We start from the raw sequence: 137,176 nt of genomic DNA, 5'->3' as shown, positions 1-137,176 counted from the left end.
AACTCTCCACAGAGTCCCTCTCCTTCCACCTGAAATCCACTTCCCCACACACAGCCAGTCTTCATTCTCCCAGCACACTTAACCCCAGGGAGGAAGCAGATATTTAAAGACCTTGGCATCGAACTCCCCGAAGTTCTGAGCCCAGCCATCTGCATGCAATAGGTGTTCAAAGAATGCTTCTGAAATACTGCTGACAGCATGCAAACAGGGGCTGGCGAGTCTCAGGTGGCCTTGCTTGGGGAGGAGGTCCTGACCAGCTATTTCTCATGGGCCACCACTCAGGGAACATGAAAACTTCCTGAATGGCCATATTTTGATGAATAGAGCTCTGAGGAACATCTCTCTGACTTTGCAGAAACCTGAAGTCCATTGTGCTGACTAATTTTCTTTTTTTCTTTTTTTCCAAGAGGGCTTTTTTACTGGGAAAAGGTTGAACCCACACAAATAGTCAATATGCTTTGCATTTAGTTCTGTTTCTTATCATGGCCTGTTTACATTTGTCCTGCTCAGACAGCCTTATCTGACTTGGGACATTTGAATGGGCCAGGTGACCACAGGTGACACACAGATGGAGAACAGCAAAGTGGCTTAGGGGCATGGGTGTCAGAGTCAACTGACGGCAGCTTCTGGTCCCACTTCAATCGCCCACCAGCTATGGGATCTCGGGTAGGAGATGTCACCTCTCTGGGCCACTCCCTCATCTGAAACTGGGGATAATGCTGGTACCTCCCACAGGGCTATTGAGAGATAGAAGGAGATGATGTGTCAGGCCAAGTCCTTTAGACAGGGCAGCTGTTATTTTCATCCCTGCAAGCCAGATCCTCTCCCAGCATCCAGGCAACCTGGTGTTTGGCCCTTTTCCTCCAGAGTCTGGTGTTTTCTCCTTCCATCCACCAGTCCCACCCAGCCCAAGCACACCACCAGAACAAAACAGGAGAAGAGGGAAACACTGTTCTCTTTTGCTTGCTTCCACATTTATTTGGGTAATTTTTCTTCTGTCATTGTTCATAAATGTCTCTGATGATCCACATTTATTGAGCAATGGGAACTTTCTGGAAAAGGCACTGTGGGAGCAGAATGCGGCCTCATCCCTGGAGCCCTGTTTCCCCCACTCCTGACTCGCTGGCTGGGAGCAGCTCTGAGGATGGGGTTCTCCCCTCTCCTGCCCCTGCCACTCACTGGGCAGCCCCCTCAGACCCTGGGCACTGCTCTTAGCTCCTCTGCCTCCCTCAAGAAAACACAGGAGCTGCCTGATGCTGTGAGGACCTCATTGTTCTCCAGAGCAGCCTCTCACCCTGACCCCTTCCCAGAGCCCAATCCATAGTGTGTGGGTGGATGGGGATGGAGGTGAGATCGAGAGCTGGGCTTTAGCGTGCATACCCTTAGGGAGGCTAGATGTCTACTCTGCCCCCAAGCCCCATCGGGCCCCAGCTCGCCACTCCAAGTCCCTCCTGGCGTGAGCGAGGAAGCGCCCTGAGGATGACACGCCAGCTACACCCTCCTCCCCCGGAGGACCTAGCTTTCAGCACAGGCCACCTGGCCACCAGTTCCACAGCCCTGTGAGTGTTCACTGGTCTTTCTTTCAGCTGGTCGGTCCGCTCTCTGCTCCTCCCCTCCCTTCTGCTCCTTCAGCTCCACGCTGCCCTCCTGCTGCCACTGGCCCCAGAGCCCACACAGACTCCTCAGCAGCTCATGAAAGTCGGCTTGGAACCCGGAGGAGGAGAAGTAGTAGACAAAGGGGTCGACACAGGAGTTCAGGGTGCTGAGAAGCGTCACGTAGATCCTCCACGCCGGGCTTTCACCGCAGATATAGCCCACGACATGGGACACATTGTAGGGCCCAAAGCAGACAAGGAAGTTGAGCAGCGTGGCCGCCACCAGCCCCGCCACCCTCCTCTGCCGGCGGTGGCTGCCCCCTCTGCCGAGGATCCACACCAGGCGGCTGTAGCAGTAGCTGGTGATGATCAGCGGGACCACAAAGAGGACCACAGCCATCTCCAGCCGCACGGGCAGGAGGATGGCTAGCTGGTCCTTCCGGAACTCCAGGTAGCAGGTCCCATTGGTGCCCTGGCTGTGGGAGATGTCCCCTGAGAATTCTATGACGTAGACCACGCTGCAGTGAGCAGAGGCCAACAGCCAGCAGGCCACACTCACCAGACCTGCCTGCCCCAGCCTCGGCCGGGTCTTGTACCACAGTGGGTGGGCCACACTCAGGAAACGCTCAATGCTCACAGCTGCCAGGAAGAGGGCGGTGAGATAGATGGTGGTGAAGAAGATGAATCCGGAGAGTGGGCAGAGGATGAAGGGCAGGGGCCAGTGCAAGCCATTGGCTGCCTCCACCATGCGGAAAGGCAGGAACAGCAGCAGGAGCAGGTCCGAGGCGGTCAGGTTGAGCAGGAGCACGTCCACGGCCACCGGGCGGCGCCGCAGCTTGCCCACGAAGACCACCAGGGCCAGCAGGTTGAGGGGGAGCCCCACCAGGAAAGTGAGAAGGTACACCGAGAAGACGAACCAGTGATTGCCGGAGAAGTAGGACTGGTCGGGGCCTGTATCCATGGTGGTGGCCACTGGTGAGAGAGAGTAACATGGAGTTGGTAGTGGGGGCCCTAACGGCCTCTGGCCAGCAGCATCTCCCCTAAAAGGGCACGAGGTCACTACGCCCACCCCTCTTGTCTCTGGGTGCCTTCCAGGTGGAGTCAGCCTGCCTGTCTTCCTGAGCATGCCCTGTCCCCTCTCCCTTCCCCAGCAGAGAGGCACCAAGGTGCTCCTCCACCCAGCCCCTCGGGCCCAGGCTCACCTGCTTCTTTGAGACCCCAAATGCTCTGCTGCACAGCACCTTGCTGTCTCTCCAGACCTAGTGCGGTTGGCTATTTATCCGGCAGAACTGATAAAGACCTGGCCGTGCCCATGACGTCACTCACTGTTGAGCAGTGGCACATAGATGCCTTGAGCTCCGTTGCCAGGGCTGGTCAGCATGCTAAAAGGGGAACAAATTCCACAACTGCGTGCCTCCGTCCTCATGCATTCTCAGCTGGGATGCTCTAAACAGGCCCCAGCCGACGTATTCCTCTCCCCTTCTTCACTTGAATTTTGTCTGCTTCTCTAGAATGGCATTTATCCAATTTGCCTTGTAAGGGCAGGAAGTGTGATGCAATGACAGAGAGCGAGCTCTGTGAGGTCTGTTTCTTCCTGACTTTGTGATTTGGGGGGAAATGACTTAAATTCTCCATGTTTCTGCTTTCTCCCCTGCAGAACAGAGCTCGTCATAGTACCCATTCTCATAGATCAACGCATTAACACATGCAAATTAAAACAATATGTAGGTCGATTAAAAGATTACTAATACATGTTGAGTGGTTTGACGGAAGCCTGGCGTGTGGTCGTGAGCAGGCAGCGGATGCCAGCTGCTATTTTCCCTGTCACTGGTGCAGGATTATCTCTGGGGTGACAATATAATAATAATAACAATAATAATGGTGGTGGCGATGATGACCGCAGCTGCCTTTTCATAGGCACATAATCCATAGCAGACACTGCTTCTAGGGCAACGCTTTTATGTCATAAAATCCTTGTCCTTCACCGCAGGGAAGTGACTTGCTCCAGGTGATACAGCTTGTGAAATGTCACCACTAGGGTTCAAACCCAAGTGCTGTCCAGTTTCACGGGTGATCTATTAGTTCATTCAAACAATCACAGGGCACAATGAGATATGATTTCACATCCACTAGAATGGCCACAAGCAAAAAGTCAGACAATGCCTATGGTCGGCGAGAATGTAGAGAAATAGGGGCCTCATTAACTGCTGGTGAGAATAATGGGAGGTGGTGTCCCCGCTTTGGAAAGCAGGTGGCATTTGCTTAAAAAGTTAAACATAAATTCACCATGCGATCCAACAATTCCACCGTAGGTATTTACTTAAGAGAAGTGGAAACTCAGGTCTACTTAAAGACTCCGTCCTAAATGTTCACAGCAGCGTTGGTCATAGTCACCAACAGTGGAAATGTCACCTGGCAGCCCATCAGCTGGTGAGTGAATAAAAAAGTGGCACATCCATATACTGGAATTCTATTTGGCAAAGAAAAGGAATGAGCTACCCATACACACTACAGCCTTATGTTGAGTGAAACAAGCCAGACGTAAAAGACCATGTACATATATTGTCAGATTTCATTTATTTATATGATATGTCCAGAATAGGCAAAATTATAGAGTCAGAAAGTAGACTCGTGGTTGTCTGGGGGATGGAGGTAGAAATGAAGATTAAGTTGGTTTTTTTTTTTTTTTTTTTTTGAGACAGGGTCTTGTTGTCGCCCAGGCTGGAGTGCAATGGTGCAATCTTGGCTCACTGCAAACTCTGCCTCCCGGGTTCAGGAAATTCTCATGCCTCAGCTTCCTAAGTAGCTAGGATTACAGGTGCCCGCCACCACGCCTGGCTAATTTTTGTATGTTTAGTAGAGATGAGGTTTCGCCATGTTGGCCAGGCTCGTCTCGAACCACTGACCTCAGGTGATCCGTCCACCCCAGCCTCCCAAAGTGCTGAGATTATAGGCGTGAGCCACCCCGCCTGGCCCAAGATTAAGTTTAAATGAACAGGAAGGATTTTACTAGGGTCATGAAAATGTTCTAAAACTAGCTGATGGTAATGGACTCACACCTCAGCAAATTTACTAAAATTCATTGAATTGTACACTTAACATTGGTGAATTTGATTATATGTACATAATATCTCAATTAAGCTGTTCAAAGTGCAGCAGTAGGCTGGATACGGTGGCTCAGGTCCATAATTTTAGCACTTTGGCAGGCTGAGGTGGGAGGATTGCTTGAGCACAGGTTGTTTGAGACTAGCCTGGGCAACATGAGGAGACCCTATGTCCACAGGGAAAAAAAAAAAAACAACACAAGAGAGAAAGAAAAAAGAAATTAGCTGGGTTTAGTGGCATGTGCCTCTGGTCCCAGCTACTTGGGAAGCTGAAGTGGAAGAATCGCTTGAGCCCAGGAATTCAAGGCTGCAGTGAGCCATGACTGTGTCACTGCACTCCAGCCTGAGCAACAGAGTGAGACCGTGTCTAAAAAAAAAAAAAAAAAAAACGCAGTTGTGAACGAAAAGTTTTTGCTGTCATGCTGTTTACATTACATTTGGTGGTGAGGGCTTGGGGGATGGAGTAGGGGAAGGATCATGAAGACATGGATACTAAAGAGGCAAAGAGCCACTGGAGGGAACACTGGGGCAGAGGAGTCACGGGTGCACAGGCTTGGTCTGCTGGGGGAGCTGACAGGAGGTTTGGGTCTCACAGGAGTGAGAGGCGCCTGGGGTGGATCACACTGAGTCTCCTGGGCCCCAGGGAGGCACTGGATTTGCCCTAAGTGGGGGGAGGCAGGAGGAACTGGGAGAAGCAGCCCAGTACCCAGCAGGGGCTATGGAGCAGGAGCCAAAGAGAGTGGGCCCTGGCACCCTGTGGTGCGGGAGGAGGCACTGGGGCTCCCTGGGGTGGAGTTTGGGTTTTTACTGAAATTCCCTGGTGTTGTCACTGCACAAGGGCCGGGGTTGTTTCTGGCTTCCAAAAGAAGTTACTTAATTTCTCTGGCCTATTTCCATATTGATAAAACAGACATAGAACTTTCTTTGGAAGGCTAGTAGAGGCATTCATTCATTCACTGAGCGAACATTTACTGAGCACCTACTGCGTGCCACTCTCTCTTCTGGGCGCTGGGGATATATCATCAATTACAAGAAAAATCCTTGCATGCGTAGACATTTCAGCCTGAACAGAGCTCATTTGTAGAAATGGGTGCGTGCACCCCAGCTGGTGGCTGCCATTTGTTGTGCTCCAATACATCATCATGTGCATGGCATTGCTGTAATTTAGAGCAGGTGCCCAGGTGTCTGTCTCCTTCACAGCCACAGCCACTCCCCTCTGCCCTCCCTCTCATGGATGTGGGATGCTATCCTTTGCGAAATGGACCACAAATACAGGGTTAACCCCCACACCCCCAGGTTTCCCAAATGTCCCCTGGCTCTTGGGGGTTCTGCTTGGAAGGATCACATCCTGCTTTTACCCATTCCTTGCTGTAGGGCCTTAGGCAAGTTTCTTCATCCCATTCCAGGATCGTAGCTACCTGGTGCAGCACCTTTGTGCAAATTAGGTGCTCCCTTTCCAGAGGAGCCCATCCCGCACCAAGTGCTGCCTAAGGAGTGGCTGGTGTATTTCTTCAAATTAGAACACAATACTCCTTCCCTTGATGCAAGCAAGGCAGGCATGTGGCTTGCTGAGCAAAGCACAGGCTAGAATTTAGTCAGTGTTTGCTCCTCTGCCCAGTACCTTCGTGTAGTGAACACCCGCTCATCCGTACAGCAGTGGCAAGGCCAAACACAGCGTTGTGTGAAGCTGAAGTGAGACAACACTCACTGTAGACACTCAGCATGACACCCATCATGTATTACAGACTATATAGTTGACCTTTGAATAGCACAGGTTTGAACTGTGCAGGTCCACTTACTTGTGGATTTTTTTCAATAAATACATTGGAAACATTTTCAGAGATTTGCAACAATTTGAAAAAACTTACAGAGGAACTACAAGCCTAGAAATATATTTTAAAAATTAAGCAAAAGTTAAGTATGCCACGAATACAAAAAATATATGTAGGTACTAGTCTATTTACTGCCACTAGTCTATTTACTGCCATACATACTAGTCTATGTATGCCAAAATGGATACAAAGCTTTTTTTTTTTTTTTTGAGACAGGATCTGGCTCTATTGCCCAGGCTGGAGTGCAATGACATGATCTCGGCTCACTGCAACCTCTGCCTCCCAGGCTGAAACCATCCTTCCACCTCAGCCTCCCAAGTAGCTGGGACTACAGGCACACGCCACCACGCCCAGCTAAATTTTTTGTATTTTTGGTAAAGACAGGGTTTCTCCATGTTGCCCAGGCTGGGCAAATCTCTTACAGAAAGTTAAAATTGGCAGGGTACCGTGGTTCACACCTGTAATCCCAGCACTTTGGGAGGCCGAAGTGGGTGGGTCAACTGAGGTCAGGGGTTCGAGACAGGCCTGGCCAACATGGCGAAACCCCATCTCTACTTAAAATACAAAAAATTAGCCAGGTATGGTGGTAGGTGCCTGTGATCCCAGCTACTTGGGAGGCTGAGGCAGGAGAATTGCTTGAACCTGGGAGGCGGAGGTTGCAGTGAGCCAAGATCACACCATTGCACTCCAGCCTGGGAGACAAAGCAAGACTCTGTCTAAAAACAAAACAAAACAAAACAAAACAAAAAAGTTAAAATTTATCAAAAATATATGCACGCAAACACAAACTCTATTTGATGCCATTTGAAGTCAAGAGAAATGCAAGCAAACATAAAGATGTGCAGTATTAAAGACATAAGTGCATATTTACTGTAGATATACTGTACTCCTATAATAATTTCGTAGCCACCTCCTGTGCTTTCTCCGTGAGCTCAACTGTTGAGTATCTGCTTCAAACACCACGTGAAGCTAATCATCTCCTGGTGAGCAGTTCTCGCCAGTACACTGTGTACAGAAGTAAAAAGTGATCTTTCGTAGTCATTGCATATGTTTCACCATGTTTAATGCAATACCGTAAACTTTGAATAACCCCCTTGGCCCCATATGCGGGGCCACTAGTGATGCCAGAGCTGCTTCCAAGAAGCAAAGAAAAGTCATGACATTATAAAAAAGGGTTGAACTGCTTGATATCTACCACAGATTGAGATCTGCAGCCGCGGTTACTGCTGCTTGAGACAGACAACTTCTCTTATAAACAGACAACATAAACTTACGGTATTGATAAATACAGCACAGTGCTGTGAAGGTATTTTCTCTTTCTAATAATGTTTTCAGTAACATGTACTTTTCTCTAGCTTAACTTTATTGTAAGAATACAGCACATAATATATATAACATATAAAATATGTCTTTTTTCTTTTTTTTCCAGAGACAGGATCTTGCTCTGTCACCCAGGCTGGAGTGCAGTGGTGCGATCATGGCATTGCAGCCTCAATCCTGGTCTCAAGGGATCCTTCCACCTCAGACCCCTGAGTAGCTGGGACTACAGGCACTCACCACCACGCCCAGCTAATTATTTTTATTTTTATTATTTGTAGAGGTGGGGGGGTCTCACTATCTTGCCCAGGCTGGTCTTGAACTCCTGGCTTCGAGCAGTCTTCCGGCCTCGGCCTCCTAAAGTGCTGGGATTACAGGCATAAGCCACTGTGCCTGGCTTCAAATATGTCTTACTCAATTGTTTATATACTGGGTAAAGCTTTTGGTCAACAGTAGGCTATTAGTAGATGAACTTTGGGGGAGTCAAAGTCATGCACAGATTTTCCACTGCGTGGGGGTTCGGCACCCCATCCCCACGTTGTTCAAGAGTCAACTCCGTGGCCTTTGCCCATCACTGCGGGACCTTGCATTTTCCCTCCCCGGCTGAAGCAGCTTTTCCTGCCAGCCTCCGTTCCAAGCTCCAAGGCTGCCCCCTTGCGAGTTTCACATGGTATAACAGCGTCATTATCCGGCCTCCTGCCTCCTCTCCTACTCGGAAATCAAATGTTCTCTCCTGGGAACTGATTTCAGAGTAGCTGTCCTCAAGTGCATCACCGGAGTGGCAGTTCCTGTGGGTCAGAAACAGACTGCCTCCTCCTTCCCGTAAGTACAAGGCCTCTGCTCGCGGCCCACGGAAGACAGGCAGGTGAGGACGTGCAGAGGGGAGAGAAAGATAGGCGAGGAAGGGGCGAACTTCCTCGACACGTGCAGGGGCAAACTTACCTCCCCCACCACCTTGCTCTGGCTCCGCGCTCCTCTCTTGACTGGGGTGCTGCCCTCAGCAGGCGCCGCTCTCCACTTGAGTGGCTCCAGGGAGGCCTCCGGGCCAGGCTGCCCTGCAGTTCCTCCGAAGCAGCCCCCCGCAGGGGCCTGGAGAAGCAGCCGGGCCCTCCTGCCCCATGCTCCTTCCCCCGAGCAGTGGCGTTACTTCTGGGACTTGCCCCCTTGCGTTCTTGCCGCACACACTGTCTTCAGGCCAGGACCCCTTCCCAAGTAACCGGTCACCAGCGGATTAAGCACCACACTCCAGGCACCCGTGATGAGCCCCAGCTTCCGCCAGGAGCCTCCCAGATTGGGGTACAGGAAGCTGGCCACGTTGGAGGCGTTGTAGGGTCCTACGCAGAGCAGCAGCGTGAGGAGGGCCCCGCCGGCCACCCAGGCGGCCCTCAGCTTCCGCCTGTGCGTCAGGCCGGAGTGGGCCAGTGCCCGGAGGCAGCCCACGTAGCAGAAGGCTGTGATGGCCAAGGGCAGAAAAAAGAGCAGGAGAGAGAGGCTGAAGCGGGCCGGGCCGGCAGAGGCCGGGTCCCAGGCCTCCAGGCAGACCGGAGAGCCGTTGACCGGTGTGTTGATGCCCAGGGAGGTGTTGCTGTGGTCCAGCCAGCCTCCTGGAGCCTCCAACCCAAAGACCAGACCCAGGTGACACAGGACGAGGGCCCAGATGGCCGCGCACACCCCCCAGGAATAGCACGGCCTCCGGAAGGCTTGGTAGCCCAAGGGGAAGGCTGCTCCCAGGTAGCGGCCTGCACTCAGGGCGGCCAGGAAGCCCCCGCCGGCATAGAGTGGGAAGAAGTGGGCCACCGCGAAGACGGGGCACAGCGAGGCCGGCAGAGGCCAGGCCCCAGAGGCTAGCGCCTCCACCGCCTTCAGGGGCAGGGAGACTGTCAGCAGCAGGTCGGAGCAGCCCAGGTTCAGGGCGTAGACCAGGCTAGGGGTGAGACGGAGCCGGGCGTGGGCCGTCGCGCCTCGGATGGCCAGGACGTTGAGCGGGAAGCCCAGCGCAAAGGCGGCCACATAGAGGCCGAAGGAGAGCTGCGGGGGCAGGTCCATGGGGCCGCCGTCCTGGCCTGCAGGGCTCCTGTGTGCAACCTGGCTCCCTGTCCTCAGATCTTGGGGCCCCGGAGAGGAGGGGCTCCTGGGATCACTCGCGGGTTCCAGCCCTGTGTGGAGGATTACAGTTCGCCTGGTGGGATCACGGAGGAAACGGAAGCCCACAGAGAAAGGCAGCAGTCAGGGAGCAGCGGAGCCTGGATGAGAAGCCAGGAGCTGTGGCCCCCAGTCTTGTGCTTTCTCTCCACCATATCACCTCTTAAAACCAGGGAAGCTCCTGCAGCGTCACAGGAGATAGGATGTGGTGCCCAGGTCCCAGAGGAAGAAAGCTTCTCGATTTCTGAGACTCTGTGGGGAGGAGGGGTGGAGAGAATTCAGAACAGGGCTGGGCCCACAGCCTGAGCCTTCCCTGGGAATGGGAGTTTGACTCCTGAGCCCACTGCCCTCCCCGGTTCCCTGGCAAGGCAGGAGCAGCCCCCACCCCCCACCCACATTGGAAAGCCGGCGGGGCAGCAGGGAGGAGAAGGGTGTGGATAAGGTGAGGGTGTGGCCAGGGACAGGAAAAGGGGGTCCCCCAGGGAGAACCCAAGGGTCAGCTAGGCCCCATCCATGTCACAGTTGAGCTTACAGTTCTCAGGGGCCACCTGGGCAGGGGGTCTGGGGGTCTGGGGAACAGTCAGGTGAAGAGAGGAGCCACAGAGAGAGGGACCCACCTCCTGGTGCTGCCAGATGTCTCTGAGGCTCAGCAGTCCCCTCAGCGGGCTGATGGAGGATGCCCGGGATGGGCAGTGAGCCGGAAGGGGAGGAGGGCGGGTGACAGGGCCATTAGCCTGAGGTTCTAGCAGCTTGGGTGAGCAGCTAATGGGGCATCCCGGCTGGAGGTGAGGCCACGCCAGAGGAGGTGAGGGGCTGGGAAGATGCAGGAACACAGAGGGGCCAGGGAGGAATTGGGGTCCTGTCTGGGTAGGGGCCGGGTGTGTAGCCAGTGCCTCTCAAGAGCAGGGCTTGGGGGCTCGGCGACAACCCAGCGCTATTCCCTCCCCAGCCCTCCTGCCTGTTCACACCTGCGCTGGGGCCAGGTCTTCTCCACCCTTGATGCACCCCTGGGCAGGTCCTGGGCCTCACTGGCTCAGCCCTGACAACACAGGGTGCCCTGTGACTGCAGCCATGAAGCCATCTCCAAGTGGCAGTGGGTGTGTGGGGTAAGGAGTGATCACACCCGGGTGCGGTTCTGCACAGGCTGTGGGCTTGTTTTAGTTTTTGTGAGGAGGGCCCCTCTGTTCTCCCTCTGCTTCCCCACTAGCTCCATGGTGGTAGCTTCCGACCTTCCCAGGGCTGGAGGAAGGAGCGGGAGGAGGCAGGCGAGGGGCGGGGGCAGCCTCTGCTGACCAGCACTGGAGGGCCCAGGTTGTGGCCCCCACTCTGCCTGTCAAGGGGTGGCACAGATGTCCAAGCCGACTCCCCCCAGGGTGCATGGCTGGGGACACTGGGGGGCACTCCCCAAGGCACAGGGAATGTGGCACCGGCCAGCTGCGTAGCTTCCTTCTCTCAGCCCTGGGAGTCCTCCCAGCCTTTCATGTTTCCCACTGGGGTCACCTGAGCCTCCCAGGAGGACCTAAGGAAGATTTCTAACCTCTCTGGACGCTCTCTCAGGTGTGCCCACGCCTGCTGGTGAGAAGCCAGCTCTGCTCTGTGATTCTGTCTCTCACTGTGCCCGTGTCTTTCTGTCTGTCTGTCAGTCTGTCTCTATTTCCTGCCTCAGAATGACAACACAGCTCTCCACATCAGTTTTCTCAGGCGTGTGTCGGTCACCTGACCACTCTGCCCCTTCCGAATTCCAGGTCCCCCATCATAAACCTCTCTCTGTGTGGCCTCCTGGCAGCTCTGGTCACCAGGCTTCAGGGGGGACAGCAAGGGGGTCTCAGCCTATCACTAACTCCCTCAAAGACACCATCTCACTGCTTTTCATACCTCGGAGCCACTAAATTGGTCCATGCTCGCCTTTTTCTCAAGAGCTGCACCTGGGGTGCAGCGCCCGCTGTGAGCGGAGAACTGGCCTCCTACTGTTCAGTGTGTTGTTGGGAACTGAGAAATGGACAGAATGGAGGAAGAATCCACAGCAGTGTGGTTTCCCCTCCTGCAGCAAGAGCGAAGCCCCGGGGAGCCGTTGGGTTTTCCAGATCTTCTCTGCTTTGGCCCCACCCACCTGGCGTCTGGATCTTTGCCCAAGGTCACCTTCTCCGAGGGCCTTCCCGGGTGCCTCAGCCACACTGATCCCTCCTGTGAATCTCACTTTTGTTGTCTTTCTTCAGTGCTACATCGTCTTGGCTGGCTCCCGAGCTAGAATGCCGGCCTCCTGAGGGCAAAGGCTTTGGTCTACTTTGTCTACTACACGTTGCACAGCAGGTGTTTGGGAACCTAAATGCATGATCCATTGTCTGGACTCTGGGAGGACTGTGAGAGCTGGGGTTGTGGAGGGCGGCCTGCGTCTGGAGTCCTGGCCCCCCAGCTTCCTGGCCACCTGCTCTTCACCTGCTCTTCACGCCTCAGCAATGTCTATTGATGGCCATATCTCATGGTCAATCAGCCATGTAGTAGGTTTATGTCAGCAGCTGTGCTGAGGGACAGGGTGGGAAGGGGAAGATGCTCGATGGTTGCCAGGGAGCTTAAGCCAGGCCCTTCAGGCTTAGGACTGCCTCAGCTCCCTCCAGGGTATCTTGCCTTAAAAACCCTCGGCGGCTCTCGACTAGAGATCCCCAAGGTTGGTCCTACGCCTTATCTTTTTGGTGTCCTAACAACTGGCTCTGTACTGGGTGCATTTCCAGGTGCTCAGTATCTGTGTGCAGAATGAATGAAGAAAGAGTTGAATGACACCAGACCCCATTTTGGGCACAGACACCCCAACACCCTCCTGTCTCATTTAAACAGTTTTTGTTGTTGTTGTTTTGAGGCGGAGTCTCACTCTGTTGCATAGGCTGGAGTGCAGTGGCGTGATCTCGGCTCACCGCTACCTCCGCCTCCCAGGTTCAAGCGACTCTCCTGCCTCAGCCTCCCAAGTAGCTGAGATTACAGGTGTGAACCACTACGCCCAGCTAATTTTTGTATTTTTGGTAGAGACAGGATTTTACCATGTTGGCTAGCTGGTCTTGAACTCCTGACCTCAGGTGATCTGCCCACCTTGGCCTCCCAGAGTGCTGTGATTACAGGCGTGATCCACCACACCTGGGCTTTAAACAGTTCTTAAAGCCTCACCTTCCTCCAGAAAAGTTAATGGTGCTCACGAGAATCAAACCAGGGACAAAGTGGATTGATGGGGCGATCAAGGCCTCCCTGAACCATAATTCCTAGAGTTACCGTCCAGGTAACTGAGCAGAGATGGGAGGGAAAGGAAGGTGGGAGAGGAAGGTGGCAGTTTGGGGACACCTGCCACGTGCCAGGAGCCAATCTCCCTGATGATCAGATAATTACACCCCTGCCCTCTAAGGAGAATGGGCTTTAGCCCCTTTGCAGAAGCAGGTGAATGGGTGGAGAAAGATCAAACCCGAGAAGCGGAGAGGGGAGCTGGGGCACCTAACTGGAAAGTCTGAATCAGTGAACAGAATTAGAGAACGGGTGCAGAGGACCTCGAATGACAGAAAAGCTGTGAGGTTTCTCAGGGTGGCTGGTCTTCAAGACTTTCTCTGGCAGCTATGGGTTGTGCAAGAGCTGGGTAGCGTCACTTTTGGGAAGAGCTGTTTTGAATCGGCTTCCCCTTTTCACATTCTTCAAAAAATGCAAATGAAGGATGGAGGTTTGTTTTCTGGGGGACTTTTGACTTCTGTGCTGGGTCTCAATGTGGCTCCAGCATATAGAAGATGATGCCTCACTTCCTATCGTGGGCCACCTGCGTGGTAGGCAGTGGCCTTTCCCTCTCCACTTTACAGATGGAGAAGCCGAGACTCAGGCAAGCTGGCGAGCCCTGCCAAGATCACCGGGCTAGTTAAGCCGAAGAATCAAGATTCAAGCTCTCACGTTTGTCTGTCTGCAAAGCCAGTATGCTTTTCCTAACAAGACACCAGACTCTCTAATCTGCTGGTTTGATCAGTAAACCACTGTGACTCCATTTCCTTCCCCCCAGGCCCCATGAAGACTTTCCCCTCTCCTCATCCCCACTCTGACTCCACAGACTGAAAAGAGTTCACTGGTTCTTTGAAGTGGCATCTGAGCCATTTTTATTGTGAGCTCTGTCTCCCTGGCAGGTTAATCCACACCAGTGTGTCCATCTCAAACCCGGAGTCCCCGGAGTCAAGGGGCCGCTGATACGTACGCCTCCCCGTGCAATGCCTCACTTCCAGAGGAGAAGCCAGGCCAGGACTGGGCCCCTTCCTACTTCATTTCTGTCCTTTTCTGGGCTTTCCCTCAGAGGCAGAAACTGGGCATAATATTCGTGAGTGGGGATGTCAGATCAGGGGTAGGGGGCCAGAGAGATGGAGAAGGGAAGGAAAAATGATGACGAGCAGATCCCAGGAGGGACACAAGCAGCTGGGGGTGGAGATGGCCAGTGGCCGTGGTGGGGGCAGGCGGAGGTGTGCATGTCAGGGCAGGTATTTAGATGGATTTCTGGGTAGCAAGGAGAGTGGAAGAGAACAGGGGCAGGAGTTTTGGAGGTTTGGGGTTACCCTCACCGAAAAGACTGGCTCTGAGCCAGGCACAAGGTTCTCCACAGTGCGTGTGTATGTGTGTGTGTGTGCACATGCGCGCAGGAGGAAGCTGTGTGGCAGTGTCTGGGGAAACTCTGGGACTTCCCTGGCCCCCACTGCCCCCAGCGCCTCCGCTGCAGCCCGTCCGGTGTCAATGTTTGAGGATCACATAGTCCACATTTTCTTGTGCCTGAGGCCGCTCCCCGACCCCAAACTGAATCAGCTCTGAGTAATGAATCCCCTCATCTTCTGAAAAATCTGGAATGACGTTCTCATAGTCGCCCTGAGAAAACCGCATGGTGGTCAGCCTGGCCCCACTGTCGCCAGCCTCCACCGCCGCTTTTCTCCGCATTCTCTCCTTCATTCCACCCGGGGGTCCAAAAGCCCAGGCGGGTGTCCTCGTGTCAGGAAACTGGCTGTGGCCGGCATCCAGGACCCGGAGGTACCTGCCTGGCTCTGGCCAGCTCTGCCAGAGCAACCGTCTCCAACACCCAACCTCTGCCACCACGGATGCCTACCCAACTCCTTCCTATGTGGGACCCACCACTGAGGCCAGGCCCTGTCCCCAGCCTTCCACAGCCCCTCTGGGGAGACCTGGGGAGACCCTCCTTACCATTTGGCGCTTGTGCAACACTGAATAAGTGACCGTGTCATCGCAGTCTGGGGGAGGGCTCTGCATCTCTGAGGTCTCTGCATCTCTGAGAGACAGGGCAGATAGACGACCACTCATGAAGCATCTCCCATGAACTCTCCTCCCTCTCAACACCCAGAGCCCCCAACAGCACCCCAACCTCAGCCCCTTATGTAAAACCTGCGGCCACCCCAGTGCCCAAAGCTCACAGTAGGAGCTCGTGCAAATGTGCGTGGAGGGAGTAGGCGTGGGTGTGTATCACGAGGTCTTGATCTTTGTGATAAGAACGGACTGGGCATGTGTGCTGCTGACTCAAAGGAGCAGGTCCACTTCCGGAGACTGGCCCTTACCCAGAGGCTTGTTGCCGAGCGGGAATGAGGCAGTGCGTGTATCAGGGTGCCTGGCATGGGCCTGGCACAAAGAGGGCAGGCGGGACAGAGCTTTTCCTCCCGCCTCCCTCCCAGGGTGCAGGGTCACCCTCCTGGTACCCTCAGTACCCAGTTCGTGGTATGTTCGTCTCGGGAAAGCGCAGGGTGGTGTAGCTAATGCCATCTTCCATCATTGGATTGTAGCATCCCAGGGAGTGGGGGCCTTCAGAGAGGGGGGCCCTTCTAACCTGGGAGGGAGACGAGGATGAAGTGCTAACCACCTGTTCCCCAACCCTCGTCCCCTTCCCTGGCCTCTGACAGCCCAGGTCTCCTCAGAGGACATTTTATCCCCTTCCTTCACCTTGTTTCCCCACTCAGCTTCACAGTCTGCCTCATGCCTACTCTTTTTTTTTTTTTTTGAGGCAGAGTCTCAGTATGTCACCCAGGCTGGAGTGCAATGGCGCAATCTTGGCTCACTGCAACCTCTGCCTCCCAGGTTCAAGCGATTCTCCTGCCTCAGCCTCCCGAGTAGCTGGAATTACAGGCATGCACCATCACGCCCGGCTAATTTTTAAAATATTTTTTGTAGAGACAGGGTTTCACCATGTTGGCTATGCTGGTCTCGAACTCCTGACCTCAGGTGATCCACCTGCCTCAGCCTCCCAAAGTGCTGGGATTACAGGCATGAGCCATCGTGCCCAGCCCCATCCTACCTTTTTATTCCTCACAAAGAAGCTCTGGCCGCTGGAATTCTCCTGAAGCCCCTGCTGGCTCTGTGTCCTCTTCCAACTGAGAAATAAAGGCACATGTGTGAGGGTCAGGGACTCCACAGGCTGGAGGCTTCGAGACGGAGCAACTGGACACGGGCCTCTGCCAAGGGAGAGAGGAGGTGGTGGGGGATGGCAGGAGCTCACCGTCGCTGGAGCTTGAGCCCACAGATTGCCAGGATGAGGATGGCCAGGCAGGACCCGAATCCCACAGCCACTCGCCTGCCGATGGTCTCCGGGCTATCTGGGTGGAGAAAGGAGAGACCTTAATCAACTGAGGGGCCAGCTCTCCCTGGCAGCCTTTGCCTGGAAGGCATCCTGGACTTCTCTCTGCAGCCAGACTCGTCCTTCTACCCTGCATGCATGCAGGGGTGCAGAGGAAGAGGGTGACAACGGCCCCTGCTTGCTCTGGGCCTCCCTTTAGGAATAAGGCACTAATTCTCCTGAGGAGCTGCTTTTCCCACAGACGTGGCACACCCAGAGCCTGTGACCCGCACCCGCATAAATGGGTGCAGCTCTTCACGGCAGTATAGCTGTGTGATCAGCTCTGAAAGTGCACCTGTCTTCCACCCAGCAATTCCACATGGGAATGCATCTTGCAACCGTCCTTGCAGGCGTGCCCAAAACAAGAGGCTGCAGACCTAGGCCCTGAAGAGGGCACTGGGAGGAGGATGTATGCAACCTTCATACACGAGGACTCCATGGCCCCAGGAAAAAGAGGAGGCTCTCAGGCTGTCTGCAAAGGGGACACCCAGGGAACAGTGGTTTTATATGATGGGATGTGTCTGTTACATTTCCAGATAACATGTTTCAGATGTTTTCCTTTGGCCTTCGGCCGTGCTGGTGATGGTTCCCTAGACTGACTGATTGATTGATTGAGACAGAGTCTCGCTCTTTCACCCAGGCTGGAGTGCAGTGGTGAGATCTTGGCTCACTGCAACCTCTGCCTCCCGGGTTCAAGCGATTCTCCTGCCTCAGCCTCCCGAGTAGTTGGGACTACAGGTGCGCACCACCACACCCAGCTAATTTTTGTATTTTTAGTAGAGATGGGGTTTCACCACTGGCCAGGCTGGTCTGGAACTCCTGGCCTCAAGTGATCCACCCAACTTGTGGCCTCCCAAAGTGCTTGTGGCCACCCACTTTGGCCTCCCAAAGTGCTGGGATTACAGGCGTGAGCCACTGTGCCTGGTCAGGTTCCCTCAATTTAAGGCCATGTTTCCAATTATTAATCTGAAAAAGTACAATAAATTAATTAGGTATCTTCCGTATGCTTTCAGACTCTTTTTTGTTGTTGTTATTGTTTTGTTTGTTCGTTTTTAATTTTTTTTTTGGTATTTTTTGTAGAGATGAGATCTTGCTATGAGGTGTGGGCTATGTTGCCCAGGCTGGTCTCAAACTCCTGGGCTCAAGTGATCCTCCCACCATGGCCTCTCAAAGTGTTGGGATTACAGGCATGAACCACCATGCCCAGCCTCCAGACTTTAGACACTCTGTGTATGCATAGATACAGAACAATGTCCAAACAGTATTATTACATGGAAAAAAGCAAAGAAAATTCCCAGGCAAAGTGTGAGCTCTGCCTCGTCAGTGTCATGAGGAAGGGTATATAGGCACAGACCTCTGTGTGTGAACTGTGCGTGTGAAAAATACCCCTGGAGGAGATGGGAAGACTGTGTGCAGTGAGATGGGAAGACTGTGTGCAGTGAGGACCTTTGGTGGGGATGAGACTTCTCAGGGACCAAGAGTGAGCCGCGTCTGTCTTTCCACTATTTACCCTTTCATGCTTACATTTTATTTTTTTACCAGGTGCTTGTATGATCTGTTTAAAAACCACTCAAGTTTACTACTGTGGAGGCCGAGGCAGGAGTATCACTTGAGCCCAGGGGGTCGAGGCTGCAGGAGCTAGTTGAGGCTGCAGGAGCTGAGATTGTGCCACTGCACTCCAACCTGTGCAACAGGGTGAGACCCTGTCTCAAAAAAAAAAAAAAAAAAAAAAAAATCGGCCTGGTGCGGTGGCTCACGCCTGTAATCCCAGCACTTTGGGAGGCCGAGGCGAGTGGATCACGAGGTCAGGAGATTGAGACCACGGTGAAACCCCATCTCTACTAAAAATACAAAAAATTAGCCGGGCATGGTGGCAGGCGCCTGTAGTCCCAGCTACTCGGGGGGCTGAGGCAGGAGAATGGCGTGAACCCGGGAGGCAGAGCTTGCAGTGAGCCGAGATCACGCCGCTGCACTCCAGCCTGGGTGACAGATCGAGACTCCGTTTCAAAAAAAAAAAAAATCATTCACGTTTTAAAAGATAAAAACAAGGAGCCTGTCAGGGCTGAGAGAGACAGAGTAGTCAGAGAGAGAGAGACAGGGACCCAGTAGGAGCTCAGGACTTCTGGAAGGTGGAGCAGCCTGAGAGGGGACCCTAGAGGGAGGCAGGAGAGACTGCAGGGGAGGTAGAAAAAGAGAGACTGGTGACGCAGGACAAGAAGACTCCTCCAGCACAGCGGCAGATGGCCTGGAGCAAGGGGTGTGAATGGGAAAGGGGACAGTGAGGTGGGGAAGAAGGGGCCAGCTGGTCTGGAAGTCTTTTCGGGAAGTCACTGGAGCAGACAGGGCCAGAGAGGAGCCTGAGAGGAAACAGGGAGAGGCACAGTGGCTCATGGCTCTAATCCCAGGGCTTTGGGAAGCTGAGGCAGAAGGGTCACTTGAGGTCAGGAGTTTGAAACCAGCCTGGTCAACATAGTAAGACCCCATCTCTACAAAAATGTAAAAATTAGCCGGATGTGGTGGTGCATGTCTATAGTCCCAGCTACTCAGGAGGCTGAGGCGAAAGGATTGCTTGAGCCTAGGAATTGGAGGCTGCAGTGAGGTGTCATTATGCCACTGCACTCCAGCCTGGGTGACAGAGTAAGACCTTGTCTCTATAAGAAGAAGAAGAAGGAAGGAGAAGGAGAAGAAAGAGGAGGAGGAGAGGGAGAAAGCAGAAGAAGAGGAAGAAGAAGAAGAAGGAGGAAGAGGAGGAGGAGGGGAAGAAGAGGAGGAGGAAAAGAAAGAGAGAAGAAGGAAGGAAGGAAGGAAGGAAGAAGGACTGACCACCACCAAGAAGAACAAGAGCAGGAAGAGGCCTTACAGTAGACGGTGAGGGTGCTGAGAGGCGAATGGCCCTTGCCCACACTGTTGGTCCCCTGGCACCAGTAGGCACCCGAGTGCTGGACCTTCACCGGCTCCAATCTCAGCTTCTGGCTGTGGTAGGGGAGGCTTTGGTTATTCCAGTCAAACCAGGTGTAGTGGGAGACGGGAGGGTTGGCGTCGCTCTCACAGGTCAGGGTTGCACTCTTCCCCTCCATCACTTGGTCCCCCGGGCTCATGGACACACGCAGCCTCCTGGGTGCATCTGCATGGCGGGCAGGGGGAGGGGGTGCGAAGTCACTACCAGGCAGGCCACTGGTCCCTTCTCTGCTCCACTCCCAGCCTCCGGCCCTCACTCACACAGCACTTCGAGTGTCCAGGCCTTGGACGCTGTCTGTCCTATGGAGTTGTTCACCCAGCAGCTGTAACTCCCAGCATCTTCTGGGGAGATGGAGTCAAAATTCAGCCGGCTTTCTTTCCCCAGAAGCCTGCCATTTTTCTCCCAGAAGAACTGGACTTCTTTGGGGTGGCTGCTTGAGAAGTCACATTGGAGGCTGACCGAGTTTCCAGAGTGAATCTCGGAAAGGGGCTTGATTTTCCGGACCCTCACGTCTCGGGGGGCATCTGGAGGGCAAGGGTCCCAAGCTGACCTCTCTGCTCCCTGTCCCTTTTGCTGTCCCCAGGCCTCCCCTCCCCTTGGCCCTGACGCCGGGCTCCTGTCCCTCAATTCTGTTGAAGACACTGGCCCAGGCTCCGGCCTCATCGCCTTCATCCCTTCATCCCAGCCAGGCCACCTCCCAGATCCCCCTGCCTAGCCCGGGGACTCACACTGGACATTCAGGGCGACAGGGGAGGCCCACGAGCACCAACTGTTACAAGCTGCGCAGGCGATGGTTGTGTTGCCCCAGCCAACGTTTTGGATCTTCAGCACCCCAAGCGATGGCTCCTCCCAGGCGCCATGGGGTTTCCATTCATACCGGGTAACACTGGGGTTACTGGAATTGTAGTTGCAGGAAAGGGTCACTGTGTCTCCTTCTCGAATCGGCGTGGGGTTTTGAATCACTGTGGTCACCTTCTTGGGAGGATCTGGAAGAAAACCAGAGAGGTGAGTAAAGAAAAGCCAGCTGTCCACAGTACCCCTTCCCTCCTGCTTCCTCTTCTCCCGCTACCTGTCCCGGGCATCTGCACAGGTCCTAAATTAATCAAAGGGGGGCTTGTGCGTCCTTCCTGCATCTGTGTGAGAACAGAAACCCTGCCCTGGCTCTCTGGCCTGGCTGTGGTTTGGTGCAGGGGTTCAGGGCACAGCGCTGAAGCCAGACAGCTGCTGAGAGGTGCACGGGCATGGGCTGCAGGTCTCAGTTTACACGTCTGTCAAATGGGGTCCTGAGGCCGGGCATGGCGGCTCACGCTTGTAATTTCAGCACTTTGGGAGGCCGAGGCAGGCAGATCACCTGAGGTCAGGAGTTCGAGACCTGGCCAACACAGCAAAACCCTGTCTCTACTAAAAATTTTAAAAATTAGCTATGCATGCTGGTGCATGTCTGTAGTCCCAGCTACTCAGGAGGTCGAGGCAAGAGAATCGCTTGAACCCGGGAGGTGGAGGGTGCAGTGAGCCGAGATCAAGCCACTGCACTCCAGCCTGGGCAACAGAGGGAGACTCCATCTTAAAAACAAGAGGCAGTGCGGGGTGGGTGGGGGGTGAGTCCTGAGAGTTCCTAACCTCCTGGGAATTGTTTCAAGAAGGAAATGAGATGACTCCCTTAGAGCAGAGTGTGGCGTGTGGCAAACACTCCACAAACATCACTGTGGCTGCTGTGGTCGCGCATCCAGCTGTCTGAGATGCTCAGGATTTGGGCACCCCTGTCCTGTTAGCACATATGACATCTCAGGGTCCAAGGATCGAGCTTATGTGTTCTTTTTGTCCTGTGCTCTACATGGTAACAAGATTCACTGTGTTAAAACAGTCTTACAATGGAGAGGTAATGAGACAGTTTGCCCCAGTTCTCATTAAAAATTTCAAGATCTCTCAAGACTCAGCCACTGCCTAGGGATGCTAAGTCTCTGTGTCCCTCATGCAGTCCTGGTATCTTGCAGTTAATTATTCTTTTTTTTTGGAGACAGAATCTCACTCTACCCAGGCTAGAGTGCAGTGACATGATCTCAGCTCATTGCAACCTCTGCCTCCTGGGTTCAAGCGATTCTCCTGCCTCAGCCTCCCAGGTAGGTGGATTTCAGGTGCCTGCCACCATGCCCGGCTAATTTTTTGTATTTTTAGTAGAGACAGGGTTTCGCCATGTTGGCCAGGCTGGTCTCGAACTCCTGACCTCAGGTGATCTGCCCACCTTGGCCTCCCAAAGTGCTGGGATTACAGGCGTAAGCCACCATGCCTGGCCAATCCATTCTTTTTTTTGAGGCAAGGTCTCACTCAGTCACCCAGGCTGGAGTGCAGCGGCATGATCACAGGCTCACTGCAGCCTCAACTTCCAGGCTCAGGTGATCCTCCCACCTCAGCCTCCTGGGTAGCTGAGACTACAGGCATGCATGACCATGCCAGGCTAATTTTTTTTGTAGAGATGGGGTTTTACCATGTTGCCCAGGCTGGGCTTGAACTCGTGGCCTCAAGTGAGCTGCCTACCTTGGCCTCCCAAAGTGCTGGGATTACAAGTGTGAGCCACTGTGCCCAGCTCACACCTATAATCCCAGTCCCAGCATTTTCTTTTTCTCTTTGAGACCCAGGTCTTGCTCTGTCACCCAGGCTGGAGTGCAGTAGCAGGAACATAGTTCAGTCTGCAGCCTTCACTTCCTGGGCTCAAGTGATTCTCCCTCCTCAGCCTCCCCAGTAGCTGGGACCACAGGCACGCACCACCATGCTCAGCTAATTTTTGTATTTTTTTGTAGAGATGGTATCTCGCTGTGTGGCCCAGGCTGGTTTCAAACTCCTGGGTTCAAGAGACCCTCCTGCCTCAGCCTCCTAAAGAGCTGGGATTGCAGGCGGGAGCCACTGCACCTGGCCTCATTCATTCAACAAGCAACTACAGGCCGGGCGCGGTGGCTCACGCCTCTAATCCCAGCACTTTGGGAGGCCGAGGCGGGTGGATCACGAGGTCAGGAGATCGAGACCATCCTGGCTAACATGGTGAAACCCCGTCTCTACTAAAAGTACAAATAATTAGCCGGGCGTGGTGGCGGGCGCCTGTCATCCCAGCTACTCAGGAGGCTGAGACAGGAGAATGGCATGAACCTGGGAAGGCGGAGCTTGCAGTGAGCCGAGATTGTGCCACTGCACTCCAGCCTGGGAGACAGAGGGAGACTCCATCTCAAAAAAAACTAAAACACAAAAAAACAAGCATCTACCGAGCACCCTCCATGAGCCAGGCCCTATGCTAGGAGCTGAGACAGCAGTTGTGAACAGGAGACCCTGGCTGCTCCTTGCTCTTGACTCCAGGACCCCGGAATGCCCTGCACCCCATCTGCCTTCCCCGTTCCCCGTGTCCATCTTCTCTCCCTAGAACCAGGGGCTCCGTGGCTACTCACACTGGACATCCAGCTCAGCTCCCGGGCCCCTCTGTCCAGTACCAAGAATGTTTTCTGCCACACAGGAATAAGTCCCAGCGTGCCAGGGGAGGATCTTTGGGATGTGGACTTTCTCCTCTGTCCTTCCCTGCATTTCTTTCCCATTGTGGTACCACGTGTAATTTGTTGGAAGAGGATTGGCCAGTGACATGCAAAGAAACTCGACTTGACTTCCCTCCACAGCTGGTGAGTGGAGGATCTGAACCGTGGAAGGTTCCGGGGCATCTGGAAGAGGGGGCAGAGGCGAGTGGAGGGGTGAGGAGAGCACCCCCAACCTGTGCACACGGCCCCGAGAGCCCCCGTGGCTCCCCTCTCCGGGTCCCCCCCTGCTACCTCCCTGCCTGGCCTGTCCCCAGCTCCGAGGGGCTCACACTGCACTTGCAGGAACACTTCTGCCGACCTTCCCGGGCCCACGTCATTGGAGACCTGACAGCAGTACTTCCCACTCTGGTCCTTGGTCACTTCGTGCAGATTTAGCATGAGTGTATTCTGCTTCTTCAGCGAGGTCCCATCTTTGAGCCAGGATATCGTCGTGTACTCCGGGTTGCTGCTGCTGACCTCGCAGGTCATGGTCACAGACTCCCCCTCCCTCACTATGGCATCACTGGGAGTGACCTTGATCTCCAACTTCGGGGTGTCTGGAGGAGCAGAGGGGCAGTTGGGGAAGGGGCGGGGAATTCTCAGAGGGTGGAGGGTGTGGAAAGTGCTTTTATTCTGACAAAGCCATGGCCTGCCAGTCCCTTCACCCAGGTGATGGTCACAGCATCCTAACTCGGCTCTCAGCTTCCCCCTCCCACTTCCTCTACTTCTTGGTCTCCACCAGCAGCACGCAGGGTTCCTAACACCATCTACCAGACCTCGCCAATCCTGCTGGAAACCACGAGCGGGTTCCGTGCTTTGCATAGAATCCCAAACCCTCACCTCGGCCCTCGGGATCCAGAGTCCTGCTCCATCTCCTGCCTCCTGTCCTACCATGTGGCCCTCAGAGGCGGTGAACTTCAGCCTCTGAGGTCCTCCCACCCAGCTGCTGCCTCAAAGCTTTGAACCTGCTCTTCTCTTTCCCTGAAATCCTCCTCTCGCAAATATGTGCCGGCCTCAGCCACTCCCTCCGTTCCAGTCAGCTTAAGTGCTCACCTTCTTTTCTTTTTTTTTTTTTGAGATGGAGTCTCACTCGTCACCCAGGCTGGAGTGCAGTGGTGCGATCTCAGCTCACTGCAAGCTCCGCCTCCTGGGTTCATGTCATTCTCCTGCCTTGGCCTCCCAAGTAGCTGGGACTACAGGCGCCTGACACCACGCCTGGCTAATTTTTTGTATTTTTACTAGAGATGGGGTTTCACCATGTTAGCCAGGATGGTCTCGATCTCCTGACCTTGTGATCCCCCCGCCTCGGCCTTCCAAAGTGCTAGGATTACAGGCGTGAGCCACCGCGCCCGGCCTAAGTGCTCACCTTCTTAGAGAGGTCTCTCTCCATCACTCCCCTCTCTCGGCCTTATTTTTTTCCTAACACACATATCACTACCTACAATAGTGTTGTATATTTCTTTGTTAACATTGCTTTGTTCCAGATTCTAATGTCTTGGCTCATGCTCTGTATTTCTTTGGTAATCCATTTGTTGTCTGTCTCTTTCACTGCAGTGCTGGCTCCGTGTGGGGCAAGAGCTTTGCTCACTGCTGCACCCTGCCCACCGCCCCATGCCCCCCATTGGCAGCCATAATAAGGCCTGGTACCTAGTAGGTTCATGATACGTATTTATTGAATGAATGAGGCACAAGATAATGATGCGAAAAAAATCCCCACCAAGAGGGGAACAAAAAGACCTAACCAGATAATCCCCAATTCATGTCATGGCTTGAGGATGGACCATTTTATTCTGTTAGGCTAGAGCAAATCTTTTTCCCGAAACACCAGGGCTGACAAGGCGGCGTGACCAGGGCTGGAGGATGCCACCGTCTGTGCAGGCTTCCCCCTGCCCTGGGTGCATGCCCCCTGTGGGGCTGGGGAGAAGGTGACACAGACCTTGCCCTGGGGAGAAGGTGACACAGACCTTGCCCTTCCCACAGGCATGTCGGGGAGACTCACGCTTCACGTTCAGCTGCACCGTGTCATTGGAGAGGAACTTCCCATCTGCATCCTGAAGCTGGCAGGTCACAATCTTCCCATGGTGACTCCACTGTGGGGAGAACTTGAGCTCGCTCCGGGTGAAGACAGACTTGATGGTCAAGGAGGTCGAGGTGACAGCAGCCTGCCTCATTGGAACCCCCTCTAGGAGCCACTGCAATTGGATCGGATACCCATAGCAGGAGAAATTCAGCAAGCAGGTCAGAGTGACTTCCTGGGACTCTTGAATTTCTGGAGGGAGCTGGATATGAGGTGGAAAAGGCCTTTCTGCAAAAGAACAGAGCCCGTGCTGGAGCCTGGGGGACTGAGGACGTGAGCGTACACCTGGCTTTAGATGTCCTGTCCCAAATCACCCCTCAGGAACCCCTTGCCACTTCATTCCACCTCTCTCCAGTCCTGCTTTGTTTTTTTGTTGTTATTGTTGTTGTTGTTGTGTTGTTTTTTTTTTTTTGAGATGGAGTTTCCCTCTGTCACCCAGGCTGGAGTGCAGTGGCGCGATCTTGGCTCGCTGTAACCTCTACCTCCCCAGTTCAAGTGATCCTCCTGCCTCAGCCTCCTGAGTAGCTGGGATTACAGGTGCCCACCACCACACCCAGCTAATTTTTTTGTATTTCTAGTAGAGACAGGGTTTCGCCATGTTGGCCAGGCTGGTCTTGAACTCCTGACCTCAAGTGATCCTCCCGCCTTGGCCTCCCAAAGTGCTGGGATTACAGGTGTAAGCCACCACACCCGGCCTCTTTTTTTTCTTTAGAGACAGGGTCTTGCTTTGTCACCCAGGCTGGAGTGCAGTGGCGCAATCCTAGCTCACTGTAGCCTCAACCTCCTAGGCTCAAGCAATCCTCTCACCTCAGCCCCCTGAGTAACTGGGACTACAGGCATGTGCCACCACACCTAGCTAGTTTTTTAAACATTTTGTAGAGACAGGGTCTTGCCATGTTACCCAGGCTGGTCTCAAACTCCTGGGCTCAAACAATCCTCCGATCTCAGCCTCCCAAAGTGCTGGGGTTACAGGCGGGAACCACTGCACCCAACACAGTCCTGCTTTTCTCCACTTTGAATCACTTTTGCTCACCCGAAATCCCCTCTGAAAGGCCTTGACCACACTAAACCTCCTTGGGTACTGTAATCTACTTTTCTTTCATGCTCATTGCTGGATGTCTGCTTTCTGAATGATTGCAAAGTTCTATTCCCACCACCTCACCACCTCTTTTTTTTTTTTTTTTTTTTTTTTGAGACAGAGTCTCGCTCTGTTGCCCAGACTGGAGTGTAGTGGCGTGATCTCAGCTCACTGCAAGCTCCACCTTCCGGGTTCACGCCATTCTCCTGCCTCAGCCTCCTGAGTAGCTGGGACTACAGGCGCCTGCCACCATGCCTGGCTAACTTTTTGCATTTTTAGTAGAGACAGGGTTTCACTGTGTTAGTCAGGATGGTCTCGATCTCCTGACCTTGTGATCCGCCTGCCTCGGCCTCCCAAAGTTCTGGGATTACAGGCGTGAGCCACCGTGCCCGGCCTATTCCCACCACCTCTAAGTGAATTTTATCAGTTTAGTTCACGGACTTTTCAGCTTTGACAAACTTGTGTTACTTTCATGGCTTCCTTCAGTATTGCAGCCATCCACGCACCGCATTCCTTTAGTGGAGTGGGTCTGTGTGCACCCAGCCTCAGCTCTCCCCAAGGCTGGACCACCTCCTTCAGACAGCGGGGTCTGAAGTTGCATTGCTCACCCCAAATTTAAGGCTGCTCAGAACTGCCCATCCGGGAAACGGTGTGGAACGGAGTGACCACACTCCCTGTGGCAGGGGCCCCCCACACCTGTGTTTGATGGGTCAAAGCCACCCCTACATGTGCAGTGCTATAACTGAACCTATGTTATAAAAATTATAAGATGTTCGTTTTACTTCTTTTCTTTTCTCTTTGTCCTTTCCTTCCTCCATGCATGATTAGTTACATTTGGTCATTTCAGTAGCACCATTAATTCACTCATAATCGTTTAACTTACATCCTGACTCCCTGGCAGCTGCCTGCAAGATAAATGAACTTGTCTCTCTTTCAAAGAACAGTGATCCTTAGGTCACACAGACCTCCTTGATGACATCCAGAAATTTGATGAGCCGAGGGGCACAACAGCTTTGACAATCGGGAGGTCACCTCCTGCACACCTACTTTACTCATAAAAGCCCCCACTAACGCTCAAAGTCAGGTCAGATTTGAGAGTTTCTCTCTTCTGTCCCCTTGCTTTGGCTAAATTAAATAATCCTTTCTCAGCTTCTAAGCACTGAGGTGTCAGTGTTTGGCTGACTACGCATCGGGAGCTCAAACCTGGCCTTTGGGGTTCAACAACAGTGTCATCTGACCTTGAAGAGCTCATGAGAACTTGCCATGAACATTAACATGCTGGGAGATTTCACTGGAAAATCTAGATTTCCATCGTCTCTTGAAAAATCAGAAGATCAGGCCGGGTGCGGTGACTCATGCCTGTAATCCCAATGCTTTGAGAGGTTGAAGCAGGAGGATTGCTTGAGGCCAGGAGTTCAAGACCAGCCTGGCAACATAGCAAGACCCATTTCTACAACAAATTAAAAAGTTAGCTGGGCATGGTGGCATGCACCTGTGATCCTAGCTACTTTGGAGGTGGGAGGATTGCTTGAACCCGGGAGATCAAGGCTGCAGTGAGCTGAGATCGCGCCACTGCACTCCAGCCTGGGTGATGACAGTGAGAGACCCTGTCTCATAAAAAGGGAAAGGAAGGGGAAGGGGAAAAGAAGAGGAAAAAAAGTAAAACAAACATTTTATGATTTTTATAACACAGGCTCAGTTATGGCACTGCACATGTAGGGGTGGATTTGACCCATCAAACACAGGTCTGGGGCCTCTGCCCTAGGGAGTGTGGTTACTCCGTTCCACACCCAGTTTCCTCTATAGGGAGCTCTGAGCAGCCCTAAGTTTGGGGTGAGCGATGCAGCTTCAGACCCCAATGTCTGAAGGGGGCGGTCCAGCCTGGGGGAGAGCTGAGGCTGGTTACATGCAGACCCACCCCACTAAAGGAATGCGGTGCTTGGATGGTTCCAGTACTAAGGCCAAACACGAGTTTGTCACAAAAGCTGAAAAATACATGGTGAGAAAGAAAGAGGGAAAGATCAGGAGATCCGATAACTTTGGAATCCAGGTCCCAGAGGGGCAGGAACTGAGGGTCAGATGGGACATCCGAGGTCCCGCAGCTCTGTCTAGTGCTGCTGCATCGCCATCGTCATCCGCTGGCGTCCCCTGCCTGAGCTCTGCAGGAAGCTCGGTTTGTGAGCTCTGTGCCAGGAGTCAGGTATTTCCTGCCTGCCTCCCACTCACCCCTGCCCAGAGCAGAGGACCCGCTCCCTGAAGGCCTTACCAGAGACATTGAGGTGTATTCGTTCCATCCATTTCGCAGTCTTGGACTCCATCCTCAGCCCCAGCTGACCACTGTCATTGACGTGCACCGGGTGGATACTCAGTGTGCAGTTCTTATTCTTGTCTCCCAGGAATTGCACCCTTTTCTGCTCAGAAGGAACCTTCCCATCCTTTGTGCTTTCATAGAGTCTTGTCCCATCAAACTTCGAGGTGTTCTTGTTATACTCAGGATTGTGGAACAGGATGAAGCTTTCCAGGTCACGATCTAGGGCTCTGTAGGTGCAGGGGATCCAGACGCAGGCCCCCTCCCAGGCGTAGAGGGTTTCAGGGTGCTCAAAAGCCCATTTACTTGAGTCAGAGAAAGCCAAGTATTCTAGAACTCACCACAGTGATCAGAAAGCATTACTAAGGGGGCATGAGAGCCTTCTTTTAAAAATTATTCTTTATTTTAAAATTTGTTTAATTTTTTATTCTTTTTAGATATAGGGGTCTTGCTATGTTGTCCAAGCTGGCCTTGAACTCCTGACCTCAAGTGATCCTCCCACCTCAGCCTCACAAAGTGCTGAGATTTCAGGCATGAGCCACTGCACCCAGCAGAGAGCTTTCTAAAGACTAAAGAATTCCCTCTGAAGATAGTGGGAGAAATACAGAGATACACAAAGACAGCAGGATGCAATGAGAGAAGTGTATGTATATATGGGAAACATATATTTGTATGTACATTTATCTATACACACCGCTGCCCCCACCCTACCCTATGTTGACGCCTCTCTGCCTGGGTCTTTCCTCCTCCTCCAGTGCCCACTGACATCCCAGAACCCCAGTACTAGCCCAGGCCACAGTCCTTACCCAGGAGCAGGAGCCAGGGGCCGAGGAGATGCATGGTGTCGTGTCTGGGTGCAAGCCTGAGCAGGGGAGAGTTTGTCTTTGAGCCATCTGGCCGCTTACTTCTTCCATGTGGCTTTTCTTGCTCACCCACTGAGCTCCGACCCTTCCCCTGGATCCGGGAGGACCGGGTCTAGTTGCATTATGGGGATGTGGCATTTGGGATGCTCACGGAGTTCTTTCTTTTTTTTTGAGACAGAGTCTTGCTCTGTCTCCCAGGCTAGAGTGCAGTGGTGTGATCTCCGCTCACTGCAACCTCTGCTTCCCAGGCTCAAGCGTTTCTCTGGCCTCAGCCCCCCAAGTAGCTGGGTAAAGGCAGGTGCCACCACGCCTGGCTGATTTTTGTATTTTCAGTAGAGATGGGGTTTCACCATGTTGGCCAGGCTGGTCTTGAACTCCTGATCTCAGGTGATCTGCCAGCCTTGGCCTCCCAAAGTGCTGGCACTACAGGTGTGAGCCACCACTCCTGGCCGGGAGTTTTTTCTGAGTGTGCTGCGCCTCTCCTTCAAACTGAGAGCCCTGTGGGGGCAGCCTCTCTCTCTTCCCAGAACTCCTTCCTTTCTTCCTTCCTTCCTCCCTTGCTTCCTTTTTCCCACCCATCCATTCATCCATCTCTAATTTTATAAACTTCCTGCCTGGCTCACAGGCTTTGAGTGGCACCAGACCACTGAGTGCTTTGAATGCCAGGCCCCGGGTAACGTGGAGCTCTCTCTGGTGCTACTCATCAAGGATTATACTCAGGGACAGACATGGTCAAAACTTGGTTTGAAAGACCAGGTAAAAAGGAATTCTAAAACCAGTAACAAAGTATGGGTGAGCCAGGCGCAGTGGCTCACACCTGTAATCCCAATACTTTGGGATGCCAAGGCAGGCAGATCACTTGAGGTCAGGAGTTCAAGACCAGCCTGGCCAACATGGCAAAACCCCATCTTTACTAAAAATGCAAAAAATTAGCCAGGCGTGGTGGCGTACACCTGTAATCCCAGATACTCATGAGGCTGAGGCAGGAGAATTGCTTGAACCCGGGAAGTAGAAGTTGGAATGAGCCGAGATCATGCCACTGCACTCCAGCCTGGGCGACAGGGCAAGACCCTGTCTCAAAAAGATAAAAAATAAACTAAAAATGTACAGAGCTGGTCAAACAAAACCTATCTGTGGGTTAGGTTCTGCAACTGTTGCCCATCTTTCTCTCTTTCTCTGCAATGAGCTTGTCCTCTACCATCCCTGACCTCTGCATAGAGTTACATTTACATAGAGTTAAATTTAAGTCCCAATTTACATGATCATGGCCCTCCGTGCTGGCCCCCGGGGACCCCGAAGGATGTGACAGCAGAGTGTGTCTCCGGTCTCAGCATCAACCCAAGCCCCTCCCACTCACCTGCCAACATTTCACACGCATCAATGTTCCTCTCTCTGTCTGTTTATCTCCTCGGGCCACATGGCTCATGCCAAGGGCTGCTGGGTGTCTGTTCATGGGTGTGGGGAAAGCTAAGCTGCTTGCCGACAGCAGGAAGGGGGTCTGGCCTGGGCTAAGCATGAATTTGGGGTGCAGGGTCTGAAGCTGAGGCAGATTCCCCAGGCAGAGCTGACATCAGCCCTGCAGGTACTCATCATGTCACATGTAAAAAACATCTTCAAGGTCACATACACTTGAGAAAGGCAGGGTAAAAGAGTTAAGTAAGATTCTTTTTTTTCTTTTGAGACAGAGTCTCATTCCTCTGTCGCCCAGGCTGAAGTGCGGTGGTGTGATCTCAGTTCACTGCATCCTCTGCCTCCAGGGTTCAAGTGATTCTCCTGCCTCAGCCTCCTGAGTAGCTGGGACTATAGGCATGTGCCACCACACCCGTCTGATTTGTTTGTTTGTTTGTTTGTTTTACTAGAGATGGGGTTTCACCATGTTGGCCAGGCTGGTTTCAAACTCCTGACCTCAGGTGATCCCCCCAACTTGGCCTCCCAAAGTGCTGAGATGACAGGCGTGAGCCACCACACCTGGCTTAAGTTAAGATTCTTTACTGCAGGACTTTAAAAACCTTTCGGTAAACTCTATCTACACCATTAATCTCTAGACATGGGGATTAGAGTATAGTATAATACATTGTCCATACTTCTTTGGCCATGGGATCTATTTTACATGTTCCATAAAAAACTTAGCAGGGTTGCAGAGCCAGAGTTCTTTGAAATCCCCTTAAGGTTACCTAAGGGGTAACAAGGGCTGTGGCAAGGACTAGACTCCATTCCCTGCAGCCAACACTTGCCTCCAGGAGCCGGGCCATTGTCCCTCCTCTGCCAGCACCCTCCAGCCACACCCTGCTCTGGGATGGGCTGGAGCATCCCAGCATGAGTGGGAGATGGGCGCCTCCAGAGCAGGGCTGTGTGCTGCCTCAAGGAGCTCCAGGAGTCTCTGGAGCACAGGAGTAGGGCCCCAGGCCCGGGAATTGGAAGGCTGAGGGTGGGGTGGAGGTTAGGGACAGCAGTTATTATGCACAGAGGCTCAGGACAGGGCCATGCTGTCCAGACCTCCTCAGTCCAGGCCTGTTGAGGGCCTTGCAGAACCTCGGGGCTGACCTCCCTGGCTCCTTCTTCCCTTCTGGGCATCCAATAACCTACGCTAGTCTCAGAAGACTCAGCAGGCCTGGCAAGGAGGATGCTCAAGACAGGGGTCTGTCTACAACCTGTTGTAACACTGGTAAGAGAGAGCCAGGGAGGTCCCCGCTGTGTTCCCAGCTCTGGGAGGTATGCCCGGCCCATAACTGCTGTTCCGTAATAACTTGCTTATTGAATGCAAAATAAAAGCAAAATGATTTTTACCTGTTTCCGCGTGTCTTCCCTCTTCAGGGACCCTGGCAGCATCTGAGAGCAAAAGGAGAAGTACAGTAAAGTCTCTGGTGACAGAGGTTTCCCCTCCATGGCCACACCCCCTGCTTCTCTATGGCTCTGAGGGGGACCAAGCAGCACCGTGATCTGGGGAGTGGGGAAAAGAGACGATTGAGGGGGATGCGGGCTCGGAGTCAGATCGGAAGATCAAATACGTATGGGCAGTTCTTCCTTTCAGTGTATGGGTTTGCAATATCAGATCAGTTTCAGAATGGGCTCCTCCACAACTCCCCCTCTACCCAGCTCTCAGGAAATGTGAATGACTCAAGCCAAGCAGGAGAACTGCAGCCCGCTGAAAAAGGCACAGGCCTACCTGAAAGTATTTGTAGTTTAGTGACACCATCCAGTTATTACCATTTCCACTCTTTTCATCATAGGCATAAATGGTGGGGAATCTGACCACCTACACTGAAGCCCCCAAGGGTTGAGGGAGGAGCACATAGATATTGAGGAGGAAAAAGATATCTCGGCCGGGTGCGGTGGCTCATGCCTGGAATCCCAACACTTTGGGAGGCTGAGGCGGGTGGATCACTTGAGGTCAGGAATTCGAGACCAGCCTGGTGAACATGGTGAAATTCCGTTTCTACTAAAAATACAAAAAATTAGCTAAGCGTCTTGGCAGGCGCCTGTAGTCCCAGCTACTCAGGGGGCTGAGGCAGGAGAATCACTTGAGCCCAGGAGGCGGAAGCTGCAGTGAGAAGAGATCACACCACTGCAGTCCAGCCCGGGCGACAGAGTGAGACTCTGTCTCAAAAAAAAAAAAAAAAAAAAAAAAAAAAGAAAGAAAGAACAGAAGAAAGAAAAAGAAAAGATATCTTGTAGGACTGGGCGTGGTGGCTCACGCCTGTAATCCTAGCGCTTTGGGTGGCCAAGGCGGGTGGATTGCCTGAGCTCAGGAGTTCAAGACCAGCTTGGGCAACATGGTGAAACCCCATCTCTACTAAAAAAAAAAAAAAAAAATCCAAAAATTAGCTGGGTGTGGTGGCGGGCGCCTGTGGTCCCAGCTACTCAGGAGGCTAAGGCAGGAGAATCACTTAAGCCCAAGAGGCTGAGGTTGCAATGAGCAGATCGCACTGTTGTACTCCAGCCTGGGTGACAGAGCCAGATCCTGTCTCAAAAAAACAAAAAAGATATCTTGTAGGAAGTGTTATTGAATGGAGAGTCTTTAGGCCGAAACCTCATCACCTTTATAATCTTGTAGCCAGCGAGTGTCTCAGGAGCAGAACAGACAGCATTGGAAGCCATGCACATCCTACAGATGAAGAGGGATGCGCTGAGAGGTCTTCACTCCAGCACCACTGCCCTCTATGGGCAGCTGGCCATAGGGAGGGAAACAGAGAGAGGGAAGAACACCTTCTTCCAAAAGCACCGATAGGGCTGGGTGTGGTGACTTACGCCTGTAATACGCTTTGGGAGAGCAAGGCAAGAGGATTGCTTAAGGCCAGAAGTTTGAGACCAACCTGAAAAACATAGCAAAACTCTGTGCGGCTAGTCAACAAAAGCAAAAAATGAAAAGTAGCTGGGCATGGTGGCGCGTGCCTGTGGTCCAAACTACTTGGGAGGCTGAGGCAGGAGGATCGCTTGAGCCTGGGAGTTCAAGGCTGCAGTCAGCCATGATAGCACCACTGCACTCCAGCCCAGGCAACAAAGTAAGACCTTGTCTCAGTAAATAATAAATAAATAAAATGAACAAAAAGCAGTGATGTTCTGGAAAGATGGAGTAGTTGTATTTATTTATTCTGCCAAATATAACTGAAAACCTTGAACGTGACAAGACAAGCATAAGAAGACTGAAAGATGGAGAGAAGCAGACTGGTTAGGGACCTCGGGACTTAAGGAATGGTGGTGAATTCCCTGGGATTTCTCTTTGCCTCATATATCTCAGGCTGAATACTGGAGAAGCCAACAACTGAAAATGCCAAGGGGCACAAACAAGAAAAAGTCCCAACAAAACAAGTTCTAGCAAAACTATGCTTTTCTAGCCAAAGAACGAGGAAAGGGGCATCCTAGAAAGACAGAGCTCTTTTAGTCCATACCTGCTCCGCTCCATCCAAGTTCCATCATCACCCTTGTGAGCAAAGGCTGGATGGAAAACCTAGACATTCACCTTCACCAGGCTGTAACAAAGAACCCCAGGCCACTCCCAATACTCAGCCAGAGTGATGCCAGAGTTGGAGCTGGGACCTTCCTCCCCACTGGGATCACCCTCCCCCGATGTGGTGTTGGTGGAAACCATGTGGGCAGCCTGGACATCCACTGCCACCCCAATGCAGAAATGAGGCATTCCACCCGGCCCCATTGGAGTAGTGTCAAAGGGGGCCTGGTGGAAAGTTGGGACTTTCGCCACCACTCAGTGGTAACAAGCGCCCCCCTCTCTCTGCCACACACAGTGTCAGTGAAAGCCACATAGGGAGCAGTAATGAAGCAACCCTCCCACTCCCAAGCCAGGGAGTTGTCATGGATTCCTAGTGGGTAACCTGAACTTCTACCCTTACCAAACAATAACATGGAGGCCTCATCTCTCCCAACCCCCCAGGTTCAGGAAAGGCTGGATGGAGAACCTGGACTTTTATCCCTGTCTGGAAGCAATCAGGCAGTGCCCTACTTTATTTCGCTGGAGCAGTATGAAGGGAAGCCCACTAAAACAAAATATTTAAAGAAGATCCAGAATCTTATAACACAGTGCCCAGAATATCCTGACTTCAATGGCAAATCACTTGTCATACTAGGAATCAGGCATTCTCAAACTGAATAACAAAAGATAATTAACAGACACAAACATCAGGACGACACAGATGTTAGAATTATCTGACAAAGATTTTGGAGCAGCCATCATAAAAGTGTTTCACTGAGAAATTATAAATGTGCTTGAAACAAATAAAATAATAAAAAGTATCAGCAAAGAAGTAGAAAATATAAAGAAGAACCAAATGGAAAATTTAGAACTAAAAAATACAACTAAAAAATACAAGAGCTGAAATAAAAACCATAAGGGATGGGCTCAATAGCAGAATGGAGAGTATAGAAGAAAGAAGCAGTGAAACGAAACGTATAACAATAGAAATTACCCATTCTGAACAATGGAAAGAAAATAGATGAAAGAAAATGGAACAAAGCCTCAAGGACATGAGTAACTATAATAAAAGAAGATCTAACATTTTGTCATTGAAGTCCCAGAAGGGGAGGAAAAGGGGGGTGGGCCTTAAAAAAATATTCCAAGAAGTAATGGCTGCAAATTATCTTCATTTGACAACATACACGCACAACATATGTCTACAGATTCAAGAAGCTGAGCGCATCACAAACAGGATAAACCCAAAGAAATTCATGCCAAGACACATCATAGTCAAACTTCTAAAAACAAGAGGCAGAGAAAATTCTCGAAAGCAACCACATAAAAATGCAAAAAATTAGCCAGTTGGGTGGTGCGTGCCTGTAGTCCCAGCTACTCAGGAGGCCAAGGCAGGAGGATCACTTGAACCTGGGAGGCGGAGGTTGCAGTGAGCTGAGATCCTGCCACTGCACTCCAGCCTGGGCAACAGAGCGAAACTCTGTCTTAATTAAAAAGTAAAAGAAAATAAAAACAAAAAACCTCTGGAAGATAACATAGGAGAAAATCTGTGAGACCTAGAGCTTGATGAAGTGTTCTTAGACATGACACCAAAGGCATGATCCCTAAAAAAATCAATCCAACTTCATCAAAATTAATTTTTTTTTGCTCTGTAAAAGACCTAGTTAAGAGAATGAAAAGACAAATTACAGACTAAGAGAAAATATTTGCAAACCACATATCTGACAAAGGACTCCTATCTAGAACAAATATATAAAGAACTCTCAAATTCAACATAGAAACACTACATAAAAAAATCAAATCATCCAATTAGAAGATTGGCAAAAGACATAAAGAGAAATTTCACCCAAGGGGATATATGGATAGAAAATAATTATCTAAAAAGATATTCAACATCACTAGCCTTTAGACAGGTTAAGACCACGATGAGATATCACTACTACACATCTATAAGAACAGCTAAAATAAAAGATAGTATCAAATACTGGAAAGATGTACGGAAACTAAATCATTTATATATTGCTAGTGTGAATATAAAATTGTCCAGCCACTCTGGAAAAAAGTCTCAAAACAGTTCCTCCAAAGATTAAGCATAGAATTACCATACACTCCTGCATCTCCACTCTTACATATATAACCAAGAGAAATAAGAACATGTTCACCCAGAAACTTGAACACAAATGTTTACAGCAGCATTATTCATGAAAGCCAAAAAGCAGAAACAACCCACATGTCCATGAAGAGATGAATGAATAAAGAAAATATGGGAGACCTAAACAATAAAATATTATTTGATAATAAAAAGGAATGAAGTACTGATAGATACTACAACATGGATGAACTTTTTTTTTTCGAGACCGAGTTTCACTCATTGCCCAGGCTGGAGTGCAGTGGCGCCATCTCGGCTCACTGCAACCTCTGCCTCCCGGGTTCAAGCGATTCTCCTGCCTCAACCTTCTGAGTGACTGGGATTACAGGCATCCGCCACCACACCCAGCTAATTATTCATATTGTTAGTAGAGACGGGGTTTTACTATGTTGGCCAGACTGGTCCTGAACTCCTAACCTCAGGTGATCCACCCGCCTTGGCCTCCCAAAGTGCTGGGATTACAGGCGTGAGCCACGGCGCCTGGATATGGATGAACTTTGAAAACCTTAAGTGAAAGAAGCCAATCACAAAATGTCACATATTGTATGATTCCATTCACGTGAAATATTCAGAAAAGGCAAATCTGTAGAGACAGAAGTAGATGTAGTGGTTGCGTAGGGCTGGGGTGGGGTGGGGAAGGTGAGAGGAAATGAAGAGTGACTGCTAATGGATGTGAGATTATTTTGGGGTGATGAAATGTTCTAAAACTGGTTGTGGTGATGGTTGCATAATTCAGTGAATAGACCCAAAACCATTCAATTGGACATTTTACATGGGTGTGTTTTATGGTATGTGAATTATATCTCAGCAAAGCTGTTATATATGTAGTATATATGTAATATATAACAGCTTTATATACAGCTTTAACACACATACGTGTGCATATATGTGTGTGTATGTATATTGTGTGTGTGTGTGTATATATATATATACATATATAAAATAAAAATCAGGCTGGGCACGATGGCTCACAGCTGTAATCCCAGCACTTTGGGAGGCAAAGTGGATCACCTGAGGTCAGGAGTTCGAGACCAGCCTGGCCAACATGGCAAAACCCCATCTCTACTAAAAATACAAAAATTAGCAGGCATGGTGGTGTGCGCCTATAATCCCAGCTGCTCAGGAAGCTGAGGCAGGAGAGTCACCTGAGCCCAGGAGGCAGAGGTTGCAGTGAGCTGAGATCCCACCACTGCACTCCAGCCTGGGCGACAGAGTGAGACTCTGTCTCTAAATAAATAAATAAATAAATAAATAAATAAATAAATAAAAACCGTCCAATTAGAAAATAGGCAAAAGACATGATGACACCTTTCCCTGAAGAAGGTATATAGAAGGCAAATAAGCACATGAAAAGATGTCTCACATCACCAGCCATTAGTGAAATGCAAATTGAAACCCATGACAAGATACCGCTTTAGAACAGCTAAAATTGAATAACCAATAATGACAACACCAAACACTGGTGAGGATGCCGTGAACTTGAAACATTCATACACAACTGGTGGGGATGCAAAGTGGTCCAGCTACTCTGGAAAACAGTTTGCCGGTTTCCTGAAAAACTAAACAAAATATACCTACCAGATGACCCAGCAATTGCACTCCTGGGCATTTTATCCCTAAGAAATGAAAACGTATGTCCACATAAAAACCTGCACACAATTATTCACAGCAGCTTTGTTTGTAATAGCCAAAAACTGGAAACAGGCCGGGCGCGGTGGCTCACGCCTGTAATCCCAGCACTTTGGGAGGCCGAGGTGGGCGATCACCTGAGGTCAGGAGTAATCTCAGCATTTTGCGAGGCCAAGGAGGGCGATCACCTGAGGTCAGGAGTTCGAGACCAGCCTGGCCAACATTGTGAAATCCTGTCTCTACTAAAAATACAAAATGAGCTGGGCGTGGCGGTACATGCTGGTAATCCCAGTGTAAATAGTAAAGTAGAAGTTCCTTTTCAAAGAGACTGCCCTCCCCATCTGATTAAGAATAAATAGTAACTTCTCTTAGAAGCAAAATTTATTCAAAGACCTGTGCTAACATTCTTAAATATCTACTAGCCGTAATAAAAAAATCAATGTACTTTATGTTCTTAGATCCTACAATTTAGCCTAAAGATTTGCCCTAGCATGCTTATACTAGTCCAAGAAAGCATTAGGTCAAAGCCTGTTCCTCTTCCTTATTTAGAAATGTGTTTACTTTTCTCAGTATTCCACGTTACTTTCTCCTTCCTTTGTTCTCCTCTGCCTTTGCCTCTTTTAAAAAGTTCTAAGTTGCTAGCCAATCCGGACAAATACAGAATGTGAGGTGCCGTTTCAGCCAATAGAAACCAGACACAGCAATAAAGTAGATGCATCAAGTTATAAACGACCCTGTCTCCTTTGTTCAGTGTACTTTTGTAGCAAAACTGCTAGCGAGTATACCCTTTCTGCAGAAAGTAAAAATAGCCTTGCTGAAGAAATTAAATTTACGTTAAAGTGCTATTTCTTTACAGCACTAAAAATCAAGCATTTCTAACACAAGCTACTCGGGAGGCTGAGGCAGGAGAATTGCTTGAACCTGGGAGGCAGAGGTTGCAGTAAGCCGAGATCACGCCATTGCACTCCAGCCTGGGCAACAAGAGCGAGACTCCATCTCAAGAAAAAAAAAAAAAGCAAAACCAAAAACTGGAAACAACCAATACGTCCTTCACTAGGTGAGTGGCTTAACAGATTATGGTACATCCATGCCATGGAGTACTATGCAGCAATAAAAAGGAGTGAGAAATGAAGAGGATACAGGCAACAACTTGGACGATTCTGAAGAGTGGTACAGAGAGTGAAAAAAGCCAGTCTCCAAGGATCACATGTGTTACAACCTTCTTTTTTTTTGTTTGTTTTTTGAGACAGAGTTTTGCCCTTGTCCCCCAGGTTGGAGTGCAGTGGCTCGATCTCGGCTCACTGCAACCTCTGCCTCTAGGGTTTAAGTGATTCTTCTGCCTCAGCCTCCCGAGTAGCTGGGATTAAGGTGCCTAACACCATGCCTGGCTAATTTTTGTATTTTAGTAGAGATGGGGTTTCACATGTTGGTCAGGCTGGTCTCAAATTCCTGACCTCAAGTGATCCACCTGCCTTAGCCTCCCAAAGTGCTGGGGTGACAGGTGTGAGCCGCCACGCCCAGGCATAACATTCTTGAAATGACAAAATGATAGAGGTGGAGAAGATGAAAAGTTGCCAGGGGTTAGGGATGGTAGGGGAAAGTGTTTGACTATGAAGGGAGTAGCACAAGGGAGGTCTTTGTAGTAACAGAATAATTCTGTATCTGGACTGCAGTTGTTGTTATATACATCCAGATGTGATAAAATGACATAGAACTGTACACACACATTATACCAATGTCAAATTCCTGGTTTTGACATTGTCCTGAATGACTTAAGAAGTAACCATCAGGGGATGCTGGGTGAACAGCACACCAGACTTCTCTGTTCTATCTTTGCAACTTCTGTGAATCTATACTTATTTAAAAAAAAAAAAAAAAATTAAGACAGAGTCTCGCTCTGTCACCCAGGAAGGAGTGAAGTGGTGTGATCATAGCTCACTGCAGCCTTGAACTTGAGGTGGGCTCAAGTAATCCTCAGCCACCTGAGTAACTAGAACTACAGGTACCAGCCACCATACCCCGTTAATTTATTTTTTATTTTTTGTTGAGTCGGGGTTTCACATTGCCCATTCTGGTCTCCAACTCCTGTCCTCAAGCAATCCACTTCCTCAGCCTTCCAAGATGCTGGGATTACAGGCGCCAGTCACCGCACCTGGCCGTATATTTTTATTTTTTTAATCCCAGCAATCTCAATGGGGGACTCCAGGCCAGGTGGCCAGGTCCCAAAGGTCTCAGGGAGGGGACCCTTTGGGGCTTGAATTCCTGCTCCTCACCTAGAAGGAGTAGCTGAGGTTTCTGCAGGCCACAGCACCAGGTGTGGCTCATAGTCTTGTAACAGGAGGAGATTGGGCTTGTGGACGTGTCTTGATTTCTGGAGGCCAAGGGCTGCGTGGAGAAGGCAAGGGAGGAGGAGCAGGACTCCTGAGGAGCAGCCTCGGCGCTTTCACTCTTCCTCCCCGTTCCTCCAAACAGGTCGTTGGTCTCCTTTTTTGGTGACTTGACTGTCACCCCTTTACCACGGAAGCAGTGAAAGCAGGCAACTAACAGAGTCCCTGTGAGCCCTGGGTGGCTACTCCCTGCCTGGCTATGTCCCCCTCACCCCCCAACCTCTGCCCAGGACGGTAAGACGGGAACAATGATAGTGCCTTCCTCACCGGGCTGGTGACAGCACACACAGGACACACTCAGCAACCCGCACGTCCCATGACAAGCATGTGGTAAAAAGACCTGGGTTCCAGTCCCAGGTCTGCCATGTGTTTGTTGTGACATCACCTCAGTTTCCCTCCCAGGGTGATAATAAGATTGCTGTTACGACTTCAGGGCTATGCTGTGACAGGTCCCCAGCCCCTACAGCACTTTGCATGGTGGCTGCTATGGAACGGGCTCTCTGTAAAAGTGAGCTGTCATTATTCCAGACATTGTCACTTACGCTGCTGACCCAGCACTCCCTGCAGACATTAATTCACCCACCTCTGGCTACTCAGCCCTAGCCTGAGCTTCACAGAGAGGCCCTTTGGGGCTAAACAGTCATTTCCTTCCCGCTCCCCAGGCAGATCGAGCTCTAGGGTGGGAAGGGGCCTTTGGCTCAGCTGCTGCCAGACTTCTCTGTTCTATCTTTGCAACTTCCTGTGATAATTATTTCAAAATTAAAAGATTTTTTTTTTTTTAATTTGCGAGGTTGAGGTTGTCACCTCCTGTTTAAGGAGCAGCCTGGAGTTGAGAGCGAGAAGAGTGGGGAAAGAAAGAGGCTTGCCTACTTCTCCTTTTTTTTCCCCCTTTTTCTTTTCTTTCTTTTTTTTTTTTTTTTTTTTTTTTTTTTTTTTGAGACCAAGTCTCACTCTGTTGCCCAGGCTGGAGTGCAATGGTGCGATCTCAGCTCACTGCAGCCTCCGCCTCCCAGGTTCAAGCAATTCTCCTGCCTTAGCCTTCTGAGTAGCTGGGACTACAGGCACATACCACCACGCCTGGCTAATTTTTATATTTTTAGTAGAGATGGGGTTTTGCCATGCTGGCCAGGCTGGTCTTAAACTCCTGACCTTAGATGATCTGCCCACCTTGGCCTCCCAAAGTGCTGGGATTACAGGCATGAGCACCACATTCGATCTTTTTTTTTCCTTTTTTAGCGACTGAGTCTTACTCTGTTGCCCAGGCTGGCATGCAGTGGTGCACTCATAGCTCACTGCAGATTCAAACTCCTGGCCTCAAGTGGTCCTCCTGCTTCAGCCTCTTGAGTAGCTGGGATGACAGGCATGCACCACTGTGCCCAGCTTATTTTTAAACATTTTTTTTCCTACATACAATGTCTGCTGTGTTGCCCAGGCTGGTCTTGAACTCCTAGAAAGCACTTCTCAGCAGTGCGGTGCATCTCTACCCCTGGCCAGTTGCAAGAGCCCAGCCCTGCATGATCACCCACCTGCGGAGGAGGCTCTGGAGTGGCCAGTGCTGGCTGGGAGCTCTTTCATCAAGGAGGATAATGGAGCTGCCTGCCCCAGGCACTGTCCCAGGGACAGGGTGGGAGGCGGGCCAGGGATGGATCGGTCATCTCCGTCAGGAGTGACTCAGGAGGTTGGCAGACCGGGAGGGACAAAGAGACCCGTGTCATGACCATGGCCTGGTGCCTGGGTGTCCTCCCTCCCACACGTGGTGGCCCAGCCCTACTGGCACGTGAGGCCATGAGACCTTCTCACCTTCCTTCCTGCCTGGCCAACCCTCATCTCAGCGTCTGCCCCCATCTCTCTGAGTCACTGTGTCATGTGTTCTGACTCTTCCTCGGCTTGGCATTTCCCAGGGAGGGGGTGCCATCTGCCTTCCCTGTCCCTGAGGGCCTCCCTGGGCCTGAACTCGGCCGGAGTAGACACTCTTGCATTCTCCACTGAACCTGCCCCTCCCGCTTTCTTCGACCTCTTAAGGAAGCTGCTGGAGTCACCTTTGACTCTTCAAGTGAGTCCCACCACTTCCTCCTCCAAAATGGGTCCTGACCCCACCCCTCTCCCCATCTCCACTTCCTCTCTCTTGGACAATGGCCAGGGCCTCCCAAGCCCTGTCCCTGCCTCCACTGATAGCCTGTGCTCACTGTCCACGCAGCTGCCAGTGGGCCTCTGAAGCCTCAAGCCCTCCATCACACCCCTCCGAACTCACTTCTCCAGCGGCTTCTCAACGCGCTCTTTGAAAGCCCAAGTCCTGGCTGGGCACAGTGGTTCACACTTGTAATCCCAGCACTTTGGCAGGCAGAGGCAGGCAGATAACTTGAGGTCAGCAGTTCGAGACCAGCCCGGCCAACATGGTGAAACTCCGTGTCTATTAAAAATTAGTTGGGCATGGTGGTGCGTGCCTGTAATCCCAGCTACTTGGGAGGCTGAGGCAGGAGAATCACCTGAACCCGGGAGGCGGAGGTTGTAATGAGCCGAGATCATGCCACTGCACTCTAGCCTTGGTGACAGAGCGAGACTCCATCTCAAAAAAAAAAAAAAAAAACCTAGGATTAAATTCCATTGCTGGGCGGGGTGGCTCACGCCTGTATTCCCAGCACTTTGGGAGGCTGAGGCGGGTGGATCACCTGAGGTCAGAAGTTTAAGAGCAACCTGGTCAACATGGTGAAACCCCGTCTCTACTAAAAATATAAAAATTAGACAGGCGTGGTGGTACATGCCTGTAATCCCAGCTACTCAGGAGGCTGAGGCAGGAAAATTGCTTGAACCCGGGAGGCAGAGGCTGCAGTGAGCTGAGACTGTGCCACTGCACTCCAGCATGGGCAACAGAGTGAGACTCTGCCTCAAAAGAAACAAACAAACAAGCCCCAGTCCTGCCTGTGGCCTACAAGGCCCTGTGTAATCGAGCTTCCTTGGGCAACAGAGCGATACTCTGCCTCAAAACAAACAAACAAAGAAACAAACAAACAAGCCCCAGTCCTGCCTGTGGCCTACAAGGCCCTGTGTAATCGAGCTTCCTTGGGCAACCACTCCGGCTCCATCACTCCACTCAAGCATGCTTCTTTCCTTCTTGTTCCATGAAGGTAACAAGTACATTCTCGCCAGGGGCCTTTGCACTTGATTTTGGCCTTCCCTGGACCCACATTCCCCAGGAACCCACAGAGCTCCCTCCCTTACTTCCTTCTGGTCTCAAGTCAAATGACTTCTCTTTCTGAAATGGCAGCCTGACCCAGCACAGCCTGACCTTGCACCCCTCTGCAGTTCCTTCACTGTCAGATGTGCGGTCATGTGTTTGCTTGTCTTTCTGATCGTTGTCTGTCTCTTCTGCAGAATGTCAGCTCTGGGAGGTCACAGAGTGATTCTTTTTGGGCACTGCTGTGACCCTGGGGCCCAGCATAGGCCTGGCACACAGAGGTGCTCAGTGAGCATGTGTTGAATTCTGGTGGGGTCCAGGAGCTGGGTGGGGAAAGTCTGAGAGAGTGAACTCGAGTTCAGGTCCTACTGGTTTGTTTGTTCGTTTTTTGAGACAGGGTCTCACTCTGTTGCTGAGGCTGGAGTGCAATGGTTCAATCTCGGCTCACTGCAAACTCCATTTCCTGGGCTCAAATGATCCTCCCACCTCAGCCTCCCGAGTAGGTAGGACTACAGGCGCATGCCACCATACCTGCCTAATTTTTGTATTTTTTGTAGAGACAGAGTCTCGCTATGTTGCTGAGGCTGGTCTCAAACTCCTGGGCTGAAGACATCCACCAGCCTCAGCCTCCCAAAGTGCTGGGATTACAGGCATGAGCCACCGCACCTGGCTCGGTCCTACACGTTCGCCATGGCTGAGTGCCGGTCCCTCCTAAGGATGGTCTTTGTGTCAAATTCCCTCATTGTTTCCCAAACTTTAGAGGTTTGCCTACAACCTTCAGGAGCCACCTGCAACATGTTTATTTAATACATTTTTAAAATCAATTCAGTTGATTGATTTCTTTCTTATTTATTTATTTTGACTTAGCCTCATCCGAAGCTGGTGCGGCATTCTGGTTTCCTGTTGTTCCGGCGCATACTAAATGAAGCAGACACAGTAGCGTCCCAGTGGCTCCCGGGGCCCTCAAGCTGCACTTTGGGCAGCGTGAGTTACTCCCCGATCCCTGGTTATTGACAATGTTCTGCTCCTCTGGGCGAAGTCCTCCCAGGCCAGACCTGCTGGAGCCAGAGTCTGTCGTCAGGGGACAGGTGTGTCAGGGCAGGGCTGGTGAGCATGTATGCAGGGGATCTGGAAGAGGTTTCCCTCCCGGCTGCTGAGAGGCCCCTGGGTACCCCCAGCCCCATCCGATGCCTCTCTGGCCTTGCTTCAGCTCCTGGAATTTTGCGAAACATGTTCCCACTTGGGGCCTTCACACATGTGTGAGTTTCCTTCCATAGGGAAGCCTCCCCTGCCCCCTGCGACCTTAAGTCACACTTAGATTCTATGCTGTAAAACAGCGGTCCCCAACCTTTTTGGCACCAGGGATCGGTTTCATGGAAGACAATTTTTCCATGGGCCTGAGAGTGGGGAGGGAGCTGGGGATGATTCAAGCACATTACATTTATTGTGCACTTTATTTCTATTATTATTACATTGTGACATATAATGAAGTAAGTATACAACTCACCATCATGTAGAATCAGTGGGAGCCCTGAGCTTGTTTCCCTGCAACTAGACGTTCCCATCCAGGGGTGATGGGAGACAGTGACAGTTCATCAGGCACCATCTGTGAGTGCGCAGCCTAGATCCTTTGCATGCACAGTTCACGATAAGGATCGTGCTGCTATGAGAATCTAAAGCCGCTGCTGATCTGACAGGAGGCGGAACTCAGGTGGTCATGCTTGCTTGCTGGCTGCTCACCTCCTGCTGTGCAGCCCAGTCCCTAACAGGCCACAGGCCAGTATCAGGGTGTGCAGTACAGCATTGGGGACCCCTGCTGTAAAAACTCTGAGCTTCTCCTTGGAAGCCGGTGTCACAGTTGCAGTTTGATATTGTGCATGAGATTCTTTCATGTCCTTGTCCCTGCAAGACTGTGAGCTCCGTGAAGAAAGGGCATGCACCCTCCCAGCTTGGACAGGCCCCACGGAGGGTTTCCCTTCCCACAGCCCGGCCCCCAACACGTCTCCTTTCCTCCTGCATGTGGACTTCCCATCCCAGCCAAGCAGCCCCATGTCACCTCCCCTCCCGACCTGGTTTGTTTATTCCTGCCTCTAGGCCTTTATTTTGGTCTCTGTGCTGTGTCCTCTGCCTTCTTCAAAATGCAGGGAGAGGCCAGGCACAGGGGCTCATGCCTGTAATCCCAGCACTTTGGGAGGGTGAGTTGGGCGCATCACTTGAGGTCAGGAGTTCGAGACCAGCCTGGCCAACAATGGTGAAACCCCGTCTCTACTAAAAATACAAAAATTAGCTGGGTGTGGTGGCACACGCCTGTAGTCCCAGCTACTTGGGAGGCTGAGGCAGAAGAAGTGCTTGAACCTGGGAGGCAGAGGTTGCAGTGAGCCGAGATCGTGCCACTGCATTCCAGACTGGATGACAGAGTGAGACTCCATCTCAAAAAATAAACAAAAAAAACAAAAAACAAAAAAAAATCAGGGAGAGCTGCCGTCTAGGAAACCCTGCCCTCACTGCCCGCAGCCCATAGCTTAACCTTACTGCTCCTCCAGCACCCGGGCTCTGTGAGCAGCTGTTGGTTCTCACCAAGATGGCCGTGTAGCACAGCGTCAGAGTGTGGCCTCCGGAGCCAGTGGTTGGGGCTCAAATCTGGGCTCCACTGCTAACAATTGGGGACCACAGAACTGATGTAACTTCTCCATGCTTCAGCTGCTTGTTCTCAAACGTGCACGTACATCAGAATCCACCAAGGACTTCTCAAAACACAGATTTCTGGGCCCCACCCCAGGGTTTTTGATTCCTGAAGTCTAGGGTGGGGGCTGAAAATTTGCCTTTTTAGCAAGTTCCTGGGTGCTGCTGATGCTGCTGCCTAGGGACCACACTTTGAGAACCATTGTCATAGTTATTAGGGAAGGTAAATGAGGTTAATGGAGATTAATTAATGCAAACTGGGTAGAATCATAGAAAGCGTTCAACAACTGTTAGTTATTAATCCCATTTACACCAGACACTCTGGCCCTTTTTAACTTCCTGACAGGTATTATAGAAAAAGTGCATTTGATACAAAAATTAGCCGGGCGTGGTGGCGAGTGCCTGTGATCTCAGCTACTTGGGAGGCTGAGGCAGGATAATCACTTGAACCCAGGAGGCAGAGGTTGCAGTGAGCTGAGATTGCACCACTGCACTCCAGCCTGGGTGACAGAGACAGACTCCATCAAAAAAAAAAAAAAAAAGAGAGAGAGAGAGGGAGGAAGGGAAAAGAAAAGAAAGAGCGCATTTGAATCAGAAGCATCAACCCCATGGCCTGCACACACCGTTTCCGAGCTCTGGGACCCTGGGAAAATCACCTAACTTCTCTAAGTCTCAGTGTTCTCATCGTCACAGAGCTGTCCTAGGAGACCCTTCTCAGGACAGCCTGAGCCTCTAGAAAGGGCTCAGTATACAGCTGGTGCTTAATTAATGTTTCTTGAACTGAATGTAGTGATGTATAAAGGCTGACGCTGCAAATTGCAGCATGAATGTGAGAGATGGGGGTGAAACCAACACGGGCTGGTGAGACCTAGATGTGTGGCTCGCACTCCAAGCTGCAGGGACCAGGAGGTAATCTCAGTGCAGGAAGCCGGCCAGGTGTGGGACAATAGGGAGTGGTGGGGACTGCGGCCAGTGCACAGGACCCTCCCTTTCAGCAAGTCATGTCCACGTACAAGTGCAAGCCTGGTGCTGTCAGCTGATCTGACTGCGGCAAAAACCAGCATGAGGATTTTTATGTGAAATCATCCATAAGTCAAACCAGACCCAGCTCGCAGCTACCAGCTCAGAGTGGGAGCAACTTAACGGCCACTGGCCCTGGGTTCAAGGCTAAAATCCCTGGGCCCTTACCTGCATACCAGGCTCAGCCGAGGGCAAGGAGAAATTCTGTCATCGTTCTGTAGACGGTGGGATGGCAGGCTGCCCAAAGGCGGGTCAGAAAGCATCAGGATCTAGACTAGCATTTGGCTTCGGGGCATTTATTTCATGTCCCTTTTGTACAGGCCCCAGGGCCAGGTGTGGGGGCAGGAGACCAGGCAGGAAGTAGCAATAAATAACACGGACAGACAGAGCTCCCCTCCAGACAGATGAGGGTAAAGGAGGTTAGAGAGGAGCCATAATGAGGGCGTGGGGGTGCTGGCAAGGAGGGGCAGCTGGGAAGGAGGGGGAGGTCAGGCCCCCAGGACCTCACTGTCACCTGCCTCATTCCCCTCCTGCCCCAGCCCCCGCTACTTTTGGGAGGAAGGGAGCCCGCAGCCAGTGGGGGCCAGCGAGGGTCCTGAGGGGGGTCAGCCACGCAGGCTGCCCCCAGCTCCTTCACTTGACCCGGATTTCAGCATACTCAGCTAGCTCCTCCGTCAGCGTGTAGCTGTCCTTGGTGGGCCGTTTCCCCAGGTCCGAGTGAGAATAGCTCAGGTCCAGCTCTGGGGGCTCACCCCGAAGGCCCAGCAGCCTCCTCTCAGATCCCAGGCGCCTCTCGCTCTAAGAGGGGAAACCGCCCATTAGCAGGGTCCTGCTCCCTGCCTTTTCCCAATGCAGAGGCCAGAGTGTTTGCACCCTCAGAGCTCCTGAGTTCAGTCCCAAATAAATCCCTGCGAGAACCTCCTTTCTCAAGGACCACAGGCCCAGCGAGCCCCGCGGTCACCGGGTCCCACTCTGGAGCTTCTGCCAGTGTTAATCATTGCTGAACTTGAAATTTGCCTACAAATTCAGTTTCTCCAGGAAGCTTATTCTTCTTCTTCTTTTTCTTTGAGACCCAGGCTGGATTGCAATGGCTCGATCTTTGCTCACTGCAGCCTCCACTTCCTGGGTTCCAGCAATTCTCCTGCCTCAGCCTCCCAAGTAGCTGGGATTACAGGCACCCGCCACCATACCTGGCTAATTTTTGTATTTTTAGTAGAGACCGAGTTTCACCATGTTGGCCAGGCTGGTCTCAAACTCCTGACCTCAAGTGATCCATCCGCCTCAGATTCCCAAAGTTGTGGGATTACAGGTGTGAGCCACTGCCCCCGTCCAGGAAGCTTTCAACATAGGAGTTTTGAGGGCACACAATGTAACCCCTAATACCTTTTTGGGTGAAAACCACCTAGTCAGGACCCCATCTTTCCAAATTCCTGGAAATACCTGGTTTGGTACGTGCCCCCCCATGGGTCCTGCATGGGTCCGCCCTCAATCTGGGAGGTCCTGCAGGTGACATGTGGGTTCCCCCCACGCTTCCCACCCCTCCCTCCACCCCCTAGCCACAGGAATTTGGACACACAGGACGGTGGCCACAGACAGAAGGGAGCTGCAACAGGACAGACTAGACAAGGCCAGCACCGCTGGGCAGGCCCGGACATCACCAGAGACCACCTTGACGCCTGACAGGGACACACGGACATGCACGCCAACCCCAGGGCCCAAGGAGGGCCCAGAGGAGGGCACACTGAGGCCCCCGGAACCTACCTCCTGGGGCGCTCAGTGAGATTCCAGGGTAGAAACCTCTTTGGACTATTGGAGAAGGAAATGCAGTCACAGACACAGGCAGGGAGGGGAGGGGGCCGTTAGGCCCCACGTCCCATCGCCCCCTACACAGCTTCAGCCTGGGCACCTCCTCCCCAGCCTCCAGGTCCAACCCAGCCCCGGAATGTCCTTCCTCTCCTCCTGTGAGAGGCCACTCCCACTCCCCTGCCCCTTGGCCTCACAGGCCCTTCCCAGGCCCTCAGTGTCCCTGGCATCCAGGTTCCCAGGCCAGCCTGGAGCCTGGTCCTTACCTCGTATTTCTCTGGTGCCCCAGAGATGCGGAAGTCGCTGCTGAACAGGACGGGAGGGTTGTCCCCTGCCGAGAAGCTGGGGCTCTCTGTCACATTCTTTCTGCAGGGCAGGACTCGTCAGACCTCTCTCTGCCCTCCCTTTCTGCACCCCCACGTGTTTTAGGAGTTTGGCTCAGGGGACCTCAGAGTTCTCCCACCCATCTCTAAGATGTGGCAAGCAGCCCTTTCAGAACCACCAGCCTCTCCTACCCACACAGCCCATCCTTCCCACCTCTGTGGCCCCTGCCCGGCTGGGGATGAGCCACCTGGCCCCTGAGCTCTGCCGTTTTTCAGGACCCCCGCCTGGATTCTCCAGGTTCCCCTCATAGGCTCTGGGTCTTTCTGCCCCTCTTGCCGCCAGGATGTGGAGCAGAGGGGTTAATTTATTTCTCAGGACAGCTGATGTGTGTGCCACAAGGAAGAAACACGGCTGCAGCTGAGTTGGGCCAGGTGGGTGTGGTTTGGGGCTGGAGAGGCTTTCTGTCTGTCTGTCTGTCTGTCTGTTTGTTTGTTTTTAGAGACAGGGTCTCTCTTTGTCACCTAGGCTGGAGTACAGTGGTGAAATCATAGCTCACTACAGCCTCAATCTCCCAGGCTCAAGCGATCTTCCCTCCTCAGCCTCCCGAGTAGCTGGGACAACAGGCACGTGCCACTAGTAGCTAACTTTTTCGTTTTTTTGTAGATGGGGTCTCCCTATGTTGCCCAGGCTGGCCTCTAATTCCTGAGCTCAAGAATCGTTCCACCTCGGCCTCCCAAGTAGCTGGGACTACAGTGTGTGCCACCATGCCTGGCTAATTTAAAAAAAATTTTTTAGAGATGTGGTCTTGCTATGTTGCCCAGGCCGGTGTCAGATTCCTGGCCTCAAGCAATCCTTCCTCCTTGGCCTCCTAAAGTGCGGGATAACAGGCGTGAGTCAACGCGCCCGGCCAAGGCCTATTTTTTTTTTTTGCCCCAGATGTGTGTAATCTTTGGGGCTTCTGGCGTCAAGTGGACCTGCTGCTGTGGCTGCAGTGGGGTACCTGGGCTTTCCCCACCACACTGGAGTGTGTAGGGGAGAGTTCCTAGAGATAGGGAGGCTGTCAAAATAGAATGTGGGGAAACAGGTCTCAAATGATGTGTGTAAAGGGCTCAGCCCAGGCCCTGGTGTGCCCCTGACCAGCAGGGGCTGGAATTAACAGGAACCCTCTCTCCTCTGTCCAGCTGAACATTCCCAGAACAGAATCTGCCTTCTCTACACTTATGGTGCTGCCTTCCCCCACCCACTCTGGGCCTCCATCTCCCACCAGGTCCCCTTTTTGGAGACTCCCATCCCCAGATCAGCCCCAGCTGGCACTCACTTCCTGCGTGTCTGGGTAATGTAGCAGACGATGGCAATCAGGATGGCAAAGGCGACCACGGCGCCCACAGGCCCGATCTTGGCCCACATCAGTCGATCTGAGGACAGAAAAGACCCAGGCGCCCTTAGGGCTATGGGTGGTGGTGACGACACCTGAGAACTTTGGAGACGTGCTGGGATGACAGTCAATGTATTCACACAGCCGGGGCATCCTTGCACTGACTGATTGGCACGGAGCCTCCTCGTGCCAGGGCAATCCCTTTCATGCTAGAGGGCCCTGGGGAGGGGCTCATACCTCAAAGGTCCTAGCAAACTCGGGGCAAACTCAGGGCGGCTTCTCCTCTCCAACCAGAAAGGGAGAATTTGACCTTTCTGTCAATCTGCATAGCCCATGCTCTGTGGCTGTTGGTCAGCCTTGGGAGCTTGGATCCAAGACGAGCCCGCTCCCTCCTGTGGCTCCCACCCCAAGTCCACGCCACTCACGGGCTCCCTGGAAGGGCAGCTCCAGGCTCTTGGCGCCATAGAGGTTCCTCGCGGTGCAGATGACGCGGGGCGGGGCCTGGGCCTGCCCCCGCAGCGTGAGGATGCTGGTGAGCACGAGGCCGCTGCGCTCCGAGTACACGAACTCCCGCTCGCTCTCGTTCACGGTCACATTGCGCGACGGCAGCTCAAAGGCCACGGACGGCTCCGGGTTGGACTTCACCACACACAGGCACTGCACCGTGTCTCGGGCTGCCGCGCAGTGGGACTCCAGGAGGAGCACAGGGGCGACTGCAGGGGCAAAATCAGGACAGAGGGTGGCCCGGAGCCAACGCGAGGCCCGGCCCGGGAGACTCCTTGGCTCAAGGCAAGGCCAGTGCGGCCAAGGATGGGGGCGGTAGCTTCATGTAGGGCCCTCCAATTTCCCCTCCTTTTTTCTCTGTCCTGACTGAGAGCGCCTTGACCTCACTACAACCCCGCCGGCTGCCTGTTTTCACTGCAAGCGTCACTAACCCACGCCTGGGGCCTTGAACATTCCCAGGCACTGATAAAGGTGTTTAGGTTGTTGCTCAAAACACTGAAAGAGGCCGGGCATGGTGGCTCACTGCTGTAATCCTAGCACTTTGCGAGGCCGAAGAGTGAGTGGATCACTTGAGGTCGGGAGTACGAGACCAGCCTGGCCAACATAGTGAAACCCTGTCTCTACTAAAAATACAAAATTAGCCAGGTGTGGTGGTGCACACCTGTAGTCCCAGCTACTCAGGAGGCTGAGGCAGGAGAATCGTTTGAGCCTGGGAGGCAGAGGTTGTAGTGAGCTGAGATCTCGCCACTGCACTCCAGGCGAGGTGACAGAATGAGACGCTGTCTCAAAAAAACCCCAAACAACAACAACAACAAAAATGAAAGAATGAAAGAAACCAGCCCCAGCCCTGGGCCAAATTCCTTAAACCCTCATGTAAACCCATACCCTGACCCTCACGGACGTGTCTGGGTAGACCCTCCCTTTCTCTCGCCGTAGCACTGTGCAAGTTCCCCTCCCAAATGCTTTGGACTGATGATCACCTGGTGGTTTAGTGCCTCTCTCTTTGGAATCCCAAGTGGCCTCATTTCGGGGTGGTTTGGGGTGCTCTCTTGGGGCAATTCTTCTGGTGCCACTTTTGAGGTGACTCTAGCCTCAGCTTCAGCCTGGACAGAGCACTATGTCACAGGGACGGGCCGTTTCTCCTGGGCCCTGGCTCTTACACTCTCTCTAACCTCATTCACCTTGTAATACATAAATCAGATCATGGCACTCTCTGCTCAAAACCCTCCTTCTGTTGCTCCGTGGTTCACCTAAAATACAAATCCTTTATTTTTTATCGTTTAGAGACAGGGTCTGGTGCTGTTGCCCAGGCTGAAGTGCAGTGGCAGTACTATAGCTCATTTGCACTCTTGGCCTCTAGTGATCCTCCCGCCTCAGCCTCCCAAAGTGCTGGGATTACAGGCATAAGCCACTGTGCCCAGCCACATTTGACCATTTTTGACATGCAGAAAAAATTTCGCATAGTTCAATGTAATGTATACAGCAAAAAGTACGAATATTCACCCTAAATGAAATCAGTATAGATTACAAACAGCCTTGTGTTCTTTAGGCGAGATTTTGCTGTCAAATCAGGGTGGTGCCAAATTTGCAAAAAGCCTTTTGATTTTAAAGCTTTATGTTCAGAATTGCAGAGGACGGTAAATCTGTCATACTCATGATAGTTACTGGAGGGTTTTTGTTTGTTTTTGTAGAGACAGGGTCTTGCTATGTTCCCCATGCTGGTCTTGAACTCCTGAGCTCAAGCAATCCTCCTGCCTTGGCCTCCCAAAGTGCTGGGATTATAAGGCGCAAGCCACTGTGCCCAGCCCAAAATACAAAGTCTTTCATCTACAAGGCCCCTCAGTCCCTGCCTGACCACACGCTCTCTCCTTCTCTCCCCCTGGCTTAGTCCTTTCCAGCCACACCGGTTCCTTGCTGTGTCTGAAAATCGTGGAGCTTTCTCCCACTCCAGGGTCTGTGTGTTTCTCCCTCAACTTGGAACACTTCCATCAATTGCCTGTGGAACGCCCTCCCTTGCTCCAAACTGGCCTCTACCCACGCGGCGTCTCCTTCTCTGACCACCCAGGGAAGCTGCACCTCGCTCCACGTATCATTCACTCCCTGCCTCACTCAGTTCTCCTCCCCAGCACTCACCCTCCCTGCATCACACACTGATATAAGGGGCCTCCTGTTTCCATCAAGACAGGAGCTTGCTCCTTCTCCACTCTGGGCCCCACACGTAGAAGGGAGGAACCATGGAACTCTCCCAGCCCCCGGCCTCCCCAGACCCTTGGGGCTCACACAGGCTTAGACTATCCCCTCCTTTCTGGCTTCCAGGCTCTGCTCCTTCCTTTCAGTCTGCGCTGCAGATGCCCCCCACTTCCTCCCCTAAAGCCCCCTTGAACCCCGGCCCTCCCTCACCCATGAGATTCCCTCCTGCCACTAGCACCAAACACCACCCTCCACCCAAAGTCACTTGGTTGAGCTTTGCTTTGCTGCCACTGGATTACAAAAATAGTACTGGTAGGTTTTTTTCTTTCATTTTCCAAAATGAAATTATTATTATTATTACTGTTATTACTATGATTTTTGAGATGGAGTCTCTCTGTCGCCCAGGCTGGAGTGCAGTGGCGCGATCTCTGCTCACTGCAACCTCTGCCTCCCAGGTTCAAGTGATTGTCCTGCCTCAGCCTCTTGAGTAGCTGGGACTACACGTGCGTGCCACCATGCCTGGCTAATTTTTGTACCAAAATACGAAATTGTTATTACAGCACAGAATGCTGCTTTTTAAACTATGTTCTCTTTCTTGGCCGGAGAGTCCAGCACCCTCCTTGGCTTGCTCTAGACTGAGCACTGGTTCTCAGTGAGTTCTCACCAAAACCCACTTACACACAGGCAAGAGACCCTTGGCTCACCTACCCCACCTATTTTCAATTGCCAGCAAAAAGAATGTGCCAGTAACGGTGGTGGACCTGGGAGTCACACGGGCACACGGATTCACGGCAGGAATGGGAACCTCTGTGCAAACATCTCTAAGTCTACTGAATAAAAAGTCCTGTTCGGGCAGAGATGCAATATGCTTGCTATAGCGTTAACCAGCTAACACACCACAGAGTACATTAATAACAGCAAACCTGAACCGACAGACATAAAACTTTTTCAAAGCACTTCCACTCAAGACAGCCCCGCTGGTGCTCTGGTGACAAAGTGTTTGACCTGGATGTTGGCGGAACGCCGACACCCTGCCGGTGCACGTGCTTAGTATCTTTTCAGACAACCTGTGAAGCTGCGGAAACTGTTATGGGACTCTAGACAAACCTCTAAGACAAAGGTACAAAGAATGAGGAGTTTGTGGTGGGATGGATTTGGCTTGAATCCCAGCTCTGCCATCTACTGGCTGGGTGAGGCCACTCAGGCTCCTGGGCCTCCAGGATGGGGTTCTCATCTGTGCAAACCAGGGGGTTACAGTCAGTAACTCACAAGGGGCTACGGGACTCCGAAGAGAGGCGCGCAAGTGTGTTGTAAACACTTAACATCCCAGCCGGGCGCGGTGGCTCACACCTGTCATTCCAGCACTTTGGGAGGCCAAGGCAGGAGGATCACTTGAGCCCAGGAGTTTGAGACCAGCCTGGGCAACAGAGCAAGACCCCATCTCTACAAAAAATTAAAACATTAACTGGGCATGGTGATGTGTGCCTGTAGTCCCAGCTACTCAGGAGGCTGAAGTGTGAGAATCAATTGAGCCCAGGAGGTTGAGGCTGCAATGAGCGATGATCAAACCACTGCATTCCAGCCTGGGCAACAGAGCAAGACCCTGTCTCAAAAAAATAAAAAACAAAAATAAAACAATAAAAATACGTAACATCCCACCCAAGTACTCATGGGTGGATAGACAGAACCATTCCAGCAGAGAGGTCACATGAGCAAAACCTCAGCAGCAAAACACACAACAAATATTTAACCTGGAGTCCAAAGGAAAAATCAGTGAGAAAGATGATGACATCCAATATCCACAGAGTACGTAGCACTATGAACACTCAGTATTGTTCTCTTAGTTCTTCTTTTTGTGGGGGGAGTGGGGGGGTGGGACAGTCTTGCTCTGTCATCCAGGCTGGAGTGGGGGGGTGGGACAGTCTTGCTCTGTCATCCAGGCTGGAGTGGGGGGGTGGGACAGTCTTGCTCTGTCATCCAGGCTGGAGTGGGGGGGTGGGACAGTCTTGCTCTGTCATCCAGGCTGGAGTGGGGGGGTGGGACAGTCTTGCTCTGTCATCCAGGCTGGAGTGGGGGGGTGGGACAGTCTTGCTCTGTCATCCAGGCTGGAGTGGGGGGGTGGGACAGTCTTGCTCTGTCATCCAGGCTGGAGTGGGGGGGGTGGGACAGTCTTGCTCTGTCATCCAGGCTGGAGTGGGGGGGGTGGGACAGTCTTGCTCTGTCATCCAGGCTGGAGTGGGGGGGTGGGACAGTCTTGCTCTGTCATCCAGGCTGGAGTGGGGGGGTGGGATAGTCTTGCTCTGTCACCCAGGCTGGAGTGGGGGGGTGGGACAGTCTCACTCTGTCATCCAGGCTGGAGCGCACTGGCTCCATCTCAGCTCACTGCAACCTCCACCCCTCCGGGCTCAAGCGATTCTCCTGCCTCAGCCTCCCGAGTAGCTGGGACTACAGGTGTGCGCCATCACGCCTGGCTAATTTTTGTATTTTTAGTAGAGATGGCATTTTGTCAGGTTGGTCAGGCTGGTCTCGAACTCCTGGCCTTAAGTGATCCAACTGTCTCAGCCTCCCAAAGTGCTGGGATTACAGGTGTGGGCCACCACGCCCAGCCTAATTCTCTTAGTTCTCACAGCCATCTTTGTGGTAAGATACTGTTATGAACCCTTGCTAAGGGTTACAAAGCTGAAGTCACTCGCCTGAGCTCAGGCAGGAGGATGGCGACAGAGCTGGGATTCTAGCCCAGGTCTGTTCAGCCCTGTTGGGACTGGATGCCAGTCAAACCTCTGATGCCTTGTATTAAACTGGGTTGAAGAATGGTACCCTCCCCTCAATCACATGGTTGTAAGAACAAAATAGGTCAATGCATACAACGTACTCAAGCTAGTTCCCTAGACATCTCAGGCACTTGGTAAGGTTGCACACTTCCTGCATGCCCCGTGCCGTTCAGGGCTCTGGGGTTGGCAGGTAAGACAGAAGGCCCTGCTCAAGGGTCACCATCATTGTCAGTGAACATTGGAGACCTGGTGCCAGGGAACATTGACTGTGTGGAGAGGGAGGGGGCCTGAGGGTCGTACTCTCCAAGGGCAAGCACTTTGACACAGGCCTGGGTGAAGAGTGGGGAGCTGGCAGGAGGGGCAGGGGACAGGGCCACTGCTCCCCTCAACTCTAGCAGGGTGAGGCTTGCACACTCCACATCTGCCTGCGTGTTCGTTTTCAAGAGAAGCCAGATTGAGTCCTGGAGTGCTAAGAGCTGTGAGGGAGGTGAGGCAGCCAGAGGTTTGACAGCTGGGGCAGACAGGAGTCTGGAATTACCGGGCTCGGACCCACTTTTATAGCTGCCTGGCCTCAGGGAATTCCGCCCTTGAGTTTTCTCCTTGGTAAAGGGGATAATGATAACAGACCCCTGTTTCACAGGGTGACCCTAGAATTGAAAATGAGCCAGATAGGCTGGGCATGGTGGCTCACACCTGTAATCCCAGCACTTTGGGAGGCCGAGGCAGGTGGATCACTTGAGGCTAGGAGTTGGAGAACAGCCTGGGCAACATGGAGAAACCCCGTCTCTACTAAAAATAAAAAATTAGCTGGGCATGGTGACGCATGCCTGTAATCCCAGCTAGTTGGGAGGCTGAGGCAGGAGAATCGCTTGAACGGGGGAGCAGAGGTTGCAGTGAGCCAAGATCGTGCCACTGCACTCCGGCCTGGGCGACAGAGCGAGACGCAGTCTCAAAAAAAAAAAAAATAATAATAATAATAATAATAATAATAATAATAATAAGAACTGAGCCAGAAAACAGCTGTAGAGGATTCAAGGTCTGGCCCAGGGCAGGCCCCTAATGCACATTTGCTGCCCGCTGCTCTTACTATAAAGGAGAGATCTGCGCCCCACCAGAAAATGTATGTGAGTTGGTGCTGCATGCTTGTTCAAGCACTCCCATCGGCTCCTCTCTCTGACTCTTAAACTGAAGAATCACTGGTATGGGGTGTAACGGGGAACAGGGGACAACCAGAGGGGGAAGCTGGCCCAGGACAGCACGCACAGATGGAGGGAGCAGGGGACCACGCAGCCCCGCGCCAGGATCACATCAACCCCGCTAGGGAACAGAACCGAGGGAAAGTGCCTGAAGATTATAGGTCAGCAGGAGAGGGACGGCTTTGCCACGAGAGGTTGCCCCCCAGGACTAACCTGTATCTGCCATGTACTGATTGTCGCCATGTACACAGCACAGAGCATGTACTGTGTAGCAGACACTGCTTTGAATTCTTTGCATGTTGAATGTCATCGAACCTTCTGGCAAACTTGTGTGGTGGGGGCCATTGTGGGCATCATGAAGACCAGAGAGGTGAAGTTTGGAGAGGAGTGCTAGAAGCCAACAGGAACTTGGGAGGAAGCAGGGGAAATGGAAACAGGAAGGCGACATTCCAGAGGGAGTTGCTTAAGGAAGGGGAGTCAAAACTGTGACTTGGCTGCTACAACCTGGAGTGATGGCTGTGGGGGTAGGGTTGGTGGGAGAAGGTGGCACAGTCCATAGTGAGGAGATGAGAGGCGCTGGCCAGCGGTGCAATGGTGAGTTTCATTTCCAAGACAGTAGCTTTTTATGTGCATCTATGTCATCTCTCCAGCTATTCTGTACCTGTTCATAAGCGTGGTGTCTTCTCAGCCCTATCCTCCACCTCTCACAGAGCCGCACAGCCTTTTGTGTATAACAATTACCCCATCAATGTATTCTGCTGTCATAACATAGGATGAGGTCAGCCTTGGGCAGGGAAGAAGAATGGAACCAGACTGCCTGGATTCAAACCTCAAATTCTGCCATTTCCTGGCTGTGGGAACTTAGGCAAGTGGCATAACCTCTCTGGGTCTCAGTTTTCTTCTCCGTAAACAGGGGAACAGTAATAGAACCTCCCTCATGAAGATGTCATGAGGATTAAATGAGTGGGTTGCTGTACAGCGCTTCCAACAGTGCCTGGTACATAGCGACATTCTACACAGGTTAGAGATCATGGTCATTGTTTTGGTTAATGCAGAGGGGCAGTGGCCACATGATCCAGAAATTTCACTGGTCAAAAGCCCACCCCAGGCTGGGAGTGGTGGCTCACACCTGTAATCCTAGGACTTTGGGAGACTGAGGCGGGCAGATCATCTGAGGTCAGGGGTTTGAGACAAGCCAGGCCAACATGGCGAAACCCCGTCTCTACTAAAAATACAAAAATTTGCCAGGTGTGGTGGCGAGCGCCTGTAATCCCAGCTACTCAGGAGGCTGGGGCAGGAGAATTGCTTGAACCCAGGAGGCAGCAATTGCAGTGAGCCGAGATCCTGCCACTGCACTCCAGCCTAGGTGACAGAGCAAGACTCAAGACTCTGTCTCAAAAAAAAAAAAAAAAAAAGCCCACTCCCAGATGTGGGAACACAATATTCTCAGATGGGATTTTATTTTCCTGCTGTGAATTCAGCTTCCCTGCCCTCCCTTCCTTGTCTCTGCGGAGGACAGGCAAAGCCAATACTGATTGGGATGCATGGGCACCCACAGTAACCCTGGTGTCCCCCACGGAACCGTCCATCCCCAGCATAGGGGAGCGGAAGGTACTCACACTCCACAGACAGGTTGAAGGCGGTGGCCCTCTGGCCATACTGGTTCTCAGCCACACACCAGTACTCTCCATCATCCTCGGGTGACACGGCCGGCAGCTCCAGCTGCAGCTCGCTCTCGTAGATGACCGTGGACAGGATCTGCTTCTCCTTGAAGATGGTGAGAATAGGGTCCGGGTTGCTGTGTGTGGAGCACAGGATAGAGACCGTCTCCCCCTCTACGGCCACCATTGTCCCGTTCACCGTCGGCTTCCAGGGTGCATCTGCGGGGTAGGACGGGACTGATGGTCAGAACCCAGGAGGTGCTTCTTCTGCCAGCCAACTACCACCCCCAGATATGACCCCAGATCCCACCCCAAACCTAGCACACCGGTTCAGGAAGGCTCAGGTGACCCCAGTCCTGGCTATCTCATTTCCAAGAACAGCAGCTTGGTAGCCAGCATGCTTGTCTTCAGATCCCTACTCTACCCCTGTCCAGTTGTGTGTGGACCCACATCCTAACCTCTCTGGGCCTCACTTTTCTCATCTGGAAAATGGGCTTCATAATAGTTCCAACCTCATAGGGGTGATCATCCAACATTCACTGAGAACCTGCTGAGTGACAGGCATTGCTCTAGCTTGAACAAGGCCCATGTGGAAACAGCCGATGTAATTAAATAAAATATATAATTTGTAAGATGGGAAGAAGTGTGTAGAGAAAAATAAAGGGGCTGAGGGTATGGAAGATCAGGGTAGTTACAGTTTGGGATAGGATGATGGGGGAAGGCTTCAGCGAGCCTAGGAGGTGGGCAGAGCCAGCTGTGGGAATGCCGGGGGGAAGACTGCATGTCAAAAGCACGCAGGAGGCCGAGCGTGGTGGCTCACACCTGTAATCCCAGCACTTTGGGAGGCTGAGGTAGGCAGGTCACCTGAGGTCAGAAGATCGAGACCAGCCTGACCAACATGGTGAAACCCCATCTCTACTAAAAATACAAAAATTAGGCTGAGTGTGGTGGCTCACGCCTGTAATCCCAGCACTTTGGGAGGCCGAGGTGGGCAGATCACGAGGTCAGGAGTTTGAGATTATTCTGGCCAACATGGTGAAACCCTGTCTCTACTACAAATACAAAAATTAGCCAGGTGTGGTGTTGTGCGCCTATAATTCTAGCTACTTGGGAGGCTGAGGCAGGAGAATTGCTTGAACAGGGAAGTGGGAGGTTGCAGTGAGCCAAGATTGCTCCATTGCCCTCCAGCCTGGTGACAGAGCCAGACTGTCTCAAAAAAAAAAAAAAAAAAAAAAAAAAAAAGCACTCAAGAGCTGTGGAGTAAATGTTGGCTGCGGCTGTCATTATTAATATCCCCAGTGCTGGGCACTTTGCCTCAGTACACATTTGTGAATGAATGAATGGTATCTCTTTGGTTCTCAGCTAAGAATCCTCTTCTGACCAGCTCCCTTCTTGCTGGCCCAGTAATATAAATGTGCATACAAGGGGCTGGATGAGGCCTGAAGTCCCCTCAACCCTCTCATTAGAACTACAATGGAATTCATTTAAAAATGCAGATTCCTGGACGGGCACAGTGGCTCATGCCTCTAATCCCAGTACTTTGGGAGGCTGAGGCGGGAGGATCACTTGAGCCCAGAAGTTTAAGACCAGCCCAGGGAACATATCGATTCTCTGTCTCTATAAAAAAATAGAAAAATTGGCTGGGTGTGGTGGCACCTGCCTGTGGGCCCAGCAGCACAGCAGGCTGAGGTGGGAGGCTTGCTTGAGCCCAAGAGTTTGATACCAGCCTGGGCAACATAGCAAAATCCCACCTTTACAAAAAAAAATCTGAAAATTAGCCTGGAGTGTGGTGGTGCACACCTGTAGGCCCAGCTGCTCAGGAGGCTGGGGTAGTAGGCTTGCTTGAGCCCAGGAGTTTGAGGGCAAGTGGTGCTATGATGGTGCCACTGCATTCCAGACTGGGCAACAGAGCAAGACCTTGTCTCCAAAAAAATTTTATAAAGTAAAACGCAGATTCCTGGGGCCAGGCCCACATCAAGTCCCAGAACAATCAGGAACTGCCCCCAGGAAGCTGCAGTTAATAGGCTTCCCTAGGAGGCAGGCCTGGGTCTTGTCCTGGAAGGAGGATGAGGCAGAGCAGGTGTTCCCCAGATTCTTGTGGAAAGAATGAAGGTACACCTTGACTTGCAACCCTCCTGTCTACCTTGGCCTCGACTGTGTTTATGGCCGGTCCCCTGCGGGACCCAGCCCGTGCTCGCCCTGGATGAGGCCCCTTTCCCTTTATCTCTCGGCTGCAGGTGGGCGTGTGGACGCACAGAGTGGGCCACTCACACATGACACTGAGCCCCACGGTGCGGTTGTCCTGGCCATAGGCATTCTCGGCCAGGCAGGCATAGACGCCGTCCTCGGCGGGGGTCACCTCCTCCAGCTCCAGGAGCAGGCTCTCGGCCACCGCCTCCCGGAGGACTGTCCCGTCCCGCATCCAGGTCAGTAGCGGCGGGGGGTTGCTGTCAGCCCCACAGAGCAGGCTCACGTGGGAGCCCTCGATGGCCTCCACCGAGGAGTTCATCTCCACAATCACCGGAGGGTCTAAGGCCCGCGACACAGCGAGGTTAGTGAGCAGGTGCTGGGGACCCGGCCCAGTGCCCTCTCCCAGCCCGGCCCCGCCCCCAACACTGCCCGGCCCCGCCCTCAGCCTTGGCCCCGCCCCCAGGACTGCCTGGTTCCGCCCCCGTCCCACCCAACCCCCCAATCCCTGCCTGGCCCTGGGCATGGCCCCGCCCCCATCACGGCCCGGCCCCGCCTCCGGCCGCATCCCCAGGTCCACCCCCTCCCCGGACCCCGCCCCACCCCGCCCCGCCCGCACCCAGGCTCACACTTGACGTCCAGGCTGGCGTAGCCCTCGAACTGCAGGGTGGTGTTGGGGAAGGAGGCCTGGCAGCCCAGCCTGTGGCCGTTGGCCTCCCTCGTGGGCACGAAGTGCAGCAGTGACACCTGCACCCAGGTGCCCTCGTCCTCCCGCAGCCGGCCAAGCACAGCGGGCTCCCCCAGCCCCTCGTGGCCCAGCCAGCTCAGCTCAGGGCGCAGCTCTGGGCAGTTGTCTGGCACCATGCAGCTGACCTCCACTTCCGTGCCTGCCACCACCTCTGGGGGCACCACGATGTTGGGGGTGTCTATATGAGGCGGGGAAAGGGAGGGCTGAGGAAGCAGCACTGGGCTACGGTCCCGGTCCCACCCCACCCACCCTCCTCCTTGTCCACCTCCATTGCTGGCAATGGTACTCCTCAACGGTACCGCCTCCGCTCCCTGCCTCCGGATTCAGAATTCCCTTCACCCTTCCTCCTCTTGGTCACCCCGGAGCCCTCCACGGAGCCACCAGAGTGCCATCGTAATGAAAATCACAGTGTCGTGGCCAGAGCACTTGACGGTGTTTAACTTGCCAGTCCCTCCCGCAAAGCGAGAGGGTGAGGACTGTAATTTTGCTCATTTTGAGATGAAGAAACTGAGGCTGCAGCTGGCACCAGGTAACACTGGCTACAAACCCTGTGGCTCTGGCGTCAGCATGGGCTCCCCACACCTCATCACTTCCCAAGCGGCTCTCCTCTCCCATGCCTGCTTGGTTTACCCTCCGCCGGGCATGTGAGTGTGTGTGTGTGTGTGTAGGTATGTGTGTGTGTGTGTGTGTGGTGTGGGTGTGTGGTGCATGTGTGTAGTGTGATGTGTGTGGTTTGTGTAGTGTGTGGTGTGTTTGTGATGTATGTGTGTAGTGTGTGGTTTTTGTGTATGGTATGTGTGCAGTGTGTGTTGTGTGTGTCGTGTGGTTTGTGTGGTGTGAGTAGTGCGTGGTGTATGTGGTGTGTGGTCTGTGTCATGTGTGTTGTGTGTGTGAGATATGTGGTTTGTGTGGTGTGAGTGTAGAGCGTGGTGTATGTGGTGTGTGGTCTGTGTCATGTGTGGTGTGTGTGATGTGTGGGTAGTACATGTATGTGTGCAGTGTATGTAGGGTGTTGTGTAGTTTGGGTCGTGTGTGGTATGTGGTTTGCGTAGTACGTGGTGTGTGTGGTGTGTGGTGTGTGTGTGGTGTGGTTTGTGTGGTGTGAGTGTAGTATGTGGTGTGTGGTTTGTATCATGTGTGGTGTGTGTGTGCTGTGTGTAGTGTGTGGTATGTGTGTGGTGTGTGGGTAGTGCATGTATGTGTGCAGGGTGTGTAGGGTGTAGTGTGCATGGTTTGTGTAGCATGTGATTTGTGTGTAGTGCGTGGTGTGTGTTTGGTGTAGGGGTAGTGTCTGCAGTGTGTGTTGTGTGGTTTCTGTAGTGTGTGGTGTGTGTGTGCAGTGTGTGGTGGGTATAGTGTGTGGTTTGTGTGTGTGGTGTGTGCATGGTGTCTGGTTTGTGTGGTGTGTGTTTGGTGTGTGGTGTGTATTTGGTGTGTGGGTAGTGTATAGGTAGAGTATGTGGTGTGTGGCATGTGGTTTGGGTACTGTGTGGTGTGTGTGCAGTGTGTGGTTTTTGTAGTGTGTGTTGTGCATGTTTGTTGTGTGTGGAGTGTGTGGTTTGTATTGTGATGTGTGGGTAGTGCATGTATGTGTAGTGTGTATAGGGTGTAGTGTGTGCGTGGTTTGTGCAGTGTGTAGTGTGTGTTTGATGTGTGGGTAGCATGGGCAGTGTGTGGTATATGTATGCGGTGTGTGTAGTGTGTGGCATGTGGGTAGTGTGTGCACTGTGTGTGTAGTTTATGTGGTGTGTGGTGTGTGTGTGGTGCGTGGGTAGTATGTGCAGTGTGTGGTGTGTGGTTTGTGTAGTGTGTGGTGTGTGTTTGGTGTGGTGTGTGTGTGTAGCATGTGCAGTGTGTGATGTGTGGTTTTTGTAGTGTGGTATGTGTGTGTGGTGTGTGTTTGGTGTGTTGTGTGTTGGTGTGTGGTTTGTGTAGTGTGTGTTGTGCATGTTTGTTGTGTGTGGAGTGTGTGGTTTGTGTTGTGATGTGTGGGTAGTGCATGTATGTGTATAGTGTATATAGGGTGTAGTGTGTGTGTGGTTTGTGCAGTGTGTAGTGTGTAGTGTGTGTTTGGTGTGTGGGTAGCATGTACAGTGTGTGGTGTATGTATGTGGTGTGTGTGGTGTGTGTAGTGTGTGTAGTGTGTGTGGTGTGTGGGTAGTGTGTGCAGTGTGTGGTGTGTGGTGTGTAGTTTATGTGGTGTGTGGTGTGTGTGTGGTACGTGGGTAGTATGTGCAGTGTGTGGTGTGTGGTTTAGTGTGTGGTGTGTGTTTGGTGTGGTGTGTGGGTAGTGTGTGTGTAGCATGTGCAGTGTGTGGTGTGTAGTTTTTGTAGCGTGGTGGGTGTGTGGTGTGTGTTTGGTGTGGTGTTTGTGTGGTGTGTGTGTAGTGTGTATGTAGCGTATGCAGTGTGTGGTGTGTGGTTTTTGTAGTGTGGTGTGTGTGTGGTGTGTGTGTTTGGTGTGTGTGTGTGTGGTGTGTGAGTAGTGTGTGTAGTGTATGAAGTGTGTGGTGTGTGGTTTGTGTAGTGTGTGATGTGTGTGGTGTGTGCTTGGTGTGGTGTGTGTGGTGTGTGTGTAGCGTGTGGTGAGTTGTTTTTGTAGTGTGGTGTGTGTGTGTGGTGTGTGGTGTGGTGTGTGGGTAGTGTGTGTGTAGTGTATGCAGTGTGTGGTGTGTGGTTTGTGTAGTGTGGTGTGTGTGTGTGGTGTTTGGTGTGATGTGTATGTTTGGTGTGTGGGCAGTGTGTAGGTAGCAGGAGCAGTGTGTGGTGTGTGGTTTGTGTAGTGTGTGATGTATGTGTAGTGTGTGGTGTGTGTGTGGTGTGTGGGTAGTGTGTAGGTAGAGTGTGCAGTGTGTAGTGTGTGATTTCTGTAGAGTGGTGTGTGTGTGTGTACTGCACCTGTGCAGTCTCTTTCTGCACCAGGGTGAACCCGGCTCTCTCACAGGGACTCAGCGCTGAGGACTCCAAGCAGCAGCGCCACTCAGAAATGAGGCAGGGGGATCCCTGAAATCAGGCAGTGTGCCCTATTCTGATTGCCATGTCTGACCATAGCTGTATTCTATTTGGCTTAAAGGATTTTAAAAAAAGAAATCTGAATCAGCAGCCAAAATTTAAGAATTAGGAGATTACACCAAATAATCCAAAATTCTGGTTTATCTTGAAAATTCAGAACACCTGACAGCCACCGCCCTGCTTTCTGTTGGCCAGAGCTGGGGGCCACGTGTCAGGTGCTGCTCTGGGCATCTGATGGCTTTTCACTCATTGCCTTAAGTGCTGTTCTTATCCCCATTTTACGGAAAAGAAAACCAAGGCCCAAGGAAGTTAAATCACTTGCCCAAGATCACCACACTAAAGTGGAGACCCAGCAGCCTTGCCCCTACCCCCTGGCCCCACTGCCTTTCTCCAGGTGTTTCCAAAAGAGTAGCAGCACCTGTTTCCCCCTGAGGGCAGCAAGACTATTTTGGGGCCCTGCTTTGTTCATGTCTGTCATCTGCATGGTCTGCGTGGGCCTTGAGGTTTGCACCCCCAGCCAAATCAGCACCTCCCAGATCTGCCATCCAGGCCTGCTGGGGAAGGTGCGGGGAGGCCTTCCGGCCACACTCCTTCCCGCCCCGCTGCCCCAGCTCCCGGTGCCTGCACAACCACTGGGGACTCACTGACGATATCCAGGACGCTGTGCTCTGAGAAGGTGTACTGGTTGTAGCCGCCCAGGTCCCCACGGAAGTAGTACTTTCCGCCCAGCTCGGGGCTGACGTTGCTGAGCAGGAGGGTGCAGTTTCGCAGGCCCAGGTCCCCCAGGAGGCGGCTGCGGCCCTGGAAGCTCTCGTGGACTACTTGGGTGCGCGACTTGAAGACCACCGGGGGGTAGTTCTTGGGGTAGGGGCTATTGAAGTACCAGACACCATGCACCACAGCGGGCCGCAGCTCATCCGGGAAGTCAAAGCGGCAGGGGATGGAGACGCACGTGCCTTCGAAGGCCGAGATGGACGAGGGCATCCAGGCACCCCAGTGACCCCCTCGGGAGGCTGCGGGCAAGCAGGAGAGCTGAGGCTCAGGGACACGTCCTACCCGATCACCCCCTCCAGCTCCCATCCCCGACCACATGCCGGGGGGCTGTGGGGACCCACCTCCAACCTGCTCAGGGGCCAAAGCCTTTAGGTCCCCAGCACCTGTCAGCCGTTACCTGAAATCATAATCCAGAACAGAGGCAGTGCCGTGAGGAATATCATTCTGTACAGCGAGTGAGTGATCGCTGGAAAGGGAGAGGAGAGGGTTAAAGGCTGGGGGAAGTGAAAGGGGGTGTTCCATCTGGGCTTCAGGAAGGGGCCCATTCATATGTTAGCTGCTGCTGCTGCTATTATTATTTATTTATGCATTTATTTACTTATTTTTCTGAGACAGGGTCTTGTTTCATTGCCCGGGCTGGAATGCAGTGACACAATAACAGCTCACTATAGCCTCAAAATCCTGAGCTCGTGTTATCCTCTTGTCTCAGCTTCTGGTATGCGCCACCACACCCAGTTAATTTTTCTTCTTTTTTGTGGAAATGGTTGTGGAGGTGGGGTCTCACTATGTTGCCCAGGCTGGTCTTCAACTCCTGGCCTCCAGCAATATTCCTGCCTTGGCTTCCCAAAGGATTACAGGTATAAATCACCATGCCTGGTCTGCTGATATTTTTTAACTTTTTACTTTTTGAGATGGGGTCTCAGCCCTGTCGCCCAGGCTGGAATGCAGTGGTGCAATCGTGGCTCACTCAACTGCAGCTTCAATCTGCCAGGCTTAAGCGATCCTTCAGAGTAACTGGGACCTCAGGTACACACCACCATGCCTGGCTAATTTTATTTTAGTTTATTTATTTGGTTATTATTATTATTATTTTTAGAGATGGGAGTCTTGCCATGTTCTGTGTTGCCCAGACTGGTCTTGAACTCCTTGGCTCAAGCGATCCTCCTGCCTCAGCCTCCCAAAGTGTTGGGATTACAGGCATGAGCCGCCTCACCCGGCCTGCTGCTATTACTTAGAATTATAAACCCTTCTATGGCATTGGCCATGAGCCAGCCCTCACTGCTTATTCTGCTGTCTTAACTCATTGGATCTCTTTGAGGAAGATGCATTATCCTCATTTTATAGCTGAGGTCCAGAGAGGTTAAGTGACTCGCCCAAGGCCACACAGTTGGTCTGCAGTCTTAGCTGCATGTCCTGTCTCTATGCAGTGATGATGTGCTGATCATTATCTTTGTCACCGTGATGCCCCTGGAGATCTCCAGAAAGTAAGAACCAGAGAGCCAAGGCAGGGCCAGCATTGCAAAGCTGAAGCAAGGGAAGAGAGTTGGTACCCTGCCCCTCACCTGAATCTCCCTGAGTTGGGGACGTCTTCTGGGTCCACCTGAAGCCGCCAGACAACCTGCATGCAACAAGAGTCACTCAGGTGCAAGGGGGCAGGATCGAGGCGCCCAACCCACCCCCGCTTCAGTATCTCCTGCATGGGTTGTGACCTGTTGTCAGGCTGCCCATGTGGCCTCCCATTGTGCCTGGGACCCTCCCACACAGCCTCGAAGCCACTCTCTGGCAACAACTCCCTCCAAGCTGGGGTGTCGGAGAACTGTGGGGAGGGAAGGGGGAACGACCGCATCGGGGTACGGGGGTGAGACTGAGGGGTGTGGCGAGTGGAGTGAGGGAGCAGATGTCCCACGGCTGGGGCCTGGGGGTGGCGGGCAGGGACCCAGAGCCATCAATGACTGGGTTTCACAGTATCAGCATTCCCAACATGCCGTGTAAATTCCTGCCGCCCTCTCCCACCCCACAGATGGCCCCTGGTGTCCGCACCCTCACCAGAAGCTGGTCCCCGGTACAAAAGAGTCCTGTTCCCTCGGGGAGAGGGTGTTATAGCCTGCGGGGGGCTTTCAGGGTAAGTGGGGAGTAAGAAAGGGGTCAGGCACTCCTGGCTGGGCTTTGAGCAGGGCCAGGAAGGCCCAGGGTGGGGGCTAGCGAGCCCCTGGCACCCTGCTGCTCCGTGGGTTGCCTTGGGGTTGCAGCCAGGGTTTCCAAGCAATTGCTTTTCCCAGCCTTCACCGCCCTCTTCCCACGGACAGAGACACATGCACAGACACATCCAATCGCGGGGATGAAATGTGACAGATGTAGCCCCAGCCAGAAGGGGCAGGCACACGCAGCAGAGACTCATACAGACACCCAGACAGGACCCTGAACACACAGACAGGCACAGGGACCCCTGTGCCCACAGGGATGGGCTGGCACTCACATAGTTCCCAAGGCATGCATGCAATGCCTCTGCTGCTGTCCACACACACCTGGACAGACACAGCCCTGGCATTCAGCACACACACACACACACACACACACACACACACACACACACACACACAGCCCAGCATGCATGCCAGGCTAACAAAGATGCAAGGAACTGCACACACACACTGAGGATGGCTATAGACGCGTCCACTCAGACACGCGCCGATGGACACCTGGCCGACGCTGCCCTTGCACCTGTGACAGGAAGGTACAGGAGAGAGATGCAGATGAGGATGAGCACGTGCCCGGGCAGACATGAAACAAGCAGGTAGACCATGCACTCTTAACAGCGGGGAAAACAAGTTCTCGGGATGGGGGCCAAATCAACCTCAGCTATTACAGTGTGTGTGGCCACAGTCCATAAACATATGTACAGCAGGTCTGTTGGATTAAAATGCCAAGGGAAGGATGGGACGAGGACAAATGCATCTAAAAAGTTTCCGTAGTTGGGGCCGGGCGCAGTGGCTCACGCCTGTAAACCCAGCACTTTGGAAGGCCAAGTTGGGAGAATCTCTTGTGCCCAGAAGTTTGAGACCAGCCTGGGCAATATAGTGAGAGTCCCGTCTCTTAAAAAAAAAAAAAAAAGTAACGAAAAATAAAAAGTGTCCTTAGTGGGGATTAATGAAGAAAAGTCGACTGAGGCTTACAGAGGAAGGTGCATGGGCAGCCATGTGTGTGCACGCACACGCACGCGCGCGCGCACACACACACACACCTGTTATGTGTCCAGGTGCTAGAATGCGGTCACTCACAGCCCACTGCCCCCATCCACCTCCCAGATTGCAGCCTGCAGGTGTCTGATCACCTGGACATCCTTCCATTCTTCGGCCAGACGCAGACCTCCTCCACCCCATCTGCCCCGCACTCGGGAACCCCAAGGAAACCTCTCCTGCAAAATCTTCACCCACGAGGGGTGCTGAGGGGGGGCCCTTTGTTTTTTGTCTCTGTGGTTTCTTCCCAGAGCCCCATCGCTGCCCCAGCGATGGTCCGAGCCCATCCCCAAAGCAGCCCCAAGCCACACTCTCCTGCATCCTAAATCAGTAGCGGTGCACAGCGACGCTCCCTCACCCAGAGCACCTGACCCTGCTCACGTCTGGGTGCCACTGCCCCGGTGCCCTGCTCCCCTTGCCCTGGCCTCCCTGCCACCATACTCACTTGGACTCAGTTGCTTCTGCACCTCTGCTCCGCCAGCCCAGCTCGCAGTCCCCTGCCTTCCAGGGTCTAGGCCCCCACTTGCCAGCCCCTCCCCTCCCCCTGGGTGCCAGGGGCCGCCTGCCTCCAGGGCCCAGCTCCTCCCTACCCCCGGGGGAGGGGGGCACAAAGGGGCCCTTGTCACCACGGGGCTCGGACTGGGCAGCCTGACGCCTGGGTTCTCCTAGCTCTTTCCTGGAGGGGTCGGGAGTGGCTGCCTTGCTCTCTCCCCATCTCCCATCCCTGTACACCCTGATTCTGGGTCCCGGGGGTGGGGGGGCAGTCTAATCTCTTTGGAATTCCCAGGCTGAGGGACAGAGGCGTTGTCCTCAGGGAATCTTGGTGGCAACATTAGGTGGGCAGCAGGAGGAGACAGGTCCTTTCCACCCTCAACGTCAGTGTCACCTCCTCTTGCCATCTGAAATGACCTTCCATGTTCACCAACTCCTTTCAGGAGAACGTGACCTCCACCAGGCCAGAAGCTTCATCTTGGATATTCTCAATCCATCCTTGCTCGTAGACAAGCTCCTGGCAGGCAGTTGAGCTTAATAAACAGCGTGGGTGGTTGAATGTGTTCCCCAGAGCCCCGGGGCACCTTCAGACTCAAGGCCTGTGCACCTGCTGCTCATTCTTCCTGGAAAGCAGTCCCCACCCCATAGCACTCCCCACTCTGGCACTGGCTGCCGTTCACCCATCCTGTAGGCTCAGCAGCCTGGGTGCCGCTTCCCTGGGAAGCTTTCCCATCTTCCCCCATCAGCCAGGCCCCTCCACTGCAATGCTGTCCTTTCCTTCTGTAGCCTTGGCAGGCTGGCCCGTGTGCACCCTAGGTCTGCCCGCCTCTGCCTCCCACTAACCCAGGAGCTCTCAGAGGCAGGGGCTCACCAGAAACCTATCTGCCTGTCTGTCTGTCATGTGCACCCTTCTGTCCCCTGGGGCAGTGCTTGGTTCACATAGGACTGTGCTGACCGAGTTGGGCAAGGACCCTCTGAGTACAGATTCCACCCCTTGGTCACGACTTTTGCAAGGTGGGTGGGAGCTCAGGGCAGCTGGAGGTGGCGTGACAAAGTGCAGCAGTGATTTCACCATGAGCTGTTCAGCCTCACTGGGACATCTCCTGTCCTCCTTCAGGCCAGAGCAGTGGGGAGGGGGGGTCCTCGCTCTCAAGGGAGAACCCAGGGGGTGAGGGGCGGGGAAATCCCTCAGACCAGGGAGAGAAGTGTTGTGGGGCTGGGGGGGAGTTGGAGGGGGAGGGGGAGTCCCACCCCCACCCCAGGCTTTATGATGTCAGACTCTGCCCGTGCCTTTCCCAGTCCGGGACAAAGGACCATTGAGAGTCGGGCGGGGCTTGAATGCCTGGGTCCTGGAGAAGAGAGGGGCCTGGTGCCTGGGCTTTGGTGGTGGTGGTCGGGGTGACAAGGAGATCCTGGGGGGTATTTGCATGTCACAGCCTTCAGCATCAACACCCACCTAGTTGGAGCTGGAGTCGTGTGCTGGTGCAGTGTGGGGCTCCATCTCCTCCCTGGGTGTGAACTGAAGGCTGTTGCTGGGGAGAGGACAGTGTCCCACAGGAGCACTTGCAATAGTCGCTGACATCAGCAACTCGGGTCTCCAGGAGACCTGTGGGAGCGAGGCGGCTGGAGCCCATGAGAGGAAGGGGCTGGGTGAGAGGACCTGTGACTGGCGGGCAGGTGCCCTGTCTAAGGGGACAACTGACCTGCAGATCCAGTGGCCGGTGCTGCCGCATCAGCTGATCTTTTACGAGAAAGCAGGTGTATCAGTTTTCCAGGGCTGTTACAACAAAGTTTCACAAACTGGGTGGCTTAAAAACCAGAATTGAGGCCATGCACGGTGGCTCACACCTGTAATCCCAGTGCTTTGGGAGGCCAAGGCGGGCAGATCACGAGGTCAGGAGATCAAGACCATCATGGCTAACACGGTGAAACCCTGTCTCTACTAAAAATACAAAAAATTAGCCGGGCATGGTGGCAGGCGCCTGTAGTCCCAGCTACTCAGGAGGCTGAGGCAGGAGAATGGCGTGAACCCGGGAGGCGGGGCTGGCAGTGAGCAGAGATTGCACCACTGCACTTCAGGCTGGGCAACAGAGCAAGACTCCGACTCAAACAAACAAACAAACAAACAAACAAACAAAAAACCCTGCCAGAATTGAGCTTGAATTCCAAGATCAACAAGATCAAGGTGCTGGCAGTGTTGGTTCCTTCTGAGGGGTGTGAGGATCTGTTCCAGGCCTTTCTCTGTAGGGCATCTTCATCTTCACATTCTCTTCCCCCTGTATTCACCCCGCCCAGATTTGCCGTTTATTTATTTATTTATTTATTTATTTATTTATTTATGTTTGAGACATAGTATTGCTTTGTCATTTAGGCTGGAGTGCAGTGGTGCAATCATACCTTACTGCCACCTCCACCCTCCAGATTCAAGCGACTCTCTTGCTTCAGCCTCTCAATAGTAACTGGGACTACTGGCACTTTTTTTTTTTTTTTTTTTGCTAGAGACAGGGTCTCACTATATTGCCCAGGCTGGTCTTGAATTCCTGATCTCAAGCAGTCCTCCTGTGTTGGCCTCCCAAACTGCTGGGATTACAGGTGTGAGTCACCGCACCCTGTCAGATTTAGGAAACCAGTTATATTGGATTAGGATTCTCCCATCTTGTTTTAACTTGATTACCACTGTGAAGACCCTGCCTCCAACTAAGGTCACATTCTGAGCTACTAGGCGTTAGGACTTCAATGTGAGTTTTGAATTCCTAGCAGCAGGAATTCAGAATGAAGCTCTCGGCCGTGGGGAGCTCTCATTTAAAGCTTAAAGCTCTCATAGATGGGAGCTGAGGCTCAATCCATCCAAGAGCCTTTGCTGCCCTCAGACAATGGTGGCAGCTTCACAACCAGTCCTCCACAGGACTGCAGCTTGCTCAAAATGCAAGTTCAAGGGCCCCGCCTTGCACCTGTGGAATCAGAAATTCTGGAGGCCCAGCTATCTGCATTTTATTTGTTTATTTGTTTTACAGACAGCGTCTCACTGTGTTATCCAGGCTGCAGTGCAGTGGTGCCATCATAGGTCACTGCAGCCTTGAATTCCTGGCCTCAAGTAATCCTCCCATCTCAGCCTCGTAAACCACTGGGATTATAGGCATGCTCCACCACGCCCAGCCTCATCTGCATTTTATTTTTATTTATTTAATTTTTTTTGAGACAGAGTCTCATTCTGTCACCCAGGCTAGAATGCAGTGGCAAGGTCTCAGCTCACCGCAGCCTCTGCCTCCCAGGTTCAAGCAATTCTCGTGCCTCAACCTCCCGAGTAGCTGGGACTACACGTGTGCACCACCACACCCAGCTAATTTTTGTATTTTTAGTAGAGACGGGCTTTCACCATGTTGGCCAGGCTGGTCTCGAACTCCTGGCTTCAAGTGATCCTCCAGCCTCAGCTTCCTAAAGTGCTGGGATTACAGGCTTGAGCCACTGAGCCCGGCCCCATCTGCATTTCTGCAGGCCCTCCAGGAGATTTTGAGCACGCTGAAATTTGGGTATCTCTGCTTTACATGTTCTCCCATCTCTCTAGGACCACCCCAGAGAACTGCTTGCTCAGGAGAGAAGAGCACCCCGTGTCATTAAGTGTAATTCCTGATTTCAGGTTTCCCACTTGCCAGGAGGGAGGGCTCTACCCTCCCCTGTCAATATGAATCCTTTACATTGAGGAAGCATTGGACAGTTTCCAAAGCAATTTCACACTCATTCCCTTGGTTGAGCAGCTCTAGAGCCAGTTAAGCTAAGTCCTGTATGGACTTAGCTTCTGTTCTTTTTTTGTTTTTTTTTGTTTTTTTTTTTTTGAGATGGAGTCTTGTTCTGTCACCCAGGCTGGAGTGCAGTGGCATGATCTTGGTTCACTGCAACCTCTGCTTCCCGGGTTCAAGCGATTCTCCTGCCTCAGCCTCCGGAGTAGCTGAGATTATAGGTGTGCGCCAACACGCCTGGCTAATTTTTGTATTTTCAGTTGAGACGGGGTTTCACCATGTTGGTCAGGCTGGTCTCAAACTCCTGACCTCAGGTGATCCACCCACCTTGGCCTCCCAAAATGCTGGGATTACAGGCGTGAGCCACCGCGCCCAGTGCTTCTGTTCTTTTAAAGGTAAGGAGAGGCCAGGCATGGTGGCTCACAACTGTAGTCCCAGCATTTTGGGAGGCTGAAGTGGGAGGATCGTTTGAAGCCATGGGTTCGAGACCCACCTGGGCAACACAGCCAGATCCACGTCTCTACACAAAATACAAAACGTTAGCGGGGCGTGGTGATAGGCACCTGCGGTCCCAGCTACTCAGGAGGCAGAGGTGGGAGGATCGCTTGAGCCCGGGAGGTCAAGGCTGCAGTGAGCCATGATCACACCACTGCACTTCAGCCTGGGCTATGGAGAAAGACCCAGACCAAAAAAATAAAATAAAAAATGCGGATGAGGAGGTGGAGCTCCGGATATGAAGAGGATGCATGCAAGATGTTACAGCTAATAAGAGGCCAAGCTCACCACAACTCCCCTCTCCCTACCCCTTCAGACTTCATTCAGGAAACCTCCCCTCCCAGAGGACAAGCCTCTGTGGATTCCAAAGCGAAGGCAGACATTGATGGTGCCCCAGACTGATCTGGCGCCCAGCTGGGCTTTGTTTGGCTCACAGAATGTTGATGTAAAAAGACAAATTGCTTTGCTCAGTTGCCAATACTGTCAAAGCAAGAAATCTCTAATAAAAATAGGAATTCCCACCTTCTCTTGACAAAATCAGAAGCTCTAGTCAGGTTTACCTGCCTTGGGTGTGGCAGCCGTGTCTTGGAGCCCTCTCCCGCCCAGCCTGGGCCTTCCCACTCCCTGCCCACACCCAACATTGAGGCCGAATGACCAATGCCCTTTACCACCAAGTGAGAGCTGTTGCTTCCTGGGAGCTAAGAAGACAGTGAAATAACAGCCCCTATGTCTGTTTCTATCAAATGTGGGCAGGCCAGGCCCACCTGTAATCACAGCATTTTGAGTGGCTGAGGCGGGTGGATCACTTGAGGTTAGGCATTTAAGACCAGCTTGGCCAACATGGTGAAACCCTGTCTCTACTAAAAATATGAAAATTAGCCAGGCATGGTGGCGGGCGCCTATACTTCCAGCTACTCAGGAGGCCAAGGCAGGAGAACCGCTTGAAACTGGGAGGTGGAGTTTGCAGTGAGCTGAGATCGCGCCACTGCTCTCCAGCCTGGGCGACAGAGTGAGACCCTGTCTCAAAAATAAATAAATAAACAGTAAAAATATTTTCCCAGTTTCAGTTTCTAATACATCAGGCAACTAGAGATATAGCCCACTTTAACAAGAGCTTTTTGGAGTCCTCAATAATTTCTCAGAATGTAAAGGGGTCCTAAGATCAAAAGGTGTGAGGCCCATGGCCTTCAGAGGCCATCCAGGTATAGCGGATGAGCGAGGTATGGGGGATTGTTACATAGGAGCATCTTAAGTTGTATTCTCTCAGGAAAGACACACTTTGCACGTGAAACATATAGGAATATAGTTCACCTCCACAAGGAACTGAGTTCCTGCCCATTCTTATTTTTTTTTTTTCTGGAGACAGGGTCTCACTCCGTCGCCCAGGCTGGAGTGCAGCAGTGTTATCTTGGCTCACTGTAACCTCCACCGCCAGGGTTCAAGTGATTCTCCCGACTCAGCCTCCTGACTAGCTGGGATTACAGGCACATGCCACCATGCCTGGCTAATTTTTGTAGAGACGGTGTTTCACCATGTTGGCCAGGCTGGTCTTGAACTCCTGACCTCAAGTGATCTGCCTGCCTCAGCCACCCAAAGTGCTGTAGGCATGAATCACCACCCCTGGCCCCTCCCATTCTTGAAAGCTGTATTGCTCTCATTTTTGTTGCCCCACTTTTTTTTTTTTTTTTTTTTGACACCAGGTCTTCTTCTGGAACTCCCAGTCTTAAATGATCCTCCCGCCTCAGCCTCCCGAGTAGCAGGGACGGTGCAACCGCACCGGGCTAGAAACTGGGACATTTAAAAGCGTGAGATACACCAGCACACAATCCATTAGCCATCTGGTGATGATGCCATCAGGTGTCGCGGAGCCTCCTGGAAACTCCATTGTATACTCATGAGAGAACCAGGGTGAAAAAGGCAAATAAACATCTTTGTAGGCTGGGCGTGGTGGCTCACACCTGTAATCTCAGCACTTTGGGAGACTGAGATGGGTGGATCACTTGAGGTCAGGAGTTCGAGACCAGCCTGGACAACATGGCAAAACCCCACCTCTACTAAAAATACAAAAATTAGCCAGGTGTGGTGGCACGTGCCTGTAGTCCCAGCTATTCAGGAGGCTGAGGCAGGGGAATCGCTTGAACCTGGGAGGTGGAGGTTGCAGTGAGCCAAGATCATGCCACTGCCCTCCAGCCTGGGTGACACAGAGAGACTCTGCCTCAAAAAAAAAAAAAAAAAAAAAAGAAAAGAAAAAAAAGGAAAAAAAAAGTCTTAGTAGTTTCCACCTTCAGGAGCCCTACAAAAGGAGTCCCTGGATCTTACTTTGAGAACCTTTATAGCAGTGTCCAATGTTTTGGCTTCCCTGGGCCACACTGGAAGAAGAATTGTCTTGGGCCACACATAAAACACACTAACACTAATGACAGCTGATGAGCAAAAAAAAAAATTGCGGAAAAATCTCATAATGCCTTAAGAAACTTTACAAATTTGTGTTGGGTGCATTCAAAGCCATCCAGGGCTGCATGTGGCCTGCGGGTTGGACAAGCTTGCCTTACAGGCACTGATTTCTACAGCTGTTTTAGGAAGATCTCAAGGAGAGGAAACATTAACTTTCATCCCCTGTTATTGCAACATGAAGGGGGAGAACAGAAACAAATTTTCTTCACCAACTTTCCTGGCAACCTCCAGGACACACCAGCCCCACATGACCCACCAAGCACTGGTGCTTGCAAGGCAGGGTCAGGACAAGCTCTTAGCACAGACACTCGGCAGAGAGAAAGGACAACAGACACTCTGGTTTGGAAAACAAAAGAACCAGCCATTTTATTCCAAGACCTATGTTCTGGGGCAGCAGGAATAAATAAGGAAGGGAGGGGACGGGGGCAGGGCAGGTAGGTTCTACGTCTTGCAGCACATCCCACACTTTGATCGATGACAGCAGCCGCAGCAGAAAATGCAGATGGGGAAGTGGGTGTCTCGCCTCCTTCGCCTCTGGAGCATGGGCTGTGGGAAGGAAGGGAATGTGAGCAGGGAACCGGCCTTAGCATGAGGAGGGAGCAGGGGGCTAGGAAAGGCATCACTGTTGCGCTCACCATCCAGCTGGCCCTGGCTCCAGCTCTGTCCTGGGGTTGCAGCTCTGCAAGTTGTCCCGTCTGTGAAAGCAGAAGGGGGTGTAGAGGATGGCAGGGGGCCCAGTGGACCTCTGAGACTGGCTCCCGGCAACCTGCTCCTCTCCAAGTGGTTTAAACCCAGAGCTCAGCTGGACTCTTAGGAGGGGCCTTGCTTTCTTGCTTCTGCTCACCTTCCCATGGGCGGCTTTTCCTAAAAAAAAAAACCTCCCAGATCCGCCTCCTCCTCTTTCCACAGCTGCTACTCTTCTTTGGGACATCACCTTCCCCTGCCTGGATGCCAGTGCCAGCCTCCTAACACACCTCCCTGCATTCTTGCCCCTCAATCCATTTGCCACACAGCAGAGTCACTTTTTTTGTTTGTTTTTTAGACAGAGTCTTCCTCTGTTGCCCAGGCCAGAGTGCAGTGGCACAGTCATAGCTCCCTGCAGCCTTGACCTCCTGTGCTCAAGCGATGCTCCCGCCTCAGCTTCCCGAGTAGCTGGGACAGCAGGTGCACGCCACCATACCCGGCTAATTTTTTAATTTTTTGTAGAGATGGGGTCTGGTTGTGTTGCCCAAGCTGGTCTCGAACTCCTGGGCTCAACTGATCTTCCTACCTTGGCCTCCCAAAACTCTGGGATTACAGGTGTGAGCCATGGTGCCTGACTGGCAGACTAAGTTTTTTAAAACATGGCCAGTGAGATTGTGGTTTTCTCCATTTTAAAAACCTACAGGAGGCTGGGCGCCGTGGCTCACGCCTGTAATCCCAGCACTTTGGGAAGCCGAGGTGGGAGAATCACCTGAGGTCAGGAGTTCAAGACCAGTCTGGCCAACATGGTGAAACCCTGTCTCTACTAAAAAAACAAAAATTAGCCGGGCGTGGTGGCAGCCGCCTGTAATCCCAGCTACTCGGGAAGCTGAGGCAGGAGAATTGCTTGAACCCGGGAGGCGGAGGTTGCAGTGAGCCCAGATGATGCCACTGCACACCAGCCTGAACGACAGAGCGAGACCCTATCTCAGAAAAAAAAAAAAAGCTTATGGGGGCTTCCTCTTTATTCCAGGGAAAAATCAGTGTCTGCACGGTTGCCCACAAGACCTAGGGACTGCCCACCCCTCAGCCTTATCCCCAAGTCCCACCATCTCCTCTTGTTCAGCCTGACCCTGGGCTATGCTGGCTTGTCCTCTCCTTAGGTCTTTGCTGCCTCCATCTCTCACCCTCCAAGACGAAGGTCAACTGTCACTTTCTCATGAAACACTTGCTTGACTGCCAGCCCCTTGACCATGCCTGTGGTCCCCCAACCCGTGGCGTGTGCCTGCTGTCCCAGCTACTTGGGACGCTGAGGTGGGAGGATTGCTTGAGCACAGGAGGTTGAGGCTGCAGTGAACTATGACTGCACCACTGCACTCCAGCCTCAGCAACAGAGGAAGACCCTGTCTCTAAAAAACAAACCAAAAAAGTGACTCTACTGTGTGGCGAATGGGTCACGGTCACTCTACCACTGTCCGTTATGAGATTCACGAATAGAATGTACTAGACACAATTATTTATTCATGTTTTCATCAGTCTTTAACGAATTCCCTGACCAGGATGGAGAAATCTCCTCTCTCATCTACCTTGTTCATGGCCTCGTCCCCACTGTCTAGAATAAGACTCCACACAGCGTAGGGGTTCCATAAATACCCATGGAATTAGGACCTTCCAGTCCCTGTCACTCGGTGCTTCATTGATTTCTGTTCTTTTTTGGAGATGGAGTCTTGCTCTGTTGCCAGGCTGGAGTGCAGTTGTGCAATCTCAGCTCACTGTGCAACCTCCACCTTGCGGGTTCAAGCAATTCTCCTGCCTCAGTCTCCCGAGTAGCTGGGATTACAGGCACCTGCCACCAAGCCTGGCTAACTTTTGTATTTTTAGTAGAGACGGGGTTTTACCATGTTGGCCAGGCTGGTCTCAAACTGACCTCAAGTGGTCTGCCTGCCTCAACCTCCCAAAGTGCTGGGATTACAGGCATGAGCCACCGTGCCTGTCCTGGTTCCTGTTCAGCTGCCAGTACTCCTGAGACGTCCTGAGCTCTGCTCAGTGCTCGGGTGTCTCCAGTGCCCTAGGCTAAGGCCTGGCTCTACCATCCCTGCTGCCCTGCTAAGGACCCAGGCCACTGGGCTCTCACCTGTTGTGGGAAAACAGAGCCACTGGTCAGGCTGGCGAGGAGGAGGAGGAGCAGGAGGCAAGCGGCCCAGATCTGGGAGCTCAGTGCCATCGTGCCGTCTGTCTGGCTGTCCCACTGCTGGGTCTTGAGCTTGCTCTGGTGTCTGGGACCGAGTGATAGTCGCTTTTATGGGGCCTGCCAGGGGAGGCGGTGGTCTGAGCCCCCTCCCCTTTGCTCTGTCTCATTTCCAAGAAGGTGGTGGCGCCGAAAAGGCGGGAGAGATAAGCGGGAACAGAGCGACAGGGAACAGGGTTGTGTCACCCTCAGCCGGCAGAGGTGTGTTCAGGGGGTGGGGCAGACGGGGTCACAGACACACACTGCTCGCCAGCCATCTGGGGAGCCCTTTCCCCATCACGATGTCATTCTGCTGATCGGGAAAAAAGTTCCCCCTTTTGCTTCAGCGGTTAAGCAGTTTGATGAGCAGAATCAAGGTTCCGCTCTCCTCCACTCACTTCCCCATCGCCTACATGCACACAGGGCATGGCCAGCAGCCGCCAGGCTCCTCAGGAGTGTCTGGCATGTTGGGGGAAGCATCCATTGCTTTAAGCTCTCACCACACGTGCATAGGTTCTGGCAGGGAACACTAGATAGCCCTGAGCAGGGCAAGCATCAGCGTGTGCCCGATCCGCACGCGGTGTTTTCCCAGTGTCAGACCCTTGAGATGTGGCTCTGGTAACTGGAAAATGTTTGAGCAAACTTTTGGCCATAAATGACAGCAGTAATATGGCCCAGCACAGTGGCTTATGCCTGTAATCCCAGCAATTTGGGAGGCCAAGGCAGGAGGGTCGCTTGAGCCCAGAAGTTCAAGACTAGCCTGGGCAACATAGGGAGACCCCATCTCTACAAAAAAAAATTTAAACAAATTTAGCCAGGCGTGGTGGCACACATCTGTAGTCCCAGCTACTTGGGAGGCTGAGGCAGATCGCTTAAGCCCAGGAGGCTGAGGCTGCAGTGAGCTATGATTGTATGACTGCACTCCAGCCTGGGTGACAGAGTGAGACCCTGTCTATAAAACATAAAATAGCAGTAATAGTAATAGCTAACATCTACAGTCTGATGAGTACATTTTATACGATGGCACATATGTTGACTCACTTCTGCACCAACTCAGCCTGTGCTGCCTGTTCTCCCAGCAGCACTTACTGCCCCACCTTCAGCTCTGCTCTGTATTCAGGGGCTGCCTTCTCAGTCACCCAACCCCAGAGGCCTGGGCTCCCCAGACCCTGCTCCCTTTTAGGAGCCTCCTCCCCGTCTGACACTCATTTCCTTCACTTTACAGAAAAGGCACTGAAGGCAGAGATCAGGGCATGGCCCAAGCTTGCTCAGCCAGAGGCAGAGCTGAGATTCTAGCCTGGACAGCCTGACTCCAGGGCTTTCGCTCTTACCCACCAGGCTTCCCCATCTCCCCTAAAACACAGCAGGGCACAGCGGTATGCTAGACTTGGCTCAACATAGCAGACCATACACATCTCGAAACTCTGCATTCAGTGGCATCATGCTGGTATCCTGAAATCAGCAGCAGTGGGAGTCCTGACACCCAGAAATTGGCAAGCACTACAAGCCAGGGATGTTTTTGGGGAGCCGGTTCCTTAGGACACCACTAGCTGGGGGATGAACCCAGGCTGCCTGACTGCAGTGCCTTCATTCCTTTCCACTACCAGGCCCAGCTCAGGGTGCACACGGCCCAGGGGATCAACAAACCTTGGTTCCAGATGGGCCCTTGCACATTTTGCCTCTTTGCCTTTTTCATTCCAGGGCCATCCAGTGTCAGCCAAGTCACCAGAGCCTGGGGATGTTGTTGTCGAGGAATGAACACTTCTTCCTGGTTGCTGAACCACTTTCAAGGCCCACTCAAGCACAGAAATGGACAGGCCCTGCCATCTGCCTCCTCATCCACACCACGTGGGAGGCTCCTCTTGTCACAGCCTGGGTAACAAAGCGAGACCCCATCTCTACAAAAACTTGGCTGTGGTGCTACGCACCTGTAGTTGGTCAAGGCTGCAGTGAGCCCTGATTGTGTGCCACTGCACCCCAGCCTGGGTGACAGAGTGAAACCCTGTCTCTAAAAACTAAATGAATAAAGATGGTCTCAGATGGGAATAGCTAGGAAAAGGAGACAGGGCTCTTGTGGGAAGAGACGAGTGCAGGGAGGGGGGGAATTGGGGAGGAAAGGCAGATGGAGCTCCACAAGGTGAGCAGAGTGGCAAGCCCAGCTCCTGGGAGTTGAAGGGGGCTGCAGGCTGAAGCAGGGCCCAGTGAATAGGGGTGTGCTCACCTGGGGAGACACGGCAGCAGCCCCCAGCCCTACCAGGCATCGCTGCATCTCAGCTGAGGACAGGTTTCATCATCAGCAGGGGCAGGGGTCACAGCACAGGCGCCAGAGCCTTGGTGCAAGGCGACAGGCTGACGGGCCAAGCTTGGCGCCCTGGCCATCTGCCCTCCCTGGGGGTGAGGGGCTCAAGGCCAGGCCCCACTATTGGCTGGTGCAGAGGGGAGGGCTTCGGCCCAGCAGGGCAGGGCCAGGGGCTGGTTGTGTTTTCAGGAACTGTTGACACAGAGACCCCTGCCTCTCCTCCAACATGGGACATGTCCTTGACCCCAGCTCCCCACACCCTCATGCACGTCTAGGGCCTCAAAGGGGACATTCATTCCTTAATTCCTCCATCCATCCAACCAACCACTGGGTACTGGGTGGTGCAGCTGGCAGGGGCCATGCACAGCCATGTGCACAACAGCAGAACCATGCCTCGTGGAGCTCTGCAGACCCCAGGCCCCCTCCCCACTCCTGAGATGGACAGACACACAAGCAGACAAGGCGGGGGCCACATGGGGCCAGTTTATTGCAGTTAAATACCTCTCTCTCTCTCTATTTTTTTTTGTCAATTTTTCCATAAAGAAAATTAAAACACACACACACACCCCCAAAGGGGAGCAGGGACCCAGAAACAAGAGGTGGGGTGGGACGTGGCCTCCCTGCATAGGTCCAGGCCCCGGGTGGCCCCCCAAAGGCTCCCCTCCTTCCCATCAGCACCCTGTCTCAGTACCTCCAGAGAGCAGGAGGCAGCGGGACGTGGCAGGGCCTCTGTCCCCTCCGTTGCCTCCAGGTGAGACCACTAGAAGTGCCGGGGCTTAGTGAGGGCCGGGAGAACGGCGACAGACAGACGGATGGGGAGGGAGGATACCGTTTCCAAGTGGAGGAGGGCGGTGGGCACTGTATCCACAGAAATGCATTATTTCTCCCCGTTTTTTGTTAAAAATCTACTATAAAAAAACGCAGCTGGGGGAGGGGCATGTGTCCCTCTCTGTGCTAAGGGCTGGGGAAGGGGGCAGCAGAGGCCGGCGTGGGCGGCGGCGGCTGCACGGTGGTGGCGGGCGTCACTGCCGGGTGCCCTCGCCCACCACCTCCAGGTTGTGCTGCTGCAGCTGGGCTCGAAGCAGGGCGTTCTCATTCTTCAGCTCCTCGATCTGGCGGACACGACGGAGGTCAAGGGAGCTGAGGGCCAGCGCCTTGCATCTGGGGCTCCTGGGCCCTGACCCGCTCCAGGCCCCGCACCCACCTGCTGCCTCAGGAGCTCGTTGTCCATCTGCAGCCGCTCGGCCTCTTTGAAGGTCTCCTGCATGCGCTGGTTGGTCTGGCGCAACTCCCGGATGTAATCGCAGGCCTTGGACAGGATCCCTCCTTTACTCTGGGGGGCGAGGGGACCAGGAACCTTAGGGCAGGCACCGCCCACCGGCCTCCACCCCAGGGATGACTCCCGAGCCCCATGGCTGTTGGACTTTCTGCATGCAAGGGTTGGGGGCCGGGACCACCGCAGCCACTGAGGGTCCGGGGTGCTCACCGCTCCCGTCTTGCTGTTGTCTGCGTTACAGTCTGGAATGATTTTCGAAAGCTGGACGATCCAGTTGTTGATCTTGTCCCTCCGCCTCCGCTCCACTGCGGAAAACAGAGTCACAGCCACGGCTTCGCTGACGGCTCATGCCTGAGCGGCCGTCCTCACAGGGCAGAGGCTCAGCCCGAGGACACCCAGGAACAGTGCAGGCCCCACCGAGACCACAGCCCTGGGAAGTGAGGGGCCGCACCCTGAGCCCAGCCGGCCCCCACCCCAGCTTCTCAAGAGGAACAAAGAAACGTGGGCCCTCCAGTGCCACACATGCTTTTAGGATGGGCATCAAAGGCCAGGCACTTGGAGATCATTTTGCAGGCCTGCCCCACCATACTTGTACAAATTTTAATCGACAGTTAAAAATAAGGAAATTTCTCATGGTAATTGGCATCACTGGCTTCTTTTGAGAAATGGAGCTCTGGTCACAGTGGGCACATACTGGGAGGCAGGGATGGACAGAGCCACTCTTCGCAGGACCAGTGCCCCTTTTTGGCTCCTGCGGCCCCTGCACTGCATTCTCCAGTCTCCCCAGAGACTCTGGGCACTGTGATTTTGTTTTTTTTCCTCATCTCTAAATCCAAGTCTGACCATGTTTCACCCCTGCTTAAAATCCTTCCACAGGGCAATAGCAGATCCCAACTGGTACTTGCAGCTCCCAGGGCCTGGCCCACAAAGCACCAGCTCACCCAGGAAAGACCCAAACCCTATGTTGAAGGCCAGAGATGGCAACTCATAGAAGGTTTTACTTAAAAAACCCAGATTTGTGATTTTACTCCATAAAACTCCACACTCTCACGCCAACTGTGTCAGCTGGGTGGCAGCTGTCCCCAGACAGAGCACATGCCTTTCTCTGGCCACATCCCATCCTGATACCTGCCTGGGGTCTGTGTGCTGCGGAGCCTGAGACCCCTGACTCAGCGCCTGCTAAAGCCAGGCTGTCCCAACCCTTCACCGCCTGCCAAGCCCCAGCACCAGGCACCGTGGGGACAGGAAAGAACGCTCAGCTACCCCCAACTCCTACCCCACGGACCCCCAGCCCCCTGCCAGGGTGGCTCACGCTGTCTGCACCATTTGTGGAGGGGAACGAAGCCCTATAGCTAGGGCAGATGTGGCAGGAAGGCCAGGGGGTCTTTTCAAAGCCTTGGATAATGGTGATGAAACCAGTCAGGGGTCCAGTGAGCCTGAGAAGGAGGGGTGGGCCACAGCCTGCCCGTTACCCTCACACCCCGAGATCGGCAGCTCCCCAGACCTGCCGTTCCCTTGAAAAGGCTGGGGCCCACCCACCAGCAAACCCCTCTGGCTTCTCTGGGCTGTGGCCGCGTGCTGCTGACTGGCCTCTCCCTGCCTCCAGTGCCTCCCACTCAGGCCTGAGTGACAAACCCTCCGATGGATGCGGACTCTCCTTCTCCCACCGTGACCACTCTTCCCTGGCCCCTTCCATCCTTGTGCTCCCTCTTTCCTCCAAAACCAATACCCCAAGATCAGTGCTTGCTATGGAGCACGGTCCAGGCCCTGCACTGGGCTCAGCGAGTGCTTGCTCCCCTATTACTATCGCGGTGCGCTGAACCTTCCCACCAAAGACAACCACACCCGCCTTTGGGAACTCTGGCCAAAAGCAGCAGCGGAGCTGAGAGTCCAGGCCTGGAGGCACCACTGGCGCAGTCCCCAGCAGAGCGCTCCTCGCCCAGGGGTCCGTGGAGGAACTCGGCAGGCAGCCTCGTTTGAGCCTCTGCTCTCCCACAGTCCTCTCGAGAGCTGGGCGCCGGCTGCAGCTACATCCTCTCCAGAGCGAGTTTACTTCTTACACACCTACTCCCCGCCCTACTATGTGCCAGGCCCTCCGCCAGGCTGGGGTCCAGGGTGGAAGCAGCCCCGGTGCGCCCCATGGGCACTCGCAGCACCACTGTGGGCAAGTGGCACTAACCCCATTGCATTCGTGTCATCACTGAAGATGGTACAAAGTGCCTCGGGAACGCCAGGCGCCGAGCCATGGCCTCTGCATGGGAATGGGGGTGGGATGAATCCTCAGAGATCCAGGAAACATTCGGGCTGGTTTCTGAGAGAAAGACTCTAAGGCAGGCAGCTGGGAAGATCCCAGAAATGGTGGCCTGAAAACCATTTCAGGGTATGCAGGGGTGGGAAAAGGTTGTAAAGATCGGTTGTCAAGGCCTTGTGTGCTCTGCTCGCAGGTCAGGACCGCATCTCCTCCTCCTCCAGAGGCCCAGGCCCTTGAATCCAGGCCCTGACATTAGCAGGCGGTAATGCTGTCCAGCCTGTGGCTTCGGAAGACCATCATGGCACATTTGAAATACAGGAAGACCCATTAGGACCAAGGCCACGTTCATTCCACAGAAGCACTTCAGTTACTCCATAGGAAACTTAAAATTCAGAAGCTGAGTGGGGTGGCTCACGCCTATAATCCCAGCACTTTGGGAGGGCGGATCACATGAGGCCAGGAGTTTGAGACCAGCCTGGCCAACATGGCGAAACCCTGGCTCTACTAAAAATGCAAAAATTAGCCAGGCATAGCAGTGCATGCCTATAATCCCAGCGACTTGGGAGGCTGAGGCACGAGAATTGCTTGAACCCAAAAGGTGGAGGTTGTAGTGAGCCGAGACCACATCATTGCACACCAGCTTGGGTGACAGAGCGAGACTCTGTCTCAAAAAAAAAAAGAGAAAATTCAGAAGCGAAACCTGCCAGGACTGAAGGAAGAAATGGACAAATCCACAAATATAGTGAGAGACATGGACATCTTTCTCATTGATTGGTGGAACAAGTCAACAACAACAACAAAAATCAGAATAGAAAGCCTGAACACTCAACCAGCCTGACCTCACTGACCTGGGGGGACATTCTGCCTGACAGCAGCAGACACCTGTCCTCGTCAATGCCCCAGAAGCTTCCGCCAAGCTAGGACACATTCGGGCCCGTCGGGTAAGTCTCATCGAATTTCAAGGAACTGAAATCATACAGAGTATGTTCTCTGACCATAACAGAACTAAATTAAAAATCAATAACAAAAAGATATCTGAAAAACCCACAAATATTTGGAAATTAAGCAACCTGCCTCCAAATAACAGAAAGGTCAAAGAAGAAACCACAAGGAAAATTGGAAAACACTTTAAACTGAATGATAACAAAAACAGCATATCCCAGTGGGATGTAGCTAAAGTGATGCTGGAGTGAACTGGCAACTCTAAATGTTGTTAAGCAAAGAGAAAGGTTAAGAATCATCTCAATCCCTGCTGTGAAACATTAATCCTGTAAAATAAAGATTTTAGTAGAAAATTGGAAAAAAAAAAAGAAAAAAAAGAATTACCTTAAAAAGCTGGGGTTGGGGTGTGCCAGGGAAGCTAAAGCATGAAACCTAGCAAATTGAATCCAAAGTGAGTAGAAGGGGCCGGGTGCAGTGGCTCACTCCTGTAATCCCAGCACTTTGGGAGGCTGAGGCAGGTGGATAACCTGAGGCCAGGAGTTCGAGACCAGCCTGGCCAACACGGTGAAACCCCGTCTCTACTAAAAATACAAAAACTAGCTAGGTGTGGCAGTGGGAACCTGTAGTCCCAGCTACTTGGGAGACTGAGGCAGGAGAATCACTTGAACCGGGGAGGCAGAGGTTGTAGTAAGCTGAGATTGCGCCACTGTGACAGAGCGAGATTCCATCTCAAAACAACAAACAAACAAAAAACCAAGTGAGTAGAAGCATGAATTAGTAACATTAAGAGTAGAAATCAATGAAACGGAAAAAGCAATCTAATCTGGCACCTAAAAATCAGATTTCACATAAAAGTCTCGATTTCTAGCTTCTCAGAGTTTCTGGCAACAGTGGCCCTAGATTCTGACAGGGCAGCAAGGGGAAGGCACTGGGCAAGGGCCACCCTTCAGGCAGCGCACACATGCCCCAGATCACTGGGGGCCCCCCACAACCTTTCCTTTTTTTTTCTGACACAAGGTCTGGGTCTGTTGCTCAGGCTGGAGGGTAATCTCAGCTCACTGCAACCTCTGTCTCCCGGGCTCAAGCCATCTTCCCACCACAGGTTCCCAAGTAGCTGGGACTGTTACAGGAATGTACCACCAGGCCTAGCTAATTTTTAATTTTTTTGGTAGAGACAGGGTTTTGTCACATTGCCTAGGATGGTCTCAAACTCCTGGGCTCAAGTGATCCGTCCGTCTTAGCCAAAATGTAATCCCAAAAGTGCTGGGATTCCGGGCGGGAGCCACCACACCCAGCCACACACCCCTTCCTGAGATGCCAAGTGCACCTCCCTCCCTCAGGCCCCTGCAGGCATTTGAGTTTGTGACTCTGGGATAAGCTCCTGCAATACCAAGAAGTGGTGGGAAGGAGGGAAAAATAAGTGAGAGAAGCGGATCTGAAATTCACCACAGAAGAGAAACTTGGGGTTTGTGGCCATAAGGGAAGAAGAGGGCAGAGTTGAAAGCGGCTCTGGTCTTAGTTTCTGGCTTGGGCAGCTGTGACAGGGGTAGCTTTTGCTGCTCTGCAAAGAAGAAGGTTGCATGAAAGCCTTTGGAGACGGGAGATGGCACATTCTCTTTTGGGCGAGTTGAGTTTGAGGCATTACAGGGATGTCCAGAGACAGAAATCTTGAATAGGTAGTTCAAAACGTGGGGCTGGAGTTGCAGTGAAAGGAATGGAATGGATGGAAACACAGTTCCTTGCATTACCAGGAGCCAGGTGGTGGGCGAAGCCTGGGAGGACATCAAGGAACAGTCCTCAACTTTTTGTGAGTCACACACTTTTCTGCAGCAAAGAAAAAAGAGGAACACCTACAAGTGGGAACAGAGTTTGGGGGATACTGACCAAGAGCTTCCGAGCCCATCGCTGGGCCTCACAAGTCACACACCTGAGGCTGACGGGAGGGGCCGGACCTTATGAAACACCAGCAAGACTGGGTGTGGCAGCTCAGGCCTGTAGCCGAGGCCGGAGGACTGCCTGAGGCCAGAAGTTCAAGACGAGCCTGGGCAGCATAGCAAGACCTCCACTCTACAGATAAAAAAAAATTACCCCATGTGATGACGCCTGCCTGTGGTCCCAGCCACTCAGAAGCCTGAGGTGTGAGGATCGCTTGAGCCTGGGAGGTCAAGGCTGTGAGCTGTGATTGTGCCACTGTACTCCAGCCTGGGTGACAGAGTGAGACCCCCTTCTCAAAAACAAAGAAACACTCGCAGCCAAAGCAGTTTCTCAAGCTTGTCCACTATGACAAATCACCTGAAGAGCTGATGAAAACACAGATTCCCCGGCACCCCCATCTACTCACTTGGAACTGGGACAGCCCTGGAAATTTCACTGTTAACAGTGGAGTAGGAAAGGCAAAGATCACAGGAGAATCAGAGAGGATGGAGGAGAAAGGAAGATTCCAGAAAGGAACAGAGGGAAACAGGCAGCATCAGATGCTTGGAGCCCAGACAGCAAAGGAGGCCAGTGATGTGGCAATGGGGTCACCACGGGTGACCGGAAGTGGAGCTGTTTTGGTAGAGCCATGAGCCAGATGGCTGAGGGTACTGGGAGGATGAGCAGATTGGGGCAGATGCTCTGCAAGTCAGGAAAGCAGAGACAGGACGGAGCTGGATAAGTGGGCAGGTGACGAAGACTGCTTCACAGGGTGAGAAAGTTTCAAGGCTGCCTGGAGTCAGATTAACTAAGGGAGAGGCGGGGGTGAGAGTGGGGTGGGAGGGTCCTGAGTCCTCTCTTCAGCCTTACTGTGTGGCCACCAAGACTCACTGCATCCCCACCAGGTGCCCGGGGCGGCTGTGCTTCCAGCATTTCACAGAGGGAAGACAGGTACGGAGATTAAGAACCACCCTGACGCCCCACCACAGGTAAGTCGTGGGGCTGGGGCTGCTGTGGGGGCCCCTCAAACTCACTGCATCTCAAAACCAAGCTCAGATGCACCCCTTCCCTTCCAAGCATGGAGGGGAGTTCAGCACGAAACCCTTATTCTCCAGCCTTGGAGTCCTCCTCACATTTCCCCCAACCCCTGCCCTGTCTCAGGCCTGACAGTCGTACGGTCTCCTACCTCCCAGCCTCTTCCCACCACTCTTGCCAACAGCCTCCACAACCCAAACCCCTCTGCTGGCTTCTCATCACCCTGGAATAAAACCACAGGAGCCCAGACAGCCACACTGGGGACTTCTTCCAAGGTCCTCCACCATCTGGCCTGGGCAGCCCCCTCCACTGCGCCAACTTCCTCTTTCCTTTCCTGAATTCTGCTCTTCTGCAGACACACCATGGCGGCCCTGGCTGAGGGCCTGGCCTGTGTCCTAGCTCTTCCCTCTGCCCGGGACTCTCCTGAGGTTCTCAACAGGCCCCTTCCCTCAGGTCGCTTCAGGGATCTGCTTCAATGTCACCTCTCGAAGAGCCCTTCAGAGCACACTACCATGCCGCCATCACCCGCCACCTTCTTCCCCAGCTTTCCTCTCCTGCCTGTGACTGCCTGCACTGCCTGATGCGGCTCTGTGACTCCCATCTCTCCCACCAGAACGCGCACAGAGAGCTGAGACCTCGCCTGTCCTATCATCTGCTGCATTGCCATATCTGAGGACGCAAAAGGGGGGCTGGTCGTAGTATGCACGCGCTGAATGAACGCCTGAACTCAGGGAGGAGCTGCTCAGAACACAACTACCTGGGCCAGAGACCCCAGTCCCATCACCACCTTTAGGACTCAGCATTCAGCCCCTCACTCGGGCATTCGAGGCCTTCCCGATCTTCCCTCCTGAGGCATTCTAAATGGAACTTCTCCCACAACCAAACCAGCACCCCACAAAGTAACCTGACCCACACTCCCCTCTCCCTAGGGAAGCGTCACCCCAGCCCACCCCCAATCAATGTCCCATGAGACCCATGAGACATAAGCCCTCAGGCCTTTGAGCCTCCCTGACGCTCCAGGCCAGACTCCAGACCTGGCACAGGGCCTGTGCCGCTCAGCCCAGAACCCACGGGCAGTAAATATTTGTTGAATGATGGTTGTTTGGGTGTAAGCACTCTCCTGGCACTTGCACAGTGCTGTGCCCACTGCAGTGGCTACTGACAGGCGGGGCGGGACAGTGCTGAAGGCCAAATGACCTGAGGTGAGACTTGGTGTTTCTGAAAAGGGCAGGATGCTCCGGCCTTAGGTAGCCAGAGGCAGAACTTCATGCAGTTTCTCCCTCAGATGTGCTCCCTGGGGGAACAGACCTACTTCTGGAGGCCAGGCAGGCATGGGAGTGAGGGATGTGAGCATGACAGCTGCCACGTGGAAAGGTCAGCCCACGTGAGCCCGGTCAGCCCCATTTTTCAAGTGGGGCAGGCAATCCGTATGGGAATGTGAAGTCCACCATCTTAGATGTGGGCCATGAATTCAAGATCACCAGCCGGGTCAACAAATGGCCAGTTCCAATTCACACTCCCTGTCCCTCTACTTCTGACACTGTACTCTCCCCTGGTTGCTCACTTTCTACCTTTACAGCGTCCAGCAAAGCCCTCTGGAGCACTTGTGGCCTGCCCAGGAGTGGCTTCTCTCTCTGTCACTCCACACTCCAGGGCTGGCTGAGCCTGTGAGGGTGGTGGTCAGGGGGACCCGGAGCCACACCTTGTCCTCACCTTCGTTGTGCTGGGCTCTTCTTCTCTCATCTCGGGGTGTTCTGGTTCCATCAATTTTTCTAGAACAGGAGGAAAAAAAAGGGGGGCATGTATTATCGCAGATCTGTTTGCCCAAGCATCTGCTAAGTATTAGATTTAAAAATTATCTTTGCAAGGTAAATCCATGTGCAAAAACAAAAGACGTGATACTTTATGTGCACTAGAGCAGCAGAAACAGGCAAAGAAAAAAAACATTACACCATGTGCCCACTTCATGCTAACTGCCCAGCTTCTACTCCAGAAACCCCTCTCTTCCTTCCATTTCAACACCAGGCCCTCCAGGTGTCCCCTGCACATACGGAGAGTAAGGGTGTGTCCGGGGGGCGATCGTCCTCTGTGTTCCTGTCTGAAGCACATCCTGGGGCGTCATCATGACGTAGAACTGGCCTGCAGGGAGAGTGGGGGGTTAGTGGCAAGGCAGGGTGAAGTCAGAACTGGTTGGGGGGGCTTCCCTCCCTGCTGGGCCCATTGCCTCCCCCACCTGCCAACCTGACTTCTCCTCACCTCCAGCCTGCAAGCTCTGGTCTGTGGTCTGTACGGACACAGCCGTAGTATCTCCCACACTGGACGCTGGGAAATAGGCAAACCGTGCCTCCCCGCTGACAGCCTCGGCCGCCGGACTGCCACCATTGCTGAAGGGATTTTGGATCACAGCCTGGGGAGTAGGAGGGCAGAGGCTACCCTTAGCTTTCTCTGTTCCTCCATCCCGTCCCCTCATTGCTGTGCTTGGGGTTTACTGCATTCTCTGCAATTAACAGGAGTAAGGACTCCTTCTGCGTGTAGCATTATGTCCTGTGTTTCAAACAGCCCTGGAACATGGCGGGAGGTCAGCGATCACTTGCTGAGCCAATCCGTTTTGCACTCTAAGAAACTTTCCTCTTAAGACACATCATTCCCATTTTGCGGGAAAAAAAAAATTCCAAGAGCACTGTCCCCAGGTTTCACGGTGCACAACAGGGATCTGGCCCCATGCAGCCTGAGGCCTGAAGGCAGCATCCGCTGGGCGACACCTGCCCCACCCCCGGGGCTCCCCAAGAGCAGAGCCAGTGTCCCCTCTCCACTCCCTCCCCCCCCCCCACCCAGGGGTGGCAGGGCACCTACCAGCGGGAAGGGCGCTGCAGGACCTGGGGGCACAGAGGCAGCGGCGGGGCCCGGGCGCTGGGCTGCCCCGTCCACACCCACCTGGGTCACAGCCTGCTGCCCCCCCGCGAAGGCAGCGGTGGACACGACGCTGACGGCGCCAGCTGTGTCGCCCTGGCCGTCCAGCTGACCATCAGTCACCTGGACTACGCGGTATGTCACCTGCAGGGGGCGGCAGAGCGGCGAGGCCGGCGCTGGGGCCAGGTCCGAGCCTTCCCGGCGCGCCCGCCCGCCCGCCCGCCCTCGCGGCCCGCCGCTCACCTGTCCTCCATTTGTCTCTGTGCGGAACTGGTACTGGATGTTGTGGTCGCCGAACGCCGCCTGCTGGACGCTGGTGATGGCCACCGCTGTCTGCTCCTCCGCTCCTGGGCCGTCCCCGCCTGGGGCCAAGGAGGGTCGGGGCACGGTCAGGGCCGCGCCGAGCGCCCCCAGCCCTCCCCGGGCGCGGCCGGCCCGGCAAGCACTCACCTTCCTGCAGCTCGACGCCCTCCTCCGCCTCGGGTCCCTTGTCGTGGCTGCCAGGAGCACAGGAGGGAGCAGGGTCAGCGCGGCTCGCGCCCGCGCCCCCGCCCCCGCGCCCGCGCCCAGCTGCAGGGCCCCAGTCCCACCCGGCCGCGCCTGAGGCCGGGGGCGCCGCCGAGGCCGGGGGCCGGGGGCGGGAGGCGCCGGGTCCCCCCCCCGCGCCGGCGGCCTCCATTTTGAGCCGGGCCCGCGGCCGCTCGGGATCATGGCGGCCCCGGCCTGCAGGCCGCGGGGCCGGGGCCGGGGCCGGGGCGCGGGGGCACGGCCGGGCGGGGGATCTTACCTGGCGGCGGCAGCAGCGGTGGCCGAGGCAGCGGGATCCAGACCCGGGTCCAGCATGTCCATGGGGGGGGCGGGGGCGGGGGGGGCGCGGGGCCCGGGGGGGAGGGGAGGGGAGGGGAGGGAGGGAGGGGAGGGGGCGGGCGGCCGGGGGGGCCCCGAGCCCGGCGCTCACGCCGCGCGGCAGGAGGGGACGGAGGAGATACGGGAGCCGCTCGCGCTGATCACGGGGACAAACAGTGGGGTCATGTGAGGAGGAGATGCCGCCGCCGCCGCCGCAGCCGCCGCCGCTCCTGCAGCCACTGCAGCCGCCGCCGCCTCCGCCTCCGCCCGCCCGCCGGCTCCGGGCGGCCCGAGGCTCCGGGACGCCGCGCGGCCGCCCCCAGCCCACCCGGCTGCCCGCCCGCTGCACGCGGCCCTCAGGCCTCCTTCCCTGAGCAGCCGCCGCCGCCGCGACTTTTTTTTTTGAACACGGCCCGCCCTGGCTGGCCGCCGCCGGTGCCCTGGATCGCCGGCTCGCGCGGCCGCCGCCCGGCTTGGCCCAGTTCGGCGGCGGATCGCTGCTGCAGCCGCCGCCGCTGCTTTCTATTTTTCCCCCTTTTTTTTTTCCTCCTTTACTTGAGCTGCGCGCGCGCGGCGGCGGCGGCGGCGGCGGCGGCGCGAGCCCGGGGCGGACGCGCGCTGGGGGAGGTGGCCCGGGAGCGCGCGCGCTGTCTGTCTCCGGGGGCGGGCGGGCGCGCGCGGGCCCGGGGCCCCGCGGGGCGCGAGGTCGCCGCGCGCCGCCCGGTTGAAACGCGGGTCGCGATGGAACGTCGGGGTACCCGGAGCAGGGGCTGGGGTCGTCGGGGGCCAGGTGGGCTGCCCGAGTTTGGAGACAGTAAAGTAGGTCGGTGGGGGGCTGGGGCGTATGGGCTGGAAGGGGAGAGGAGCGCGCGGGCGCTCCCGGCGGCCAGCCTGCGGTGCGCGAAGGCGGAGGGCCCGGGCGCATGCGCACGCCTGGGCGGGGCCGGGGCGCGCACGCAGGCGGGCGGCGGCTGCGCGGGGCACGTTCTCCGGCCGGCGGCGCGGGCGCGGGCCGGGCCAGGCTGGGTCTGTTCCTCCCGGCCCCGGACTCCGGCGACCCCGGGACGCGGCGCTTTACAGACACATACGGGAGCAGCCCCGGTCCCCCGCCCCGCGCGGCCGAACAAATGGTTCTCTCCAGAGCTTGTGATTATACGTTTTATTAGACTCGGGAGGGGTATGGCAGGGCTTCATCAGTGTGCCTTCAAATTAAAAAAAAAAAATACAAAAGCTACGTAGAAAACGTCAGATCAGACGACTAAACTTTCCCGACTCAGGGCCAAGTTCTGCAAGGGAGAAAGAAAGAAGGGTATGAGCCGCGGGGACCGGCTGGGGGCCCAGGGACGGTCTGGACGCCAGGGAGGGCGGCCCTCACCTTCTTGAGCCTGCGCTCGCGGGACGCCTGCGAGTCGGTCTCCGAGTACGGGGGCGGCGCGGGCGGGTAGTAGGCCTCTTCCTCCTCCTCCTTGTGGGGTCTCCTCCTCTCCTCCGACCCCTTCTTCCTCACAGCCTCCTCCAGTAGCCGCCCATCATAGGGGAGGTCCCCGGACCTGGAGCCGTTGTCCCGAGGGTCCCGGGTACGGTGGTGGTGGGACCTGGGGTCGGCAGGAGGGCGCTCCCGAGACCTGAAGTCGTCGTAGTGGGGGTCCCGGGAGCGTGGGAAGTCCCTCGAGTCGTCTTGGTCATAGAGGTCGTCCCGGCTGCGGCTCCGCGGGGGCATGTAGGCCCGGCTTCTCCTCCCACCACTACTCGTGGGAGACCTGCTCCCTGACTCGGCGGTGCTCGGCGGGGTGAGGTCGTCCAGGGCGTCCACGGAGCGGGCCCGGGGCCGCCTGGCCCGCCAGCCCCCGCCTGCCTGCTCCCTGGCGGGCTCCTGGTCCCATCCCCTGGGACTCCGGGGGGAGTGGCCACCCCACTCCTCATCCCGGATCGGGGTGAGGGCAGGGCCCCGGGAAGGCCGAGATCGCCAGTCGTCCTCGTGGAGGGAGGTGACTTCACTCATGGCTGCAGGGAAGGGGGGGTGTCACTGACTGCTGGAGGAGCCCGGGGTCCAGGGTTTGCACCAAGAGTCCCTGCGGCAGGTATCAGGGAGACATGCTTCACCCCCCCACCTTAAAAGCCCTCAGACCCCAAGGCTCTTGCTTACCCCGCTCCACACGGCCATTGGGGGGGCCAGGTCGAGAAGGGTCGAAGTTGGCCAGCTCCTTCTCCATGTAGTACAGGACCCGCATGGAGTCGTCCTGCTGGCTGGCCTGAATCCTGTAGCCACTGCGGACTTCTAGGGACAGGGGGGTGGTGGTCGGTTTGGGAGGATGGATCCTGGCCCACCCCTCTCCCTTACAGGCGCATCCAACTTCGGGATGATGGATTCTCACCAGAGGCCACACTGCTGTCCGTGTCCCGAAGCAGGGGTACATAGGAGCCTTGGCCACCAGCTGGGGGAGAGTGGCTGTCAGTGGCCGCGCACCAGGAGCAGAGCCCCTCCTCGGCTCCCAAGACACTCTTCCTTCCAGCCCCTGCCCCTCAGTGTCCAGATGCCCAGCACACCCCCACCAGCTGTTCCTGCTTCCCCCGGCCTCACCTGAGCTACTCCTGTCAACGTCTCCAGGGTATCCTCCAGGGTACCCGTTGTAGGCAGGGCCCATGGGAATCATAGCTGGTGGGGGTGGGGTCTTGGCGGGAGACAGGTGGGCATAGGTGCTGGGTGCATAAATGCTGGGAACACCTGAGGTGGCTGCTTTGCCGGCGGCATACACTGTGAGGACACAATCAACAGGAGAAGGGGGGTGGGGCAGGAGCCAAGCTGCCCCATACCCATTGGGTTCCGGAGGGACCTGGGCCTGGACCTCCTTCCCAAGCCGTCCTCTCCGCTGTAGAGCTTCCTTGGACATCTGAGTCCCTGTTGGTCCTCATTCCATTTCTGCAGCATCCCTGAGGCTGGGGGACACCAGCTTCATGGAGACCCCACCCCACTTCCTGTGTGATTTTTCAGAGGGTGCACGCAGGCAGCCCACAGCCCCAGGGTGGCAGAACAATGTTTCATTTAACAGCATGGTAATTCGCCAACATTTGTCAATCAAAAGGTTTTACCTAAACTTCCAACTCCCCAGCTAACTTACTGGAAGAAGTGGCCACCCCATGGTCTGTGTGTTTACAGGGCAACAAAGCTGCCCTTTATATAAAGCCCAGATGCTGGGTCCACCACTGTCCCCACAAGCCGAAATCAAGTATCCTCTTTGGCAGCCAAGCCCCTGTTCTAGAAAAAATGAGTCATCTGGGAGACGTGGGTCCTGCCCACCTGGTCACCTTCCAGATTGAGATGCAGTGGCAGGAGCCTCGGGAATTAACTTGCCTGCCCCGGCCAAGCAGCAAAGTGTCTCCTCTAGTGTTTCTAACTCATGGACTGCACCCATTTCTGCCTGCCCCACCAGGCTCTAGGCTTGACAGTTCAAGGTAAGATCCTCCTCCCTTCCTTCCTCCCTAGGGCAAGAGGCTTGCAAAATTCCTGGGCCCTAGGCAAGTGGCTTCCTCCCTGGGACCCCAACAGGAAAATGGAGGAGAGAGATGGGCCCAGAGAGGGTGCCTCACCTCTGATTTGGTTTGGAAGCAGAAGACTAAGTGCACAGCCTAGAGGAAGCCCCTTTATTAGCTCAGGCAGCCTGCAACTTTATCATCAGCAGTGGGACCTGCTGCCTCCTGAAGGGTGGGCGGAGGCTGTGGCAGCAGCAGATGTAACAGGGCCTCTGCCAGGGAGTTAATGGGGCCCTGGGTTGGGGTAACAGGGTCTCCGGATGGAGGAAATGTGGTGTGGGGACAGGGGAATGTGGCATTGGGACCAGCATTTAGTCCTGGCCCTAGCTCTGGTCTTAGTGGGTTCACTGCAAACTTGGTTGCAGCCCATCTGTGAAATGGACCTAACACTCACTCACTGAGCAAAAAGCTGTCAGCTGAACACAACAAGAGGGAGGGGATGGGATGGCCTGCATAAGCCTCCAGGGAGCAGTGGAATTTTTTCAGGGAAGTGATCCTTTGAGGAACCAGGTTGCACACCACTGACTTCAATGACTATAAAATTAGCCAGCGACTTCCTTAATGCTAACAACAACCCATGAATGAAGTCAGGACCTAACAGAAGGAAACAGGACTCAGAGAGGGAAGGCTGCTTCTCTGGGGTCACTCTGTGTGCACCAGGGCTCTGACTGGTGCCCTGTCCCTCAGTCACTACTGAGGCTGATAGTGGCAGTGCCCAGCAGCTGACAGATGTAGAATATTTTATATAGGTTGGGCCCCATGCTCAATGGTGTGCACATGAGCTCACCAAATCCCCAGATGCACCCAGTGTGGTGAGCTCTGCCATATGCCCCATTTTATAGGGGATGACACTGAGCCCTAGGGAGGGAAACTGCTCACTGGGCTTCTGAGCAGGAAGGTGTCAAGCAGGCCTCAGCTCTCCACCTGCCCATGCTCGCAAGGATTGCCTGGCACTTCACTGTTCGTGTATCTTGGACTGTGTGCACACAGGCTGGTCTACCCAGACACCCTCCTGAAGGAAACCAAGGACTGGCAACAGCTGTGGTCCCTGAGGAGGGGAAACGGGACAGCAGCTAGAGGGATGCTGAAGTGTCCATCAGTGCCACTTAGTGTACACACTGTGGCCTGGTGTCCCAAGGCTGATGGCTGTGACCACGTCTATCAGCTCCTCTGTGAAAGTGTCCCGTTGGGATATTCACAAACATTCACAGAAGAGAGACAGGAGCAAGTCTTTTTCAATTGCACATGTCTGACTCCTCTCATAGAGTTAGGTCCCTCTCTCTCCGTCTTCTGTCTTCTCTTACCTTCCCCTGCTTGGTTTGCTTACTTCCCCTTTAGCTCTCAACCCACATCCAGTCCCAGCTCTCCACAGTAGCCATGCTGGTGTGCTAGATACGACCCTAGACATAGTAGCTGGGTAAAATGTGCAGCATTCCTGTGGGTATGTGTTTTCAGACATTTGCTTAAATTTGGCCAGGCATGGTGGCTCACACCTGTAGTCCTAACACTTTGGGAGGCCAAGGTGGGGGTGTGGGGGAGCGGATTGCCTGAGGTCAGGAGTTCGAGACCAGCCTGGCCAACATGGCAAAACCCCATCTCTACTAAAAATACAAAAATTAGTCAGGCGTGGTGGCAGGTGCCTATATCCCAGCTACTCCGGAGGCTGAGGCAGGAGAATAGCTTAAACCCGGGGGGCGGAGGTTGCAGTGAGCAGAGATCATGCCACTTTACTCCAGCCTGGGCGACAGAGTGAAACTGTCTCCAAAAAAAAAAAAAAAAATTGCTTAAGTTTAAGGCCAGGTGTGGTAGTTCATGCCTGTAATCCCATCACTTTGGGAGCCTGAGGCAGGATCACTTGAGGTCAAGAGTTCAAGACCAGCCTGGGCAATATAGCAAGACCCTGTCTCTACAGAAAATTTTTAAAAATTGGCCAGCATGGTGGCACATGCCTGTAATCCCAGCACTTTGGGGAGGCTGACTTGGGAGGATCACCTGAGGCCAGGAGTTTGAGATCAGGCTGGGCAACATACTGAGACCCCTGTCTCTACAAAAAACAAAAATCAAAAAATTAGCTGGGCATGGTGGTGTGTGCCTACAGTCCCAGCTGCTCCAGAGGCTGAGGCGGGAGGACTGCTTGAACCCGGGAGTTCGAGGCTGCAGAGAGCTATGATCGCACTGCACTGCCTGGATGACAGAATGAGACCCTTTCTCTAAAACAAAAAAAATTTTTTTTGCTTAAATCATGTAGTGATGTAAACCTTGTTTGGTTTCTTAACTTTTTCACTTAACATTTTTTTTGTTGTTGTTTTTTGAGACAGAGTCTCACTCTGTCGCCCAGGCTGGAGTGCAGTGGCGTGATCTCAGCTCACTGCAACCTCCACTTCCTGGGTTCAAGCGATTCTCATGCCTCAGTCTCCTGAGTAGCTGGGATTACAGGCGATCACCACCATGCCCAGCTAATTTTTGTATTTTTAGTAGAGAACGGGGTTTTACCATGTTGGCCAGGCTGATCTGGAACTCCTGACCTCAAGTGATCCACTCGTCTTGGCCTCCCAAAGTGCTGGGATTACAGGCGTAATCACTGCGCCTAGCCAAGATTTGGTTTTTTTAGAGGGCTTTACTTCCATGTGACTAGTATCTTGTACTGTTGGACATTTTTACCATGTGTATGGATTATACTTACAAAAGAAAAGAACAACATAAATAAAAATAAACTAAAAGTTGGAGGAAGTAAACGACAATCTAAACAGCAGACCCTCCTCAGCCTACTTTCTCCCCACTGGCTAAATTCACACCCTCCAGACCAACGCCACTGTCCTGGGGGCAGGTGGATGGCCACCTCCTTCCCTTGGATGCAGGATGTTGCCCAAACCAGGGTGGCCATGAGCGGGACACTTACGGGCCTCGGGGCAGCAGCACTTGTCTGGGCAGCAGGGGCACCTGACGTAGCAGCAGCAAGTGTGCGGGCAGCACTGGCACCAGCAGATGCCCAGGAGGAGGAAGATGAGGAAGGCAGCCAGGCATACCACAACCACGAAGAGCCAGTCTGCAGAAAGACAACAGGCCCTGAGCCCGGAGGCCTGGGAGGGAACAGGGCTAACGGCACAGCAGGGGTACATGGTGCGGAGCCAGCACTGAGGTCGGGGACGATTTGCAAAGCTCACCAAGGAACCTGCAGCCCTGGTTGGATTTTTTGTGCCAGAGGCTGGGCACAGCACACTCCCCATTCTACCATCCCGGCCATTCCCCAATTACGGCCCTCCCCCAGGTGCAAAAACACAAGGCAGAAAACGAAGCAGCCTGCACAGAGGGAGACAGACTGCAGCCCCCAGACCAAAGAGAGAGCCAGCTGCCCAGACGCCACACCCTCAAGAGCACCGCAGGTGCCAGTCACAGAGCCCTGGCCTGCACCCCAGGCTCTCCTCAGCCCAGCCTAGCCTAGGCCCAGCGCCAGACCGCTAGATGCCTCAGAGCCACAGTCAGGCCAGGTTAGTGCGGGGTCCACAGTGAGCAGGGTTTAGTGGGGAAGGGGATACTAACTAGAGTCAGAAGCAGTAGGTGATGTATGGGAGCTCCTGAGAAGCCCAACTCAGGATCCACCCCCCGTACCTTCCATGGGCCCCGCCTGAAAACCAGGTAAGAGCTCAGCCACCCCTGAGGTCCTCCCTGGAGGGACAAAAGAGAAACAGATTATGCTGGCCAGAGCCAGCCCAGGCTATGCCACCCCCGAAAGCCCAGCTCCAGGCTGGCCAAGTGCAAGGTGTGCCCTGAAGCGGGAAGGGGCTGGGGGCTGAAGCCCTAGCGCATGGCTCCTACCCTCCACCCGCCCACATGTGGGTGCTTATAGGTAAGAAACTCCCATTGCATAATCCACCTGTGTTATGCCACGAGGGCTCCAATACAAATCCCAGGGGGTTCTGAGGGCTCTACCTCAGCTTGGGCACCCTAAGTTTCCCTCATTCATAGGTCTTAGCACCCCAAAGGGAACCAACCACGGTGATAGGGATGTCCTGTTCCAGCAGGCACAGTGACCTAGGGCCCACGAAATAGGATCTCAGCTCTGTCGCCCAGTCTAGAGTGCAGGGGTGTGATCATGGCTCACTGCAGCTTCAACCTCGTGGGCTCAGGCGATCCTCCCACCTCAGCCTCTGGGGTAAGTAGCTAGGGCTATAGGCATGTGTCACCACACCTGGCTGAAATGGTTTAATTTTACTTTACAAATCTGAAAACAAATTAACACTGAATATACAGGAATAAACTCTTTGTGACAACATAATCACACATTTTTTTAAAAACAGGAAGGGACCCATGAAGGCAAAAATACCCACATATGAAAGTCATATGCAGTCCTGGTTCTGGGACCCACAAGGTCTCCATCTGTACTCATGCACTGTCACATTCACACATCTCAGACCTGGTTCTTGTCTTCCCTCGAGTGCCCCTGGAGCTCTGAGCCCCACCAGTGTTGTGTCTGAGGGGCCTCCACAGGCCCAGCTCTGCACCCACGAAGCCCTCCCCAGAGCTCATGCACTTGGCACTATAGGCCCTCGCAACAGGACAGAGGCATGTCAGTCACAGCTCTCAAAGCGTGGTCCTGTCCACAAGGCCAAAAGAAGAAATTTTAGAATAACACTAAGATGTTATTTGCCTTTTTCACTTGTTCTCCCATGAATGTCCAGTGGAGTTTCCCAGGCTCCCTGATGCCATCATCGCCCTGATGCCTAATGGACTATGTGCGTGTGTGTGTGTGTGTATGTGTGTTTCTTGAGCCAGGGTCTCTGTCACTCATGCTAGAGTGCAGTAGCATAATCACAGCTCACTGCAGCCTTGACCTCCTGGGTGCAAGCGATACTCCTGCCTCAGCCTCCCAAGAAGCTGGGCTCACGTGCATGCCACCATGCCTGGTTAATTTTAAAATTTTTTGTAGAGTCGGGGTCTTGCCATGTTGCCCAGTCTTCCTTGTGTATCTTCGGCTTGAAAAATCTCCCCATTTTAAGGCCGGGCACAGTGGCTCATGCCTGTAATCCCAGCACTTTGGGAGGCCCAGGTGGGTGGATCACGAGGTCAGGAGATCAAGAACATCCTGGCTAACATGGTGAAACCCAGTCTTTACTAAAAATACAAAAAAAATTAGCCGGGCGTGGTGGCGGGTGCCTGTAGTCCCAGCTACTTGGGAGGCTGAGGCAGGAGAATGGCGTGAACCCGGGAGGTGAAGCTTGCAGTGAGCCGAGATCGAGCCACTGCACTCCAGCCTGGGCGACAGAACGAGACTCCATCTCAAAAAAAAAAAAAGGAAAATCTCCCCATTTTAATTCCTAATACGTTAAGCAACAGATAGACATAAAACCCACAGAAACAAACAAAAGCTCTTGGAGACCCTCGATAATGTTTTAGAGTGTAAATAGACCTGGAGACTAATTTTGGGAACTGCTGATGCAAATGGTGCATTTTACTGAAGAACAGGCAGAGGTTCCTGGGTCACTGGTGCACGTGTTCCATCCCCCACACATGAACTCTGTCTTGCAGCCCAAGTACCCCCCAGTCACGTGCTCATTCACACATGTGAAGATGGCAGTGTACAGCCCAGCGGCATCACTCATGCAGAGCACATGTCATACAAGACTCCATGTGTTGGCTTACAGCAGGGCACCTGGCCGATGGCAACATCCTCCTAACACAAGGAGGCCTCCCAGCCACACGGACACCCCGCCCTGCCCCTGGGTGTCTGGAATCGGCTTCGTTTCAGCTGCACTCAAACTTACACACCGTGTGTGCCATGCAGCGCCATCCCAGCAGGGCACACGGCAAAACCGCTGTGCTTTGGCGAGGGACTCGGGTGAGATGAGGCCTTGGGGATGTAGCAAGAGGTGGGTCGATTTTGCACACCATCAACTCTCCTCATTCACTGCCCATGGACTCTGACCACGTCTGGATTTTTTTTTTTTTGGATGGAGTCTCACTCTGTCGCCCAGGCTGGAGTGCAGTGGCGTGATCTTGGCTTACTGCATCCTCTGCCTCCCAAGTTCAAGCAATCCTCATGCTTCAGCCTTCTGAGTAACTGGGATTACAGGCATGTGCACCACCACGCCTGGCTTTTATATTTTTTATAGAGACGGGATTTTGCCACGTTGGCCAGGCTAGTCTCGAACTCCTGGCCTCAAGTGATCCACCCGCCTCGGCCTCCCAAAGTGCTGGGATTACAGGCATGAACTACCGCACCCGGACCCCAAGTCTGGATTTTTTTAAAAATGAGACTCTGAAGAGGCAGAGTCTCCAATTGTCTCCACTCTTCTCTTAGTTTGGCTTGGGTGATTGGAGGCACTGTGGGTCAGTGGTCCCTGCCTGGGGTGCAGGGCACAGGGAAGCCTAAGTGACTGGCAGAGCCTGGGGGAGAGCAGAGCAGGCGACAGAGCCCAGAGGGTAAGCTGGAGGGCAGAGGGCGGACACAGGGGAGGGCAGACAGAACAGAAGCAGATGAAAGGAAGGGCCATGCCTCCCCCTTCCCAGGCCCACTCACCAAGGACGATGAGCTCTGCGTAGGCCTCATTGTTCCCCTGGAGGTCCTGGGCTGAGACCACGGAGCAGTAATACACACCACTGTCCCCCCACGCCGTCTGGTCAAAGGTCAGGTCAGCATCTGGGTCAGGATGAAAAGGCGTGAGGGCACCTTGGAGGCTGGGGCACCTAACCCCTGGAGGGCCAAAGCCCCCTTCCCAGCACACCCAGGAGGGGGCAAGCAGTGGGCTGGGCAGGCTGCAGATGATCAAATGCATATGCAAAGATTCCTACCAAGGGCACAAGGCCTTTTATACCCCGTTCTAAACACCTGGGCTACTGCAAGAAGTCTGTGAGGCAGGACCATTATCACTTCTGTTTTGTGGATGACATTTCGGGTCTGGAAAAGCTGCACAGCTCTTCAGTGTAGAGCAGTAATGGTGCCCTCAGAGCCTGAGGTTGTTTTTTTTTTTTTCTTTCTTTAGAGACAGGGTCTCACTCTGTGGCCCTGGCTGGAGTGCAGTGGTGTAATTATAGCCCACTGCAACTTCAACCTCCTAGACTCAAGCAATCCTCCCACCTGAGTAGTTAGGACTACAGGCACTCCACCATGCCCAGCTTTTTTTTTTTGTTTGAATCGGAGTTTCACTCTTGTTGCCCAGGCTGGCATGCAATGGTGCGAACTAATCTCGGCTCACTACAATCTTCGCCTCCCAGATTCAAGCGATTCTCCTGCCTAAGCCTCCCATGTAGCTGGGATTATAGGCACCTGCCACCACACCTGGCTAATTTTTGCATTTTTAGTAGAGATGGAGTTTCGCCATGTTGACCAAGTTGGTTTTGAACTCCAGACCTCAGGTGATCCACCCCCACCTCAGCCTCCCAAAGTGCTGGGATTACAGGCGTGAACCACCACACCCAGCAGTCTGTGCTTCTCAACTTACAGCCATCTCTGAACCACCTCTCAGAGCCAAAGTCAGAACTCCCCTGATGTGAACTGCCACCCACAGGGCCTAGTGTAGACCCCAGGGATGGGTGTGGAGATAAACAGGCCAGATTCTAGGTACCAGGAGATGCCCAGGCACCCATAAGGAGTGGGTGTGTCTATGTGGGAGAGAGAGACTTACCCTCCCAGTGCCTTGGTCCCTCCCCCTCCCCTTCCATCCCCACATTCCAGGTCAGGCCCAGGGCTTGGGGAGGCTCTTGTCTGAAGCAGCTGCAGGCAAGGAGCCTGTTAACTCTACCATCCATCAAAGTGTTTTGGCACATCCTGTTTCCTCTCTGCTTCTCAGGCACTAATTAAATACCTTCAGCCTTTCACCAGGGTGGGACCAGGGCACCTACCAGGCAACTCTGCCTTAAGCCACTGGGGACAGAAGTAGGCTACATTGGGCATCTCGGGCAGGAAACGCCCTCAGCTTCCCGGCCTCTTTCCTCCTAGCCTGACCTGCCTGCCACCTTCCCAAGGACGCGCTGCCCTCCTGCATGACAGCTCTGTGACGGCAGCAACCACGCGTGCTGCAGTCCACAGCACCTGGCACCCCCAGGAATGGAAGAACCCTTGCTTTCTTCATAAGGAAGGCCTCATGTCTACAGAAAAATCCTCCTTGCAACAGTGTCTGGCTACAGCATTCCAGACGCCTTCCCTAAGGTCCCATGGTCCCATGGTCCCCAAGGCCCTTGGCACGACATGGTCTCTAGCTACCGTGCCAGCCTCACCCCTGCCATCGCCTTGGTTCTAGATTTGCACTGTCCCCCTGTGGGCTGGGCTTCTCCCACGGCTCCCCCACCCAACTGCTGAAGTCTTATCTCCCAGCTTAGGGGCCGACCATCCTTTGCCTGGTGAAAATGTGGGCTCCGTGAGGCAGAGCCCTGTCTGTCTCAGCCACTGCTGGGTCCCCAGTGCCTGACACAATACCTGGCAAGGAACAGAAATGAACACCCTCTTGGCCGGACATGGTGGCTCACACCTGTAATCCCAACACTTTGGGAGGCTGAGGCGGGTGGATCACTTGAGGTCAGGAGTTCCAGACCAGCCTGGCCAACATGGTAAAACCCCATCTCTACCAAAAATGTAAAAAATTAGCTAGGCATGGTGGCACGCGCCTGTAGTCCCAGCTACCCTGGAGGCTGAGGCAGGAGAATTGCTTGAACTCAGGAGGCAGAGATTGCAGTGAGCTGAGATTGCACCACTGCACTCTAGCCTGGGCAGTAGAGTGAGACTCCATCTCAAAAAAAAAAAAAGAAAAAAAAGGAAACGACCCCCCTCTCCTCATGCTAAAGTCCCTTAACTTTTGTCATCTGTCTCATCATTCTGGGCACATGGCTGGATTCAAAGACACATTTCTTTCATTCATTCATTCATTCATTCATCCTTCAACAATAATTACTGAGTACCACCTATGTTCTAGGCAGTATTTGAGACACCTGGGATACCACAGCAACAGTTCTCAAACTGCAGCCTCTAGACCCTGGGGTTCCCCAAGACGTTTTCAGGAGATCCTGAGGTCAAAGTTATTTTCCCAACAATACTAACTGTGGAGTTTTCCAGAGGCTACGTGACATACGATAGACATCACAACAGACTGAAGCAGCTCTGAGAAGCCAGGCTCTTCTATCCAGCCAGGCTTCAGAGACTTGCAAAAAAATAAAACCATGCCACCTTCTCATTCACAATGTTTTGTCTGATTTCAGAAAATGATTATTTTTTTATAATAGGTATTTTATTTATGTTAATCTATAATGACTTTATTGTCATTTAAACTATTTTGTAAACTTTTCTCATTCTGCTGCCTATGAAAACAAACTCTTTGAGCTCTTAATTTTTTTTTTTTTTTGAGATGGAGTCTCGCTCTGTTGCCCAGGCTGGAGTGCAGTGGCACAATCTCGGCTCACTGCAGCCTCTGCCTCCTGGGTTCAAGCGATTCTCCTGCCTCAGCCTCTTGAGTAGCTGGGATTATAGGCGCCTGCCAACATAACTGGCTAATTTTTGTATTTTTAGTAGAGACAGGTTTTTCACTGTGTTGGCCAGGCAGGTCTGGAACTCCTGACCTCAAGTGATCTGCCCGCCTGGGCCTCCCAAAGTGCTGGGATTCCAGGCATGAGCCACCTCGCTAGGCCTGAGCTCTTAATTAACCTCAAAATCAAGAATATAAAGAGGCCTAAGCCCGGAACCTTTGAGTTATAAATCCTTGCCCTTGCCCTTCTAGAGTTCAGATTCTAACTAGGAAAGAAAGACAAATATAAAATGTTAACTATGTCACATATCAGACAAAGATAAGCTGTATGGAGAAAACGAATCAGGGACAGCAGAGAGTGCCAGGCGTGGAGTGGGGGCTGTGCCATTTTAAACAAGGAGGCCAGGGAAGGCTTCTGGATATGGTGACCTTCAGAGCAGATGTGAAGGGGTTGAGGACACGACTTACCCTAATGATCAGGCATCTAAGCCACTGTTTTTTTGTTGGTGGTGTTGTTTTTTAATTTTGAGATGGGATCTTGCTTTGTTGTCCAGATTGATCTTGAACTCCAGGGCTCAAGTGATCCACCTGCCTCAGCCTCCCAAAGTGCTGGGATTACAGGCATGAGCCACCACCCCTGGCCCCCACCGTTTATTGAGCTCTTACTATGTGCTGGGCCCCTCTACACACATTCTTTCATTGAATCCTCATAGAATTCCAAACTAGGTTCTCCTAAATCCTCCAGGTTTGCCACAACGCCCTCTTCGTCCATCATTTTTCCACCTGTATCTTTTTTGGGAGGGCCTAGCTTGGTCGCCCAGGCTGGAGTGCAGTGGTGCGATCATGGGTCACTGCAGCTTCGAACTCCTAGGCTCAAGCAATCTTCCCATCTGCAGAGTAGCTGGAATTACCAGGGTGCGCCATCATGCCCCGCTAATTTATTTTTTTGTAGTGTCTGGGTCTCACTGTGTTGCCCAGGCTGTTCTCCCAGCTCCTGTCCTCAAGCAATCCTCCTGCCTCGGCCTCCTAAAGTGCTGGGATTACAGGCATGAGCCACCAGTGTCTTCAAACCAGACCCTGACTGTGCCTCTTCAACACTGGAGCTCAAGAGCTGGTCCCTGCTATAAACAAAAGAGGTGGACAGGAACCGCCTGCCATGGCAAACAGATCATATAGGCCAGGGGTTGAAATCTGGCATCTTGTAGGCCAAGGCTGGACCTCACTGTGTTTTGTTTGACCTGTCTGACGTTTTCAAAACTCACAAAAAATATAGTTTTCCGGCTTCTTTTGATCCATCCTAAGGCCTGGGCACACCTTCTTCCTGCAGGGCGTACCCTGTTCCTGGTCTTGGGCTGGCCGTGATCTCACCCGGGCTGAGCACTGCTTTCATTGTTTTAGGTGAGGGGAGAAGATGCCAGGTCTCCAGTGGGAACAGCAGCCAGGCCTCCTCCACATCTCCAACCTCTGGTTCCTTCTTTATATACCACAAAGGTGACCTTCATGATTTCAGAGGTCCCATGGGCTCTCTGCTGCAGTGCAGCTGCAGGTGGGGGCACTTGGGCCCCAAGGAGCCTGAGGAGGTGGAACAGGGCCTCCTGTCCAGGTGCTGGTCCATCACCCAAAGCATGGAAGGACAAAGCAGGGAACGAGCCACCGGACCGGAGGGATGCCTGGAGTGGACAGCCTTCTACCTTATCCAGGACTATTTTCACTTTTGAAACCAGGATAGGCCGGGCATAGTGGCTCACATCTGTAATCCCAGAACTTTGGGAGGCCGAGGCAGGCAGATCACCTGAGGTCAGGAGTTTGAGACCAGCCTGGCCAACATGGCGAAATCCCATCTCTACCAAAAAGATACAAAAATTAGCCAGGTGTGGTGGTGTGCACCTGTAATCCCAGCTACTCAGGAGGCTGAGGCGGGAGAATCGCTTGAACTCGCGAGGCAGAGGTTGCAGTGAGCTGAGATTGCACCACTGCACTCCAGCCTGGGCAACAGAAAAAAAAACAACGACAACAGAAAAACCCCAGCACAGTGGGTGACCCTAGGAACACCACGGGGAGTCCACTTTTCCCCATCCTCAAAGCTGAAACAGAGGAAGCTCCTATGGCTACGGGATTTCCTGAAAGGACACACACAATGGATGTTTACACTCAGGGCCTTGATCAAACACAGGCCCAGGTGGGGGTGGTTTGAAAGACCCAGGCCTGTGAGGCCCCTGGAGCATGCAGGGCCCCTTCCCCGAGACAGAGCCTGGGGGGTCATCCTGGACTTTTGTGTCCAGCAGAGGAAGCACCCTCAGTATTTGGCTTGTCCTGGCAGGAGCTTAGCAGTCACGCCTGGTCCAGGCAGGCACAATCCCTGAGTTAGAGAGGAGGGGGCCTAAGAAGCCCTGTGACCTCAATAACAGTAGGATGCTCATGGCTGAGCTGCCCACAGAAATTCAGGGCAAGCAAGCCTGGTGCCTCCTCTGAAACAGGACTGACATAGGCTCAGCCCCTGGAACCCTGCTTCCCATCGATCCTCTAGCAGAATGTGCTCCAGTTCCTGGCTTCTTGGGGTCTGCATAGGGATGCTCCCTTCCCCGCTCTGCCCCATGCCCAACTTTAAATTCTTGTTTAAGACAGTGAACACACACTAAGACATGAGGTACGTGAGCCTTCATCCCTGGCACCGTGCCCCTCCCCTTCCTCTCTGCCTTCTAGGTTCTGTAAGGCCCAGGCCCAGGCCCTCCTCAAATCATATTCACAGCCCAAGTCATTCCATGTAGCACATCACCCAGTGCTCTTTTCTTTTTTCTTTTTTTTTTAAGACGGAGTCTCACTGTTTCCCAGGCTAGAGTGCAGTGGCGCAATCTTGGCGCACCGCAACCTTCATCTCCCAGGTTCAAGCGATTCTCCTGCCTCAGCCTCCCGAGTAGCTGGGATTACAGGCGCCCACCACCACGCCCAGCTAAATTTTGTATTTTTAGTAGAGATGGGATTTCACCATGTTGGCCAGGCTGGTCTCGATCTCCTGACCTCAGGTGATCCACCCACCTTGGCCTCCCAAAGTGCTGGGATTACAGGTGTGAGCCACCGCGCCCAGCCTATTTTCTTTTCATTTCAAGACAGGGTCTCACTCTGTCACCCAGGCTGGAATGCAGTGGCACGATCATGACTCACTGAAGCCTTGACCTCTCAAGCCCAAGCAATCCTCCCACCTCAGCCTCCTGAGCAGCCGGGACCACAGGCACATGCCACCATGCCCAGCTAATTTTTAAATTTAAAAAATTTTTGCAGACATGGGGTCTCATTTTGTTGTCCAGGCTGGTCTCAAACTCCTAGGCTCAAGTGATCCTCCTGCCTTGGCCTCCCAAAGTGCTGAAATTTACAGGCATGAGCCAATGCACCCAGCCTGGTGTTTTCTTTGCAGCACTTAGTACTCTCTGACATTCTTATACCTTGACGGAGTCTTTTTTTTTTTTTTTTTTGAGACAGAGTCTCACTCTGTCGCCCAGACTGCAGTACAGTGGTGCGATCTCGGCTCACTGCAACCTCTGCCTCCTGGGTTCAAGCGATTCTCATGCCTCAGCCTCCTGAGTAGCTGGGATTACAGGCATGTGCCACCATGCCTGGCTAATCTTTGTATTTTTAGTAGAGACGGGGTTTCACCATGTTGGCCAGGCTGGTCTGGAACTCCTGACCTCAGGTGATCCACCCACCTTGGCCTCCCAAAGTGCTGAGATTACAGACGTGAGCCACCGTGCCCAGACTTTGAAATTCTCATACTCTTTCTTTATCTGCTTATTTACTGCCAGTCTCACTCCACCAGAATGTCATCTCCTTGAGGACAGAAACTTCAGCCATCCCAATCACCTCTATCCCCAGCACTGACACACAGTCGATGCTTGATAAATACCAAATGAATGAATGAATGACTGCCCCTTACTTAGTCCCAACAGGCACATCCTATCAGGAGGCAGCATTACAGTTAAGAACAAGGGTTCTCAGGGCTGCCTGGGTTCAAACCCCAGCTCCAGACTTTGACTTCCTATGCACCCATTTGAACAAGGTAACCTCTCTGTGCCTCAGCTGTCAGGAGGGTAGAGGAGAGGACTCAATGGGAGAATATGTGTGCAGTTCCTGGCATGTCACAGGCTTTCTCCATTAAGCTCTCTTGCCCCTGCAGTTCACTCCTGCCATCTCCTCTGTGAGTCCTCTGCGGACCACCCTAGGCAAGCAAAGGGATTAGGAGCTTGGCCACTAGACCCAAAGTGGCTGAGTTAGAATCCCAGCCCTGTTACCAGCTATGACACTAGGCAAGTCACTTTCTCTCTCTGGGCCTCTGTAAGATGACAATAATAGAATCTATTCAATTACTGTGTGGTCTGAGTTAATCCTTGGGAACCTGGATGAGAGCTTAGCACACAGTAGACCCTTTATAAGTTGTTACTTAGATAAATTTTACTTCTTACTGCTCGTGTTATTAATGATTATAGAACAAACCCTGGCCTCTTCTCTCCGTTACCCAGTTTTCTTTATCTTCAAGGACTTGAGAGTGTGTGTCGTGTTTGTCTCTCTCACTGCAATGTGGGCTCCACGAGGGAAGTGGTTTGATGATTTTGTTAACAGCTGTATTCCCAGGGCCCAGAACAGCACCTGGTATATGACAGGTACTCAAAAAATCTTCGTTATTAAATTAAAGAATGGAAGGATTAGCAGAAGGAAGAATAGTAGAATAGAATCGCTCCCTTTAGGCTGGGTATGGTGTCTCTCAGCACTTTGCGAGGCCAAGGCAGGCAGATCATTTGAGGTCAGGAGTTTGAGACCAGCCTGGCCAACATGGTGAAACCCCATCTCTACTAAAAATACAAAAATTAACCGGGCGTGGTGGCACGCACCTGGAGTCCCAGCTACTCGGGAGGCTGAGGCAAGAGAATTGCTTGAACCTGGGAGGTGGAGGTTGCAGTGAGCTGAGATCGCACCACTGCACTCCAGCCTGGAGTCCAGAGCAAGACTCCATCTTCAAAAAAAAAAAAAAAAAAGGAATTGCTCCCTTCAATGGTCCTTTCAGACACTGGCACTCAAGAGCTTTCAGATGGGGACTCCAGGTCCCGCACAAGAACGCCAGCCCCACCACCCGGGCAAGCTCAGCCTCATCCCCCTGCCCCGCCCAACATACTTCCGGTGATGGTAATCCTCCGGCCCTGGTAGTAATCTCCCAGGGTCACAGCGTTGCCCTGCTTGGTGGCCACGACCCTGACGGTGCGCACGCTGTCCTGGCACTCGACATAGGGGTTGTAGCCTGGGTTCCCGGCTGCCAGCTGGGCATTGAGCTGGTTGTCGACGCTGGCCGGGGAGAAGGCATCGGCGATGCGGTCCCGGCAGAAAGACTTGTACTTCCAGATGACGATGGGTTGCGTGGGGGTCGAGGTCATCTGGTAGGTACAGGGCAGGGTCACAGGCTGGAAGAGGATCACCACGTGGTAGGGGTTGGACACGGTCACCTGGATGGCCCTGGCAGGAGCTGAGGGCAAGAGGAGAGACAGCAAGGGTTGCTGTGAGCTCAGGGAGGTGCTTCAACAGGAACGCCACCTGTCACCAGCTTGACACTTGCAAGTATGTGGTTTACAGAGTGCCTGGCACACATTGTTCCTTAATTGCCAGGACCAGTGAGGTAGCCACGATAATCATGCCCATTTTATAGACCCGTGGGGCTGAAGTGGCAGGTGCACGGTGACATGGCCAGTTTCCTTGGACTCGCCCGCCATCCCTCTTCCCAGCCTGTGGCCTCTGAACCACACCAGTCCCCTCTTCCCTTTGCCATTCACCCACAGCAAGGGGCCTCTGTGTGGCCTGGGCAGGCAAGCCCAGATGGCCATGTTGATGCCCCCAGCGCCCAAGGCCCCACTTCAAAACCGACTACGAAGGATTCCAGGTTACCCGGGGCCTTTTGAGTTTGGAGGGAAAACCATGGAGTTGTTTGCCTGAACTGCTTTGCCATGGAGGGACTAAAGCCCCCACAATATCTCCATCAGCCTCCCACCACCTCACCCTACTCTAAAGTCATTTCAAATGACTGAACCAGAAGTGTCTCGGGAAAGACCTCATCACCACCCAAATATCCCATCCAGGTGAAAGCCTGCCAGCAGAAGTCGGTTTCAAGTCCGTAAATCTGTCCTACCAGACTCTTACGCACGTATAATCCGGAGCCCGCGGGAGGTGGGTGGGGTGCGGGGGATAGGGAGTCCCCAGTCCCACACCCACCCGAGGCCTAGGCATTGTTCCTTCGTCTCTGTCCCTCTAGGAAGCGTCTGATCCAGCCCTCCCGTGCCCTCTCCCCGTTACTCCAAAACTTAGAAATCCCCGGGTGCGCCCAAGTCCCATCCCGGCTTTTCTTTTCCCAGAGATCGGACGGTCTTCCACTCCCTCCCCACAAAGAGTTCCATTCTCCCTGCCGCTCCGGGTCTCACCGTCCAGGGAGTTTCACTTCCTGCTATCTTCCAGATAAGGGCGCGGGAAGCGCTCCCCGGCACGGATGGGGAATTCCTCTCATTCCCGCGCGCAACAGATCGCCCAAGACCCAGGGGATCGGAAGGTCCCAGCCTCTGAGACCCCCGCTTCCCGCTTCCCGCCGCCTCCAACTCCATCCATCCCCCTCTACAGTTCCCTCCGCCGTTCCGCAGCGTCAGAGGCCCCGTGCCCCGTACCTGTGCACCAGGTGCTAAGCAGGAGCCACACGAAGACGACCGCGTCCCGGCCTGGGGCGGCCGGGTGGGAGCCCAGCCCTCTGGAGAGCCCGCCGGCCAACAGCGCCATCGCGGCCGTCTGGGCGCGTCTGGCCCGCGCGTCCCTTCCAAAGTACCTTAGGGGGCGCGGCGCGCACCAAAGCCAGGAGGGGTGCACGCTCCTCCCCTTCCCACTTCCGTTCCTTGTCCCTACTCCAAGTCCGTCCTGTTGCATTCTGGAAGTTTTAATGAGCGTAAACGACGTGGACAAAGGGCATGCTTTCAGATATGGGGGAGAAAGGTGCTTGGCCCGCCGCGGTCCTCCGAGCCACACTCCACCCGCTGCGCCCTCCGGTGAATGGTTCGGCCCAGGTACACAGGGGTGGGAGCCGAGGGCTGGGCTTAGGGGTGAGCGGCGGGGAGGGGTTCCTCTGCCTCCCTCCCCGGAAGTGGGCTGACCCAGGTGCGCTCCGTCCCCCAGGGCCCGAACCAAGTGACTGGCCCGCTGGGAGGGCGCCTGCGGACCACAGGTCCCTTCCGGCCCCCATCTGCTCCGGCCAAACCAAGCGCACCGAGATCCATGCAACCGAGACCCACTTGGAGCGATTCACCTGTTGAGATAGGGCGGGTCCCGCCGCGCACCTGTTCCCTCCCTGCCCAAACCCCTCTCCCCGGCTGGCGATGGACCCGCCTAGGTGCGCCCTGCCGGGAGGAGCGAGTCTAAGCAAAGTCCTGGCTGGGAGAGGCTTGTTGGTGGCGCCTGACTTCTCCACTTCCACTGGGGTTCCTCCGGACCGGGTGGAGGGGGGCGCTTCGGGCCTCTTGTGTCTCCCAGTTAGATGACCTGAGGAACCCTCTAAAGTCCCCGGAAGGGAAGCTCTGCCCCCTCAGGGATGCCCAAGGGGAATCAGGGCCAGGAAAAGTTGGAATTCCACTTCGGAAGTTTTCGCCACCTCCCCCACCCGTTCCCAACTTGTGGTTCGGCCCCTGGGCATCCCTAGCCCCGGGTCAACCCTCCGGAAATTCTGGCTCTTAAAGGGGCCGAGCGAAGGCGCGGGGCTTGGGACCGGTTTCCGCTTAGGAATTCCCAGAACGAGCCACCTGCGACCGAGGGCGGGGGCGCGGCGCGGCGATCAGCCTGCGCAGCGCTGGGCGTGACTGTGCTGTCTCCAGGTGGCGGCGAGGGAAAGCGCATCCTGGGGGAACCCTGGGCGCTTCCTCGCGTTAGACTCCCCCAGGTTGCCAACTGGCCAGTGGCTGGTTTCGGTACCCAGGCGTGCTTTGTTCTACTGGCCCTGTTAAAACTCAAGCCAGATCACGTCCACCTGCTCACAGCCCTCCTGTGGCTCCTCCTCACTCTCAGCAGAAACTGACCTTCCCCCTCTTATCTCACCTCCTCCCACTCTCTCTGGCTTACTCAGCTTCAGACACCCTGGCCTCCTCGCTGTTTCCAAATATACTTCTCACAGTCCTCAGAGCCATCGCCCGTGCTACTCCCTCTGCCAGAACACCCTTCCCGCAGATGTCCACATGATCTTCCTCCTCCTGTAGGACACCATTGCAGTGACACCTTCCCTGGCCACTTTTTATAAAATTTCAACCCGTTCACGTCCCTTCATCGTTTAAAAAAATATTTTTATGATAAAATATGCAAACTATAATATTTATCGCTTTAACCATTTTAAGTGTAAAATTCAGTGGCATTAAGTATATTCACAATGTCGTGTACCAATCACCACTCTTTATCCCCGAAACTGTTTCATCATCCCCAACATAAACTCTGTGCCCATTAAACAGTAACTCCCCATTCCCTGCTACCTGTGCCCCTAGTAATTTCTATTCTCCTTTGCTTACCAAATTGCCCATTCTAGGTGCCTCATATAAGTGGAATCGTCTAACATTTGTCCTGTGTCTAGTTTATTTCACAAAGAATAATGTTTTCAAGGTCCATCCATGTTGTAGTATGTCGAAGCCATGTAGCATGCAGTAAGATCAAAATTTCTTTTTACAGCGGACTAGTGTACCATTGTATGTATATGCTACGTTTTATTTATCCATTCATTTGTGGATGGACCTAGGTTGTTTCTACCTTTTGACTATTGTAAATAGTGCAGCTGTGAATACTGGTGTACAAATATCTGCTTTCATTTCTTTTGAATATATGCCTAAGAATGGAATTGCTGGGTGACTTGGTAGTTCTATTTTTAACCTTTTGAGGAACTGCCAAACTGTTTTCCCCAATGACTGCACTATTTTACATTTCCACCAGCAATGCACGGAGGATTCCAATTTCTCCACATCCCCACCAAAACTTATTATCCATTTTCTTGATTATAGCCATCCTGGTTAGTGTGAAGTGGCATCTCATTGTGGTTGTAATCTGCATTTCCCCAATGACTAATGATGTTGAGCATATTTCCACGAATTTATTGTCCATTAGTATATCTTCTTTGGAGAAGTGTCTATTCAAGTACTTTGCCCATTTTTGAATTGGGTTGTTTGTTTTTTTGTTGTCAAGTTGTAGGAGTTCTATATATATTTTGAATATTAATCCCTTGTTAGATATATGATCTGCAAATATTTTCTTCCATTCTCCAGGTTTTTTCACTTTCTTGATAGTGTCCTTTGGTGCACAAAAGTTCTTAATTTGATGAAGTTCAATTTACCTACTATTTTTTCTTCCTTGTACTTTTGGTATCCTATTTATGCAGTTGTTGCCAAGTCCAAAGTGATGAAGATTTTCAACAATATTTTCTTCTAAGAGTTTTATAGTTTTAACTCTTAAATTGAGTCTTTGAGCCACTTTGTTTTATTTCATTTTATTTTTTGAGACTGAGTCTCACTTTGTCGCCCAGGTTGGAGTGCAGTGGTGTGATCTCCGCTTACTGCAACCTCCACCTGCCGGGTTCAACCGATTCTCATGCCTCAGCCTCCCAAGTATTTGGGATTACAGGTGCGTGCCACCACACCAGGTTAATTTTTGTATTTTTAGAAGAGATGGGGTTTCACCATGTTGGCCAGGCTGGTCTCGAACTCCTGACCTCAAGTAATCTACCTGCCTTGGCTTCCCAAAGTGCTCACATAGGTGTGAGCCACTGCACCCGGCCTGGGCCATTTTAATTTTAGTACGTGGTAGAAGGGTCCAACTTCATTTTTTTGCATATGGATATTCAGTTTTCCCTCTACCATTTGTTGAAAACACTGTCCTTTTCCCATTAAGTGGTCTTGGCTTCCTTGTCAAAAATCAATTAATCATATATGTGAGGGTTTGTTTCTCGGTTCTGTATTCTATTTCATTGATCTATACGCCTATCCTTATGCAAGTACCATATGTTTTAATTACTATAGCTCTGTAGTAAGTTCACAGATGGGAAGTGTGAGTCCTCTAACTTTATTCTTCTCTTTCAGTATTGTTTTGGTTATTGGGGGCCCCTTAAAACTCCATATAAATTTGAGGATCTGCTTCCATTTCTTTGGGAAAAGACGTTGGAATTTTGATCAGCATTGTGTTGAATCTGTAGATTGTTTTGGGTAGTATTGACATTTTTAATGTTAAGTCTTTCTATCCATGAACACATCTTGCCATTTATGCCATTTATTTAGATACTTGTTAATTTATTTTATCAATCTTTTTTTTTTTTTTTTTTTTTGAGACTGAGTCTTGCTCTGTCACCCAGGCTGGAGTGCAGTGGCCCAATCTCAGCTCACTGCAAGCTCCGCCTCCCAGGTTCACGCCATTCTCCTGCCTCAGCCTCCTGAGTAGCTGGAACTACAGGCGCCCACCACCACGCCCGGCTAATTTTTTGTAGTTTTAGTAGAGATGGGGTTTCATCGTGTTAGCCAGGATGGTCTCGATCTCCTGACCTCGTGATCCGCCCGCCTCGGCCTTCCAAAGTGCTGGGATCACAGGCTTGAGCCACCGTGCCAGGCCTTATTTTAGCAATCTTTTGTCATTTTCAGTGTACAAGTCTTTCGCCTCCTTGGTTAGATTTATTCCTAAGTATTTAATTGTTTTAGATGCTGTTGTAAATGAAATTGTTTTCTCAATTTCCTCTTCGGATTGTTCAGTGCTGGTGCATAGAAACATGACTGATTTTTGTGTGTTGATCTTGTACCCTGCAACTTGTTTATTAACTGTAGTAGCTGTCTTGTGAATTCTTTTGGATTTTCTGTACATAGATCGTGTCATCTGTGAATAGAGATAGTTTTACTGCTTTCTTTCCAATCTGAATGACTTTTATTTCCTTTTTCTGTCTGATAGTTCTTTCCAATCTGAATGACTTTTATTTCCTTTTTCTGTCTGATAGCTCTGGGTGGAACTTCCAATACAGTGTTCAATAGCCATGGTGAAAATGGCCATCTTTGTCTTATTCCTGATCTTAGGGGGAAAGCTTTCAATCTTTCACCATTGAGTATGATGTTAGCTGTGAGTTTTTCATAAATACCCTTTATCACATTGAGGAATTTTCCCTGTATGATTAGTTTTCTGTTTGTTTTTTTTTAATCATGAAGGTGTGTTGAATTTTGTCAAATACCTTTTCTGTATTAATTCAGATGATCATGTGTGTGTTTTTTACCTTCATTCTAATAATGTGATGTATTACATTGATTAATTTTCTTATGTTGAACCACCCTTGCATTCCTGCATAAATCATACTTGGATATTTGAGTAATCCTTTTAATATGCTAATGAATTTGATTTGCTAATTTTTTTGAGGATTTTTGTATCTATATTCATATGGGATATTAGTCTGTAATTTTCTTTTCTAGTGATTTCTTTATTTGGCTTTGGTATTATGGTAATACTGGCTGCACAGAATGAGTTAGAAAGTGTTTCCTTCTCTTCAATTTTTTGGAAGTTTGAAAATTATTTGTGTGAATTCTTCTTTAAATGTTTGGTTGAACTAATTCATGAAGCCATCTGGTTTAAGATTTTTCTTTGCTAGGTGGTTTAAAATTAGTGGTATTGCCACTTTCATTTCTGATTTTAGTTATTTGCGTCTTCTCTCTTTGGTGCTTCATCAGTCTCACCAAAGGTTTGCCAATTTTGTTAATCTTTTCAAAAAACCAACTTTTAGTTTTATAGATTTTTTGTCTATTCTCTTTCTCTATTTTATGAGTTTCTGCTCTAGTCTCTATTATTTCCTTTCTTCTGCTGGCTTTGGCTTTTGTTTGCTCTACTTTTTCTAGTTCCATAAGATGTAAGTCAGGTTATTAATTTGAGATAGTTATTCTTTTTACATGGGCATTAATAGCTATTAATTTCCCTCTGAGCACTGTTTTTGGGGCATCTCATAAGTTTGGTATATTTTGTTTTCTTTCTTACTTGTCCCTAAGTATTTTCTGATTTCCTTTGTGATTTCTTCTTTGACCTGTTGGTTGTTTAAGAGAATGTTGTTTAATTTTCACATATTTGTGAATTTTCATTTTTCCTTCTATTATTGATTTCTAACTTTATCTTGTTGTGATCAAAGAAAAGAGTTCGTTTGATAGGTATTTTAAAATCTACTGAGATTTAACTTATGCCTCAACATGTCATCTATCATAGAGAATGTCTCATGTGCACTTGGACTTTTTTTTTAATTGGGTGAGTGTTCCATATGTATCTGTTAGGTCTAGTTGGTTTTTGTGTTGTTCAAGTCCACTATATTTTTACTTACTTTCTGTCTGTGTGTTCTATCCATTATTGAAAGTGGGATTTTGAACTCTCCAACTATTATGGTAGAACTGTGTATTTCTCCTTTGAGTCTATCCATTTTTGCTTTATATTTTGAGGTCTGTTATTAGGTGCAGAAATGTTTATAACTGTTACATCTTATTGAGATATTTAACTTTTTATTAATTTGTAATGTCTGTCTTGTCTCTTGTAAATTGTTTTGATTTAAAGTCTATTTTGTCTGATATTCGCATAGCCACTCAAGCTATCTTTTGGTTACTGTTTGCATGGAATATCATTTTCCATATCTTTTGCTTTGAACATATTTGTGCCTTTGGATCTAACATGAATCCTTTATAGACAGCATATTGTTGGGTGGTTTTTAAAAATACATTCTGGAAATCTCTGTCTTGATTTAAAGAAATGACTATCAGCAAAATTACTGCCGTTTTGCTACTTGTTTTGTATATACCTTATGGCTTTTTGTCCCTCATTTTCTCCATTACTGTTTATGTTTAATTTTTTTTTTGTAGCGAAATGTTTTGATTCTCTTTTCATTTCCAGTTGTGTATATTTTGTAGCTTTTTATTTTGTGGTTATAGAGGAGATTATATTATATATAAAACCTAAAATTATAATACTCCAATTTACATTTATACCAGCTTAATTTCGATAGTATATATATAAACTCTGCTCTTATATAGCTCTGTCACTCCTTTTCCTTTTTCTTTCTTTTTTTTTTTTTTTTTTTGAGATGGAGCCTTGCTCTGTCACCCAGGCTGGAGTGCAATGGTGCAATCTTGGCTCACTGCAGCCTCTGCCACCTGGGTTCAAGCAATTCTGCTGCCTCTGCCGCCCCAGTAGCTGGGATTACAGGTGTCTGCCACCATGCTCGGCTAATTTTATTTTTCTATTTTTAGTAGAGATGAGATTTCGCCATGTTGGCCAGGCTGCTCTTGAACTCCTGACCTCAGGTACCTCAAGTGATCCACCTGCCTCTGCCTCCCAAAGTGCTGGGATTACAGGCATGAGCCACCATACCTGGCCTCTGTCATTCCTTTTCTGTTGTCAGTGTCACAAATCACACCTATATACACTGTTTTCCCAATAATGAAGATTAATAATTGTTTTCATCCATTTTATTTTATATCATGTAGACAATAAAAAGTGAAATTACAAACTCAAATTATGATAACAGTAGCTTTTATAATTGCTCATGTATTTACCTTTAGCAGAGATTTTAATTTTTTTCTTCATGTCTTCAAATTACTGTCTGCACTCTTTCATTTCAACCTGAAGGACTTCATTTAGCATTTCTAGTAGGGAAGGACTAGTGGTAATGAACTCCCTCAGCTTTTGTTTATCCAGGAATATCTGAACTTCTTCCTCATTGTTGGAGGATAGATTGGGTAGCTATAGAATTCTTGGTTGATAGGTCTTTTTTTTCTTCTTCTTCTTTTGGCATGTCAAGTGTATTAACCCACTGCCTTTGGCATCCAAGGTTTCTAATGATAAATCTGCCAATAACCTTATTGAGGATTTCTTGAATGTAACAAGTTGCTTCTCTCTTGCTGCTTTCAAGATTGTTTCTTTGGCTTTGGCTTTTTACAGTTTGATTATAATGTGTCTCAGCTTGAATCTCTGGGTTTTTCATACTTGGAGTTTGTTGAGTTTTTAGATTTGTTGATTCATGTCTATCATCAAATTTGGGAAGTTTTCAATCTTATTTCTTAAAATTACAATTCTCTCTTCCTCTTTTTCTCTCTCTTCTCCTTCTGGACCTCCCATAATATGTATGTTGGTCTCCTCTGTGGTGTCCCACAGATCCTTTAGGCTCTGTTCAGCTTTCTTTAATCTTTTTTCTTCCTGTCCCTCAGACTCAATAAATTTTCCTGTCACCAAGTTTGCTGATTTTTCTTCTGCCTGCTCAAATCTGTTTTTGAGCCCCTTCAGTGAATTTTGTATTTCAGTAATTGTATTTTTAGCTCCAGAATTTTCCTTTTGGTTCCTTTTTGCATTTTCTGTCTTTTTGCTGATATTCTTCTTTTGTTCATACATCATTTTTCTGTCTTCGTCTATGTCTCCTTTAGCTGTTTGAGCATCTTTGAGACAGTTATTTATGTCTTTGTCTAGTAAGTCTACCACCTGGGCTTCCTCAGGTATTGTTTATTTATTTTTTCTTTGAATGGGCCATACTCTCTTGTTTCTTTGTATGTCTTTGTATGTCTTGTGACTTTTTTGTTGAAAATGGACATTTGAATCTTACAATGTGCTAACTCTGGAAATCAGCTTTTCCCCATTCCCCAGGGTTTGCTGGTTTTTTTGTTTGTTTATTGTTAAAAGATGTATCTGTGCTAGGATCAACCTAAAATGAAAGCTTATGATCATCTTAGGTCTTTTCTGAATTTGCATCTTTCCCTGAGCTTGTGCAGTGACTTTCTAAATTCCCTTGTATGCACAGTTGCTTTTGAATATCCTAATCCCTAAATGTCCACCTTCCAAAGGGAACAAAAGGGGAGAAAATCCAGTGGCTATCCCTTTATACCTTCTGGAAGCCAGTTCAGCTGGTGGGGATTAAGCCAATCATGGCCCACCCCCTGTGTCTGCACAACCATGATCAGAAGTAGTAATCCAGAGTCCCAACACAGAACTCTGATATTTGGAGGATGAGTCCATATTGCTAACCCCTAGATAATAATACTGGCTGATACTTTATAGATAACATCTCATCAAATCCACACAAGAGCACTATGTGGCCAGTACAATTAAAATCCTTTGAAAATAAGGAAACGGAGGGTCACAGAGTGAAAGCCATTTGATCAGTCTTTCATTGCTGGAAGAGACTTCACTGAAGTTCCTCATCTATGTAAGAAAGAGAAAGCAGCCTCTAACAGCTGGGAGCTGGCCTAACAGTAACAACTGGGTCTTGGTGTTGCTAGCAGCTTGTCTAGAATGCACTGTTAGGTCATGATGTTCTCCTGTTGAAGGTGAACAATGTTCACAGAACAACAACAACAAAGGCCTGTCTGTGACTCTGATGCATCTAGATAGAAACAAGACTGCTCTGTAATTATGCCTGCACAGAGACAAAACAGGAACACTGTCCAAACCACAAAATATCAAGCATCCCCTTCTCTCAGCTGATCTGAATGGCTGCTGTTTCTTTACCAATTTCAGTTTTAGCTTTGCTCCGTTCTTCTCACCTTCTAGAAAAGATAGAATTGGTTACACTCGTGGTGGGCAAAGGACATGACCAAACACTTTTCAAAAGAAAATATACATCTGGCCAAGAATCATATAAAAAAGCTCAACATCACTAATCATTAGTGAAGCGCAAATCAAAACCACCATGAGATACCATCTCACATCAGTCAGAATGGCTATTATTAAAAAGTCAAAAAACAACATGCTGGCGAGGTTGCAGAGAAAAAGGAATGCTTACACACTGTTGGTGGGAGTGTTAATTAGCATGTAAGACAGTGTGGCAATTCCTCAAAGACCTAAAAACAGAACTACCATTCAACCTAACAAGCCCATTACTGGGTATACACCCAAAGAAATATAAATTGTTCTATCATAAAGACACATGCACACTTATATTCATTGCAGCACTATTCACAATAGCAAAGACATAGGATCAACCTAAATGTCCATCAATGGTAGACTGGATTAAAAAAATGTGGTACATATACACTATGGAATACTATGCAGCCATAAAAAAGAATGAAATCATGCCCTTTGCAGGAACAAGAATGGAGCTGAAGGTCATTATCCTTAGCAAACTAATGCAGAAAGAGAAAAGTAAATACCGCATGTTCTCCCTTATAAGTGGAATCTAAATGATGAGAACACAAATACATAAAGGGGAACAACACGCACTGGAGCCTATCAGAGGGTAGAGTGTGGGAGGAGGGAGAGGATCAGGAAAAATAGCTAAGGGGTACTAGGCTTAATACCTGGGTGATGAAATTATATGTACAACAAACCCCCATGATATAAATTTACCTCTATAAGAAACCTGCACACATACCCCTGAACTTAAAATCAAAAGTTTGAAAAAAAAGAATTGGTTACACTTTTTGATAGCACCCAACCCAAAGCAAATCCCCACTTCTTTGAATCCTTCCCACAATCATACAACACAGCCCAAATTCTGTTAGTCTTCTCTGACACCTTCTTCCTGAGACACCACACCATTCCCCATGGTGTACATCTGCCCTCACTGCAGCAAGTCAAAAAACCTAACTTTGTTCGTAGGTGCATGCCTGATTGTCTTTGGCTGATGGGTATTCACATAGCAAACCTGTGCCCACCTCAAGACCTTTGCATGTGCGGTGTGCTTAGTTCAGACCTTGCTTTCTCTGGATTTTTTTTTTTTTTTTTTGAGACAGAGTCTCACTCTGTCACCCAGGCTAGAGTGCAGTGGCACAATCTCAGCTCACTACAACCTCCACCTCCCAGGTTGAAGCAATTCTCCTGTCTCAGCCTCCTGAGTAGCTGGGATTATAGGCGTGCACCACCACACCTGGATAATTTTTGTATTTTTAGTAGAGATGGGGTTTCACCATGTTGGCCAGGCTGGTCTTGAACTCATGATCTCAGGTGCTCCACTTGCCTCAGCCTCCCAAAGTGCTGGGATCACAGGCATGAGCCACTGTGTGAATCTTCATAACCGTCTTATATAGGTCTGCTCAAATGTCACTTCTTCAGAGAAGCCTTCTCTTCTCACCTACCTCTCTCCCCACAGGCTGGGCATGGTGTCCCACACCTGTAATCCCAGTACTTTGGGAGGCTAAGACAGGAGGATAGTTTGAGGCCGTAAGTTTAAGACAAGCCTCTACATGGTGTATACATTTTCTTTATCCAGTCTACCATCTCTACCAAAAATTTTAAAAATTAGCTAGGCATGGTGGCACGTCCCTGTAGTCCTAGCTACTTAGGAGGCTGAGACAGGAGAATCACTTGAACCCAGGAGTTTCAGGCTGCAGTGAGCTATGATTACACCACTGCACTCCAGCCTGGGTGACAGAATGAGACCCTGTCTCAAAACAAATGAATAAATAAAAATAAAATAGTCTCTATATTAGTTGGCTAGGGCTGCCATAACAAACACCAGAGACTGGGTGGTTTAAACAACAGAAATTTATTTCTTCGCAATTCTGTAAGCTAGAAGTCCAAAATCAAGGTGTTGGCAGGTTTGGTTTCATTCTGAGGCCTTTCTTCTTGGTGTGCAGATGGTTCCCTTTTCACTATGTCCTCACATGGTCATCCCTCTGCCTGGGTTCTAATTCCCTCATCTTTTAAGGGCACTAGTCATATTGGATTAGAACCCACCCTAACAACCCTATTTTAACTTAATTACCTCTTTAAAAGCCCTGTTTCTCAATACAGTCATATTATGAGGTATTGGGGGTCAGTGTTTCAACGTATGAACTTGTGGGGTCACAATTCATCGCCTAATAGTCTCCATCCCCAATCTCTCTTTGCGCCTTCTTTTTTTCTTCAAAGCATTTACCATGACCCGATGTTTTATTAGTCATTTATTTGTTTACCATCTGTGTATTAGTCTATTTGCATGCTACTATGAAGAAATATCCGAGACTGGGTAATTTCTAAAGAAAAAGATGTTTAATGGACTCAGAGCTGCACATGGTTGGGGAGGCCTCATAATCATGGTGGAAGGCAAAGGAGGAGCAAAGGCGTGTCTTACATGGCGGCAGGCAAGCAACCGTGTGTAAGGGAACTGCCCTTTATAAAACCATCAGATCTCACCAGGCATGGTGGCTCATGCCTGTAATCCCAGCACTTTGGGAGGCCGAGGCAGGTGGATCATTTGAGGTCAGGAGCTCAAGACCAGCCTGGCCAACATGGTGAAACCCCCTCTCTACTAAAAATATGAAAATTAGCTGGGCATGGTGGTGCACATCTGTAATTCCAGCTACTCAGGAGGCTGAGGCACAAGAATCGCTTGAACCAGGGAGGCAGAGGTTGCTGTCAGCTGAGATCGTGCCACTGCACTTCAGCCTGGGCAGCGGCAGAGTGAGACTCTCCCTCAAAAAAAAAAAAAAAGAAAGAAAGAAAGAAAGAAAAAAACCATCAGATCTTGTGAGACTTATTCACTATCATGAGAATAGCATGGGAAAAACCTGCTCTCATGATTCAATTACCTCCCATCGGGTCCCTCCCATGACACGTGGGGATTATGAGAGCTACAATATGAGATAAAGTTTGGGTGGGGACACAGCCAAACCATATCACTGACCAAAGCATTCAATTGCCAGTTCATGACTTGCTATACTCCCTTATCCTGCCATTAGCAACTAATGATGTTGCAGATGGTACCACCTCTGTTAGCCACAGTATCTGAAGGGGCTTTGTGGAGTAGAGCTCTCCCCAGCCAAATTTGGACATGTCGCATGAAAAAAAATTTTATTAAGCCACTAAGATTTTAGAATCCTTTGTTACATAGCATAACTTAACCTATCCTGACTAATACATCCCCACTAGGATGTAAGCTCCAAGAGGTCAGGGACTTAGCCTGGATCCTTGGTGTCTGGTGCAAGGTGGATGAGTGATATGGTTTGGTTTTGTGTCCCCGCCCAAGTCTCATCTTGAATTGTAATCCCCACAGGTCAAGGGAGGGACCCAGTGGAAGGTAATTGGATTATGGGGGTGGTTTCTCCCCCGCAGTGAGGGAGTTCTCATGAGATCTGATGCTTTAAAAGTAGCTGGCAGTTCCCCAATTGTTGTCTCTTTGCTGCCACCTTGTGAAGGTGCCTGCTTCCCTTTCGCCTTGCACCATGATTGGAAGTTTCCTGAGGCCTCCCCAGCCATGCAGAACTGTGAGTCAATTAATCCTCTTTTCCTTATAAATTTACCAGTCTCCAGTAGTTCTGGCCGGGTGCTGTGGCTCACATCTGTATTCCCAGCACTTTGGGAGGCCGAGGCGGGCAGATCACTTGAGGTCAGGAGTTCAAGACCAGCCTGGTCAACATGGTGAAACCCCGTCTCTACTAAAAATACAAAAATCAGCTGGGCATGGTGGTACATGCCTGTAATCCCACCTACTTGGGAGGCTGAGGGAAGAGAATTGCTTGAACCTGGGAGGCAAAGGCTGTAGTGAACCAAGATTTCACTACCGCACTCCAGCCTGGGGGCTAGAGAGTGAGACTCTGTCTCAAAAAAAAAAAGGAAAGTCTCAGCAACTTGTCTGGGGTCATGTGGCTCACACAGTGCCTGGCACAATTCTGGTACAACTAATATTTTCCCATCAGTCAATGCTGTGGAAGACATGGTTGGCTACACCAAATCAGCATTCTTTTCTACAACTCTCCTGCATACAAAACCCTGATTTTGTTTGGGTCTTCAGTGGCTTCTGCTAAGAAAAAGCTGACCTTACCCAATCTTAGGGAACAAATTCTAATTGGTTTAAGCCAACGATGTAAGCTTCATTTATTTTCAGAGATTGGTTTAGACCTGGGCATGGGCCCCAATCCTGGCCAGTAGAACTTTAGGGGAGAGCTGATGTGAGGATTTTGGAAATGGTTTTAACTCTGTGATATAAAGGAGAACACGAGAGGAAAAATCCCTTGTAATAGACATTAGCCATGGAAATCATTACTGCCATTTGCCAAAAGATTCCTGGAAATAGTAGAGTTCCATTTTTTTTTTTTTTTTTTTTTTTTGAGATGGAGTCTTGCTCTGTCGCCCAGGCTGGAGTGCAGTGGCGCGATCTCGGCTCACTGCAAGCTCCGCCTCCCAGGTTCACGCCATTCTGCTGCCTCAGCCTCCCCAGCAGCTGGGACTACAGGCGCACACCACCACGCCCGGCGAATTTTTTTGTATCTTTAATAGAGATGGGGTTTCATGGTGTTAGCCAGGATGGTCTCGATCTCCTGACCTCGTGATCCGCCTGCCTCAGCCTCCCAAAGTGCTGGGATTACAGGCGTGAGGCACGGCGCCCAGCTAGAGTTCCATTTCTTTTGTTGGCTTGGTGGATTGGTGGTGCCATGTAGCTGTTTCTAGCCAATGGTTTGTGAGCAAGTGACATGACGTGTTACTTAAGGGCAAAGCATTTAATGTAGACCCAAAATCTTACAGAGAGCTCTTTCTTTCTCCTTGGAAGAAACTGAAAATGTTTGAGATGGCAGTTGCGCCATCGCCCTGGATTCCTGAGTGATTCCAATACCAATGCACAATGAGTAAAAAGTAAACCTTTCTTGTTTTATGTGGTTGAGATTTGGGGGGAAATTTTTTTTTTTTTTTTTTTTAGATGGAGTCTTGCTCTGTCACCCAGGCTGGAGTGCAGTGGCATGATCTCAGCGCGCTGCAACCTCCACCTCCCGGGTTCAAGTGATCTTCCTGCCTCAGCCTCCCAAGTAGCTGGGACTTCAGGTGCATGCCACCACACCTGGCTAATTTGTGTATTTTTAGTAAAGACAGGGTTTTGTCATTTTTTGTATTTTTAGTAGAGACAGGGTTGGCTAGGTTGGTCTCAAACTACTGACCTCAGGTGATCTGCCCTCCTTAGCCTCCCAAAGTGCTGGGATTACAGGCGTGAGTCACCACACCTGGCTGGAAGTTTATTATAGTAGCAAATAACTTATCTAGATTGATACCAAAATAGTATCAGGAGTAGGGTGCTGAGGTAATCAAAAATAAAAAGACAGCATTGGCTTAGATACCTCTGGGACTAAGACACTTATTTGAAACCAGAAGGATGGAGGCTGTTGCCTGAGATACTCTGGAAGGCAGATAATGTATTTAATGGACTTGTAGCTTTCAAGGAAGCTGCTGGAATATAAGATGTTAGCAGTATAAGTTGGCCAAAGTTAGCTAAAAATTGAGAAGGGCTTTGAGAGATAAAGTCCAATTAGAATTCAGCTTTTGACAAGGATAAAATCAAAAGTATAAGCCTAGGTAAATAATTATTACCCATTGTTTAAAAATTCTCTGAATGAATTAAGATACTACCAGAAAACGCTTTCAGGTGGACAAATGTCTCCATGAAAGAGAGTTAAGAGATATAGCTCGCCAAGGATGGCTGATAGAGTTTAAGGTACCTGAAATGAGAAAGAGACAGAAAAAGAGAGAGGATAAGAACATCTTTTTTTTTTTTTTTTTTTTTTTTTTTTTAGACAGAGTCTTGTGCTGTTGCCCAGGCTGGAGTGCAGTGGTGTGATCTTGGCTCACTGCAACCTCCATCTCCCAGGTTCAAGCAATTCTCCTGCCTCAGCCTGCTATGTAGCTGGGATTACAGGAGCCCACCACCACACCTGGCTAATTTTTGTATTTTTAGGAGAGACAGGGTTTCACCATGTTGCCCAGGCTGGTCTCGAACTCCTGGCTTCAAGCAATCCTCCCACCTTGGCCTCCCAAAGTGCTGAGATTACAGGCGTGAGCCACCATGCCCAGCCTGAGAACATCTCGAACAGACCTACGGCTATGTGTGTGTTTTTGTTTGTTTGTTTGTTTGTTTACATATTTAGTTGACTGGAGGCTTATAAGAACCGTAGGTCCCAAACTGTGGGAGATAGAAAGCAGGCTGAGTAAACTGCTGATGTCTCAAGGAGGGCACATCTTCAGATGTAGCCAAGGAGAATATGAGAAAAGGAGATATTTCCCTGGAGAGTGAGACATGACCCACAGAGAACAATGATTTGGGAATCCCCCTACCCTCCCCACACACACCAAGGAGCTGCTTCGGTGCTAGTTAAGGAATCTTTCCCATCTACAAGATAGGGGGTCCTTGTAATGTTTTCCCACTGGATTGCAGAAGTGGTACAGAGCAGTGATTTCTGTGTGTCTTCCCTTTCTCTCTCTCTCTTTCTTTTCTCTTCTCTCTCTCTCTCTCTTTCTTTCTTCTTTCTCTTTTTTTTTTTTTTTTGAGACAGAGTCTTTCTCTGTTGTCCAGGCTGGAGTACAGTGGTGTGATCTCAGCTCACTGCAACCTCTGCCTCCCGGGTTCAAGAGATTCTCCTGCCTCAGCCTCTCAAGCAGCTGGGAATACAGGCATGCACCACCACACCTGGCTAATTTTTGTATTTTTAATAGAGACGGGGTTAGACGGGGTTTCACCATGTTGGTCAGGCTGGTCTTGAACTCCTGGCCTCAGGTGATCCACCCGCCTCAGCCTCCCAAAGTGTGCTGGGATTACAGGTGTGAGCCACTGGGCCCTGCCTCTTCTTCCACTTTCTGATGGTCATAAAGTCATTTTGTCCCATTCCATCATTATATATTGGGTATGTAGAGGGCCAATACCCAATTGCCTTTGTAGTTCATTTGTTCTGATTTAAGCTCACCCATTTTGTTTCCTGCCTAGCTCATGTGGATATTTGACCTTCGACCCTACAACCTATGACAAGCCATTTGATGACACGAACTGAATTGTACTCCTGGAAGCACAGTGGTTCAAGAGTCATTCCATTGCCGAGGCTGATCCTCGAGTTTTGTGAGTGACTTCACAATGGCCAGGGAGTTCCTAGCCTCCTTCTACAGCCTTGGTCCACTATGCTGGACACCCTGTGGCTGCTTAGCCTTTCTTGCCCCACTCTGTGGGCCTAGATGTTAATCAGCTGTGCCTACAAGGACCTCTGCCCTCGAGCCCTACTCTCAGGCAGTGATGCTGTCCTGAAGTGTGACCATCCCATGGCACTCTGGTACTTCTCTTCCATTCTTGGGGAAGATCCTTCTCTGCTTAATTCAATGCCTGACAGAAGGAAACTGCCTGGGGGTAGCCTTCAACTGACCAACCCTCAGCCCTCCCAGACCGGCCTCTATCGCTGCCAGGGCAATGATGATACCCTCATGGTACAATACGAGATCGACTTCCAGGTTGTCACCACCCTTCATGTTACGCACAAGAGCCTGGACCAAAAGTCCCTGCAGAATGAGACCCTGATCCTGGATGGCAAGGTACTCATCTTTACCCACTGGGACCCCCGGCAGGACTGTAACCGCTGTGGGGAACTGGGTGAGTGCAGACGCCTGGGGTACTGCTACATTGAGGAGCCCGTGGAAAAACCCATGCCCTGCCGGCTGTATCTGAGAGATGAGAAGATGCAATTCAGCCGCATGTGGCCCGAACTGCAGGTGGAAGCCTGCCACGTACCCTGCAACCCCGTCAAGGAAATTCACCAGCCATACCTCATCTTTGATTTTTACCAGCCCGGCAAGTGGACGAACAACAGGTGGCTCACCTGCCCCTTGGCCTCCATCTACAGGTGACAGGACCAGGGCCGTAGCCCTGCCCTTGACCCTCACCCAGGCTTTGTTTTCTGTGTTCACCTGGGCTCATGGGTTACCTTCCAACAGAAAACCGGGCTCCGTCTCCCAGCCCATAAGCCTTCATGTTGGTTCTGCTAAGGAAAAGGTCTCCTCACTGGCTTGCCGAGATGCGCATGCAGGAAGAATTCCCTGGTGTTTCCTCTGAGTGTGCCCTGGGCAGGTGATGTTAGGGACACAGCAATGACCTAGTTCTTGTCTGCACAGGCTTCTGATATTCAGGGGGAGGCCAAATGTAGAATCTAGAGACCAAGCTACTCAGGCCCATGGGCTCATGACAATGTAGACACTGATGTTTCCGTCTCCTGATTGGACCCTGGATACAATTTATCTATCCATCCTTGTCCCAGTGCCACAGTGTCTTGGTTTTCTTTTTTTTTTCCTTTTATTTATTTATTTATTTTTGAGATGGAGTCTCCCTCTGTTGCCCAGGCTGAAGTGCAATGGCGCAATCTCAGCTTACTGCAACCTCCATCTCCCAAATTCAAGCGATTCTCCTGCCTCAGCCTCCCAAGTAGCTGGGATTGCAGGCACCCGCAACCATGCCCGGCTAATTCTTATATTTTTAGTAGAGAAGGGGTTGGCCAGGCTGGTTTTGAACCCCTGACCTCAAGTGATCTGCCCTCCTTGGCCTCCCAAGTGCTGAGATTACAGGCACAAGCCACTGCACCCAGCCCACAGTGTCTTTTTATACCTTTCAATAAGTCACAATATGTGGTAGTGTTTCCCAACTTTGTTCTTCAAGATTGTCTTGGTTATTCTTGGCCCATTATATACAAATTTTGGAATCAGTTTGTAGTTTCCACCCCAAAACTCTTATTTTTTTTTAATTGGGACTTTATTGAATCTAAAGATAAATTTGGGGTAAATCAATATATATTCAATATTTAGTCTTCCAATCCGTGAATGTGGCAAATACTTCCATTGTTTAGTCTTTCTTTAATTTCTCCCAATAATGTGAAGTTATTAATGTAGAGGACTCACGTATCTTTTATTATATTTATTCCTAGGTATTTAATTTTTTCATACTATCCTATAGTAATCTTTTAAGTTTCATCTTTTAATTCTTTGTTGCTGGTATATAAATCATATTTAATATATGACCTTATATCTAATTTTTTGCTTGTATCTTACCTCCAGTAAAATGGTGAATGGAAAAGTTGATGGCAGAAATACTTGTGTTATTCTTAGTATTTTACTATGAAGTATAATTTAGCCCTAGGTGTTTTTGTTTGTTTGTTTGTTTTTTGTTTTTTTTTGAGACAGGGTCTCACTCTGTTGCCCAGGCTGGAGTGCAATGGCGCAATCTCAGTTCACTGCAACCTTCGCCTCCTGGGTTCAAATGATTCTCCTGCCTCAGCCTCCCAAGTAGCTGGGACTACAGGCACCCACCATCACACCCGGCTAATTTTTGTATTTTTAGTAGAGATGGGGTTTCGCCATGTTACCCTAACTGGTCTCGAACTCCTGACTTCAGGTGATCCACCCGCCTCGGCCTTCCAAAGTGCTGGGATTACAGGTGTGAGCCACTGTGCCCGGCCTGTCCGAGGTTTTTAATAGAAACACTTTATCTTCTTAGAAAATTTCCTTTTGTTCCTAGTTTGCCAAAAGTTTTGAGCCATAAATGAATGTTGAGTTTTATCAGATGCATTCTCTGTATCTACTGAGATAATAATATGGTTTTTCTCCTTTATTCTGTTAATGTGGTGAATTACATTAATTGATGTGGAAATATAGCCCAAATTTGCCGTCCTGAAATAACCCAATTTGGTCTTTATATTTATTCTTGTGTAAAGAAAATCACTGGAATCAATTTGCAATATTTTCTTTGGGATAGTGTGTCTATGTTTACAAAAGAGATTGACCTGAGGTTTTTCTTTGTTGTAATGTCCTTATAAGGTTTTGAGATAAGGTGATGCAAGTCTCATAGAAATCTTCCATCTTTTTCTATGTTGGGAAAAGTTTGGAAGATCGTTTAATTTATTTATTTTATTTTATTTTATTTTTGAGGCAGGGTCTCTGTCACCCAGACTGGAGTGCAGTGGCGCAATCTGCACTCACTGCAACCTCTGCCTCCTGGGTTCAAGCTATTCTTCTGCCTCGGCCACCTGAGTAGCTGGGATTACAGGTGCCCGACACCATGCCTGGCTAATTTTTTGTATTTTTAGTAGAGATGGGGTTTCACCGTGTTGGCCAGGCTGGCCTCGAATTCCTGACCTCAAGTGATTCTCCCATCTTGGCCACCCAAAGTGCTGGCAAGTGCTGGCATTACAGGTGTGAGCCACCGCCTGAGAAGGTGTTTAGAAAAGGGGATGGAAGGAAAGGGAGCAACTGAGAAAAATATCTGTTGAAGATGTATTGAGTCATGCAGATGGCTGAGGGAAGAGACGGGGGACCAGCACGTGCAATGGTTCTGGGGCAAGAGCCCCTCTGCCTGCCTGACAGATTCAGGGAACAGCGGGAGGCCAGCGTGGTTGGAGGGTAGGGAGTAGGGGGAAAGGTGCAGGAGGTCAGAACAGTAACCAGAGATAAATTTTTTAAAATTGTTATTTTTTTTTTGAGATGGAGTTTCACGCTTGTCACCCAGGCTGGAGTGCAGTGGTGCGATCTCGGCTCACTGCAACCTCCGTCTCCCAGGTTCAAGTGATTCTCCTGCCTCAGCCTCCTGAGTAGCTGGGATTACAGATGCCCGCCACCACACCCAGCTATTTAGTAGAGACGGGGTTTCACCACGTTGGCCAGGCTGGTCTTGAACTCCTGACCTCAGGTGATCGGCCCGCCTCAGCCTCCCAAAAGTGCTGGGATTACAGGCTTGAGCCACCGAGCCCAGCCCGAGAGGATTTGTTTACTGCTTTATCCCCAGTGCTAAGAAGTGTGCCCAGAACATAGTAAGAGTTCAGGAAATATGTGTTGAGTGTTCACATGTGACACCTTCATGCTCTTATTTCATCCCTGGGAATGTAGTCTCACCCCTGGGAAAGGAAGAGGGGCAGGTAGTAGAGAAAACTCTGAATAGACAAATTAAGTTTGCTCCTTTCCCAGCAAAATGGAGGGCTTGGAATAGAAATTAAATATGGTCAGCGGGTACAGTGGCTCATGCCTGTAATCCCAACACTTTGGGAGGCCAAGGTGGGAGGATGGCTTGAAGCCAGGAGTTCGAGACCAGCTTGGGCAACATAACAAGACCCCCGTCTCTACAGAAAAAATTTTAAACTAGCTGGGCATGGTTAGCATGCACCTGAAGTCCCAGCTACTCAAGAGGCTGAGGTGAGAGGATTACTTGATTCCAGGAGTTTGAGGCTGTAGTGAGCTGTGATTGCAGCACTGCCTTCCAGCCTGGGTAAAAGAGCGAGTCCTTGTCTAAAAAAAAAAAAAAGAAAAACAGTGTTGTCAGCTTGTCACAAAACAAAAGGGGATGGTGACCTCACACACACATGTGGTAGCTGCAATTCATCCCACTGCCCAGGGCTGAGGCCAGAGTTCATGGGTGACCTCACAATTTTTGGGGTGGCACCAGCCCACTGCCACAGCCCCAGTCCACTATGCCACCCATGCTGTGGCTGCTGCTCCACTTTGCTGCCCCGGCACTGGGGTTCTACTTTTCCATCAGCTGCCCCAGTGGTAAGCAGTGCCAACAGGCCCTACTCTCAGGCAATGATATTCTCCTGTATTGCAACTCCTCGGGGGCGCACTGGTACTATTTATTCACACAAGGCAAGAAGGGCAGGCTCACCAGCCTCACCAATATTTCCAATATGGAAATAATGCCCGAGGGCAGCCTTCTTATAAAAGATCCATTGCCCTCCCAGATGGGCCTCTACCACTGCTGGAACAAGAATGGCCGCCAAGTGGTGCAGTATGAAATTGACTTTCAGGATGTCACCACCCTGCATATAACACACAAGGACCTGGGGCAGAGGCCCCTGCTGAACGAGACCCTGCATTTGGGCAGCAGACAGCTCATTTTTACCCGGTGGGAGCCCTGGCAGGACTGCAACCGCTGTGAGGAGCCGGGCGAGCGTAAACGCCTGGGGTACTGCTACATTGAGGAGCCTCTGGAGGAAGCCATGCCCTGCTGGCTCTATCTGGGAGAGGTGCTGGTGTGGTCTAGCCGCTTGCGGCCTGAGCTGCAGGTGGAAGCCTGCCACGTCCAGTGCACCAATAACACACAGTTAAGGGTGGATTACGTCATTTTTGACAACTTCAGGCTCGATGAGAAGACAGAATTTGTGTGGCTCGACTGTCCCTTAGGATCCATGTACAGGTGATGGAATCCCTGCCTCTGGCCCCTACCCAGATTCTTCCGGTCAGGGGATCCTTCCTGGTAATATGTGCAGAGGGATGAGTGGGCGTTCTTTGCAGTTCAGCCACGTAGTGGTCATCAGGACAGTGCCAGGCCCTGCTCTTAAACAGTCCGAGGGGGACACAGCCCAGGGTGGTGCGAGCCGGGATGGGAGAAGCCCAGGCAGACAGATGGGGCTGTGACGGGGGAAGCCCAGGAAGCTTAGGGGCTCCAACAGGCCCCTGCTTCATCTGGAAAGGTCAGTGAGACCCTGGAGGGGAGGCTGGTGCCCCCGGGGCTTCCCATCAAGGCCTGCCTCCCAGAACTCACACTCATCTTCTTACTTCCTGCCAGGAGCCTCTGGAAAATACCCCATTCCCCTCCTCTCCCCCAGTCCACCTGCCCCTTAATAAGAAATGCAGGCTGGGCGCGGTGGCTCATGCCTGTAATCCCAGCACTTTGGGAGGCCGAGGTGGGTGGATCACCTGAGGTCAGGAGTTCGAGACCAGCCTGGCCAACATGGTGAAACCCCGTCTCTACTAGAAATACAAAAATTAGCCAGGTATGGTGGCACGTGCCTGTAATCCCAGCTACTCAGGAGGCTGACGCAGGAGAATCACTTGAACCCGGGATGCGGAGGTTGCAGTGAGCCGAGATCACACCACTGCACTCCAGCCTGGGCAACATCACGAGACAACTCTGACTCAAAAAACGAAAAAACAAAAAAACCCCAGAAATCCATTGTCTCACCCTTCTGGAGGCCGTAAGTCTGAAGTCAAGGTGTCAGTAGAACCACGCTCCCTCTCAGTCCCTCTGAGTGAGCTGGGCAGAATCCTTCCTTTTTCTAGCTTCTGGATGCAGTCAGAGATCCCGGTCTTCTCTGGCTTGTGGCTGCTTCTCTCCAATGCCCGCCTCCATCATCACTTGGCATTCTTCCTGGGTGTCTGTGTCCCTGTCTCTCTTTTCCTTTTCTTAAAAGGACACCGGTCAGATGGGATTGAGGGCCCACCTTATTCCAATATGCTCTCATCTCAACTGATTATATCTGCAATGATCCAATTTCCAAATAAGGTTACATTCTGAGGTTCTGGGAAGGACATGCATTTTGCGGGGGCCACTGTCTAACTCAGTGCAGAGGTCTTGCCAGCCCCCGGCCACACGGGGTCATTGTGATGTGTTAAGGGGACTAAAGACTGTAGAGTGCCTGCCATAGCATTCAATAAGAAGTTCCACAATGTACCTAGCTGGGAATGCAAGCTTTTATGATATTGTCTGTGGAGTATCCTCTCTGTTCTTCCACCACGCTGGGTGTGTCGGTGCCTGATTCAGTTCTCCACTAAACACGTGTTCACTGCATATTTATATGCCAAGCTCCATTCTAGGGACCTGGGAAACAGTGAAGAACACAACCAACAGAGATTCTTGCCTTTGTGGCGCATAAATATATAGTTTTATTATTATTGTTGTTATTATTATTAGAGACAGGGTCTTGCTCTGTCACCCTGGCTGGAGTACAGTGGCACAATCACAGCTCACTGCAGCCTTAATTCCCCGGGCTCAGGTGATTCTCCCATCTCAGCCTCCACAGTAGCTGGGACTACAGACATGCACTACCACACTCGGCTAAGTTTTTAAGTTTTGTAGAGATGAGGTCTCACTTTGTTGCCCAGGCTGAGCCCAAACTCCTGGGCTCAAGTGATCCTCCCACATCGGCCTCCCAAAGTGCTGGGATTACAAACCTGAGCCACTGTGCCCGACCTATAGTATTTTGGATGGTGACGGAGCAGGAAGGGATGCTGGGAATAGGGGAGGTTAAAAGTGTCAAGTGGTGGGGTCAGGGAAGGCTCCTCTGAGAAGCTGCCATTTCAGCCCAGACTGAAAGGAGGCAAGGAAGCCCTGGGGACAGAGGGAACATCCAGGGCCAAGGCTGCACCCAGCATGTCAGAGGAACATCTAGGAGAGCAGCGTGGCTGGGCAGAGTGAGTAAAGGGGAGAGTGAAGGAGATGAGACCAGACAGGCAAAGGCAGGTGGACAAATCATTTCAGGAGTGCCCTTGCTAACTCCTCCAAATAACCTTATGAGGTACAATCATTACTCTCCATTTTTTTTGGTTTGTTGTTTTCTTTTTTGGGACAGGGTCTTGCTCTGTCACCCAGGCTGGAGTGCAGTGCTGTGACTGGCTCACTGCAGCCTCAACCTCCTGGGCTCAAGTAATCCTCCCACCTCAGCCTCCTGAGCAGCTAGGACCACAGGCACATGTCACCACGTCCAGCTAATTTTTTAAATTTTTGCAGACATGGGTTCTTGCTTTGTTGTCCAGGCTGGTCCTGAACTCCTGGGCTCAAGCCATCCTCCTTGCCTTTGCCTCTGAAAGTGTTGGGATTACAGGTGTGAGTCACCAAGCCTGGTCTAGACTCTTATTTTTACATGAAGAAATGGAAGTTCGAAGAGCTGGAGGCATTTGCCCAGGTCACCCAGCCAGTAAGGGGTGGGGCCAGTAAGGGGTGGAGCCAGGAAGGGGGGAGCCAGTAAGGGGTGGGGCCAGTAACGGGTGGAGCCCTGGGAGCCCCCAGCTGTGCCTCCTCCACCCCACTGTTGACGGCTGCACAGTGCTCCGTGGGGGGTGGCGAGGAGGGGGACTGGGCGGTGCTTTATTTTCTGTTCCTCAGGGAGATGTCGGTCCCTCCTTTCTCCCTGGCCCTGCACCTGACCTTGTCCTCCTCGCAGGCCCGTCAACTGGCGTGCCAACGACACCCCCCTGACGTGGGAGAGCCAGCTCTCCGGCCAGGACTTCACCACCTTTCTGGACCCCTCCACCGGCGGCAGGCAGCTGCAGGTTTTCCAGCCGGCCGTCTACAAGTGCTTCGTGCAGCAGGAGCTCGTGGCCCAGTTCAAACCCGCCGCCAGTCTGGAGACGCTGGAGGCTCAGTGGAGAGAGAACGATGCCCAGTGGCGGGAGGCAAGGAAGGCCCTGCGGGGCAGGGCGGACTCCGTGCTCAAGGGGCTGAAGCTGGTGCTGCTCGTGGTCACCGTCCTGGCCCTGCTGGGGGCGCTGCTCAAGTTCATCCACCCTTCCCCGGGCAGGAGAAGCACACAGGTGCTGGTGGTGAAATAAAGTGAGCCCCCGGTGCACAAGCGGACCCGGCCTCCGGTTCTCTCTTAGCCACAGCCGCCCCTTCTGTCACTTCCGCCCCCGTGCCCCATAGCCCAGGGTGACCGAGCTCTTCCCTGGGTCAGGTGCTGCTCTGTTAACTCATTAGTAATTTCCATAGAACAGATGAGGAAACTGAGGCTGGGGATTCTAGTTCAAACCAGGTTGCCTGGCCCAAGCCCTGTGTTCTTCAGAAGGAGGGAGAGATGGAACCAGGCCATTCTTGGGGTGTCTCCCTAAAGGTGGTAACTCATAGCCTCCTCACTCACCCTATTCCCCCAACTACAAGATGGGGGATATGAGCAGGACACCTCTAGGCTCCCCAGATCTGCCCTGGGCCCTGCTGTCTTTTCCTGCCCATCCCT

General features: G+C 52.0%; 8 protein-coding genes and 2 long non-coding RNA genes across 26 annotated transcripts; 3 read left to right on the top strand and 7 right to left on the bottom strand.

The window, feature by feature from the left end:
• Positions 1-952: 952 nt before the first annotated feature.
• Positions 953-3,069, bottom strand: FFAR3 (free fatty acid receptor 3). Its single transcript, XM_034944935.3, has 2 exons — positions 2,798-3,069; positions 953-2,567 (listed from the first exon to the last, which is right to left on the bottom strand). The coding sequence occupies exon 2, from the start codon at positions 2,554-2,556 to the stop codon at positions 1,516-1,518; it is 1,041 nt and encodes a 346-aa protein (XP_034800826.1). The 5' UTR covers positions 2,557-2,567; positions 2,798-3,069; the 3' UTR covers positions 953-1,515.
• A 3,219-nt stretch (positions 3,070-6,288) lies between these two features.
• On the bottom strand, positions 6,289-9,894 carry FFAR1 (free fatty acid receptor 1). The gene has a single exon (XM_003816155.6). It carries the CDS (start codon positions 9,892-9,894, stop codon positions 8,992-8,994), a length of 903 nt encoding a protein of 300 aa, XP_003816203.1. The 3' UTR covers positions 6,289-8,991.
• Positions 9,895-12,126: 2,232 nt separating this feature from the next.
• CD22 (CD22 molecule) lies at positions 12,127-36,847 on the bottom strand. Of its 8 annotated transcripts, none has more exons than XM_014342613.5 (14): positions 32,230-36,847; positions 29,386-29,533; positions 28,538-28,909; positions 25,116-25,421; positions 23,407-23,673; positions 22,997-23,260; positions 20,291-20,548; positions 19,823-20,086; positions 19,464-19,727; positions 16,487-16,583; positions 16,286-16,361; positions 15,702-15,820; positions 15,187-15,271; positions 14,058-14,856 (listed from the first exon to the last, which is right to left on the bottom strand). In XM_014342613.5, exons 1-14 carry the CDS (start codon positions 32,326-32,328, stop codon positions 14,725-14,727), a joined length of 2,751 nt encoding a protein of 916 aa, XP_014198099.4. In that variant the 5' UTR covers positions 32,329-36,847; the 3' UTR covers positions 14,058-14,724. The 8 variants fall into 8 exon arrangements, with proteins under 8 accessions (XP_063456203.1, XP_014198099.4, XP_063456202.1 ...); XM_063600132.1 differs by having other exon boundaries at positions 28,538-28,915; positions 29,386-29,441; positions 32,230-32,288; XM_063600131.1 differs by having other exon boundaries at positions 28,538-28,915; positions 29,386-32,328.
• A 10,838-nt stretch (positions 36,848-47,685) lies between these two features.
• On the bottom strand, positions 47,686-69,737 carry MAG (myelin associated glycoprotein). Of its 2 annotated transcripts, XM_008969200.4 has the most exons (12): positions 69,635-69,712; positions 67,516-67,571; positions 66,351-66,419; positions 65,824-66,192; positions 62,049-62,345; positions 61,504-61,761; positions 59,191-59,451; positions 51,336-51,623; positions 50,854-50,950; positions 49,478-49,577; positions 49,170-49,214; positions 48,069-48,206 (listed from the first exon to the last, which is right to left on the bottom strand). In XM_008969200.4, the coding sequence occupies exons 3-11, from the start codon at positions 66,394-66,396 to the stop codon at positions 49,182-49,184; spliced, it is 1,749 nt and encodes a 582-aa protein (XP_008967448.1). In that variant the 5' UTR covers positions 66,397-66,419; positions 67,516-67,571; positions 69,635-69,712; the 3' UTR covers positions 48,069-48,206; positions 49,170-49,181. The 2 variants fall into 2 exon arrangements, with proteins under 2 accessions (XP_008967449.1, XP_008967448.1); XM_008969201.4 differs by lacking the exon at positions 49,170-49,214 and having other exon boundaries at positions 47,686-48,206; positions 69,635-69,737.
• A 6,970-nt stretch (positions 69,738-76,707) lies between these two features.
• Positions 76,708-79,514, bottom strand: HAMP (hepcidin antimicrobial peptide). The gene is made up of 3 exons (XM_003816177.5): positions 79,183-79,514; positions 77,003-77,062; positions 76,708-76,913 (listed from the first exon to the last, which is right to left on the bottom strand). Exons 1-3 carry the CDS (start codon positions 79,270-79,272, stop codon positions 76,809-76,811), a joined length of 255 nt encoding a protein of 84 aa, XP_003816225.1. The 5' UTR covers positions 79,273-79,514; the 3' UTR covers positions 76,708-76,808.
• A 2,522-nt stretch (positions 79,515-82,036) lies between these two features.
• Positions 82,037-92,919, bottom strand: USF2 (upstream transcription factor 2, c-fos interacting). Of its 4 annotated transcripts, XM_034945744.4 has the most exons (10): positions 92,690-92,919; positions 92,353-92,399; positions 92,146-92,264; positions 91,846-92,046; positions 91,249-91,399; positions 91,044-91,131; positions 90,706-90,764; positions 83,061-83,155; positions 82,779-82,907; positions 82,037-82,686 (listed from the first exon to the last, which is right to left on the bottom strand). In XM_034945744.4, exons 1-10 carry the CDS (start codon positions 92,749-92,751, stop codon positions 82,597-82,599), a joined length of 1,041 nt encoding a protein of 346 aa, XP_034801635.2. In that variant the 5' UTR covers positions 92,752-92,919; the 3' UTR covers positions 82,037-82,596. The 4 variants fall into 4 exon arrangements, with proteins under 4 accessions (XP_034801635.2, XP_034801636.2, XP_034801634.1 ...); XM_034945745.4 differs by lacking the exon at positions 91,846-92,046 and having other exon boundaries at positions 92,690-92,892; XM_034945743.3 differs by having other exon boundaries at positions 82,037-82,907; positions 92,690-92,808.
• LOC134729623 (uncharacterized) lies at positions 88,628-90,159 on the top strand. The gene is made up of 3 exons (XR_010110880.1): positions 88,628-88,729; positions 88,863-88,946; positions 89,606-90,159. It is a non-coding gene; the product is annotated as an uncharacterized LOC134729623 (long non-coding RNA).
• A 973-nt stretch (positions 92,920-93,892) lies between the features above and the next one.
• LSR (lipolysis stimulated lipoprotein receptor) lies at positions 93,893-112,842 on the bottom strand. Of its 6 annotated transcripts, none has more exons than XM_008969204.4 (10): positions 112,421-112,831; positions 110,893-111,237; positions 102,797-102,916; positions 99,889-99,945; positions 99,179-99,325; positions 95,330-95,503; positions 95,124-95,183; positions 94,895-95,023; positions 94,124-94,752; positions 93,893-94,034 (listed from the first exon to the last, which is right to left on the bottom strand). In XM_008969204.4, exons 1-10 carry the CDS (start codon positions 112,671-112,673, stop codon positions 93,999-94,001), a joined length of 1,950 nt encoding a protein of 649 aa, XP_008967452.3. In that variant the 5' UTR covers positions 112,674-112,831; the 3' UTR covers positions 93,893-93,998. The 6 variants fall into 6 exon arrangements, with proteins under 6 accessions (XP_008967452.3, XP_003816150.3, XP_008967453.3 ...); XM_003816102.5 differs by having other exon boundaries at positions 94,895-95,026; positions 112,421-112,828; XM_008969205.4 differs by lacking the exon at positions 99,889-99,945 and having other exon boundaries at positions 112,421-112,827.
• On the top strand, positions 93,924-98,134 carry LOC134729622 (uncharacterized). The gene is made up of 2 exons (XR_010110879.1): positions 93,924-94,057; positions 95,092-98,134. It is a non-coding gene; the product is annotated as an uncharacterized LOC134729622 (long non-coding RNA).
• Positions 112,843-132,860: 20,018 nt separating the features above from the next.
• Positions 132,861-136,962, top strand: FAM187B (family with sequence similarity 187 member B). The gene is made up of 2 exons (XM_003816150.5): positions 132,861-133,641; positions 136,388-136,962. The coding sequence occupies exons 1-2, from the start codon at positions 132,920-132,922 to the stop codon at positions 136,773-136,775; spliced, it is 1,110 nt and encodes a 369-aa protein (XP_003816198.1). The 5' UTR covers positions 132,861-132,919; the 3' UTR covers positions 136,776-136,962.
• The last annotated feature ends 214 nt before the right edge of the window (positions 136,963-137,176 follow it).

The sequence above is a fragment of the Pan paniscus genome, chromosome 20 (assembly GCF_029289425.2).
Source record: "Pan paniscus chromosome 20, NHGRI_mPanPan1-v2.0_pri, whole genome shotgun sequence".
Taxonomy (NCBI): Eukaryota; Metazoa; Chordata; class Mammalia; order Primates; family Hominidae; genus Pan; species Pan paniscus.
This window is presented reverse-complemented; position numbering and strand designations above follow the sequence as displayed.

What these genes read in the sequence shown, in the direction of transcription:
- CD22 (XM_014342613.5), bottom strand. Translation starts at nt 32,328, where the DNA reads ATGGAGGGGAAACCTCTGTCACCAGAGACTTTACTGTACTTCTCCTTT. An exon ending in CAGCACCCTCACCGTCTACT is followed by an intron (nt 16,584 to 19,463) that starts GTAAGGCCTCTT and finishes TTCTCCACCCAG; the next exon opens with ATAGCCCGGAGACCATCGGC. An exon ending in TGTTGCACAAGCGCCAAATG is followed by an intron (nt 14,857 to 15,186) that starts GTAAGGAGGGTC and finishes CGGTTTTCTCAG; the next exon opens with GGCGACTATGAGAACGTCAT.
- FFAR1 (XM_003816155.6), bottom strand. Translation starts at nt 9,894, where the DNA reads ATGGACCTGCCCCCGCAGCTCTCCTTCGGCCTCTATGTGGCCGCCTTT.
- MAG (XM_008969201.4), bottom strand. Translation starts at nt 66,396, where the DNA reads ATGATATTCCTCACGGCACTGCCTCTGTTCTGGATTATGATTTCAG. An exon ending in CAGCGTCCTGGATATCGTCA is followed by an intron (nt 62,346 to 65,823) that starts GTGAGTCCCCAG and finishes CGCCTCATATAG; the next exon opens with ACACCCCCAACATCGTGGTG. An exon ending in CGTGGGGCTCAGTGTCATGT is followed by an intron (nt 59,452 to 61,503) that starts GTGAGTGGCCCA and finishes CCTACCCCGCAG; the next exon opens with ATGCACCCTGGAAGCCGACG.
- LSR (XM_003816102.5), bottom strand. Translation starts at nt 112,673, where the DNA reads ATGCAACAGGACGGACTTGGAGTAGGGACAAGGAACGGAAGTGGGAAG. An exon ending in TCAGGCGGGGCCCATGGAAG is followed by an intron (nt 99,326 to 99,888) that starts GTACGGGGGGTG and finishes GTCTTTCTGCAG; the next exon opens with ACTGGCTCTTCGTGGTTGTG. An exon ending in CAATGGCCGTGTGGAGCGGG is followed by an intron (nt 94,753 to 94,894) that starts GTAAGCAAGAGC and finishes CCTTCCCTGCAG; the next exon opens with CCATGAGTGAAGTCACCTCC.
- FFAR3 (XM_034944935.3), bottom strand. Translation starts at nt 2,556, where the DNA reads ATGGATACAGGCCCCGACCAGTCCTACTTCTCCGGCAATCACTGGTTC.
- USF2 (XM_034945743.3), bottom strand. Translation starts at nt 92,751, where the DNA reads ATGGACATGCTGGACCCGGGTCTGGATCCCGCTGCCTCGGCCACCGCT. An exon ending in ACCGCTGCTGCCGCCGCCAG is followed by an intron (nt 92,400 to 92,689) that starts GTAAGATCCCCC and finishes TGCTCCTGGCAG; the next exon opens with CCACGACAAGGGACCCGAGG. An exon ending in CGGACACACCCTTACTCTCC is followed by an intron (nt 90,765 to 91,043) that starts GTATGTGCAGGG and finishes CTCCTGTTCTAG; the next exon opens with AAAAATTGATGGAACCAGAA.
- FAM187B (XM_003816150.5), top strand. Translation starts at nt 132,920, where the DNA reads ATGCCACCCATGCTGTGGCTGCTGCTCCACTTTGCTGCCCCGGCACTG. An exon ending in CCCTTAGGATCCATGTACAG is followed by an intron (nt 133,642 to 136,387) that starts GTGATGGAATCC and finishes TCCTCCTCGCAG; the next exon opens with GCCCGTCAACTGGCGTGCCA.
- HAMP (XM_003816177.5), bottom strand. Translation starts at nt 79,272, where the DNA reads ATGGCACTGAGCTCCCAGATCTGGGCCGCTTGCCTCCTGCTCCTCCTC. An exon ending in GCTCTGTTTTCCCACAACAG is followed by an intron (nt 77,063 to 79,182) that starts GTGAGAGCCCAG and finishes CTGCTTTCACAG; the next exon opens with ACGGGACAACTTGCAGAGCT. An exon ending in GAGCCAGGGCCAGCTGGATG is followed by an intron (nt 76,914 to 77,002) that starts GTGAGCGCAACA and finishes TCCTTCCCACAG; the next exon opens with CCCATGCTCCAGAGGCGAAG.